We start from the raw sequence: 135,502 nt of genomic DNA, 5'->3' as shown, positions 1-135,502 counted from the left end.
TCTGGCCCTCCCTGCCTGCTGTCTCTGCAGGAGCTGATCGCTTCATGGACGACGTGGCCTGCATGATCGGGTACCGTCCTTGCCCCTGGATGAAATGGTGCTGGTCTTTCTTCACCCCACTGGTGTGCATGGTAAGGGAGAAGGCTGGGCAGGGTGCAGGGCACTCAGGGGCCGGCCGGCTGCGGCTGCTGGGGGTGAGTGCCAAGCTTCTCTCACCCGCAGGGCATCTTCATCTTCAATGTGGTCTACCACGAGCCGCTGGTCTACAACAACACCTATGTGTACCCATGGTGGGGCGAGGCCGTGGGCTGGGCCTTTGCGCTCTCCTCCATGCTGTGTGTGCCCCTCCACCTCCTGGGCTGCCTCCTCAGGGCCAAGGGGACCGTGGCTGAGGTCAGTGCCCCATGCCCCACTCTGTCCATGTGCCCCTTGCCTTGAGTCCAGACAGGACCTCCAGGGTGCCCATCCTGCCAGCTGCCAGGATGGGTGCCCGGGGCACCCTCAGTGGGGTATAGGTGGAAGAGAAGTGGGCCCTCCAGGGCCTCAGGTCATGTAGACCTGTCCCCAGCCTCTGTTTTTACAGCCACTCAACCCTCCACTGGCTTCCCTGGTGGGTCAGACAGTAAAGCGTCTGCCTGCCATGAGGGAGACCTGGGTTTGATCTCTGGGTCGGGAAGATCCCCCTGGGGAAGGAAATGGCCACCCACTCCAGTACCCTTGCTTGGAAAAATCCCATGGATGGAGGAGCCTGGTGGGCGACAGTCCATGGCGTCGCAGTTGACTGAGCAGCTTCACTCACTCACTCGACCCTCCCCTGAACCCAGTTTCCCTAGTGCAGGCATCACAGCCTAGCCAGCAACCCCAGGAGGGCTGGCCTGGGGCTCCAAGTTGGTGGCAGGTGGTGGGAAGTGGCCAGAAGCCCAGGGTGAGCGGGGGCCCCTCCCCAGGCACTCAAGGCGCCCCCCTTTCTCCCACAGCGCTGGCAGCACCTGACGCAGCCCATCTGGGGCCTCCACCACCTGGAATACAGAGCTCAAGACTCGGATGTCAGGGGCCTGACCACCCTGACCCCAGTGTCTGAGAGCAGCAAGGTGGTGGTGGTGGAGAGCGTCATGTGACGGGCCTCCAGCACCAGCTCCCCCTCTTGTAGCCATAGCACCCCTGCTTTAGCACCCCCACCCCTCCTGGGGGGCTTGCCTTTCCCTGCCACTCAATGGGGGTCTGCCTGCCTGGGGTGGGGTGGGGGGAGGGGAGGAAGCACCAGAGTGCTTATAACTCACTTTTTTTTTCCATTTTTAATAAAACACCAAAAAATACCACAACCCACCAAAAATAGATGCCTCCCCCACCCCCATAACCAAGCTGGTGCACACGCTGCTCCCCAGCGTGCGCCCCACCCCGGGCTAGTACCCGCTGCAGTCACGTCTAACCTGAGCCTCCTGCTCCCTGCCTGCCTCTCCAGGCTCTGCCCGACACACCCTTGGGTGGCTCCCACCCCAGAGGTGGCAGTGTGGGGCCCAGGATTGGAGAGCAGAGGGGGAAGGTAGGGGGTGCAGCCGCAGAACCAAGGCAGATACTTCAGCTGGGCTAGACCCCTCTCCCCATTCCTGATCTAGATGCTTAGAGAGCCAGCCAGCAATGGGACCTTCGGTTCCTGCGCCAATTGCCACCAATATCAATTGTGTGAGCTTGTGTACGAGTGCACGTGTGCGTGAGTACGTAGGGTATAGATCTCTTCTCTCTTAGCAATGGTGAATACCAGGTGTTAAGTTGTGCCTGTGGGCAAATGAGGCTTGTATTTTGCACATTTTATAAAAACTTGAGAGATTTCTGCTTGTATATTTCTAAGAGAAACACCCCAATGTCCCCTCTCCCTGCCACACCCCATCCTTTTCAGCCCCTTATACCTCTGCCCACCAGCCAAGGAGTGTGAATTTCTAGATCTAATTTTCATAGGCAAAACAGAAGCTTCAAGCTATCAAGTGCGCAAGTCTGTCGCGTGGGTATGCATGTGCAGTCCCCAGCCCCAGACCAGGGGAAAAGTGCAAGGTAGGGGATAGCCTCACTGGGTGTCCGCACGTCAGCGGGGTCAGCCGATGCATCATGATGGGGGCTCAGGGCTGCCCACCTGGCCTGCTCAGGCTGGCCCCCACCCTGCCCTCGGATGGGCACCACCACTGCAGGGACTCAAGGTGGGCACCTGCCTAAGTATGGCTCCCACCTGAGAGCTTCAGGCTGATGCCCTGCCCACATCTCAAATCCTCCATGTGGCAGGCTCACTGAACCCCACATGTCTGTCAACATCCAGTCCTGAGGGGGCCCTTGAGGGGCTTCCCTCATATCCTGACATGGGCTGGACGGGTGGGGCTGGGGGAGAGCCAGCGTCCAGTGGGGATGCCCTTACTGTGCTAAAAGCCACTGCAAACATAGCAATAAAGACGTCATTTTCCAAAGCTGGCTCCTGCTTGTCAGGTGTTGGGAGGTGGTGAGGGGATGAGGGGGTGTGAGCCCTCCCCACCTTGAGTGGCTTCCCTGGGCAAGTGTTGGTTCTGAGTTCTCTACACCCGGTACAGTTCCAGGAACAGTGCAGGGAGCTGACACACTTGGTGACCAAGGACAACGAATGCACTAAGCAGGGAAGGTGGGTGTCAGGGCTGGGCTGTGTAGCTTCTCAAGGGCACTCCTCTGAGAACAGGTAGGGCCCAGGGAGCACTGGTCACTGGGCAGGACCAGGGCACTAGCAGGTGCAAAGCCTCCAGGTTAGTAACCTGCCTGTACTTGATGTGAAGAGCTGACTCACTGGAAAAGGCCCTGATGCTGGGAAAGATCGGGGCAGAAGGGGGCAGTGGAGGACGAGCGGGTTGGATGGCATCACTGACCCTGTGGGCATGCTGTAGTCCACAGGGTTGCAAAGAATTGGTTGTTCAGTTGCCAAGTCGTGCCCACAGGTTTGTGGATGGCTGGTGTTGCCAGGCCCTGCACCAGGGAGACAAGGAGGTTCAGAGGGGACAGTGTTATCTACCAAATAGAAACATCTAGTCGGCAGACAGACAAGGAGTTTGAAGTTCTGGAAAGTCTGGGACACTGGATGCAGCAGAGCAGAGGGGGAACTGACTGGAATCAGGAAGGTTGGGAGGGTCACCCTTCCACTGCCCGGAACACACATGTGAGGGGCCTGCCCTCCCCTCCAGGTTGTGGGGGGGTGTGATTGCCTCTGTCTCAGAGCTTTGGTGATAAGACCACACAGGACAAGAGAAATCCGGGGTGAAGGGAAAGGCAAAAACCTGATCAGGATGGTATTAAGGGGTGGAAGCAACCCAAGTCTCCGCAGACAGGAACAAAGAAAACGAGCTCCATCCTGAAAAATGAGGGCAATTCTGACACCTGTGACAAGATGAACCTCTGAGACATTTCTGGCGGAAAGCAGCTGGAAGACACATCCTGTGTGACTCGACTTCTCTTAGGAGTCCAATTCCAAGACAGAAGGGGGGGGGAGGGAGGGGGGAAGTTAGTGTTCAACCTCCGTTTGGAGAGAGGGAACAGTTCAGGAGATGCGCAATGGGGATGGATGGCTGCACACCATGGAAATACACTTACTGCCATTCAACTGCCAACCGGAAAATTATACACACTTTGGCATGAGGTTTCAGAGGAGGGGCAGGGAAGAAGTGGACCAAGGAAACCCATTCAGGTTCCAGCCAGAGAGTAACAGGAGGGAGGGTGGGGTGAGAGACACAGGGGTGGCCAGGGCCAGTCCACTCATCAGCTGAGGTGGGCCTTCCTGGGGTGGGTGTCAAGGTAGGGCACCAGCTGCCTGCTCTGAATGCCAGCCTGGGCAGAAGGGACAGGGTGGCCCTTCAGAGAAAATGGACAACTGGCTCCTCTTCAGTCCCTCACAGGCCACTCCCCCTGTTTAGCCAGGAAGCAACCCCTTAGTGAGGGGAGGGCCTGAGCTCTCAACTGGACAGCCAGGGGTGGGCTCCAGCTTGTGCCAGTCATAACCAAACGCTCTGGTGGTCACCAAGGAGAACCTGGATGGGGTGAAGGTCACTGGAGAGCCTGGGGAGGAATATCAGCTGAGTAGGCCCCACCCCAAGTCAACCTGGGCCTCTAGCGTCGGCTGGCGGAGGCGCCTCCCTGGCGAGATGGTGGCCCAGCCCGTTCAGTGCCAACGCCTGGCCTGCCAACCCAACCCTTGTCCCACCCTTCTCTGAAAGGCTCCCCATCCTACAAGCTTCTGCTCTCACCGCACCCACAACCCCAAGAAGCCTGTGCGCTGGCGGCTCCCCAAACCACCAGTGTGGCTTTCCCAAGAAGGCACTCACACCCCGCCAACTCAACAGTCCTTGCCACCCCAGGCCCTCGCCACTCCCCACCCTGCATGTGCTCAGTCGTGTCTGCCTCTTCGCGACCCCATGGACTGCAGCCCGTCAGGCTCCTCTGTCTGGGGGAGTTCCCAGGCCAGAATACTGGAGTGGGTTGTCATTTCCTCCTCCAGGGGATCTTCTGACCCTGAGTCACACCAGCTCCTTCACATCTCCATTCTTCTAGCCGTGGCCGTGCCTTGGCTCACATCCTCGTCACCTCTTGCCAAATGGCCTCCAGGCTACCTGCCACCAGGCCATGAAGACTCAGAAAACATCAACAGCACAGTCAGGGGCACTTGACAGAGGTCATGCTGCTTGGCCGGGTCCCATTAACTCGGGAACCCATCCCTGCGGTAGACGGAGGACATACGGACCAGCAGTGGGAGAGACAGGCCAGAAAATGGATCAGCCCAGCCCCGTGGTGCCCACGAAGTTACCAGAGGTGCAAGCAAGGCAGGGAAGACTACTGGGTACAGTGGCTTACAGCCTCACTCTGAGCAGAGGCTGCCGGCTGAAAGCGGCCCTCAGAATGGGCCGGAGGCAGTGCCCACAGCTAGCCCTCCAGTCTTAAGCGAGGTGGGCACCATGCTTTCCACTTTTAAGAGTTGGCCATCCGCGTCACTCTCTTCTTGTCCCCAGCTAGCTGCTTCCCCTCCGTCCAGCCCAGGGAAGAACCTAAGGGCCCACGGTGCGGACTTTGGCCTGCAGGAGTTCAGAGCAAGGTGAGCTCAGGGAGGCCGAGGTAGTCAGGGAACACTTCCTGGAAAAGTGGGACGAGCTCTCAGCTTTGGCATAGCAACCAGAGGGTGTCACCTGCGGCCTCCCTCCGCGGCAGACACCACCTAGAAGGCTGCCCGGAAAGGGGGATGGCACTCCCCACAAGAACGTGGGCAAAGAACACTGCTAACGGGAGCCACCAGCCTGAGCCTGGCGGGAGGAGCCGGTGCCTGAGGCTGGCTGGCTGCACCCCTGTTTCCAGGGGCCCTGAATGCCGACAGCAAACACCTCCAACCTGCCCCCAACCCCCCTCAGCCAGTTCTCAGAAGCAGCAGAGGAGAAACAATAGAGCCTCCTTGATGGCAGCCACCTGCCAAGCCAGCCCAGGGGGTGTCCAAGTCAGAGCAGGCTCACGGGGTGGCAGAGGGGACCCCAGAGCCACCCGGAGGCTCTGCCCATTGCCTCCGTTTGCCCTGGGCCAGGCGTAGGTCACCGCCAAGGGCACGTCTTTGCTCTTGCCAGCATTAGTCAGAGGTCATCCTGGAAACCTTCAGGAGGGGGCGGGGCAGGGAGGGACTGGTGGCACTCTGCCATGCTCTATCTGGCCTCAATGTAATGAACAGGACCCAAAGGAGGCGGGCGAGGCTGCCACCCGGAAGCCCGGTGGGTTCCCTGCGTCTCCCAAGCTCCCCTGGGCCCAGGGAGATGACAGGACCAACATGCCCCATGTGGCCATCAAGCCGGGCCTGGCCTGGGGTGCCCAAGGCAGGGCACAGACGGGGCAAGTGCGAGCCTGCGCCTGGCCCGGGAGGAGGGAGCCTTTCTTTGGGAGTTAGAACAAAGGCAGGGAAAAGCATCCTATAGGCCTCCAGGGGCCAAGCCTGGGGCCAGGGTCTCTGTCCGAGTTGCCTGCCATCAGCATCTGAGCTGGTCCAGGAAGGGGGATCACAAGGCGGCCTCCCCACGGCCTCAGTCACACGCACGCGGCACGGACACAACACAACAGACTTTATTGCCCCCCAAGAAGCTATTCTTCCTGCTCTGTCTGCCTTGCAGCAGGACCAGAGGAGAGGAGCCTTAGGAGCCCAGAATATCAGCATGCGACATCGAGGGGCTTAGCCCAGTGGGAAGCAAGCCCCGCCGCAGCCTGGCTTATTCTGGGGGGGGGAACCTGGGTCCCCTAAGGAATGCGGGCAGTGCATGGAACGGCAAGCGGCATGAGGGAACAGAAGCGCAAAGGAGAGAGCTGCAGTACCGAGCAAGGCCGGGCCCTCCAGCCGCAGCCGGCTGCAGGTGGGCGGGGAGCATCACTCCTCCTTCTTGTCCGAGGGGCCGTCTACTGCTGCCTGCAGAGGGGACAGAAGATTGCAAAGCGGTGGGGGGGGGTGGCGGCAGGGTGCACTCCTCCCCTTTGCCTTCCAGTCCCCTCAGCCCTGAGGACCCAGCCAGGCTCCCCTTTCGCCACATGCCAGGCAGCCGATGAGCCCAGGAAGCCCCTCCTGAGCAGTCCCTCACTGCAGCTACTGCTCTTTCCTGTCTCCTGGGCCTCGCCTGCCCTCCCGCTCATCTTCACGGCGGCCTCCGCATTTCCAAGTCCCTCCCACGTCCTGCCTGCGAGCCTGCCCTCGACTTCAGCTCTTGGTCCTCCTTTGGGGGCTGGGCACAGCCTCTCCACCCTCCGTGACGCCCCAATTTGGGCCCCCAAGCACTCAGTCAAGCTGTCAGAGCTCAGGAGTATTTCCGTAGCCCTCACACCCAGTTTCTGGTCTCCTGGAGTGTTTGGACACAGGGCAAGTGACTAGGACCCGTGATGCTCCCCGCTCTCTGCCCCAGCACAGGGAATGCTGGGGGCAGGGTGGGGAGTTTCCCATTAATTTCTCTGGTACTTGCTGGGGCTCTTCAGTGAACCTCAACGGGAGTCAGGGGGCTCCAAACTGTGCACCAGTGGTACATGGCAGGAAAGGACCGCTTCTCAGGGGCACTGATGCTGGGCACGAGGCTGGGAAGGCCCACAGCGCAGAGGGCTGGCCCAGAGGCCAAGGCCACCTTGTTAAGTGACTGCCATCTACCAGGCCACAGCGCTCCTACCCAAGGAGGGGTTCCAGCTATTGGGGCCCAGACTGGCACTGGCCGGAGCAGCACCAGAGGAAATCAGGGGAACTAGGAGAGACTGCAGCCAGCTTGCTGCCAAGGCCTCGCCAAGCGGACAGGTCGGCCCAGAGGCTGAGGGGCTGACCTGCAGCTTCGCGTGCTCCTCCAACAGGCGGTCGTACTCCTTGGTGAGGCCCTTAGACTGCTTCCGCATGGCCAGAGCTTCATTTTCCGCCTTCTCCAGTTCTGGGGGGAGCACAAGTGGCGAAGAAAGGAAAATGAAAAGATGAGGTTTGAGGGAGAAAAGCCCCGTTTACTGGAAACAGCAGATGCCGCTGCCCCAGGTCCGTCCCCAGTGAGGGTGTCTGGGAGACCCCTCCTCTCAAGAAGACTCCTCCACCAGCTGCCGTGGAAGCATCCAGAGGGAGAGTCTCCAGAAGTGGGAGAGGCCTAGCCAACAAACCTGGGGCAACAGGAAGACACTGGGGCTCCCTCCCCACAACCCATCATGGAGAGACCCTGCGTGGCTCTCAGCAGGAGTGACTTCACGGGGGCAGGGGGGCTGGGGGCCTGGGAAAAACATTCTGAAAAGGTTGGGGGTGAGAGCAGCAGCGGGACCCCAGCCTCAAAGCTGGGAACAAGAGACGTGTCAAGAGAGGCCTTTAGGAAAGAAGTAGATGGGAGCATCTCTAGCGGCTCTGGTTTAGCCTGCCTTCCCCACCCACCAGGCCCCTGCTAACAAGACAGAGAGTGCCACTCTCCACACCTGGCACTGGCTGAGATGCTCTGGAGGTAGCCCCTGCGTCTCTGGGGTGCCTGGGCCCTCCTTGGTGGGACCCTGCACAGACTGCTAAACCACGAAGCCCTGCTGGCTGAGGCCAACCCCAGCTGGGCTTGGGCTGGGTGAGCTGGGAGCCACTGTCTACTTTCGCCCAGCTCTTCAGCCTGCGTGCGAGTTTGGTATGAATCCTTTGGCACAGAAGGTGCAGCAGCCACCCGCGGAGGCTCCGGAGTTCTGGGGGCCACGGGCAACCCGAGGGTAGTGCTCACTTTGCTTGTTGACAGCCAGCTCATCCTTCAGTCTCTTGAGATCAGCCTTTAGGCTCCTGTTCTCTTCCTGCACCTTCACTTCGCTGTCTCTGCCACCCAACTTGGTGACACCGCCAGCTTCCTAGGAAGAGAGCCAAGGATCCGGGTCACTCAGGTGGAGGGGGGGAGGGGGAAGGGAGGAGGGAGGAGGGAGGCCTGGTCCGTCCTCCCCACTGAGCTGGGATTCCTCAAGCTGTCCTGGGCACTTGCCCCTTCAGAAATGTCAGCGCAGAATCGGGCCACTGCGTGTTCCCAGCCACCTGCTACAGCTCACAGGCCACACGCCCTGCCTGCCCTGGCTCTGTTCTCAGCAGCTCCTCCGACTTTACCCCCAGGCTAGCCAACAACTCAACTTGCTGTCATTTGGGGACTGCGGCCAGTCACTCCCAACTGACCCAGGCCCTCCTGTCTCCCTCTCCCCAAGCACCACCTTTCACTCTAGCCAAGAAGCCCCCATGCAGCACTGCCCGACCAATTGTCTTCCGCCTCTGAATCCAGCTCTGTCTATCTCCTCCTCCCCAGCTTGGCTCACACCTCATCTCCTCGGACAAGCCTTCGAGGATTGCCCCACCTCGTCCCCAGCTGATAGCCATCCTCAGGAAGACCAGGGGGGGTCTTATCTTGGGTGTTTCTGTGCTAACTTGCCCCATGGTCACAGCCCGGGGCTCGGCTCCTTAGGGAGTCGGTTTTATCACGGAAGAGTATGACCTGGCTGCAGCAGAGAGAGGCAACAGAGCAGTCAGGGCCCCCCTTGCCCACTGTGACCCCCGGACCCCTCCCAGACACCCGCCTTCCACACCGAGAAATGTCCATTCGTCTGTCTGCCTGACTGCTTCACTTTTTGGACAACAGCGGTGTCACACATTTCCGAGGCCCATGAAGAATGTCACGTGGCGGGAGGGGAAGGAAAGGGGTCAGGTGGACCCAACTCACCTTCTTGAGCAGGTCGTTCTCTTCCATGTACTTCTTGGCCGCATCACTGGCGCTCTCTGCCTGCTTTTTAAAGGCTTCGTTGGAGGCCAACAGCGTGGCCTGCTGGGAGATGAGAGTCACCAGGCGTCTAAGCAGGCTGTAATTGTTGATAAAACAAAGGGAGAGGAAAAAATGGCTCGCATGAACTTCTTTGGGTTGCCCCCACCCTCTACCTGCCTCCAAACGAGATCTGTCCCTCTGGATCGCCAGCCTGGAGACAAGCAACGTACTGCCAACACGAGGGCAAAGATGGAGCTGGGAGCTGTCCTCTGCTACCATGACTGCTAGTGCCCTCCAAAGGCTGCTTGCAGCCCTGGGGCTCTCCCAGCCTCAAAGGCACAGGCAGCAGGGGCCTGACAGGACAATGGGGGACTGGGTTTACATCCAGCCTGGAGGCCCAGAACCTGGCACTTTGCAGGGCGGGGCCCAGACATGCCAAAGCAGCCCTGCTGCCCCTTTCCTTGCTGCAAGGCTGTGCTCGCCCTGATCATCCGGAGCAGCCCGTGCTGGGGACACTTTGAATGAGCCAGCCGAAATCGTCCAGCCCACCTGGAGAGGCAGACACTACCGCTGCCCCCATTTCACAGAGGGGAACAGAGACTCAGGCGGCTGAAGCCATCGCTTACGAGCCAGAAACCAATGTGGCTGGAATGTGCGCTCATGCCCGTTCTGACCCCAAGGCCCAAGCTGGCAACCACGCCATGTTCTCAGTTTCCAGGGAACCACGCCCCAGGGCAACCGCGAGATGGAGACACCTTTTCTCTCCTCAGCCCCTTCCCGTGGGCAGTCCACAGGTAGCTGCCAGAGCACATGTGTTAGACAGGATCACCACCCTGAGGTTTCCCAGGGCGAGGGGGACAGAGAATGAGGGATCAGGGCCCAGGCACACATCTCAGGTCCAGGCCAGTCACGCCGCTGCCAGCCAGAAGGATCTCTGTTCATCTCCAAGGCCAACTGTTCAATATCACGGTAATCCAAGCCAATGCCCTGACCCTTAATGCTGAAGAAGCTGAAGTTGAATGGTTCTATGAAGACCTTTTAGAACTAACACCCATAAAACATGTACTTTTCATTATAGGGAACTGGAATGCCAAAGTAAGAAGTCAAGAGGAACAGGCAAGTTTTGCCTTGGAGTACAGAATGTAGCAGGGCAAAGGCTAGGATGGACCTGCCCAGTCACTGCCCCGAGGAGGGTGTGGGACAGCCAGGCCCAAGGGGTGAGGGGAGGACTCAGCGAGGGTATTTCCCCAATGAAGTGCTCACTCAGAGGAGACAAAGCAACCAAGGATGCCTGCTCTGAGGCATCATCTCCGGCCACTGCAGGGCTCTTGCGGACACTTGCTACTCACACTGGCCGAGAAGAGCAGGGAGAGATGGGAGGGCCGAGACACCTAGCTCGCCCTGGCCGAGCCCCTGCCAGGAATGAGCCCGAGACAAAGCGGCTCACGGGGGCTGTGAGCGACCCATCACACTTCCTGGTTCAGAAAGCAGCTCCAGGGGCCCCTGTCAGGACGGAGAGAGCCACGCGACTGATTCCTGGCAGGAAAGGAGAGTTTCCAGTGACATGTGCTCTCTAAAATTAGCGAGCGGGACCTCGTGGCCTGGGGCTCAGGTTTCCCTGTCTCAGCCCTGACTGCCCACCAGCCTGCCCCCCACCAGGCTGGAGCCCTGGAGATGCAGGGACCTCTCAAGCGCCCCGGGAGCCACAGAGAGAAGCAATGTGCCTGAGGCACACAGGCGGAGTGGCGGTCCCGGAGGAGCCCCGCAGGAAAGGCAAGTCTCATTCAACCCGGAGCCCACAGGCAGCTCAGAGACAATCCCGGCGGGGTGGAGCCGGCTGCTCCTCCCAGCTGGAGACTGGGTTGCGGTGGGGAGGGCACGTGTGCCACCTGGCAGACCCAGCCGGCAATGACGGGGTGGGCCAACCTGAAGTGACGCTCCCTGTTCGCTGGCCCCCACAGGCCAACTGCAGCAGGGCTGTGAGTGACCGCAGCAGCCAAGCCAGAGAGGCCAGGCCCAGCTCTGCTCAGGGCCCTCCCAGCCCAGCCCAGCCTCACTTACGGAGAACCAGGGTGACCAGCAAAAGCGAACCCGTGGTACCGAGCCCCAGAACTGCCCACCATGAGGGCCTCCCCGATTCAGGTCAGGAGCCTCCAGGATCAGGGCCCTGCCCCCACCACGTGTCTGTCACACCAACTGTCTTCATCCCTGTCCTCTCCTTTCTTGTTAGACCTGTTCCTCCAACCCAGCCTCTGGTGATTCCGGGTAATTCCCTCTGCCAGGAGCCTCATCCCTCCAGGCTCTCCTGCCCAGCAGCCCAAACCCCTTGTGGCTCCCCTGGCCCCTCCATGCCCCAACCTACACTGACCTGAGCCTTGCCCTGACCACGCCACCAGCAGTAACCGCCGCATCCCAGGAGCAGCCTGTCTGTAGCATTTGGGGTGGGTGACAGGTCACCCTCTTGCAATTCTCCCCTCCCCTTCCTTCCAACACCCCCGACTGCCTGCCTTCAGGATCTCAACCAGATCCCAACATCCAGCGGCCTACCCTCTGGTGGCTCCTGCATGTCCCCAAGGCATGGCCAACGTAGCCCATCCAAGACAAGCCAACCAGCCCTGCGGTAGAAGGTATTGCTGATCTACCTGAGCTCTCGGACTTGCATGTCACCTGGGGCCCCAGTCCGCCTGATGCCTCACTGCTTCTCTCCTGGGTGACTTTAACAGCTCCTAACTGGCCTCCTCCCTACCCTTGATCATGCAGTTTGGCAAAACACAACCCCAAGGAAAGCCAGTGACCCTTCTCCAAGAGAGTCCTGACCATGTCACTCTCTGCTGCGATCCCTGATGCCCGCCTACTGCCTCTGGCTGGCACACAGCCGTCAGCGAGCTGGGCTCTTGTCCCCTCCCCACCTACATGGCCCTCTGCTCCAGTAACACCAAACTGCTGGCTGCGTGTGAACACACCAGTCCTCGCTTGCCTCATCTCCATGCCGCTGCATGTTGGCCCTTGCCAGTTCCCCCTCCTGGTGGAGCATGCTCACCAATGACTCAAGAGCCGGCTTGCTCACCCCTCTCCCCTCAAAGCCTCTCCTGAACGCCCAGGGTCCCCTCCGCCCATTGCAGTCCCTGCTTCTCTCCCGATCATCTCCCGTGTCACTTGCTCCCCACCTGGCTGCCCAGCTACAGATGCCTTCGGGCCCAGGACGGCACCCTCAATCTCCCAACCCTCCCGTCCTGGGTCCACCAGGAAGGGGCCTAGCAGATGACGTTTCCCGCCCCCCACAGCTGTGAGGCCACACCTCTGGCCAGGACAGAATGTGGGTCTGGGGCCCTGGCTCTCCCCAGACTCAGCCTTCCCTCAGCCCAGCCGCGGCAAGGGGGACACAGGCTGACACGGGCAGGGCTTGCCCGTCAGTTGAACCACAGGGTGACAGCAAACAGCAACAGAAAGGTGCCATGTCAGACCCGTGGTGATGAGCCAGCTAGGCTTGTGACTGCCGTGGTAGCTGAGAAGGCACTTGGGAAAACAGTCATCATCAAAGCTGGGTGCAGAGCCCAGTGCCCCGGCCCAAGTCCAAAGGGTGCCCCTGCCGGTTACCCGGAAAAACCAAGAGCAGCACTCCCTAGCACGGCCACCCAGGCCTACACAGGAGTCGGCATTCTAGAACTTCTTACTGCCCCTGACACATTAGGCCCCATGCTCCTGGGCCTGCCCTTCACTCACCCAAGATCCAGCTCCAAAGCTCCTGGAACCCTCCACTCCCTCTCAGGCATGTCAGTGCACCCTTTTTCTGTCTGTCTCCTGAATGCTCTCAGTCTCCCCTGGGACCCAGACCCAGGACAGAGCAGGGCACACGGCAGGAGGCACTCCACTTCAGAATCTCCAAGTCTCAACAGCGTAGAGACGGCAGTCAGCCTAGAGAGAAGGCTGGCGGCCTGCTCTCCCCACGCCTGCTGGCCTCACTCCATCATGCTCGGCTCGACCGCCCAAGTCCTGTTCTGCAGGTACCTATTCTTAGCCGTTTCTGGACAACAGGTGAGAAGCCACCGCCAAAGGGATTTCCCAGAGGCACAGGGCTGGCAGAGGGGCCCAGGGTCTCGGTTATAAACACACCCAGTGACAGAGGGAGACGTCAGGGCCCGAACCGTAAGAGAATCCAAAAGTGGCCTTGGCGGACAAACGTCATCCCCAGAGACCTGGTAAGATGTTTCTGGACGCTGAGGAGGGCTTTCCTACTTTTCTAAAAGGTTGAGTAAACAGGAGTCGGCAGGAGAGAGCCAAGCATATCAAGCAGCAGGGACGTGTTTCACAGGTCCTCTCCACCAATCCTGTCTACCTCCTCTGGGTGAACTGGAGGGGAGGGCAGACACTGGCTTCACAGGAAATGAGATGAGAGCAAGAAGGAGGGTCCTCGTACATCCCAAATGGAATATTCTAGGCCTGTGGCTACCCCACTCCACCCTGGCTGTTGCCGATTCTGCCACGAGCATTTACCAGGTCACTCGGCCCTCAGGACACGACAGGAAAAGACAAATGGGCAGGCACCTTCCCTTACCCTGTTGCACCGCACAAGCGGGAAGTTGGGGTCACAGCGCCACCTGTTGACATTCCAGGCCGACTACAACCCTGTCCCAGGTGGTGCCCTGCGCTGCAGGTAGGCGCCAAGGCAAAACAGAGGCTGCGGTGCAGACCGCGTGGGGAAGTGGCCACCCTGGCGAGGAGCCGAAAGCCAGGTGCTGCCCCAGCAAAAGCTTGAGGCAAAGGAGACAGGCAAAGTCTAACAGCAGGGCTGAAGTGGCCCCAGGGAACTCTCACCCTAATGAGTCTGGAGTCACAGAAATAAGGTGGCGGCCGAAGGGGAAGGAGAGCTGAGTCAGAAACTGTCCAAGGAAGAATCTTCTGAGGGCTGCCCCCATCCATCCATCTCAGGAGTACATTTCAGCCCTCAAAGGTCCTCCTCACCCTTGAAGTCAGAAAAAACAGGAGGGGGTCGGGGAAAGGCCAAGGCCCTGCAGCAACTCAAGCTTAAGCCCCAGTGTCTACGCTGGGGGCAGCAAGGCCAGATAGAGGGCACAGGGGCAGCGGGCCCTCTGGAGCTGAAGAGAAGCCATGAACAGGAGTGAGCTTGTGACGTTGCCTTTTTGAAACCAGGGACAGACAGCAACCAAAAGAGGCCACACACCCCAAGCAGATGCTCCAGAGCTGAAATATGCTGGGGGTACTCTGGCTACTTGGATGGAGTGGGAGGTGAGCACGTAACAGGTAGGGAGGCCAGAGCTCCCCAAGCGGCAGGAGGAAATAGAGTGCAGGGATTTTTGCCTTCTCCACACAAACTACAGATGGGTGTATCTTTCCTTTTCTCCTTTGCCTTTCCCTTCCCTTCTTTTCGCAGCTATTTGCAATGCCTCCTCAGACAGCCAGTTTACCTTTTTGCATTTCTTTTTCTTGGGGATGGTCTTGATCACTGCCTCCTGTACAGTGTCACAAACCTCCGTCCAAGTTCTTCAGGCACTCTGTCTATCAGATCTAATCCCTTGTCACTTCCACTGAGAGATTTGATTTAGGTCATACCTGAATGGCCTAGTGGCTTCCCCTACTTTCTTCAATTTAAGTCTGAATTTGGCAATAAGGAGTTCATGATCTGAGCCACAGTCAGCTCCTAGTCTTGTTTTTGCTGACTGTATAGAGCTTTTCCATCTTAGGCTGCAAAGAATATAATCAATCTGATTTCGATGTTGACCATCTGGTGATGTCCATGTGTACAGTCTTTTGTGTTGTTGGAAGAGGGTGTTTGCTATTACCAGTGCGTTTTCTTGGCAAAACTCTTAGCCTTTGCCCTGCTTCATTCTGTTTTGCCAAGGCCAAACTTGCCTGTTACTCCAGGTATCTCTTAACTTCCTACTTTTGCACTCCAGTCCCCTACGATGAAACGGACATCTTTTTTGGTGTTAGTTCTAAAAGGTCTTGTACGTCTTCACAGAACCGTTCAACTTCAACTTCTTCAGCGTCACTGGTTGGGGCATAGGCTTGGATTACTCTGATAGTGAATGGTTTGCCTTAGAAACGAACAGAGATCATTCTGTCATTTTTGAGGTTGCATCCAAGTACTGCATTTTGGACTCTTGTTGACTATGATGGCTACTCCATTTCTTCTAAGGGATTCTTGCCCACATTAATAGATATAATGGTCATCTGAGTTAAATTCACCCATTCCAGTCCATTTTAGTTCACTGACTCCTAAAATGTTGACATTCACTCTTGCCATCTGTTTGACCGCTTTCAATTTGCTTTGATTCATGCACCTAACAGTCCAGGTTCCTATGCTCTGTACAGCATTGGACTTTACTTCCACCACCAGTCACATCCACAACTGGGTGTTGTTTTTGCTTTGGCTCCACCTCTTCATTCTTTCTGGAGTTATTTCTCCACTCATCTCCAGTAGCATATTGGGCACCTACCGACCTGGGGAGTTCATCTTTCAGTGTCCATTCTTTTTGCCTTTTCATGCTGTTCATGGGGTTCTCAAGGCAAGAATACTGAAGTGGTGTGCCATTTCCTTCTCCAGTGGAGCATGTTTTGTCACAACTCTGCACCACAACCTTCCAAATAGTTGAGAAAAGAAGAGAAGTTAAAAGCAAAGGAAAAAAGGAAAGATACCCATCTGAATGCAGGGTTCCAAGGAACAGCAAGGAGAGATAAGAAAGCCTTCGTCAGTGATCGATGCAAAGACAGACAGGAAAACAGAATGGGAAAGACTACCAATCTCAAGAAATTAGAGATACCAAGGGAACATTTCATGTACAGATGGGCACAATAAAGGACAGAAACTGTGTGGACCTAATAGAAGCAGAAGATATTAAAACCATAATGGTGTGATCACTCACCTAAAACCAGACACTCTGGAGTGTGAAGTCAAGTGGGCCTTAGGAAGCATCACTAGAACACAGCTAGTGGAGATGATAGAATTCCAGCTAAGCTATTTCAAGTCCTAAAAGATGACACTGCGAAGTGCTGCACTCAATATGCCAATTTGGAAAACTCAGCAGTGGCCACAGGACTGGAAAAGGTCAGTTTTCATTCCAATCCCAAGGAAAGGCAATGCCAAACAATGTTCAAACTACTGCACAACTGCTCATCTTACACGTTAGCAAAGTAATGCTCAAAATTCTCCAAGTGAGGCTTCAACAGTACGTGAACTGAAAACTTCCAGATGTTCAAGCTAGATTTAGAAAAGGCAGAGGAACCAGAGATCGAATTGCCAACATCCGCTGGATCATCAAAAAAGCAAGAGAGTTCCAGAAACACATCTGCTTCATTAATTACTCTAAAGCCTTTGACTGTGTGGATCACAACAAACTGTGGAAAATTCTTCAAGAGATGGGAATTCCACAGAGCATCTTACCTGCCTCCTGAGAAATCTGTATGCAGGTCAAGAAGCAACAGTTAGAACCCTACATGAAACTCAGCTATCAGGGAATCCACCTGCCATGCAGGAGACCCCAGTTGCAGGTGAATTTTTTACCAACTGAGCTATCAGGGAATCCACCTGCAATGCAGAAGACCCCAGTTCAATTCCGGGGTCGGGAAGATCTGCTGGAGAAGGGATAGGCTACCCACTCCATTATTCTTGGGCTTCCCTTGTGGCTCAGCTGGTAAAGAATCCACCTGCAATGCAGGAGACCTGGGCTAGGAAGATCCCCTGGAGAAGGGAAAGGCTACTCACTCCAGTACTCTGGCCTGGAGAATTCCAGGGACTGTATAGTCCATGGGGTCACAAAGAGTCAGACAGGACTGAGTAACTTTCACACACAAAAGTGTTTTTCTCATGGAAATGTTTTTCTTAATGAAACTATGTATTCGCTTTAGAATCTGCCTTTCTTCAAAGTGGTTCAAGATTGACTTTTTTTCTTTTCTCAAACCCTGGGCTGATAATGGTTCAACAAACCAGTATTCATGTCAACTGTTTTATGGCCAGGGGCGATGAGACACCTTGTGCCATCTTATCTTAAAAATGCATATATATTGTGGGAGAGGGGCCTGGTGAACTCCCCCAGCATTGAGGTGTCTCTCTTATCTGATTAATAAGCTTGCTAACAGACATAAAACACCTTGCTAAAAACTAGCAAGGGGGCACTCTTTCTGTCCCCTTCTGATGTCTATGCCAGAAGCTTTCCCTATCTGTTATACTTTAATAAAACTTTGCTACACAAAATGCTCCAAGTAGTCAAGCCTCATCTCTGACCCTGGATCGAACTCCTCTCTTCCGGAGGTCACAACTCGGCTTGCAGAAGCAACCTTTCAGAGGGAGGGAGCAGTCACCCCAGATGTGCCCCACACAGCAGATAAGTGTTAGTCGCTGAGTCGTGCCGACTCTTTGCAACCCCATGGACTGCAGCCCACCAGGTTCCTGTCCATGAGATTTTCCAGGCAAGGATACTGGAGTGGGTCACCATTTCCTTCTCCAGGGGATCTTCCCAACCCAGGAATCAAACCCCTGTCTCCTGCACTGCAGGCAGATTCTTTACCGACTGAGCTACAAGGAAAGCCCCACATAGTACTCCAATCCAAAGCAAAGTGTCTCCTGCAAGGCAATGAGCCCAGAAAAGAGGCCTGGCCCAAACAGGGAACAAAGCAAAGGACCAGACGTGGTATCAGCTACTCGATCCAACACAGAGGCCACCGGTGGCCTTTCCGTTCAAATAAATTAAAATTTTGGTCCTATCATTTCATGGCAAATAGACGGGGAAACAATGGAAACACTGACAGACTTTATATCCTTGGGCTCCAAAATCACTGCAGATGGTGACTGCAGCCATGAAATTCAAAGACGCTTGCTCCTTGGAAGAAAAGCTATGACCAACCTAGACAGCACGTTAAAAAGCAGAGACATTACTTTGTCAGCAAAGGCCCGTATAGTCAAGCCTATGGTTTTTCCCGTGGTCATGTATGGATGTGAGAGAGTTGGACTGTGAAGAAAGCTGATCGCCGAAGAATTGATGCTTTTGAACTGTGGTGCTGGAGAAGACTCTTAAGAGTCCTGTGGATAGCAAGATCAAACCAGTCAATCCTAAAAGAAATCAGTCCTGAATATTCATTGGAAGGACTGCTGCTGAAGCTCCAGTACTTTGGCCACCTAATGCAAAGAACTGAATCACTGGAAATGACCCTGATGCTGGGAAAGACTAAGGCAGGAGAAGGAGACGACAGAGGATGAGATGGCTGGATGGCATCACCAACTCGATGAACAAGTTTGAGCAATCTCTGGGAGATGGTGATGGACAACGGAGCCTGGTGTGCTGCAGCCCGTGGGATCACTAAGAGTCGGACACGACTGAGCAACTGAACTGAAATGATATTAAATGAAAAATCTAGCTCCTCAGTCACAGCAGCCACACTTGTTCACAGTGATCATGTTTCCAGCCTGGAGGCAACTGCTTAGACGGCACTGGGCTCGAGAAGTCATAGTCCTTCCCATCTACAGACCTGCTCTCCGTGCCTCCTGCCCTCTGCTTTCCGAGAAAGGGGCCCTGCTGGAACATCAGGCTTTTTTCCCACGACCTTGCAATCAGGAAGACTGAACCCCTACTGCTTGGCACCTTGCCCCCAAACTGCTCATTTGCCATTTGCCTTCAGAGTATGAGGACCTTTAGAGTATGAGGAAGAGAATTCTTTGGCCAAAACCAAGTAGCTGAGCAAACAATCCAATTTTAAAAGAAGCTGATGCTCATTCCGAAGCATGTCAGATGGTCTTCCGTGATCTCTTCATAGGCAACTCCCCCCACTTTCCCACAGTCCCCACTTTATCAGAGCCCCTGCTGGGCCTACCACCCACAGGATACCAGCACAATAATTCAGCTGGGGGACTTTGGTTGGAGGAGGGGACTAGAAATCAATGGACTTATCAAAAAGGCTGTTACTCAGCTTAGCTCTGAAGCACTATCGTATTTGGAGTCTCGGAAAATGATGGCAGCTGATTGACAGATCAAGAGGAAATAAAGGCCCAAAATCCCTCTACCTGGCCTTCTAAGGTCAGCCCTCCAGTTAAATCACTTTATCTCTGGAATGATCTCAAGCGTCAGATTTTAAAAACCCCTCAGTTACCTTATTTAGATGTGGATTAAAGCAAGAGTAAAAAAGTATACTTTTTTAGGTTTCCCTTGTGGCTCAGCTGGTAAAGAATCCACCTGCAATGCGGGAGACCTGAGTTCCATCCCAGGGTTGGGAAGATCGCCTGGAGAAGGGAAAGGCTACCCCCTCCAGTACTCTGGCCTGGAGAATTCCATGGACTGTACAGACCATGGGGCCACAGAGTCAGACATGACTGAGCCACTTTCACTTTCATGTTCACTTTCAGAAAAGTATAAGCAGAACCTGCAAAGTAATCTGGGAAATGTGGCCAATCACCACTGAGTTGGTTACTATGAAGTTACTCTAAGGTTCTTATACGCAAGATGCTAGCGTGCTTAAGACTTTTTAACCAAGTCCCTCTCTTTTCAAAGCGATAGGCCAAAATCCTATTTTGCCTGTAAACATTCTATTTGGGATTGGCTTCAAATACTTCAGAGGATAACAGGGGTGATCAAACTAGACTGGGCAAGGAGACGCTCGCTGTTGAGACTGAGTGACACCCTCGGGGGGCTGCTCTTCTCTGCTGCCTCCAGTGCATGGCCAGGCCTGAGAACCCCCAGCAACATCCAACCAGACGCCAGGGCCCTGAGGCTTCCTCAGTGTGTCCCCCCAGCCCTTCCTTGGCTGGCCTCTCCCGGCCCTCCACTCGTCCCCCTGCACTAGCTCTCCCCACCCTGTGCCTAGGCTGGAATGTAAGACCCTGAGGGCAAGGCCTGGCATTCTCTGTGGCACAGCCCACCACACAAGTGGGGAAAATCCCACAAAACTCTCACTACTTGAGGTGATACCAGGAACAGTCACTGTTTATGAAGCACTCCCCATAGGCCAGACAGGATGCCAAGAACACAGCCCCAGTCACCTTGATCCTTACACCAAGCCTGTGAAAAGGCATCCTCAGCCGTTTAACAAGGGAGGGAAAAGGCTCCAGAGACTGAGTGATTTCCTCGAGGTGACATGGTTCAATAGTAACAGACCCAGGGCCCAAACCCAGCTAATTCCAACACCCACTCTCACTACAGCCGCCTGCTCTCAGGGCCGTCGTGGGCTTTTATGGCCCCCTGGGCAAGGGAACTTCGCAACAAAGCCCAGGCCATCCCCTCGTACTGACTGTGGTGACAGAACCCAGCCCTAAAGGAGTAGGCAAAAAACAAGAGAGAACCGCAGATCAAGTTCAGGTTGTTATAGATGGAGAGATTTCACACACAAGGCCCTTCCCGGGTCTGGATGCAACTACTACTTTGGTCCTGACCATTCACATTTCCTCAAAGGCAAAGAAAACAGAGCTTGACTCTTAGAACCTGCAAACCTCAGCCCAGGAAGAGCTGCTGGGCAGGCACATCCACAACTGCATAGGGACACCAGCCAGCTGCAGCCCCACTCAGCGCAGGGAAGGAGGCACGAAGGCAACGGATGAGACATAGTGCACACCACCCGGGTCCATACTAAATGGTGACCTGCACCATGCCCTCACAGACCAAAGACCCTCAGCACGGTGCCAAAACCAGCAGCATCCGTGTGTGTCCTCAACACGTGTCTTCACACGCACTACCCCAGCCCCAGCATCCCTGCTCCCAGCGCTCAGGAGACCTGAAGAGCTGGGTGTCCAAACTAGAACAGTCGGCACAGCAGCTCAAGGAGTTCAACCTAGACACGGGCCTGAAGCCGGCCCTGTGTGTGTGCCCGGCCCTTGGCACAGAGCTGGCAAGACTAGAGGGGGTGATCCTAGGCCACCATGTCCCAGGCCACCAGGGCCTTGAGGTCAGCACAGCACGGGCCTCGCACTGCAGGATCAGGAAGGCAGGAAGCACAAACAGGGGGTCTGGGCTGGGCTGGCAGGCCAGGGGGTAGGGTGGGCGGGGTCCAGGCTGAGGCAACAGAAATAGGGAAGTGGCCCCACATGGCTGGTTCATGACAGAGAGACCAAAGCAAAGACTCAGAGGGCTGCAGGAAGGCGTCACATCCCAAAGGTCTCAGGGTCAGGCCTTGATGTCGAAGCCGCTCTGAAGGCACTGGAAGCAGGGCCGGTGGGCCGGTTTTATTCCATCAGAAAGCTCGCTTGGCTGGACCAGGAAGCGCAGACAGGCTATGAGGGCAACTCTGGGGCAGGAAGCCTACCTGAGATGACGCAGCACTTTCTGGACACCAAGGAAGAGAAGCTCAGGAGGTAAGCTCCCTGGTTTGTGGAGTGGGGACGGAGTTCCTGTTTGGAAGATGGAGTTCGGGAGGGCTGCCTGAACTACACTCCTGAGCTGCACACCTGAAAAATGGTTTGGGGGGGCGGGTACTTCCCTGGTGGTCCAGTGGTTAGGACTCTGTGCCTTTACTGCCGAGGGCTCGGGTTCAATCCCTGGTAGGGGAACTAGGATCCTACAAGCCATGCAGCCAGGCCAAAACAGCAACCAACAAATATGAGAAAGCCTGACTAAAAATCTCATATATGACAGAAGAACCAAAAGTGGTTCAGATAGCCTGCTTGATGCTATGTACGTTTAACAATTACAAAGAAACAAATGGAAGATATACCACAGGAGCTGGGGAATCACCTGTGATGAGAAAAACGGGCAGAGCTCCCCCGGGCTTCTGTGTGGAGACAAGCTGTTCTCGAACTTCGTGGCCCAGGCCACAGCTGGGATTTATCAGCAGGAAGCAATGAGACCCGGGAAGGTAGCAAGCTGCCCCACGTCAGAGCAACCATGGAGCAACAAAGCAGAGCTTTGCGGGGAAGGACACACCTATTTAAGGATGTCATGCATTCTTTTAAGTCCGCGGCCCCCATTTGCAATTACGAGGGCTGCTCAAGGCTCCCCGCCACCATGTGCTCTTTTTCGGTTGGTGGTGGTCGCCCGTGTAACCTGAGCTCCCCAAGCAGGGATTGAGCCCAAGCCCTCGGCAGTCAAAGCACAGATTCTTAACCACTGGACCACCACCAGGGAATTCTCCCCACTGCGTGCTCTTAACCCCACACCCAGGAGAAGTCAGCGCCACTCCCAGCCTCTTCTCCTAGCCTTGCTCTCTCCCTCTGTGGTCCCCTCACCACTAACTTGCTCTCTCTCTGCCCTCGTCTTGCCTCTCCCTGAATCGGCCTTCATTACCCTTAACCTGGCTTCCAGCCCTCTCACCCATCCGCCATCCTTCGACCCCTCATGAAGCCACCCCCTTCACTGCCCAGCCCCTGCCTCCCCGTGCCTTCCAGCGGGCCTCTCAAGCTCCCTTCCACTGCATGCATGTGCGTGTGCCAGTCTTCATCTGGGTTTTGCCACTCTGTGGGCACTCACAGCAGAACCACCCCCGTCTCTGCCTCCAAGGTTTGGGGTCTCCACTAGTTCTCCCCTTTCTCCCACCAGCACCTCGGAAACCTGGTTCAGGCCGCCAGCATCTCCCAATTCAGTGATCTCCCCTTTGTGCCCCTGCTTCTAGGTGCTCCTGCGCTAAAAACTACCCCACCCCAGATGCTGTTGCTAAGTACAAATGTTCAACTCGGACCACGGCGCAGCACCGCTGGAAAAATGCAGCACTCTTAACACACAGAGGCCGGGTGCACACTGTGAAACTGGCATTAAAAACCCTCCACCATGTCTCTGGCCATTCCCGAGTCATCCACCCTGCTCCAGGCATTTCTTCTCGAACAGCCCACTGGGGTTCTGGGACTGGGCCAGTACCTGCCAGTGAGACGTGCAAATTAGCAGGGGAAAAACAGACAGGAAGACAGACACAAACACTATGACCAGGAGGTCCAGCTGAGAGGCATGCACAGTGGCAACTGAGAGGGCTTTTCCTTGTTTATGAGAGAAAACTGGGAGGATGAGCCTGATGTTCAGCAGCGGGGAACTGGTAGATTTGTAAGAATGCTGGAAACTGAAGGGCTGTCCTAGAACAATGCTCATGATGGACAGTGGAAGATCCAACTTCGCCTGTGGTAGCTCCAATGTGAAGACGCGTGTGGCTGCTGTAGGGAAAGAACCCAGGTGCTGAGGTCCTATCACTTTAAATCGGGATTCTCAGTTCTGCTGATGACTAGCTCTGGGAACTTGGGTCTCTGAACCTCAGCTTTGCAGAACTATTGAAAAATCAATGTGCGCTTGGCACATGGAATCCTTAACATACGGTAACTAATATCAGTCTAGAAAGATATTCAACAAAGGCATGTGGCAACGTTGGTTGACATTTTAGAGGAAGTATTTTATTTGTCTATTTAAAGCCTCAGCTTCCTCCAAAGACTATATACTATGAGATGACTTAATAATCTTCAGATGGGGGTTTCCCTGGTGGTCCAGTGGTTAGGAATCCGCCTTGCAAGGCAGGTGACGATCCTTGGGTGGGGAACTAAGATCCCGCATGCCATGGGACAACTGAGTCCTTGTGTAACAACTACTGAAGCCCATGCACTCCAGAGACTGTGCTACAATTAGAGAGCCCACAGGCCACAAAGAAGATCCCACATGACACAGCAAAGATCCTGCAGGCTGCAAGTAAGACTAATGCGGCCAAGGAAATAATCTTCAAAGTACAAAAGGGACTAAGAGATTAAAGTCACCGGACTCCTAAAAGGTAGGCTAAGGCTGATGCACAGATTATGTGCTTGACTCAGGCACCTTCCTACCAAAACCCAGGGGAACAAACAGCCTACTATCCAGTCTACAGTCACTGGCAGACTACAAACCAACAATCTGTTACTAAGAGCTCACACCAACACAAACAAGCAGGCATCCGAAGTGGTATCAGAACTAGGCAGAGGCTTGGGCTGGCCACTTAGAACCTGTGCAACTCAGGCCATCACTCCAATGCTCCCTCTCTCCTGGGTTACCCTTTTCCACTTACAAAGGCCCCCTGAATTATGAAGTTATTACAGAAGTCCTTACTGATTTCAAGCCGAACCAGAACCCAAACAATTCACACACACAACAACTCTCCCTCAGTGTACCTGCAACAGCTCTGTCTCCTGTACAATGATGCTCTGGTTATGGAGCTAAGACTGTGAGCGGGACTCTGCAAAACAATTCTATACACCTAAACTTGACCCAGCCATGACAGAGAGACATCTCTCTTGTTCTTTCATGCAGACTTGCACACTGCTAACAAGAGTTAGTGGGTCATTTATGCAAAAGAAAAATGTACAAAAGTCGAGAGGAACACGGAAGCAAAGCCATGTAGGACAATAAAGGAACTAGCCCATGTAGGGTAGACAGAGGAGAGAAGGCAGTCTTCAGAGAAAGTGCTTCCAAAACTACAGGAGAAGGCAGTCTTCAGAGAAAGTGCTTCCAAAACTACAGGACAGACAGAGCATGGTTTCTGGAAATACCAAAGAGGTACACGAGGAGAGAGAGAGAGTATACCAAGTGTTTTAAATGCGCTTGACCACTGAGTCATTTTGCTGTACACCCGAAACTAACACAACATTGTAAATGAACTACAGTTCGATTTTTGAGCTCAGTGAAATGCAGGTCCTTGTCAGCAAGCCAGGGGCAGGGCGGAGGGTCTCCGTTCCCAACAAGCCCCCAGGTCTGGCCAATGCTGCTGGCCACAGGCCACATTGAGAGCAGCTAGGTGCCAGGGAACCAGGATCCCACAGATGCCATTTCCAATAATTGAACAGAGAAAAAGGGAAAAAAAAGAAGCATCCTGTGCCAGATTAGAAAACATCAATGTGGGAAAGTGGTTTTTTAATGGTAATAATTTCCAACCAGCTCACATATGTGTGACCAGGGAACTGATTTAATACACGATGGTACCCTCACAGCACGGAACACCGCACAGCCATGAAGCACAGGAGAAGTCTGTGCAAGTCATTTGGAAAAACTGCCAAGATAATTGAGTGAAAAGGGCAAGTCAAAGCAGAGCAAAAAAAACAACCCATAGTGCTCATAAGAAAAGAGTTAACATTTATGTAAAAGATTATTTTTAAAAGTTTCAGAAACACCCCACCTAGAGCTATCTCTGGAAATGAAAACGTGCAGTTTCTCACCACACATTACTATTTGAAGTTTGGTGGGCTTTATTTTTACAGTGAGTAGGGATAACTTCTGTAATCAGAATAACAAAGGTGATAGTTGTGTTCTTAAAGCGTTTCCTGCAAGCTGCATATGAGCTGTGTATTTGGACAAGAACAGTTCTATGGCTAATGTCATGCAAAGAGAGAAGTTCCTCAAGGGTCACAGCCACCATACAGGATCTGACCCCTAGACTAGGGAGGAGTATATCATCTTGGAAAACTCTAGAAACTAAACAGATCATCAGTGGGAAACTAGTGAATCCACACGGATCCTTGGGGTCACTGTTTCCTTTTCTAAAAAGTCACACAAGAATGACTCCACATCCTTTTTTTTTTGATTAGCTACTGGACAGGGATCCAGGAGGGTGTGGCAGGTACAGCAAAGCATCTTTCAGGCAAGACAGACAACGAACAGATGGGGAGCTTCGGGAACAACCAGGCCCAAGAAGTTACCGTCTGATACATGTTAAAGGGAATTCGCTGAAACCTTCCTTACACGCTTGTCAGATGGAGAGGTCACAGCACAGTGGGGGAGGCAGCTGAGAGGACAGAGCGCACTGGACCAGCGGTCCAGATCTCACTCTCCTCTTGTGGACTCCACAACCCCCTTAGGAAAGGGCAGAGATATAAACGACGACTGTTCTTTAAATTCGCCTGTCTGGGTTCGAAAGGAGACTGCCAACTGCTCTGCACCCTGACTGTGGTGGTGTTCTCCTACTCTGCACTGGTCAAGTTAGAACTAGATGCTGACCTGTGCTTTACGCCAGTTTTTTAGTCAACTGCAGGAATTAAGCTGGAACGCCTAGCTTCACGGTGTTGCAGAGGACTGAGCTGAGCACACACTCACTCATCTGATACACCTGGCTACCCACTGTCCCCCGGCCCACTCAGATAATACCTGCCCTGGAGGCATTCTTCTGGAAGAGATCACAAAAGCAGAGCAGTCAGGAGAATCAGACTTCAAAACCACAGTACATGGGGAACGAACACCATTCCACCCACCAGCACTATGACTACTTCTAAATTCATCACCTGAGCTTTGCCAGCATCTCTTTAAAGGTAGGACCCCAACTGCAACCCTCCAGGCAGCACTGGCTGACACTGAGCCAAGCAAGGCTGATACCTCCAGCCCTCACTGGAGGGGACTAACATTTCATGAGCTTCTGCAGTAGCTCTGCCATGAACTCCTACTAAGCTGCAGTAAGGCACAAGCCCAAGTCTTTCAGAGTTCCTGTTTGGCCTTGTCTCTGTTGCCCTTTATGAACCTACACACACGTCTGCAAACGTAACCCTGTTAAAAACTCAAGTCTCATTCGAGTTGACCCCATCAGCAAACCTGTCTAGATGGCCGTGGGTTCCGAGTAGTAGCTCACATACCTGTTGTTCAACTCCTCCCACTTCCATTTCTCCCTGCACCTGCTTGCCATAACAAATGTCCTCAGCAGAAAAGCACTAAGCAGGCCAGCGGCAGAGTGCAAGCTCCTGAGACCCCTATTTCGATGGAGCTGACCCATGCAGCAACCACTCCTGGGACTTAGGACCCCACCCAACTACACTATTATGCCAGCACCCTGCCCACACTTCAGCACCTGGTCCACAAGAATCTTCTTGAATCGGAGACTGACAAACCTTTTGCAGAAAATCCACACACCCCAAATGGGCAAAGGCAGGGACAAGACTGACAGAACCTATCCCCTAAGCATTCACAGTAGTTGCCAATGATCCCTCTCTCTTCTCTAAAAGCATACAAGCTGTTCTTTCTGGAACACAGCTTGACATCAAAGTCTGACCAGACCCTCCCAGTCTGTTTCCTCACCTATTATCTCCCTCCTTTGGAAACTGGGATGCTTGCCCGTCTGCAGTCATGCAGAATCTCTCCTACCCTGCAATTCCTCAAGGACTGGAGATTCCAGCTGCAAATGAACTCCAGAGCCCCTGGACATCATTTCATCAGCCCAAGCGGAAACTAAGTCAGAGAAGCTGGGCACTCCAGTATCTCCTCACCCATCTGGGATTTCAGTTCTCTCATCCCAGTGCTTCTTTTACCCTTATCCCCTAGCCACCATTTCCTTACTTTACACAGAAACGCTGAGGGGACTGTCTTTTTCCCAGGCCTCACTGTGCTCCCGATCCAGTGCTCACCAGACTTTTGCCTTCTCAATAGTATTCTTAAAGCTCCCTGTCCTCTTCCAGTGCAATCCTTAGTTTTCTTTCTGTCCTTCCTAACTTCCAGATGAAATCCTCCCCAAGAGCCTCTGTGGTCCTTCAGACACAGTCAGTTCTCTTTTCCCACCCTCTGGCTCACTTGTGGTTGGACTCAGTCCCCTGGATCTGTTTCCCTTTCAGTTTCAGTCCACGAGATCATACTTCTTTTTTGGCGCTTCCTAAAACCCTAAAACTCTGGACACTGTGTCCAACTCCTCCCAGCACTATCAGTTCCTGACTCTCGGAAGGTGGAACACAGCAGGCCTGCAGATCACTCCTGGGATTAGCTGTATCCTCCTGAAAAGCCCTTGCCAGCTCCACCTCTTGTCAGTTTGCAATTCTGATCCAGAGACGCTAGGCTCAGCTGAGCAACTGACTTTTTTTTGTGAAAAAGGGAAACCGACAGTCATTCCAATGCCTAGTGAAGAAGGAAGTCCAGGCAATTAGTTAAGATAGCCCAGCCCAAGAATCCACAAACTCACCCTACTTCTGAATAACCAACCTCACAGTAAGTTTTTCCCAATACTCCTAGAAGCCCTTGTCCCAACCACAATGTCTTATTCCCTGCCAGGTAAGCACACTTGAGAATAGCCAGCCCCTCACTCTATCAGAACACCTGTGACAGGAGGCAGCATGCCAGCCCTCAGGTTCCAATAGGTCTCATGCTCCTGTGATAGGTCTACACCAGGGAAGGCCCTGGGGACGTGGCTGGTCTCAGCCCTGTTTTGTGCCCTTTCTGCTCACTTTTCTCAGGACAGGACCCATACACAAAAAGGCCCTGTTCAGTTGGTCCCTTTTAAAGCTGGGCTCCAAAGGGCCTCTCCAGAGGAGGGAAAACACCCGTCACTTACTTCACTCTGTGTACAGAGAGCAAGGCAAGAGTAACACACATGTCCTAAAAGAACATGGTGCAGGTTATGACAGAGCCACAGTGCGGTCTTCTGACATTCCAGTCAGCCCTCTCCCATCTTCCATGCTGCCTCTGGAGAAACTGTGTGATTCCCCGAAAGCAGAAAGGACCTCCAACTCAAGGCCACAGACTAGCCCATAAGTCCTTCACAGTCCCTCGCCCCTCCCCACTCACAAGGACAGCAGCAAGGAAAAGCCAGCAATGTAGAGGTTCCTCTGGGCACGGAAAAGCTTCATGTGGAAGTGCTCCACAGCCCCAGGGTTGTTCTGGAGGTTCACCTTCTCTGTCACATCATCATACTTTCGAATCTCACGAACAGCATCTGTGGCAGAGCAGAGATACAGGTGTTCAGCCCCGGATCAGTCCAGCTGAGATGCAAGGTGTGAGTCTGGGCAGCCTTGCTTTCCTCGAAACTGTCTCCCCTGGTCTTCCCCTTCTACACACATCTTGATGGATGCCTTGTCAGAAGTGCTGCCCTCCGACCTGTTCTCTCCTCCAGCTTTTCTCATGTCACCCTCTGGACCCATTCTACCCAGACCGCAAGCTTGCTCTCCATGTCAAGAAGCTCACCGAATCTGAGATGTTGCCAGCAACCGGGGCAACTCCCTTTCCCACAGTTCGCCCAGTGTTTGGTTCTGTTTATCACAAACTGGGCTGGCTATCAGTCACCAGCTGATAAGCCAGGCAAGTATTGTTTATTGAAATACCCACGAGGGAGGCATGAGCTGCCTAGGAGTCAAGACCTGGAGCATGCCTGCTAAAGATTCAAAGGTTTTCATTTCTAAGCGTCTAAGCTTTATAACCGGTTACTTAAACTGGTGTATTCTGCTTACAAAAGAAATTCACGCTCATCAAAGTTCAATTCGGGAGAAAGAAGCCCATAATATAATCATCACCTCCAGCAGAACCTGCTGATTGCGGCCAGCTTAAATAAAGCAGTCCTTTTCAGTCCCATTAGTCAATGTTATTCTCTTTGTAATATGCTGCTTAGTCACTTCAGTCGTGTCCGACTCTGTGTGACCCCATAGACGGAAGCCCACCAGGCTCCCCGTCCCTGGGACTCTCCAGGCAAGAACACTGGAGTGGGTTGCCATTTCCTTCTCCAATGTGTGAAAGCGAAAAGTGAAAGTGAAGTCGCTCAGTCGTGTCCGACCCTTAGCGATCCCACGGACTGCAGCCTACCAGGCTTCTCCATCCATGGGATTTTCCAGGCAAGAGTACTGGAGTGGCTTGCCATTGCCTTCTCCTCTTTGTAATATACACACACCTAAAATTAACGTCCATGTCCCCCAAATTAGATTACAGCGCCACAAGAGCAGAAACCTTTCCTATTACATCACTAATGCCTAACATTGTTCTAGGCATATAGGGGGAGCACAAACACCTGAACAGTGAACAGCCTCTGCTCTAAACAGCCACTGCTAGTCATTCATATATATATTCACATCTGTGTTTGCAGGCTAGAAATGGAACCATCCCATACCTACTACTTTTCTCCCTCAACCCTGCTCTTTTTTCTCAATTGAGGTACACTGATTTGTAACATTATATAAGTTCCATCAGTACTTTTTATTTCTATTTCTGTATCCTCTACAACGTGCTTAAAAAAAATATGGAATGCTTCTTGAGTTTGTGTGTCATCCTTATGCAGGGGACACACTAATCATCTCTGTCTCTTTTCAATTTTAGGATATGTGCCGCTGAAATGAACACCTGAGACATCTTTTTAAGTCAATATGTAAAGATCTACCTAAAGAGAGCTCTTAATGGATCCCCACGGGAGAGGAGCAATGTAAGGCTACTATCTGGTCCTTAATTTCTGGTATGAGACTGCTTGTTTTTTAGGCTGATTTTACATTATAAAAATACACCTCCACTTACTGATATCTTTGTGTTACATCTGTGGACTTCCCAAGTGGCTCAACAGTAAGGAATCCGCCTGCCAACGCAGGAGATGTGTGTTTGCTCCCTGGGTCGCAAAGATCCTCTGGAGGAGGAAATAGCAACCCACTCCAGTATTCTTGCCTGGAAAATCCCATGGACTGAGGAGCCTGGCACGCTACAGTCCACAGGGTTGCAAAGAGCTGAACCCAACTGAGCGACTGAGCATGCACACATGTGGGTTCCCAGCCCCCAAAATTCCCATTTGGGCACCTTAACTCCCAACCAGATGATACTAGGAAGCAGGGCCCTTGGGAGATGAGCACAAGGCCCTCATGAGTGGGTTTAGTGCAATTATAAAATAGACTCCAGAGAGCTCCCTTGTCCCTTCCTCCACGTGAGGACACGGCAACACAGCAAACAACTGTGGAAAGATAACACAGCCTGTGAAAACAGTTGCCTGTGAGTCGTGCGTTTATGGGGACCTTTAACTTTGTACGTTAAATTCGCGAAGTTTTTAAAGATGTGCTATTTTTGTGATTTAAACAAAAAACATGTTTTCCCACACTGTCTTCTGCATCCAGAGACCCAGCATCTCAAGGTCCACCTTAACTAATGGCAAAGAGCCAACCAGGGATGGAGGCGTTGGGCCAAACTAGCTCAAGTCATAAAGCAGAGGGCTACCCTCTCTATCACAGGCGTCCAGCCCAAGGCGGTTGACCCTGAACTCTCATTAAGTCCACTCCCCCAGTGAGATGTGCCCTAGACCCCTTCCCAGGGATGGCTAAGGGCCAGACAGGGCTGCAGCTTCCAGCTAGTTATGCTATGTCGCTAGCATTTGCTACTAGCTAACAACTTATTTAGGCAGGCCTCTATAGATTACATTAGGATATGAAGCAGCCTGTTATCATAGCAGGATGTTGCTCTAGAATATCCAGGCAGTTCCCTGACTCCTCAAAAAGAAAAACGGCACTTTTGCCAACTACTGCCTTCTGCAAGGGACCTCTCCCACCCAATCTGCCATTCCAAGAGTTTGTGGAATCTGGTGTGCAGAAGGGCAAAGCTCTAAGTGAACACCTCCCAGCATGGTCCCTCCCCACCCCAACTCTTACCCCCAGCCCACACCCAAAAGCAAAAGCACACACACCCAGTTCCTAAAGCCTGCAGCCTACTGAGACCAAGGTCAGCACAGGTCCATTAGCCTCTCTTGCTTTCAGCTCTGGAAGGACCCAAGGAGCTGGCTGAGACATGAGGTGGTCAGCACCAGGGGCACAAAGGCTGCTGGTCAAAGTGAAGACCTGCCAGCAGTCAGTAGCAGGGATGCTGATGTCTTTTTGGATGAAGGGAGCTTTTCTTCCCCCAAGAGAAAGACAGGCACACTAAATGGTCTGTCTCTGAGAAGTCAAATCTCTAATCATAGAACATGGCACATGGCACAGGGCTTTGTAGCAGAGGCCATGGCAAAAGACCTAAGTCAGGTAGCTACCATCAGCCACAACTCACTCACCAATGACCAGCAGCACAAGGATGACAATGAGAACCACAAAGAAGGTGTTGCCATATGTCACTACCAACTCCACAAGGCGGGACTTGAAAATCTTCTGCCACCTGTGAAGAAAACAAAAGGGCTAAGGTCAGTAGAGTAAGAACACACACTTGGGATCCAGAGCCCTGAAAACAGAAACACAATTTTGCACTCTTCTTCAAAGGCTGAATATCTCATACAGGTTCAGCCTCAGCTGCTTGCAATTTTCCAAATTGTGACATCTGTTCAACAGTGTTAAAAAGAAAAAAAAGATACCTGTCCAAGTACAAAAATTTCTAGAAAGTCTTAAACACTGGTAGGCTCTGGGGAGAGAAATGTGAAACTTAATGTCCCCTCTGTAATATCAAAATGCTTGCCAAATCCACATTATTTCTTTAACCTGTTTTCCCATGTGCCCAATCTTGGCTCATCTAGACTCCCACCACCCCCGATTACCATGAAGCAGACCCCAGACCTCCCTTCCTTTCCCTCCATAAATACTTCAGCATACAGCTCCATCAGAGAAGAGCCTTCAGAAATGGCTACCAATCGCAATGCCACGGCCAGGCCTCAAAAATTTCAAGAAAAATCTCTCATCATCAGAGCCAGAACCCCAAAGTCCAATTGAGGCAACTATTTTTAACTACTGGTCTGTCTGAATCCTGACAAGGTTCTGATTCTGCATTCTGTTGATAAGTACCTTGCTGCTGCTGCTAAGTCACTTCAGTCGTGTCCGACTCTGTGTGACCCCAGAGACGGAAGCCCACCAGGCTCCCCCGTCCCTGGGATTGTCCAGGCAAGAACACGGGAGTGGGTTGCCATTTCCTTCTCCAATGTGTGAAAGTGAAAAGTGAAAGTGAAGTCACTCAGTCGTGTCTGACCCTTAGCGACCCCACGGACTGCAGCCCACCAGGCTCCTCCATCCATGGGATTTTCCAGGCAAGAGTACTGGAGTGGCTTGCCATTGCCTTCTCCGATAAGTACCTTGCTGCTGCTGAGTCACTTCAGTCGTGTCCGACTCTGTGTGACCCCATAGACGGCAGCCCACCAGGCTCCGCCGTCCCTGGGATTCTCCAGGCAAGAACACTGGAGTGGGTTGCCATTTCCTTCTCCAATGTGTGAAAGTGAAAAGTGAAAGTGAAGTCGCTCGGTCATGTCTGACTCGTAGCGACCCCACGGACTGCAGCCTACCAGGCTCCTCCGTCCATGGGATTTTCTAGGCAAGAGTACTGGAGTGGCTTGCCACTGCCTTCTCCGGGATAAGTACCTTAAACCTCTCTTATTCTACGAACTCTCCCCTCCCGTGCTCTCTTTTGTTTTCTCTCCCAATTCACTGTTGCAGAAATCAGGCTGTTTGTCCTGCAAGGTTTCCATGTAGCAGCTCCAATTGGGTCGTTGTCTCTGCATTTCCTGTGAACTGTATGAGGTGATTCAGATCTAGCTTTTGTCAAGAATATTCCTTAAGCAGTGCTGTACACGTTCTATCACAACAGTGGCCTATGATTTTTCATTAAAAGGAAGCTTTTATAAAAACATCTGTGAAGAGAGTCTTATTTGTAATGTTCTAACTTAAGACCAGATGTGTTCCTATAGTATACATAATCAAGCTGAATTTCAAACTAATTTTTCAAAAGTCCTCTGTTCACTGAAAAGAAACATGGCTTCAGCCTTCCTAGGCTGAGTAATGCTCATGAGGCCACTACGCAACCCCAGCGAGACTGGTTAGGAGGACAGAAGTCACCAAATCAACGGGAACATGACCCACGGGCAAGTCTTTCAGATCTCACAATGCCACCCCTAAACACCCAGAGGGCATCGTTCCCAGAATGGTCACTCGGTCTTCTCCCCTCTGGCACACTCTGAAGAAGGCAGGGTGAAAGGGAAACGACCAAGATGTGACTGAGCACAACTGTGGGCCTAGCTAGCAATAATAAAAACAGTCCTTGCCACCCCCATCCCAGACAGGTTCTACCTGTTTCTGGCTGGCTTCAATTCCAGGGCCCCCCAACTCTGCAGGCACAAGCTACCGAGACTCTTCCTGGCTTGCCTGCCCTTACCTTTTGGGAGAAATGAAGGGAATGCAGAGCAGCAGCACAGCGAAGACCTCCGCATAGAGGAAGGTGGCGACTGCAGTCCACTGCAGACTCATCGTGTTGCTAGCAGCTTTGCACCGGGAAGATGTGAGCCTGTTCCTGACGGAGCACAGAACGAACAGGCGTCGTGACAGCTCGGCAGCCACCAGTCCTAGACCTCAGAGACTTCCCAGCCCTCGAGCCCCGCAGCCTGGCTGCCGACACCTCCAGAGACACCTTTCCAAACAATTCCTCCCCGTGGAGTCTGGGAGACTCCGCCTGCGGAACACGGGCAGCAGTGGGTGGCAATAGACAGTTCGGGGAGCCCGCCGAGGGGCGCCAGAGGCTACCGCCCACCACACCGCAGCCTCGGTCCTAGTAACGCCTTCGCGCTTCCTCCCAATTCCACCCGGGCCTACAGAGAAGGACCGAGCAGCTCCTCCCAGGGCAGGAGCGGAACTCCAAAGCCTCCCAACCGCCGCCCCTTCAGCTCGGGCTTTCGGTACCTCCGAGAGCCCCCGAGAGCGACTCCTAGAGGACGAGAGTCGGAGCCAAGGGCAAGAGCGGGCCTCGACCCAGCACCTCACGGCCCCATCCAGAGAAAGTTCTAGAAGACTGTCTCCTCCGAAGCCGGAGAAACCCCTCCCGGCCTCCCAGGTCGGTCGCGGCGCCTACCCGGCTCCAGAACACCCCTCGACGAGGCCCCGACCCGGCACGCCCTCCCAAGCCCCACCCCGCAAGCTCCTCCGGAGGGACTTCGACGTCGCCCCCCATCCCCAGAGACGGCTCCACCCGCCGCCACCCCGACTTCCCTCCGCTCGGTCCCGCCCCCGCACTCCCGCCTCTGCCCTGGCCCCGCGCCCCGGGCCTCCTCTCGCCCCCTCGTCGAGGAGCCGGGGGATCTCGGTGGCCCGGGAGCCCATCGCTGCGCCCGAGCCCGCTCACCGAGCTCTCCAGAGTCACCACGCACGCCTTGTCGCCGCCAAACTCTCCCACCACCAGCCCGGCCCCGCCCCTTCCCCGCAGCCGGAACCGGAAGTGCCCGGCTAGTCCCGGCCCGCCCCCAACCGCCACAAGGCCCCGGAGGCCCCGCCCCCGAGCCGAGGCTCCTGACGCCTGGGACTGGGGAAGAAGCCGCGCCTTGCGCGCGCGCGCTGAGCGACGGGGCCCCGGCCTTGGCGGGAAGGCGAGGTGCCGCTTCTCTAGCCCGCGCGGTCCTCCTGAGTCTCTGTGGTCCGGGAAGGGGGCGGGGCCCCACCGTGGGGCGAGAACGGGGTGGGGCGCCCTGCGCCTGGGCTCCGCCTCCCGCCCCTCCTCCGCCTCCTCCCCCTCCCCCGACTAGTCCCTGGGGAGGGGTGGGTGGGTAGGTGGGGATTCTGGGCGGGTGGCGGAATCACAGTCGCTTCAGCCGGGCTGTGGAGCGGACGGACGCGCCCGGTACCCCGGGGAGGGGCGCCACCAGGGGAGGAGGAGTAGGAGGTGGAGAGAAAAAGACGCCCTCTCGGCCCGAGACCTCTGGAGGCTCTGACCCCAAGGGCCAAGGGACTGACAAGTTCCTCCCCTTCGGCCGCCTGAAGAGGCCGCTACCCTGGAGGGCCCTGAGCCCACCCGGTTGGCTTAAAGCGACAGTCTCAGGGACCACTGCGAGGTCTCCAGTTGCCTAGACAACGAACCCGGGGTCAGAGCCACCACCCTTGCAGCCATCTGCCTCCTCTACCGCCTCAGGCACCCGTCCGGGTCCCGTGAGTCCAGCCCAGGTGACATGACGGTGCTCTCTACCCCCCGAGCCTCGCGGGTGACCACGCTGAAGCGTACTGCCGTGGTCCTGGCCCTCGTGGCCTATGGAGCCCACAAACTCTACCCTCTGGTGCGCCAGTGCCTGGCTCCGGCCAGGGGTCCTCAAGCGCCGGCGGTGGAAGGGGAGCCCGCACTTGACGTCTCCGGTGCCCCCGTGGCCTCAGCGGCCAAGGCCGGCGTCAACCAGGTGTTCCTGCAGCGGCTCCTGTGGCTCCTGCGGCTGCTCTTCCCCAGGATCCTGTGCCGGGAGACGGGGCTGCTGGCGCTGCACTCTGCCGCCCTGGTGAGCCGGACTTTCCTTTCGGTGTACGTGGCCCGCCTGGATGGCCGGTTGGCGCGCTGCATCGTGCGCAAGGACCCCCAGGCCTTCAGCTGGCAGCTCGTGCAGTGGCTGCTCATCGCACTGCCCGCCACCTTCATCAACAGTGCCATCCGCTACCTGGAGGGCCAGCTGGCCCTGGCGTTCCGCAGCCGGCTGGTGGCCCACGCCTACAGCCTCTACTTCTCCCACCAGACCTACTACCGGGTCAGCAACATGGACGGGCGGCTTCGCAATCCGGACCAGTCCCTGACAGAGGACGTGGTGGCCTTCGCTGCCTCTGTGGCCCACCTCTACTCCAACCTGACCAAGCCGCTCCTGGACGTGGCCGTGACCACCTACACCCTGGTTCGAGCGGCCCGCTCCCGCGGGGCTGGCACAGCCTGGCCCTCGGCCATCGCTGGCCTCGTGGTCTTCCTCACCGCCAACGTGCTGCGAGCCTTCTCACCCAAGTTCGGAGAGCTGGTGGCTGAGGAGGCACGGCGCAAGGGAGAGCTGCGCTACATGCACTCCCGAGTGGTGGCCAACTCAGAGGAGATTGCCTTCTACGGGGGCCATGAGGTGGGGCCGCTCATGGGGCCGGAAAGCGCGTGGCTGGGGGAGTCCCGGGTAGGAAAGCTGGGGGCTGCCTGCGGCTGATGGCACAGGTGTGGGCCAGCCATGGGAGAGGGAGGCTGGGGATACCCAGGGCCGTGGGCAGCCCGGATCTGCACAGTAATGGAGAAGCAGGAAGGCTGGGTGGAGACTGTCCTGGGTCACTTCTGCTTTCTCTCCACCTTCCTTTTCCCAGCCTTAGGGCTGCGGACCCTAGTGATGGTAGACCCAAGAGCTCCCAGCCTGCCCCCTGCCTGCAGCCAACAGAGAGGGGGCTCCTGCCATCTGGGGGCCGGGATGATGGAATGTGGCCTGCTGCCTGGCCCCCTCCTAGTCCCCCAGGACCTTTGAAGACCGGCGTCCGGCCGGGCAAGTGGGCATTATGGGCATGACTCAGCCCAAGCGGAGGTTAACGAGCAGCAGCGCTCAGTGTGTTGATCGGAGCTCAGTGCTCCAGGTCAAGCTTCCCCCCACCTCCGGAGCATGAAGGCTGGCCTGGCCGTGGGCTTGGCTGCCTCCCGAGGCCCCAGCTGGGGGTGCCGGGGGCCCAAGCCGCCGCTGCAGCAGGACGTACTTCCTGCCCTCCCGGCGGCCACCTTGCCCCCGGCGTGGCCGCCCTTCCGCCCAGATCCCAGCCGTGCAGCTCCCTGCAGGCTGGGTCAGCGGCCAGCCGGCTCGGGCCAGAGCCGGGGCCTGGGAGAGGTTACTCCAGGCCAGTGCTCCGGCCCCTCCCCTCCTCCTGCCTGGGTTGAAGCTGCCTCCGGCTAGGTTCTCTGCGACTCTGGTTTCGGTTCCCCAGTGCTTCTGGGGGAGGGGTACAATGGCATCCAGCTCCTGAAGGCCCGTGGATCCTCCCTAGGTCAGATGGCCTTGTGTCCTCGACCTTGTCTTATTGGCAGCCCATCTTATCAGACAGAGAGGCAGGCTTGTCCCTGATTTTTTTTTTTTTAAGACTTATCCCTGAGCAGATAGGGGGCATTCTGGGCCGGGCTCCAGATAAGGAGAAACAGGGCTGGATCTGCAGCCTCAACCCCCATTCCCCTCCCCTGTGCCCCAGGGACGCAGGGTCTTGGCAGGCAGCCGTGGCCTTGGGTGAGGCACTTGGCACATTCCCTGCAGCTACATTGTCAGCCCCAGCTGGCACTCCTGCCAGCTCCCAGCACGAGCCTGGATCGCCAGGGCTCTCAGAGTAAGCATGCTCGCTTCAGGAACAGCAAAGCGATGCCCAAGACCTGGCTGGGGACAGGGGAGGTGGGAAGAAGGGAGACTCACTAGCTCTTTGAAGGATTTCCTCTGGGCTAGTTTCAGGAAATGGCATGTTCACGGGGAAGATTCACAGGTTGGGGTGGGAGGGGCCTGATGCCCAGGTTGGGGTGGGAGGGGCCTGGTGTGCGTCCCCAACCTGTCTGTCGAGGCCTCGGGCAAAGGGCTGTGTGATGTGATGGGCCTTCATGGGTGGCTCGATTGCCCTCACTGTGCGGGCACGTGGCTCAGCCCAGTCCCATTGGCTGATGTCCCCATGGACACTGGCCCAGGCTCAGATCAGCAGGCTGGGGCAGAGGTAGCTGACTGACTGGAGGGCAGACTGCCGAGTATTTTGCTGTTCCTGGGATGTCAAGAAGGGTTATTAGACGGGCTCAAACCAACATACCCAACCTCTTATTAGCCTGAGCATGGGTAGACTTTCTTGATAAGTCAAAGCGTCATTCCCAAGAATTGGCTTTGTTTAATGGCTCAGCATACCTGGTCCAAATGCCATACATCTTGCCACCTCCAGACTGTGTGAGCTGGAGCAGGTCACTTTGCCTGTCTGGGCTACCACAGACAGGAGAATTCACATACAATGGGACGTGGTGAGAATCAAGTGGAGAGTCAGCTATGACATGGTAAATTGGCAAAGGAAACTATTCCAGGCTGGGCAGCTCTTGTCCGTTAGATGGGGTGACAGATCAGGGCAAGCGCCCTTACCAAGCCATCCAGGACCCAGTGGCCACCTTGCTGCGACTGCTTCTTGGCCACTCCAGCCCATCTAACTGCTGCTGTCCCAGAGAGCCTGTTTCTTGCCCACTCTCTCTCCTGAGATGGCAAGTGGTGTTCAATGCAGGAGCAGGTAGGTTAGGTCCCCTCATGGCCTGGCTGGTTTGGGCATGGGGCTGTCCACTGGGGGTGATACCTGAACGAGCTTGCTTGGGAGTGTGCCCTGCCGATCACGGTGGGAAGATGCAGTGCAAGTTTGTCACCCAGAGGAACTGCAGGAAAGGAAAGGGAGGCCAGGGCCTATGGAGGTGGAGATGACCGAAACACGTTCTTCGAAACCAGCTATTGCCTTTGGGTTTCTTGCGCTCCCCTCTGCTTTGTTCAGGGTGGCCCCTCGGCAGTTGCTCAAAGAAATGGGCAAGGTGGCTGCCCTTGGCCCATGTCAAAAAGCTCTCCTGGGCAGAGAGGGGGCATGGTGAGCATCCCAACTGAAGAGACAGTGGAAAGGGGGTGGGAGCCTCAGAATTGGGGGGGTGAGCCCCTTCACTGCCACTGTACCCCAGCGCTGCATTGTCTATGCCATACCTCTCCTGAGTTTGAGACCTATCCCCCTGTCCATGGTAGCCCAGACAGGGAAAGTGACCTGCTCTAGCTTACACAGCCTGGAGGTAGCAAGAGGTATGGCATTTGGACCAGGTAGGCTGAGCCATTAATCAAAGCCAATTCTGGTAAACGATGCTTTGACTCATCAAGCATGGCCCAGTCCTAAGCCCTGGCTCTCAGCCCCATCCTGGCCCTCGAATGGCACGGCCTGTGTGGCCTGGTACTCAGGGATACTCGCTGTTGCCCCGCGGGACTGACCGCCATGCCTCTGGGTCTGTGGCACCCCTTCCCCACAGGTGGAGCTGGCCCTTCTGCAGCACTCCTACCAGGACCTGGCTTCCCAGATCAACCTCATTCTGCTGGAGCGCCTATGGTACGTCATGCTGGAGCAGTTCCTCATGAAGTATGTGTGGAGCGCCTCAGGCTTGCTCATGGTGGCTGTCCCCATCATCACTGCCACTGGCTACTCAGAGTCAGGTGAGAGGGGCCGGCCTTCTGGACCACTGGGCTAGGCTTGGGAGGGCCCGGTGCCCAGCTGACCCACCTGCCTCTTCTACTGCTGGGGAGCCCAGTTGGCACCCTCGGGAAACGTCTGAGGTCGCACCCTCCTGGAGCTCCTCTCTGCCACCCTACGTGTGGGTCCCCATTACAATATCTCATGCTTCTTGGTCCCACTTAGCCAAGCCCGAGGATGGCAGTTCAGGAACACCCTTCAACAGGCATCTGCACAGTTGCCCACCTGGCCCTGTCTTGACCCATCTTGGCAGTGGGAGGATGGGGAAGTACATTCAAGGAGCCCCTTTCTGACTCAAACCTGGGCTTTTCCACGCCCGCAATAGCTCTTGCAGGTTGTCAAGGGCAGGGCCCTCTCGCCTGAGGCCTAGGGGACTGTGAAGGATTTGCAGTTTGTTCCTCTACCAGTTTGCAAGGAATTCATTCTATTTGCAGTCTTCGTGGTTGCCCTTCAAAGGTTAATGTGCATCCTCGAGAAAAGTCTGAGTTAATCAATAGCTCCTCCTCATCCTGGCCCTTGCTTACCACACTTTGGAGGACCAGCCTGCCATCAAGTTTGCCATGGCTTTATCAGGTCACTGCATGTTCAGATTCGCCCATGAGTTTCTGCTTTTTTGGGGTTCTCTTTCTCTGCAGTTTTCTTTAGGAAAGCCCTTCCCCGCAGGCCGGTAACCCTCCTTCGGACAGGCGTCCTCCACAAGTTCTTACCGTGAGGCTTTTGTCAAGGGAGCTTTGAAAATATTTTGTTGTCTGAAAATGTCTTTATTTTACCCTCCCCCCCACAACTGAAGTTTGGTTGGATGAGGAAGTTGAGGCGGTCTGTTGGTCTCTCTTTAGCCCGTTGACAACATCCCATTGCCTCTATTGGAAAACCTGCCATCAGCTTAACTGCTCTCAGCTGCCTGCATGGTCTCCCTGGTTAGACTTTTTCTCTGCAGTTTCTCTGGGAGGTGTTTGCCCATGTGTTTCCATTTACTCTGCTTGAAACTTCTTGTATGTCCTGTGAATATCCAGACTGTTCCGTCATTCAGATCGCTTCCATCATGGAAAGTTCTCGGCTGTTCCCTTTTCAAATATTGTCTCTCTCGTTCTTTGTGTTCTTTCCTTCTGGCCTTTGTCTGCCCCCTTGCTCACCTCGCACTGTCTGTGCTAAATTCTGGGAGGGGTCTTCCGATTTTCCCACTCACTCATTGGCTAGTTTTCTCTTTGGTTGCATCTAATTTGAGTTATTTTCATTTTCAATGATGTGTTTGTAAAGTTCTACTTGATTCTCTTTTAAACAGACATTTGAAAATAGAAATTTCAAGCTGTGTTTGTGTCTGCTCTTCTCATCTCTCTGACTGCCCCTCTTCGGCCAGCTACCATACTAATCATGCTTATTCCAAGGTCTCTATCCAGCCATTCGAGACCTGGGTTCAATCCCTGGGTCAGGAAGATCCTGCTGGAGAAGGAAATGGCAACCCACTCCAGTACTCTTGCCTGGAAAATCCCATGGACTAACAGAGGAGCCTGGTAGGCTACAGTCCATGGGGTCACAAAGAGTCAGACACGACTGAGCCACTTCACTATTTATCCAGCCATTTGGTTGTCTGAATTCTTGAGAGTTCTAAGCCAACTTCATCTTCCAGCTGCTGGTCTTCATTGCTTAAGGTCCTCGTGGGCTTAGCAAGCACTGGAGGGTAGGATTCCCCAGACCACACATTGGCTTTGGTTTTAGCTGAGCTCCCAGGTAATGAACCAGTTGGAAGCCATTTCCTGTTAACTTCTCCACTTGGGGTAGAGGGATTCCTGAACTGGGAGGTGATATTAATTTGAACCCTAGACACATAATTAGCAGTTCGGAGAGGAGACCTTGCATCTTGAGCCCTGGCTGTGTGACAGCAACTCCAATCTCCGTCTCCAGGGACGTCACAAGAGCACTAGCTGCTAGCTTCTCTTCTCGCTCCTGGGAATTTCCCTCACTTTCCTGCAAGCACAGCTCCGATGGAAAAGGTGTATCTTGTGCAGTTGGGTAGTTAGAGGGTTTTCAGTACTATGTAAAGAGAGCGAGCCTGACGGCACAGTCCAGAACCAGAAGCGTCTCTCACTCTCTCCGTATCAGTGCCCCTCTCTTGGGGCTTCTGTGCCCTCAGCTGTCTGTCTCTCTCTGCCAAGAGGAAAGATCTAGTTGGAGGTAGTCATTGTTTCCACCAATGGACCTATTCAAGGGGTGGCCTTGATTTAGGCCAGGAGCATGGGAAGGGACCCAGGAGGAAACCAACCTGCGGTTTCTGGGAGGAAGCGCCTGCGGCCAGTTCCCTCCTCTGCAGGCCTAGGACTTTCAGGAGCCTATGCTGTGTTGGGCTTTGTGGGCAATTCACAGGCCTCAGCTCCTGTGCCCACCTTCGTGGCCAGACTCAGGAAGCCAGAGGTGTGTCTGTTTTGTCCCTGCTTGCTGTGTCTCCAGTAACTGCAAACTGGAGAGTGCTGGGAACGAAGTAAAGAGGCAGGCATCAGGGAAAACAGATGTAGCTAACTTTGCCCTCTGGCCTGCCAGCACCTCCAAGCTAGAAGGCCAGGGAGGGGCCACCTGGCCAGGAATAGCTGTCAGGTGTCTAGCTGTGGGCACTGAGGAAAGCGATAGAGGGTTATGCTGTCTCCAGAGAGGCACCTGCTGTTGCCAGGGTCCCCGCAGACCCTTCCCCTTTGTGTGTAGTCCCTTTCAAGCTCTCAGGACGTCCAGAGAGGATGGTTTGTGTTCCCCCCTCCCTCGCCCTGCCTAGGACCACAGTTGGAAGGAAGGTCTGGGATGTTAGACTCTCAGAATCGTCAGTCCCCTCCTCTGCCCAGTGCCCTGGATTCCTGGTGCTCTGGCCAGCGGTCCAGCATTATCTACCCCCCACTGCACCTGCCCTAAACTTTCTGCCCCTTCCTACCCCACCCTCACCATCTTATCCTTGAGGGCTCCTGCCTCAGAACCATTTATGGGTGTGGATAGAGTTAGCCTTCAGAGTCAGCCTGTTTTGCTTCCCATCACCATTTAGAGAACATTCCTTGTATAAAAGCCTTGCCCCTCTAGGGGACCCAAGGATCAAGAGAGTCAAAGCCATGGACAAGAGAGGGTTGTCACTGGGCAACCATGAGGTCTCAACTGAGACAGAAAAGAAAAAAGCAAGTCAAGACAGGAGTGGGCTCCTTTAGAGAAATAGCGGCGTTGAGGATGGCCAGAGAATACAGCATCAAGGGGAGAGATGAGGGTAAAATGGGGTTGATCAACATTGTTTTCATGTGTTTATTGGCCATCTGTATATCTTACGATGGAAACGTTTATTTAGATCCTTTGCCTACTGCTTAATTGGGTTGTTTATCTCCTTACTATTGAATTGACAAAGTTCTTTATGTATTCTGGTACCCAGGCCCTTATCAGATTCATGATTTGCAGATACTTTCTTCCAATCCATAGGCTGTGTTTTCACTTTGTGGGTGATTTACTTTGGTGCCCCCAACTTTTTCTCTTCGATGAAGCTCCCTTCTCTGTTTTGCTTTTGGTGTCCTATTCAAGGAGCCGTACCTAATGCCAAAGTGCTTTCTTCTAAGAGTTATGTAGTTTCAGCTCTGTGTGCAGGCCAGGGCTCTGCTTCGAGTTTGTTTTTGTGTGTTGTGTGAGGTCGAGGTTTGTCTTTGGCACATGGAGACCTGGTTGTCCAAGCACCATGTGCTAGAGGGACTTCCTCTTTCCCCTATTGAGTCAGTTTTGATTTTCCACTGTCCTTGCCCCCTCCCTACACCACCCCACCATGCTCTGCAGACTCGGAGATGGTGAAGAAGGCAGCCCAAGCAATGAAGGAGGGGGAACTGGTGAGCGAGCGCACGGAAGCCTTCACCATCGCCCGCAACCTCCTCACTGCTGCCGCGGACGCCATCGAGAGGGTCATGTCATCCTACAAGGAGGTAGACCCCGGTCCAGCCCCTGCCCCGGCCCTCCCCCCACCCCACTCGTGCCCTCCCCTCCACCCCTGCTGGCAGAGGCTAAGCCAGGATCAGCCTCCCTGCAGGTCACAGAGCTGGCTGGCTACACAGCCAGGGTCTACGAGATGTTCCAGGTGTTCGAAGATGTCCAGCAGTGCCGTTTCAAGAGGCCTGGGGAGCCGGAGGATGTGCAGGCAGGGTCCGGGGCCATCATGAGGTCCGGTGTCCGTGTGGAAGGGCCCCTGCAGATCCAAGGTAAGGTCGCCCTCCCCAAAGAGGCTCCACAGGTCCCAGCCCTCCCACCACCTTCCGGTGTGCCCTGGATGACTTCCCAGGCAAGCTGTGGTCCCCACTGCCCTCCATCCCAGAGCCCTAGTTCTGGCCAGGATTTCTTTTTGCAAAAGAGGTGGAGGGTGACCCCTGAGTGGAGTAGGGGCTGGGGGGTGCACTGTGGAAGAGGCCCCAAGCATTGGAGCTGGCACTGGGGGGCGGTGCAGGGCAGGAGCGGACACTGTCCCTCTCCCCAGCCCCGAGCACAGCAAGGGGAGCACGGTGAAGCCACATACTGGCGGGCTGCCGGGGGGGTGGGGGCCCACGGAAGCCAGCAGAAGGTGGGGGAGCACTCCGCCCCCCTCACTGCCTCACACCCTCTCTCCAGGCCAAGTGGTGGATGTGGAACAGGGCATCGTGTGTGAGAACATCCCCATTATCACGCCCACCGGGGAGGTGGTGGTAGCCAGTCTCAACATCAGGGTAAGTAGAGCGTGCAGCCGAGCACCAGCCCAGAAGCTTGGGCGGGGCTGAAGCCAACCCTGAGGCCCCGGGCCTGGCCTTCTGCACCTGCAAGCCACCCGCAAGTCTCAGCTCTTAGGACCCAGCCTGGTCAGCCTGCCTTGTGTTATCAGTAGCCATTGACCCCAGGTCTATGTGGCAGGCAGCTGAAGCTGAAGGTGAAAGAGCGATGTGTCTACCTATTAGTTCTGGGGCAATGGAGTCAGAGCTGATAAAAGAACCTTGTGATTACCAGGATTGGGCAAAAGTCACCCATAGGTTCCTGGCTGTGTTGTTGCCAGCACCCCACACCCCACACCCCACCCTGTCCCTGAGAAGCCCAGGACTTGGGGACTCGGGTCCAGCTCTGGTCCCAGGTTGGTGGAAGCTCTTCCACCAACCTGGGCATGTGGTCCCACCCATCTGCTGCTAGAGGCCCCCAGGGCAGGTAGATGGTGGGCATGGCCTGGCTCCCTGGGAGAGCTCTCATCCACGATGCAGGCTGTCTGTGGACAGGACTCCCTGGGGGCCGACAGCCACCAGTCACCTGTGTGCCTAGCCAGGGCTTTGGACGGAGTGATGAACTGAAGGGGCATCCTGGGGATGGGAGTCATTCATTCGTTTACCTAATGTTCCCTGAGCTCCAGGCTGGGCACTATAAACCAGAGGTAGATCAGGGAAGCCCTTAAGGGTTACAAAGAGCCCGGGTCAGATGGCTCTCCAGGTTCAGCAATGACCACAGCTCACCAGCTCTGGGAGTATAGAAGTCACATGAAGCTTCACCCAGGAGCCTCTGGGCAGGTGGACAGGCAGCCAGCTGGAGGCTGGGCACAGAGCAGTGATATGATCACCATTAACCCTGGGAGTAGTCACCTTTGGGAGGTTAGGGTGCCGCTGATGGCCGGTTTATCCAGGTTGAATGGTTGCCAGGCAGTCCCAGGGGAAGCCCAGGTGGGCAGCTAGTTAGAAGATGAGGTGAGGCGAGGTAGGGGGCCGGGGGCTGAGAAAGAGCTCCATCCTGGCAGAGCCACTGGTGGAGTTGGGCTCTGGTTAGGTTAGGGACGGGGAGCCCCCGGCTCTGTTCAGCCAGGTGATGGGGTAAGAAGGGCAATCACAGAGGTTCAGGGAACGGGGTGAGGGAGACCGCCTGGGACACATGCTCTGGGATGGTGAGAGGACCGCCCTGGCTGGAAGGCCCGGGGTGTCACGGTGAAATCACACAAGGTGGTGGTTGTGGAGGGGGGGGTTGGGGAGCTGCACCTTCAGTGCCGTCCCCCACCCTGCAGACAGCAGCACCCCCCAGGGGTCTCCAGATCAGCAGATATCAGGCTCTTTGCAGAGCCTGAAGCACTCTCTGCCCACATGGCCTTCAGGTGTGCTGGGGGGCGCCGCTGACTGTTTGCTGGGGCGTGGCAGGACAGGCCGTCCTGCTGTCCCCGTGGTCTCTGGCGTGCATCGGGGACAAGCCAGGGCCCTACAACTGAACCCCAGAGCCTGCCCTGGGGCCCTGCTGTGCCACAGCCAGGGATGGAGGGTGGGCGTGGGCCAGGTGCAGGGTGTTCTCTGAGGGGCAGGCCAGCCACAGGCGAGGGGAGGGGCCTGGGCCATGCCCACAGCTGCCTGCCGCCCCCACAGGTGGAAGAAGGCATGCACCTGCTCATCACTGGCCCCAACGGCTGCGGCAAGAGCTCCCTGTTCCGGATCCTGGGCGGGCTGTGGCCCACATACGGCGGCGTGCTCTACAAGCCCCCACCCCAGCGCATGTTCTACATCCCCCAGAGGTGAGCAGCACCCCCCGCCCCCTCTGATCCAAGGAGCCAGAGGGCGACAACAGGCTGCCCCTGGGGTCGGAGGGGCTGGGCACCTCCACCTGCCAGCCCCCCGCCCCAACCACTGGCCCAGAAGCCTCACTGCCATGGGGCACGTGTGCACACATGAGTGTATCTGAGCTTGCCAGGGGGTGGGTGTGCTGCCCTCCAATTGGTCCCCCCCACCGAGGTGCCAGCCTTGCCTCCATGGCCACCCGGCTCTCCTGTAGGCCCTACATGTCCGTGGGCTCCTTGCGCGACCAGGTGATCTACCCTGACTCAGTGGAAGACATGCGCCGGAAGGGCTATTCTGAGGAGCATCTGGAAGGCATCCTGGACATTGTGCACTTGAACCATATCCTGCAGCGGGAAGGAGGTAGGGGAAGGGGCATCCTCATCCACCAGTGCCGTCCCCACCTCCCTCCTAGCCCCCACTCCACCGGGGGGAAGATGACCCCAAGCAACGTGCAGGAGTCCAAAGCGCAATGGAGTTGGGAGAGCCTCGCCCCAGTGGAGGACCCACAGGAAGCACGCAGCCCCAGACAGCCTAAGCGTGGAAGGGAGCCAACCCTGGCAGGGGCATCCAGAGGGGCACTGTCTCCTCTGGGCCAGGCAAGGCCCCCTCGGGCCTGGCAGGGAATGCACGGGTATGTTAGGCATTTTAGTGAGAGGACGGAGCCCAGGTGTGGGCAGGGCAGCCTGGCATGTGCATGGCGACACTGGAGGTGGAGGGGACGCCTGCCCTCCCATGTGTCTGCCTCCAGCCTGGGGCTGTGTCCCCTGGGAAGAGACCACAGGAAGGAGGGACAGGCCAGTACTCGGGGGCCTCTCAGGTTGGTCTTTAAATGCCCACGGCGCCCAGAGGAGGAGAGGGTGGCCCAGCTGCCAGCTTTGGGATTTCTGTACTGAAAGCCAAATGATAGAAGTCAGAGTCCTGCCTTGGCCACTGAGGGGCAGCTTGACTTTGAGCCAAATCTGACCTCTGGACATGCCCTCCACCTGTAGAAGGGGCAGGTGCCAGGCTCAAGCTCAGGGCCCACAGGTGTCATCGCCTGTGTAGAAAGAGGCCGCAGACAGTGGATTTAGTGGGCCAGCTCCTCTGGGGCCCCTGGTTGCCATGATCCCTGCAAAGCTTTATCCTCAGCTTCCTCCTAGCAATGCAGAGACCCAGGTTCGATCCCTGGGTCGGGAAGATCCCCTGGAGAAGGAAATGGCCACCCACTCCAAGATTCTTGCCTGGAAAATCCCATGGATAGAGGAACCTGGTAGGCTCCAGTCCATGGCGTCGCAAAGAGTCGGCCACGACTGAGCGACTTCACTTCACTTCACTTCACTTCCTCCTGGCCTGCTGGGGCCCCTTTTACTCACCCTGGGAACGCTCCCCTCCACCTGGGCTCCACATGTGCCCCTGAGTGCCTGGGGTCCCCGAGGCTGACTGTTACACCCTGTTAGCATCGAGTTCAGCTGTGAGTAACAGAACTACCCACCAATAGTGGCTCTGATCATTTACGAGTTTATCTTACTGGGACATAGAAGTCCTAAGGAAGGCAGGCTGCAGTTGGCGGGGATTGCCCCACCCCATAAAGGCCCCCGGTGCTGTATGTTGTCTCCATTCCCGAGGTCACTTCGCAGTCCACGATGGCTGCTTTGGCGTCATATCATATCACATATCCTGGGCCATAGGGTAGAGAAGGTGAGGTGGGAGCAATCACTGAGTGAATGCTGTCTTTTAAAGAAAGTTCCAGAAGCTGCCCCATGTGTAACATGTAAACTTACACCCCATTGGCCAGGATTCAATTCTGTAGTTAAACCTCCCATCAGGGCAACTTGGGCATTGAAGTGTTGTTTTTTTGGTGGGTGGCCACATGCCCTACTGAAAGTTCTAGTTCTCTGGAAAGAGAGTGGAGGGAGCAAGCCAGGAGGCGTCTCTCATGAATCACCCACTTCCCTCCTCATCCAAGGAACTCTCCTGAGCCTTACTGACATGCTTCACACTGGGACACACAGGCCTCATCCCTGTGGGTGAGAAGGTTTCCGGAGAGGCCCCTGGAGCCGTTCTTAGGGCTCTGCCTTGACTGTTGCTGCCCGCTGGCACTTCATTAGCCCCATTAGGTCCTGTGTGAGTTAGCTGGCACCAGAGACTGGGTGGGGCAAACAATAGAAACGCATCGTCTCCCAGTCGTGGAGGCTGGAAGTCCATGATCCAGGCGTGGGCAGGGTCAGTTCCTCCTGTTGGCTGTGAGGGAGGGTGTGTTCCAGACCGCTCTCCTGGGATGGGAGAGGCCGTCTGCACCCTGTGTCTTCACATCGTCTTTCCTCCATGCGTGTCTGCATCTCCAAGCGTCCCCTTTTATAAGGACACAGTCCCATTGGATCAGGGCCACCCTCATGACCTCCCTTTAACTCGACCAGTCCCAGTGTCGGCATGCAATGGGTGGCATCCTCAGGGCTTGCAGGTGAGGACTGCCCAGTGTCTACTGGAGGAAATGTGTGTAAATCTGGACTGAGTCCTTTTGGACTAATACAGTGTCCGCAGACGTCCCCAGTGGCCGGCCTTTCCCTGCTGTGTTCTGCTCTCACTCATGTCTGTAGCCCTCTGAGTAACCCCAAGCATTCCCACCACACCCACCATGCCTGGGCCCGGGCCCAGGCCCTTCTGCAGATGCTGCCCAGCCCTCTTGAATTGAACAGCAACCCTTGTCCTGTGCCAGGTTGGGAGGCCGTGTGCGACTGGAAAGACGTCCTGTCGGGGGGCGAGAAGCAGAGAGTCGGCATGGCCCGCATGTTCTACCACAGGTGAGCTGCCAACTTCCCAGTCCCGGGTGCTTGGGCTCCCTCGGGCACCAGGAGTTCCCAAAACCTCTTTGCCTGGGACCTCCTGAAGCAGGGAGGGCAGAACTGCTCGGAGGCCTGGCCCCAGCCATGGGGACCCGGCAGGACTGAGGGGTCAGGCTCCCCGCCTCCACCTGAGGGGCTGGGGCCAGCCCGGGGCATCGACCTTGAGGCCCACAGCCTCACCCACATGGCCACGCCCCCAAGGCCCAAATACGCCCTTCTGGATGAGTGTACCAGCGCCGTGAGCATCGACGTGGAAGGGAAGATCTTCCAGGCGGCCAAGGACGCAGGCATTGCACTGCTTTCCATCACCCACCGACCCTCCCTGTGGTAGGTGTGCCCTCCATCCCCGCAGGACTCTGGACGAGGGTCCTGGTGGCCTGCTGAGCACCTCCTCCTGGTCCCTCTCCTGACGCAGGAAGTACCACACCCACTTGCTGCAGTTCGACGGGGAGGGCGGCTGGAAGTTCGAGAAGCTGGACTCAGCTGCCCGCCTGAGCCTGACTGAAGAGAAGCAGCGGCTTGAGCAGCAGCTGGCGGGCATCCCCAAGATGCAGCGGCGCCTCCAGGAGCTCTGCCAGATCCTGGGCCAGGGCCCCGGGGCCAGCCAGGGTGCTGCCACTTGACCGAGGGCCCTGGCTCTCTCTTGCTTGACCCTGGCCCCCCTCCACCCCACCCCAACCCTTGGATCACATGAAGGAGACAGAGTGCCTGCGCAACCCGGCCCCACGCCCCCCCGCCCCCTGCCGCATGCTTCATCATCCTCCCGGGCCTCCCAGGGGACCACCTGCAAAACCTGTGCCCCCTTCCCGGGGACCTGAGCGAATGGAAGGGAGAGCGGCCAGAGGCACACCCCGCTGCCAGCAGCAGCCTGGGCCTTGGAGCCCTGGGGTTTGCCGGGCAGCACCTCCTGAGGCTGCAGCCTTGGCTTTGCGGTCCCTCGGAAACATCATGGTCCATGCCTCTATTGCCATCATCCCAGGGACCCAGCGAGGCTCCCACCCCCTAGGATGCCCTTGTTGCTGTAAAAACAGCCAAGTGAAACCCTCAGAATGAGACATAGCCCCTCATTCGTGGCCCCCTCCGCCACCCGTCATTCTGTAGAATCTGCAAGGAAAAGAATTGCACAGCTTTTCCTTCCGAGCCATGATAAGAATGTAGCCCCGTCCCTCACCTCTTCTCCAAGCTAATTTATTGGATTCCTGTTTGTAGATATCTCCATTGCCAGTGGGAGCACCTGCTCAGCCAGCCCACCAGCCTACACTGCCGACCACCAGAGGGTGGGTGGGGACGGGCCAGCCCCAGGCGCGATGGACCCTGAGGCCGCCAGGCATGAGGACACTGTGGTGCCCAGTCTAGTGCCAAAGAGGGGTCAGTGGGGAAGCTGTGTCCACAAAGGCAGCCCCGACCTGAGAGGGAGACCCCCACCACCGCCATGCCGCCGTGTGCCTTTCGGGCCCTCAGCCCTGGGGTCAGGGAGCCTCCCTGAGTTCCTCAGTAAAGACCTGCCGTGGAAAGTGCACTCTTGCCTCCCAGCCTCTCTGTCCACACGGAGGCTTGGTTGGGGGAGAGGCAGGAGGGGCAGCCGTGGGCTTTGGTGGGCAACCTCAGTGGCCCACCCGCAGCCAAAGATGCTGACCCGCACGTCCTCTGGACCCAGCCGTGGCTAGGATGCATCTGCAGTATCTCCCGAAAATGATAGTTAAGCCCAAAGAGGACCCTGGACCCTGTGCCAGGGAAGAGGAAGGGGCTGAGGCCTGGTTCATGCATGAGAAGCTTCGAGAGAGATACCAAGCAGCGGGCTGGTGGGGGACATGGAGGGACAAGAGTCCTGGGCCAGCCAAGCCAAGGGCAGCAGGACACAGGGCTTCAGACCTTGCAGGAGTGGGAGATGCTTGTGCCACATGCCAAGCACAGGGGGAAGGGAGGGGCCAGGGCCTTGCTTAAAGAGCCTGGACTCTGGAAGCAGGATGGAGATAACATGGGAGCTATGCTTCAAGGAGGCCGAGTGGAGGGAGGCAAGAACACCGCACCTGGCCCTTATTCCCTGCTGGTGGGGCTGGAAACAGGGCAGCCATGGTGGGCAAGAGGGTGGCGGGTCCGGGAAAGCTGGAGTTCCCTGTGACCCAGCACTTCCACTCGGAGGTTTAGACCCAGAGAATGGAAACTGGATGTCAGTCATAAACCGGTACACATGAACATTCTTCACAGTACTGTTGATGGTAATCCAAAGTGGAAACAACTGGAATGTCTATCAACAGATGAATGCACAAGCAAAATGTGGTCTCTCCATACAATGGAGTATTATTCCGCTTACCAAGTAGACCGATGGCTGCCAGGATCTGGGGAGTGACTGCTGAATGGGCTCAGTTTTCCTTTTGGGGGGTAGTAAGAATGTTCTAGAACTGTAGAGGCCATGGTTATAAATACTGTCCGTCTGCTCAATGCCAACAAAGTGTGCACTTTAAAAGGTATGCCTTTATGTGAACTGTACCTCGAAAAATAGATTCTAGAGACACTGATCCTAAAGAGGTAGAAGTGATGGATGACCAATAGATAATAGAGATGATAGATTGATGATGGATGGATGGATAATAGGTGAAGTGATACAGAGACGAGGAGCACACCACTTGATAATCCAGGCCGGATATGCTGAGGCCTAAAACCCCAGATGGATTAGAGAGTAATTAGAAGTCAACAGGGTGACTTCCCTGGCAGTCCAGTGGTGAAGGCTCTGCATTTCCACTGCAGAGGGCCCGGGTTCAATCCCTGCTTGGGGGAACTTAAGATCTCGCATGTGCATGCCACGCAGGGCAGCCAAAAAAAAGTAAACAGGGATAGGGGTGGGGGGCACAGCTCCGGGGCAGGAAAGGGGTGGGGTGAGACTCAAGGTGATATTTGGGTGGCCGGGTGGGTGGTGGCACCTTCTGCTGAAGAAGGGACAGGTTGAAGAGAAGGTGCTCTGCCCAATGACTGCTTGCTGGCCCCGGGCCTGCAGCCCCAGCAGAAGGCACAAATGGAAGTGATGAGCAGGCAGTTGGTGTTAGGAGGGTGCAGCTGGCTGAGAGCTCCAGGCTGGAGGTCCTCTGAGGGAGTATTGGCCAGCAGAGAAGCAGCATGGGCACGAGGTGCCTTGGTCTCTTATCTGGGAAACAGGAGGCAGACTGCGTTTTATCTGAGCTTTGAGGTTAGGAATTGTTCCTGATCCTGGGAGAACTAGCAATTCAGAAGTTTAGGAGTCGTTCCCCTGTCTCTTGCAAAGATTATGCAAGTTGTCCCTACTTGATAATAAATCCTTTTTTTTCCAACTTAAAAAGCTAGAATCGTTCTGTGGTCTGCCACCAAACCCTAATTGATATCGATGGAAAGAGACATACCCAGTGAATATCACTCAAAAGGAAGTTAGTGGAGAGATGTTAACTTTGGACAAAGTAGACCTCAGGGCACAAATCATTATTAGAAATACAAGAGGTTGCTGCCCAATGATTAAAGAAGTAACCCATTGAGAAGGAGGTATGTGTGTAGCTGCCTAAAGACAGAGCCACAAATGTACATCAAACAAAAAAGTAGCAGGAAAAGGAAAAATTAATAAACTAGTAAATTCACCACAATAAATCACACTACCCCTCACTCCAATTGGTAGCTCACACAGACAGAAGGGGAAAGAATGTAGCTCCAATTGAACAAGCTTGATTAACAGATACGCGAAAACTAGCGAGTACACACTTCAAGTTCACCTTGAACACTTCTGAAAACCCACCATGTTCTCAGTCACAAAACAAATCTCAACAAATACTAGAATGAGTATCACACAGAGCATGCTCTCAAACTGCAACAGAATAAACCCATAAATGGATGATAAAGCTAAAATGTCCTCCCACGTTTGAAATTTTAAATTTACACAGTTAAATTTAAAAATACATTTCTGAATAATTTATTGGTCCAGAAGAATGATAATGAAAATCTAAAAAATGTTAGAACTGAACGACAATGAAGACGTGCGGCATGTAGCTCAAGCAGGACATATGAGGAAGCATACAGCCTTAACCTGAGGGAGCTGAACCCTGACACAGGAAGTCAGAAAAACCGCAGTAGAATAAACTCAAAGAAAGCCAAAGGAAGGAACTCACAAAGACAGTAGAAGTTGATGAAATTGAGAAAAAACAAAGATAAAACCAAAAGTTTGTTCTCTGAAATTAGTAACATAGATAACGCTCTGTCAAGAAAGACGGGCTTTCCTGGTAGCTCAGCTGGTAAAAATAAAAAATCCGCCTGCAATGCTGGAGACCTGGGTTCCATCCCTGGGTTGGGAAGATCCCCTGGAGAAGGGAAAGGCTACCCACTCTAGTATTCTGGCCTAGAGAATTCCACGGACTGTATAGTCCATGGAGTCGCAAAGAGTCGAACACGAAAGCAAGTTTCACTGTCACTGGCAAGAATGAAAGGAGAGGGTATCCAAATAAATGATGTCAGGAGGGAAAAGAGGTAGAATCAGCTGCCATGGCCTTTGCCAACATAATGAGAGGCTCTGTATAAAGCATGGAAGTGTGGACACCTGTGTAGCCCCTGAAAGGTACTCCTTTTCTGTGGTACATTTATTCCTTTTTTCACTTGTCATCCCCTTACCATAACTTTTGCAGTGTTTTGAGAAAGCAGAACTAATTTCAAAGTACTAACCTTTGGTTTTGTTGAAAACAGCAATGAGAGGCAGCTGGCAGCAGAGGCTGGTTTCCACAAGAATTGGAAGCACCAGGTAACTCAGAAGAAATACTCTGTGTGTGTGCGTGCATGTATGTGTGTGCATGTATGTGTGTGTGCGTGTGTGTGCTGGGGTGGGGAACAGGAGGATCCATTGAGAGTCTGTGTAAGAGGCTACTAGATCACATGTATTTCAATTATATATATATGTATATATAAAGCTGCTAGATTCTCACATCTTCGTCCCACCTCATGCAGAAGAGCTGACTTTACTCTCTGGTGAGTTAGAAAAGAAGGTCTGTGGAAATGCAAATTAAAGTCACAGTGAGGACTTCCTTAGGGGTCCAGTGTTTAAGGCTGCACTTCCAATGCAGGCAGTGCGGGTTCAGTCCATGCTTGGGGAAGTAAGATCCCATATGCCATACAGCATGGTCCAAAAAAAAAAAAAAAAAGCCACAGTGAGATATCATTTTAGTCCCATGCACTTATTGACAGAAATTAAAAAGGCAGAGGAGAAGGGGGCGACAGAAGATGAGATGGTTGGATAGCATCACTGACTCACTGGATATGAGTTTGAGCACACTCAGGAAGATAGTGAAGAACAGGGCAGCCTGGCGTGCTGCAGTCCATGGGGTCACAAAGAATCAAGGCTTAGCAACTGAACAACAACAAAAAGTCAGACAATGCCACATGTTGGCAGTGATCTGGAGTAGCAAGAACTCATACACTGTGGGGGAAATATAAACTAGTACAATCACTCTGAGAACAATTCGGCATTATCTAGTGGAATTGCCTGGAAAATCTCATGGACAGAAGAGCCTAGTGGGCTACAGTCCATGGGGTCACAAGGGTTGGACATGACTTAGCAACCAAACCCCAGTGGAATCGAAGATGTACATATTTACAACCTGACAATGTCACTCCTGAGCATATCCTACAGAAGGTCTTTCACAAATATACCAGATGATGTGTACAGGTCATTCACAGCTGCCTTGTTTATAATGGGCAAAAGTCAGGAAAAAAAAAAGCAGGTGTCCATTAACAGGAGAACCATGTACAGTCATATGATGGAAAACTATTCAGCAATAAAAATGAATAAACTCCAGCTATATGTTTCAAACTTGGATTCATATCACTAATGTAATATGGAACTAAAGCAACAAGTTACAGAAAAATACATCCAGTATGACTCCATTTATATAAATTCCAAAAATATAAAACTAAACTATGTATATTATTTAAGGATTATCCATATTTGGGCCAAGTGCAAAGAAAAGTAAGGGTAGTGCTTGCCTCTGTCAAAGGAGGAGAAGGGTATATGGGGGCTTCAGAGTCATTGGTAATGTCAACCATGGGACATATGTATAGTAACGGATACAATGAACAGAGTAAAACAGCCTCCTACAAAATGAGAGAAAATATTTATGTCATATAGCTGATAAAGGGTTAATATTTAGAATACACAAAGGACTCTGACAACAACAACAGATCAAATTACCTGATTAAAAAATGTGCAAAGGACTTGATTAGACATTTCTCCAAAGATGATATACAAATGGCCAACAAGCCTATGAAAATATACTCAACATCACTAACCATCAAGAAAGGGAAATCAAAACCACAATAAAATACTTCACACCCATTAGAATGGTTACTACTAAAAAAAACATAGAAAACATCAAATAGTGACAAGAATGCAGAAAAATTAGAAGCCTTGCACACTGTTGGTGGGATTGTAAAGTGGTGCAAGCTGCCATAACAAAATGGTCTGGAAGTTCTCCAAAAAAGTTAACAGAGGACTATCACCAGCATTCTCACTTCTGAGTGTATATCCAAAAGAACTGAAAGTAGAGCTATATACATATCCATGTTCTATTCACATGCAGCACTATCCACAATAGCCAAGAGGCAGAAGCAAGCTGAATGTCCACTGACAGATGAATAGATGAACAAAATATGGTCTATACACAAAATGGAAGGGAATCCAACCAGATGCTATAACATGGGTAGCCCTTGATGACATTATGTTATGGGAAATAAGTGAAGTCGCTCAGTCGTGTCCGACTCTCTGCAACCTCATGGACTGTAGCCTACTACGCTCCTCTGTCCATGGGATTTTTCAGGCAAGAGTACTGGAGTGGGTTGCCATTTCCTTCTCCAGAATAAGCCAGTCACAAAAGAGAAATACATGATTCCACCTATGTGAGGACTTCCTTAGTGGCTCATGGGTAAAGAATCTGCCTGCAATGCAGGAGCCTCAGGAGACACAGATTTGATCCCTGGGTTGGGAAGATCCCCTGGAGAAGGAAATGGCAACCCACTCCAGTATTATTGCCTGCAGAGTCCCATGGACAGAGGAGCCTGGTGGGCTATAGTCCTTGGGGTTGCAAAGAATCGGATATGACTGAAGTGACTTAGCACATATGCACCTATGTGAGGTCCCTAGAGTAGTCAGATTTATAGACAAAGAAAGTATAATGGTGGGTGCCAGGGGCTGGGGAAAAGGAGATGTGTTTAATGGATGTAGTATTTCAGTTTTGCAAGATGAAAAAGTTCTGGAAATCTGTTTCATAACAATGTGAGTATACTTAACACTACTGATATGTAAACAAAAATGGTTAAGATGGTAAACTTTATACTATGCACTTTTTTTACCACAATACAAAAAAATTGACTCAAAAAGAAACAGAAAACCTGAACAGTCCCACAATCATTAAAAACATTGGTAATTTAAAATGTATGGATAGAGGGGCTGGTGGCTGCAAAAACATGGAAGGCCTAGATCATTTTATAGATGAATTCTATCAAGCCTTCAAGGAACTGATCACCCTTGTATTAGGTAATTTGTTCCAGGGACCAGAAAAAGAGGAAATGCTCCAAAAACAGCAACAAAACCAATCCAGCCAATACACCATGACAAACTTGAGTTTAGTCCGAAAAACCCAAGAGTAAGCATTTCTTTGAAAGAGGAGTTTAAAATTACAAAATCAATTAACATAATTTACCACATTAACTGATGAGAGGAGGAAAATTCTATCAATGACTCAGTCCATTCAGGAAAAATATTTGATAACATTCATCATATGGCAAACTAGGACTGGAAGGGAACTTCCTTAATCTCATAAAGGTGTCTATAAACACCCCCCTGCAAGCATCCTAATTAAGGATGAAATCTTAATATTGTTCTCTTTGCCTCCATTCAACCTTGTACTGTCTAGGGAAATTAAGTGAGAAAAAGAAATTGTACTTAAAAAGACTGGAAAAGAAAAAACAAAACACTCATTCCTGGTGGATGGTATGACTGTATAAGTAGAAAACCAAAAAGAATCCACAAAAAAAGAATCCAGAAAGAATTATTAGACTTCATGCAAGCATTTATGAAGTTACTTGATACAAAATCCATACACCAGAAGTAGACAACCACTTCCCTGGTGGTCCAGTAGTTGAGACTCCACTCTTTCAGTGCCAGGTTCAATCTCTGGTCAGTGAACTAAGATCCCACATGACACGTGGTGTGACCCAAAAAAACACCAAAATCCATGCACAAAAGTCCATTGTGTTTCCTTTGTTGTACACCTGAAACTAACACAATATTGTAAATCATCTAACTTCAATTTTTTAAAAACCAGTTGTGCCTCTATGTACCAGCAACACAATCAGAAAGTGAATTTTTAAAAAAAGATACCATTTCTAATGGCATCAAATAATAAATAAATCTAACATCAGATGTGCAAGTCCTTAGGGGAAAATGTATTCAAAGGATGTTAATAAGTAGAGAGAGGTGCCATGCTTAGAGATGGGGAAACGATATTTTAGAGATGATTAGTCTAGAAAGGGATTCAAAATTCAACAAAATCTCCATTTACCTGCTCAAAAAAGTACCAACGGTTTTTCCTGGAACTTGACAAGCTGATTTGAAAATTCTAAAACTTTCTATGGACAGGGGGAAAGACAGTCCTTCCAGTCTTGAAACGCAGAGACATCTGCATTTTTTTTTCGTCTCTGCTTCCAGTCTTAGTGTCCAGAGACCCATGTCCCATCACTCTGCCAGCAGCCTGCCCTGCCCAGATATTCTAGATCCCACCCTTCTAGGCCCTTCCATTCTAGGCCCCTTCTTGGGCATTTGGCCTTCCGCCTTGGAGATGAAAGGTGTAGACGGAGACAACTCATTGAGTACCCATGCTCCGAATTTGCTGGACCTTCAGGTTCTGGGTGGCTCCCCTCCCCTGACACCCTGGTCTCCCAACTTCCCTCTTGTGACCCTCACCCACCCCCAGAGCTCATCACACCAAGCCAAGCTTCTCAAGCTAAGACCTCACCAACTCCACTGGCCACCTCCTTCTGCCTTGTGGACCCCTCCCCGCTGTCCTCACCTCCACTGGCAGTCCTGTTCTCTAGGGATCTCCTGGGTTCTCCTGTCTTCATCACCTCAATCAACTTGATTTCAAGGTTGGAGGAAATGCTCTGTGGGCATGTCACCTGCAGGCTTGGCCTCAGGCAGATCCCCTCTCCCCTCCCGCTCAATGCCTGCTTCCTGCTTCAGGGCCTCATAGCCTGATAGTTAAGGGCAGCGGCCCATGGTTGACTCTTGGCCTGGCCACTTACAAGCCATGTGACTTGGTGCAAGTTCCCTAACCTTGCCTGCCTCAGTTTCCCCACCTGTGAACCAGGGGAAATAACTGCAACCCCCTCCGGGGTCGTTGGAAGGACTGAATGAATTCACATACACCCAACACTGAGACCAGCCCTTGGAGGACAACAGTAGGGATAAGACCATGTGGTTCAAGGTCAGCTGAAACCTCACTTCCTCTGTGAAGCTCTCCATGATGCACTTGTTGCTACTGTTCAGTTGCTCAGTCCTGCCCGACTCTTTGCGACCCCATGGGCTGCAGCACGCCAGGCCTCCCTGTCCATCACCAATTCCTGGAACTTGCTCAAACTCATGTCCATTGAGTCAGTGATGCCATCCAACCATCTCATCCTCTGTTGTCCCCTTCTCCTCCTGCCTTCAATCTTTCCCAGCAGCAGGGTCTTTTCCAGGGAGTCAGGTCTTTGCATCAGGTGGCCAAAGTATTGGAGCTTCAGCTTCAGCATCAGTCCTTCCAATGAATATTCAGGGTTGATTTCCTTTAGGATTGACTGGTTTGATCTCCTTGATGTCCAGGGAACTCTCAAGAGTCTTTTCCAGCAACACAGTTTGAAAGCACCAATTCTTTGGTGCTCAGCCTTCCAAGGTCTAACTGGCTCAGATGGTAAAGAATCCACCTGAAACCAGGAGACCTAGATTCAATCCCTGGGTTGGGAAGATTCCCTGGTGGAAGGTATGGCAACCCACTCCAGTATTCTTGCCTGGAGAATCCCTGTGGACAGATGAGCCTGGCGGGCTATAGTCCATGGGGTCACAAAGAGTTGGGCATGACTGAAGAACTAAGCCACAGCCACACTCACAACCATACATGACTACTGGAAAAGCCATAGCTTAGACTATGTGCACATATGTCGGCAAAGTGATGCCTCTGCTTTTTAATGTGCTGTCTAGGTTTCTCATAGATTTTCTTCCAAGGAGCAAGTGTCCTTTAATTTCATGACTGCAGTCACCATCTGCAGTGATTTTGGAGCCCCCTGTTTCCATTGTTTCCCCATCTATTTGCCATGAAGTGATGGAATCAGATGCCACGATCTTTAGTGTTTTGAATGTAGAGTTTTAGGCCAGCTTTTTCACTCTCCTCTTTCAGTCTCATCAAGCAGCTCTTTAGTTCCTCTTCACTTTCTTCCATAAGGGTGGTGTCATCTGCATATCTGAGGTTATTGATATTTCTCCCAGCAATCTTGATTCCAGCTTGTGCTTCATCCAGCCCAGCATTTCGCATGATGCTTTCTGCATATACATTAAATAAGCAGGGTGACAATATACAGCCTTGACGTACTCCTTTCCCAATTTGGAACCAGTCCGTTGTTCCATGTCCAGTTCTAACATCTGCTTCTTGACCTGCATACAGATTTCTCAGGAGGCAGGTAAGGTGGTCTGCTATTCCCATCTCTTGAAGATTTTTCCACAGTTTGTTGTGATCCACACAGTCAAAGGCTTTCATGTAGTCAGTGCAGCAGAAGTAGATGTTTCTCTGGAATTCCCTTGCCCTCTCTGTGATCCAACGAATGTTGGCAATTTGATCTCTGGTTCCTCTGCCTTTTCTAAACCCAGTTTGTACATCTAGAGGATCTGAGCACCCCTAGACTTGAGTGCCCCTCCTTGGTGACCCACAGTGCCGTCCACAGATGAGCTGGGGTCTCATCTGATGGTAGGTAGTTATGCCCCTTAAATCCAGGAATGTCTTGAGACAGACGGCAGTAGGCTTTGTCTGTGAACGGTGCCAGTGCCGGGGTCATGTCTGGCACTCAGTAGGCACTTCATGACAGGCTATGGACTGCCTGCCTGCCAGTCCCGCCATGGGAGGGCACCACCTCCTCTGGGCAGGTGAGGAGCCCGCCCCCTCGTCTCTGCCCACCGAAGCCAGCAGAGGGCAGCAGTGCCCTGCCCTGAGCCGTCGGGCAAAGGGGCGGGCAAGGAGGGGCTGGACTGCCCAGGCTGGGCCACTGGGAAGAGATGGGTTGGGCGCTATTGCATTGTGGGGAGGGAGGCCGGGACTCATTCCCGGCACTGCCAACTGCTCCTCGGCCCCGGCCAGGAGCCCTGCCCAGGTAGGCAGGAGCCAGGGCTGGCCAGACACAGGGTTCACAGGGGCCTCCAGGTCAAGGGTCGGGGAGTGGGGGGCATGGATCTCCCCACCCCAGCCAGGGGGGTGGCCTCGAAGCTGGGTGGTAAGACTCCCATTGCGGCCCCAAATGGGAGAGCTGGTGCCTCTGGCCACGGGGCAGGGCACAGGGGGTAGAGAAGCAGCCCGCCTCACTGCCCACCCCCACAGCCACCCAACCGTCCCAGCCAGGTGGCTGCCAGCCTTGCCACTGCCACCGGGCCCTGGAGCTTGTTGCGGTTGCACACCGTGGGTGAGAGGGGGACCCTGACCGGTTCCCACCCCATAGCCACGGCCTGAGCACTGTCGGCTTGGAGTGCAGACGGGGTCATGTGAGCCTGGCATGGGAAGCTGGCCGCCTGCTGGTAGTCTCGTCCCCACCCGAGGCTGAAGGCTGGGTGCCCATCTGCTCCTGTGCATCCTCTGGGCCACGGCCCCCTCTGCGGGCACCATATTGTACCTGGCACGACTTTGCCAGTCCCTGGGGGTGGGCAGTTGGGAGTGTAGGGGGAGGTCTCCCGGCAGGGGGTGCTGCCTTGGCCGGCCTCTCCCCTGCCTCCGGCTGAGACAAAGGCAGGCATTGAGGGCCAAGGCTTGCCTCCAGCCAGACGCCAAGGCTGCATAGGGTGAGGCTGCCCATGCAGGGGCTGACCCTCGGGGGGGAAGTGCCACTCCGTGACCTCCTCCAGGCCCTTCACAGGGACCCCTGGGGGCACACAGGGAGGAGCCTGGTGGCTGGCACCGGGTGGGCATGGGAGAACTGGCTGTGTGGGTCTCATTTTTTTCTGGCTAAAGGCAACTCTGCCCCCTTTGTCCCCAGATCCCCAAGGGGGTGTCTCCCTGCGGGTGGGAAGTGACAGGGAGCCCCTGGGTCAGGGCAGCCTGGATGTGGGACTAGGAACACCAGAGAGTGGGTCCCTGGCCTGGGCCTCCAGACAGAAGGGACATTGTTGGGACACAGACAAAGCTGCCAGCTGTGGGGGAGCCCGCCTGCCAGGCCCCAGCCCCCTCCTCCTGCAGGGTGAATGTGAATGGGGCCAAGCCTCGACTGTCTCCCTTCCACTCAGGACAATACCCCCTACAGCCATCCTGTGCCCGTCACCATTGCCCCAGGGCAGCTGAACCCAGGAGGTATGTGCCACGCTGCCCGGGAGATGCCTCTGCCGCTGCCGTCTGCCAGGGTAAGTGCCTGAGTCCCCCGAGCACAGAAGAGCCTGGAGCCCGGGGGTCCCCTGCAGCACCACCAACTGCAGGCGCTCTAGCCTCGGACCCACCCCAGACACGGCCACTGATACCGGGCTCCAGAGGAAATGGCCCAGTCCCTGAGGCAGGCCTGACCTTCCTGTCTGTGCCCCTGAGATAAGGGCGCAGGGGCCTTCCTCGGGGGCTCTCCCAGCAGCTGGCACGCCCATGGGGGCTGGAGCTGCTGGCTATGAAATGCCCGAGGGTGCCGTCCTGGCTGGCGGCCACCTGCACCCCCAGCAGTGTGGGACCCTTGGTCAACAACTCAGGATCTGCTTTCTGCCCCATCTCTGGGGCTCTGCCCCTGGGCTCAGGAGGTGGGAGGTTCGAGAGGTCATGGGCCCAGGGACTCGTGACATGTGTCCCTCACCTTGTCACCTGGGCACCGCACAAGGCTGCTAATTGCCCCTGGCCAGGAGGTGAGCTGGAAGGCACAGCAGGGACCCCACTCACAGCCTTCTGCTTTAGGCTCAACCTTGGGCCCCTACAGGGCTGGGGCGGGGTGGGGGGTTGCAGGGGGGCCCCCTCCGGTCTGGACCCCAAATGGCTGCAGGCCGACGGGCAGGGATGCCTGACTCTTGGCTCAAACTTTCTTTCAAGCACTCCTCTCACTCCCCCAGGCCCACTCTTTCTGCCTGTCTTCTCTCTGCCCTGTCTTTTTTTTTTTGAAGTTTTTATTTAATTATTTGGCTGCACTGGGTCTTAGTTGTGGCATGTGGGATCAAGTTCCCTGACCAGGGATCAAACCCAGGGCCCCTACATTGGGAGCATGGAGTCTTAGCCATCGGACCACCAGGGAAGTCCCTGCCCTGTCTTTTCTCATACCCCATCCCCATCAACACTCTCCACGCCAGACCCTGGTGGACCCCTGGCTCCCGGAGCCATGGGGCAAAGGACTGGCCTCCCCCGATCCCTGCACCCTGGGTGGTCTCTCGGTCCCTTGCACCTCCCCTGCCTCAGCATTGAGCACCCCCAGCTCAGTCTGGGCCACCCCCCCATCCCCCAAGCCCTCTGCTCTCTGCCTTGGCCCTGGCCACTGGCCCTCGCTGTCTGCAAGGCCTTTCAGGGTCTCTCCTCTCTCAGTGACTCAGTCCTTCTGCGAGGGCTCTCATGGCCTTGTAGGATCTGCATATAAAGTGGAAGATGAAGAAAGTTCTTCCCTTGCACACGCACGGGCACCCCACCGTCATCCCCTGGGGCCTCTGCATCCCCCTCTCAGCCCCCAGTCGCTCGGACTTTCTCTCTCCTCCCTCTTTGCTTCTGCCTGCCCCAGCCTTCTGCTTCTGTCTCTCCAGCCTTCTCTCCCTCCCTTTCTGTTTGTCTGTCCCTCCTGCTCCCTGGCGCTCTGTTCCCACGACCACCCTGACTCGCACCCTCCTGCCTGGCCTCCCCCAGGGCCCCGAGATGGCACCCCAGCGTCTGCTGGGTGCCCGCCTGCTGCTCATGCTGCTTCTGCTGTGCCTGCCACCTGCCCCAATCAGGGCGCACCGCTTCTCGGCGCCCAACACCACGTTCCACCACTTGGCGCTGGCACCGGACCAGGGGGCGCTCTACGTGGGTGCGGTGAATCGCCTCTTCCAACTTAGCCCTGAACTGCGGCTGGAGTCAGTGGCTGTCACGGGTCCCGTCCTCGACAGCCCCGACTGCGTGCCCTTCCGGGACCTGGCTGAGTGCCCACAGGCCCGGCTCACGGACAACACCAACCAGCTGCTGCTGGTCAGCGGGCGGGCCCGGGAGCTGGTGGCCTGCGGGCAGGTGCGGCAGGGCGTGTGCGAGAAGCGCCGGCTGGAGGATGTGGCAGAACTCCTCTACCGGGCCGAGGACCCAGGCGACGGGCAGTTCGTGGCCGCCAACACCCTGGGGGTGCCCACGGTGGGCCTGGTGGTGTCTGGACCCGACCGGGACCTCCTGCTGGTGGCCCGGGGCCTGGCAGGCAAGCTGTCGGCGGGGGTGCCACCCCTGACAGTGCGCCAGCTGGCCGGGCCACAGCCCTTCTCCAGCGAGGGCCTGGGCCGCCTGGTGGTGGGTGACCTCTCCGACTACAACAACAGCTATGTGGCGGCCCTCACCGACGCCCAGTCAGCCTACTTTGTCTTTCGGCGCCGTGGGGACCGGGCGCAGGCCGAGTATCGCTCATATGTGGCCCGGGTCTGCCTGAGGGATGCCAACCTCTACTCCTACGTGGAGGTGCCCCTCAGCTGCCGGGGCCACGGGCTCATCCAGGCCGCCGCCCTTGCCCCAGACGCCTTACTGGGGGCTTTTGCCGCCGGCCCGAGGGAGGGGCGGGCGGCCCTGTGCGCCTTTCCCCTGGCCGAGCTGGACACCAGCATGGAGCGGGCCAGGCGCCTCTGCTACACGGCGGGTGGCCGGGGCCCCAGTGGCACCGAGGAAGCCACTGTGGAATATGGCGTCACGTCGCGCTGTGTCACCCTGCCACCCGTGAGTGACTGAGCCGAGGCCTCACCCCTGCCCTGTCCCCTGAGACTCTGCCCACTGGCAGCTGGCAGCCTTATCTTATCCCATCCTGCCTCCCTGGCCCTGGCCCTCTGTGACCCTGAAGCATGTCCCAGCCCAGAGCCATGGCTGTCACAAGTCATCCTGGCCAAGGGTAAAGTGAAGTCGCTCAGTTGTGTCCGACTCTTTGTGACCCCATGGACTGTAGCCCACCAGGCTCCTCCGTCCATGGGATTTTTCCAGGCAAGAATACTGGAGTGGATTGCCATTTCCTTCTCCAGGGAATCTTCCCGACCCAGGGATCAACCCAGGTCTCCTGCATTGTAGGCAGATGCTTTCACTGTCTGAGCCACCAGGAACTGTCTGAGCCATCCAGCCACTGTCTGGCCAAGGGTGGCTGGATGCTTTCCCCATCACCAGTGACCTCTGCTTTAGAGGATGACACAGAGGGCCAACTTAGGCTAAGTCTCCTGGCTCTTCGTCTCTCCCTCTTAGGTGCGACCTTGGGCACATCCTACCAGCTGCCTTGCCCTCCTCCATGGACCGTAGACCTAGGCCCAGGGAAGGCACCTCCAGCCTCCCTCTTCTGGGCACTAATTCCTCCCCACCTCGTCCTCGCCTCTGCAGGACTCCCCAGAGTCATACCCCTGTGGCGATGAACACACACCCAGCCCCATCGCAGGCCGCCAGCCCGTGGAGGCAGGGCCTCTGCTGCAGCTCAAACACTCCATCAGCGCTGTCACGGCCCTCCAGGCAGACGGGCACACGATCGCCTTCCTGGGGGATGTCCAGGGCCAGCTGCACAAGGTAAGGGCCTGAGGAAGGCGAGGCAGCCCTTGCCAGACCCCTGGTGCCCAGTCTCTATGCTGTCAGGCCAGGCCTGGTCTCAGTGTCCCGACTGGATGTCCTCCTGCCCTGGGACGGCTCATAGAAGCATCCATCTCCTTCAACCTCTGGATGTGTAGCTTAGGGATGTCCCGCGGGCATTTGCAGCTGGTAACAGGGGACTCTTGCTTCTTCACGGTCTGCGTGTCTCCCTTAGCTGGGTAAGGCTCAATCGAGGAGGCTACTTGGGCACGCTGGATGCCCGGGGGCCTGCCCCACCCTCCATGGCCTGGCCCAGCTGCCCTGTCTGGGGGGGGAACGGGAGCCAGCTCTCTGGGCCAGGAGGATCCCCTAGAACCCCAGCCATGACAACACCTGCCCTGAATGGTCGGCCTGTGGCCATCTTGAGAGCGGACCTTGTCCCCCACTCCCCCAGGTCTTTCTCAATGGCACCCAAGGCCAGGTATACCACTCTCAGCAAGTGGGGACCCCGGGCTTGGCCATCAGCCCCGACCTGCTCTTGGACAGCAGCGGCAGCCACCTCTACGTGCTGACATCCCAGCAGGTGAGGGCTGTCCCAGGGGCCCAGGCACACGAGGCCAGAGGCCTTGCACCCACCACCTCTGCCCTTTGCCTCCTGTCCAGGTGGCCCGGGTACCCGTGGCAGCCTGCCCACAGCTCCCAGACTGCAGCAGCTGCCTCCAGGCCCAGGACCCTCTGTGCGGCTGGTGCGTCCTGCAGGGCAGGTGAGTTGGGGCACTGCGCCTGCAGTGTTTCTAGGTGGGCCAGGAGGTCAGTCCACCTCCCCCAGCCTAGTTGGTGTCCCTTTGCCAACACTGCCCCAGGCTGCTCAGGGCCTCTATCAGCCTCACTCGGGTGCCCCCTGGCCCACTCCAGCTCCCCTCCACCCGGCAGCTGCAGGAATCAATCCCTGATGGCGTCCCTCACTCAGGTCTATGTGCTCGTCTCCACCGCAGCAGCGGCCCTTGACCCACAGTCAAGGCCAAAGGCCATGTGTCAGCCCCCAGGCCCTGCAGGGTCAGCCCCTTCCTATATGAGCGGAGTCCCTTTCCCTGCCCCTCACTTGCTGCACTCTGCCTGGACCCGTATCATGCCCCTCACCCAGGGAACCTGAGTCCCATGCAAGGACCCATTGGCCCCTGCCCTGCAGGTGTACCCGCAAGAGCCAATGCAGGCGGGCAACCCAGCCCAACCAGTGGCTGTGGATGTACGAGGACGACCTCTGTCTGCACATCCAGAGCGTGCTACCGGCCCACTACCCCCGCCAGGAGCAGGGCCAGGTGAGCCCCGTTTTCCTTCTCTCCTTCTGCCTCTGCCCACACCCTCCCTGACTGGACCCCTCTGCCTCAGCCCCGTGGCCCCCTCCAAAAGCCCCACCTGCTGGGTTTGCTCGCACGTGTCCCAGGTCACCTTGTCGGTACCTCGGCTGCCCGCCCTGGCCGTGGACGAATATTTCCATTGCGCCTTTGGCAACTATGACAGCTTGGCTCACGTGGAAGGGCCCCAGGTGGCCTGTGTCACCCCTCCCCAGGACCAGCTGCCACTGAACCCTCCAGGCACAGGTGAGGGCCCCCTGGGGTGAGGGGCAAGGGCGGGAACTGGAATGGGGCAGTAGCCACCTGACCTGACCTGCCGCTGCCATCTCCCTCCCAGACCACATCACCTTGCCCCTGGCCCTGATGTTCGAAGACGTGCCCGTGGCTGCCACCAACTTCTCCTTCTATGACTGTGGTGCGGTCACAGCCCTGGAGGCAGCTGCCCCGTGAGTGTCCAGCCTGGCTGCGGGGTAGGGGTTGGGACCCCAGATAGTGCCCCGTCTCAGCAGCCCCCTGCCCTCCCAGGTGCCGTGCTTGTGTGGGCAGCCTCTGGCGCTGCCACTGGTGCCCCCAGAGCAGCCACTGTGTGTATGGAGAACGCTGTCCAGAGGGCGAGAGGACCATCTACAGCACCCAAGAGGTGGGTGGCTCCACCCTGCCCCACGCCCCCCAGCCCCCAGGCCCCTTGCCTTCCAAAGCACTAAGCTGTTTCCTCCGGCCAGGTGGACACCCAGGTGCGTGGCCCAGGGGCTTGTCCTCGGGTCGAGGGCGTGGTGGGGCCCCTCCTGGTGCCGGTGGGCTGGGAGAGCCATTTGGCCCTCCGCGTGCAGAACCTTCAGCATTTCCAGGTGAGCATTCCGGCAGGTGGGGGCCGGGACCAGCTGATGGCGTTCAGGCTGCTGACGGCATACACCCCCCAGGGCTTGCCTGCCTCCTACCACTGCTGGCTGGAGCTGCCCGGACAACTGCAGAGGCTGCCAGCATCCCTGGAGGAGGTGGCTGGGGACTCGGGCCTCATTCACTGCCAGGCCCAGCAGGTGGGCAGGTGCCCGACCCCCCCAGTCTCACTTGCCGCTGGATACCTCCTGCTGCCTGGGCTTGTCCCAGGCCCTCAGGGGCTCGCTCGCCCGCTTTAACCCTCTGTCATTCACGAGGCCGGCTTTTGGCAGGCCACGGCTGGGAGATGTGCCCTGCACTGGGCAGGGATAGGAGGGCATCCATGCCGGGAGGAGCTTCCCGGAGGAGGCAGGCAGTGGTCCTGGGAGGTTCTGAGTTGCGTTGGGCCTGACCCTCCGTTCCACCCCCAGTTCCAGCCCTCCATGGTCCAGCAGGAGCTCCCAGTGCCCATCTACGTCACCCGGGGCGAGGGCCAGCGGCTGGACAATGCCCACACTCTTCATGGTCAGCTCGGGGGTGGTGGGGCGGGCAGGGCAGGGCATGCAGCCGGCGGCGGCGCCTCACCATGCTGCCTAAACCACCCCCCCGCAGTGACCCTGTATGACTGTGCCGTGGGCCACCCCGACTGCAGCCACTGCCAGGCAGCCAACAGGAGCCTGGGCTGCCTGTGGTGCAGCCACGGCCAGCCTGCCTGTCGCTATGGGCCGCTATGCCCACCTGGAGCCGTGGAGCTGCTGTGTCCCACACCCAGGATCGAGACTGTGAGCCCGTGAACCTGCGCCCACCACCCCACCATGGCCTAGCCGCCCGCCTCCTCCCCTCAACCCCAGCCCTCACTTTCTTGGCCCTAGCAGCCCTTCCAAACCCCCCTCAGTGGGTGTGGGTAGAGGGCATTCCCTCACCATCCTTCCCGGTTACAGGTTGAGCCTCTGACTGGCCCCCCTGAGGGCGGATTGGTTCTCACCATCCAGGGCTCCAACCTGGGCCGGGACTTTGCCGATGTGCAGGACGCCGTGAGCGTGGCCGGCCGGCCCTGCAGGCCTGAGCCGTCTCTCTACCACATCTCGACCCGGTGAGGCATCCTGGCAGCCAGGGGTTGAGGGAGGCCCTCCCAGGGAGGCCCGCAGAGACTGGTCACCCAGAAAGAAGGGAGGCTTAAAGCCAAGACACGTGGGCCCGGGGTCAGATGCGCCAAAGGACAATAAACCAGAGGGAGGGGATCTGGGCCCTGGGCAGCGGCTGGCAAATGCCCTGTGGCTCCCGCCAGGTAAGGGCCCCTGAGCAGCCATGGGCTTTCCATCACCAGGATCGTGTGTGTCACATCGCCTGCCCCCAACCGCACCATGGGGCCGATCCAAGTGGCCATCAAGGGGCGGCCCCCAGGCATCTCAACCCAGTACTTCACCTACCAGGTCAGTGCCTGCCCAGGGTGTGTGCCCACACCGGGGGATCATAGCAAGACGGGGCAGAAGGCTAATGACATCTGGGTGAGAGCTTCCAACTTGACCTGAGGAGGGCAGGAAGAGTTGCCTCTTGTCCAGGAAGGAAGCCATGTGATCTGAGGGGTCATTCTAGCCACTGAGTGTGGGGTGGGCTGGGGGACGAGGTGGGAGGGTGAGGAGGACACAGGGATGCAGGAGAGCAGAGATGCCTCCAGGTGCCAGCCTGAGTCCTCCTGTCCTCCTGCCCGGGCCCTTTCTGGGGCCAGGAAGTCCAGGGCAGGCCAATTCACATTGGGGGTGCTGCTTGGCACAGACAGCACCCCTGAGGAAGTAATGAGGAGGTCCCCGAGGAGGTGACGGCATCTTAGAGCTTAGAGCTGGGGCTGAGGACAAGGTGACACAGGGAGGGGACCAGAGCACCCCCTGGTGGGGCACAGCAGCAGGTCACGGGGCTTTAGGGACTGCAGCCAAGGTGAGGAAATGCCAGGCCAGATGGTTATGGCTGCCCTAGCTTGCCTTGTCTCCCAGGACCCTGTCCTGCTGAGCCTGAGTCCCCAGCGGGGCCCCCAGGCAGGGGGAACCCAGCTCACCATCCATGGACAGCGCCTCCAGACAGGAGGCAACATCAGCGCCTTTGTGGGCAGCCAGCCCTGCCCCATGTAAGTGGCTCCTGCTTCCAGCTGGTCACTGCCAGCTGGGGGTGCTATCGATGGGCCTGAGTCCCCTGGCATACAGTGGTGGTGGTGGGGTCTCTGCCCTTGGTGGGGAAGGCAAAGTGGGTCTCTGGCGGGCTGGTCAGGCCGAGGCTCAAACCCAAGGTGCCAGACTGCTCCCCACCCTGCAGCCAGGAGCCAGTGTGTCCTGACGCCATCGTGTGCCACACCATGCCCCAGGCTAGCCCAGGAGATGCGGTGGTCCGAGTGGTCTTCGGCCAGGCCCAGCGCTCACTGCTTACCAGCCCCTTCCACTACACTGCCAACCCCCAGCTTGTGGCAGCTGAGCCTAGTGTCAGCTTCCGGGGGTGAGGACCTGGTGCACTTGGGAAACCTGTGCCAGCAGGGTGGGGTGGCAGGATGGGGCCGGGCTGCCCGGGCTGCGCTGAGTCCCGTTCTGGCACAGGGGCGGGCGGCTGATCCGAGTCAGGGGCACAGGCCTGGACGTGGTACAGCAGCCCCTGCTGTCCGTGTGGCTAGAGACCTCGGAGGGGGCAGCTGTGAAGTTGCAGTCCCAGGACCCGACCCCAAGGAGTGACTGCAAGGCTCCAGCTGTGGCCTCCCAGGCTTGTATCCAGCTGGAGCGGGGCTGGCTGCAGGTGAGCCTGCAGCGGCAGGCGAGGCTATGCCCAGCAAGGGATCGGGGTGGGCCGGAAGTCCCCAGCTCACCCCAGCTTGGCCTGCCTCCTCCCAGTGCTCCAGCGTGTGCTCCATCAACTCGTCCACCCTCCTTCTCTGCCGGAGCCCTGCAGTGCCTGACATGGCGAACCCCCAGCGGGTCTTCTTCAGCCTGGACAACGTGCGCGTGGACTTTGCCAGTGCCAGTGGGGGCCAGGACTTCCTGTACCAGCCCAACCCTCGGGTGGCCCCCCTGTATCGCGAGGGGGGACCCACCCGCCCCTACCGCCTCAAGCCAGGCCACATCCTGGATGTTGAGGTCAGGGTTTCGGCCAGCAGTCCTGGGCGGCGGGGGAGGGGGGACCTGCGGACACAGGCTGGGCGACTCCACTCAGGCCCGTGATCGGTCTCCCAGGGTGAGGGCCTCAACCTGGCCATCAGCAAGGAGGAAGTCCGCGTGCACATTGGCGACAGCGAGTGCCTGGTGAAGACGCTGACGCTCACACACCTGTACTGTGAGCCACCCCCACGGGTTCCACAGCCCAACAATGGCTCGGGCACCCCACTGCAGTTCGTGGTGAGGCTGAGACCCCAGGCACAGATGTGGGTGGCTGGAGCCATCAGAGCTGGTGCTCAGGAATCCTGTGTCTCCCACCACCCCCAGGTGCAAATGGGCAATGTGCGCCTGGCGCTGGGCCCAGTCCAGTATGAGGCAGAACCCATGCTGTCTGCCTTCCCCGTGGAGGCCCAGGTGGGCCTGGGCGTGGGCGCAGCCCTGCTGATCGCTGCTGTGCTCCTCCTGACCCTCATGTACAGGTGAGGATCACACACACGCCAATGTCCAGTCCAGTCCCCTCTTCACTTCTGGCAAGGGTGCCCCACAGCTGGCCATCTGGGCTTGGGGGTCTCAGCCCAGGAAGGCCGGCTTGTGAGGCTGACACCCAGTCCCCTATTGGCAGGCACAAGAGCAAGCAAGCCCTGAGGGACTACCAGAAGGTTCTGGTGCAGCTGGAGAACCTGGAGATTGGCGTGGGAGACCAGTGCCGCAAAGAGTTCACAGGTGGGGCGGGGGTTGGGGGGCGGGCGGGGAGAGCGGGACACGGGCAGAGCCACTCCTGAGCTCAGACCTTGGTGGATCCCGGCCTGCAGACCTGATGACAGAGATGACTGACCTCAGCAGTGACCTAGAGGCCAGCGGGATCCCCTTTGTGGACTACCGCACCTACGCCGAGCGGGTCCTCTTCCCCGGGCGTGGCGGTGGCACCCTGCAGCTGGCTGTTGAGGGGCTAGGCGAAGAGGGTCGCCGCGCACCTGTGTACCAGGGCCTCATGCAGCTCTCCAACCTGCTCAACAGCAAGCTCTTCCTCCTGACCGTGAGGACCATGCGGGCAGGCTGGGGGCGCGAAGCCTGGGGCGAGGAGGGAGGCTGGGTGGTCGGCAGGTGTGGGCCACGTGGTGGGAGGCCACGCGGGCTGCCGGGCTCCCCAGAGTGAGCTCCCGTGCCCCACTACTCCCGCTTAGCTCATCCACACCCTGGAGGGACAACCCAGCTTCTCACAGCGGGACCGCTGCCATGTGGCCTCGCTGCTGTCCCTGGCACTGCACAGCAAGCTCGAGTACCTAACCGAGATCATGAGGACGCTGCTCAGTGACCTGGCCTCCCATTACGTTCGCAAGAACCCCAAGCTCATGCTGCGCAGGTTGGCCCTGGATGGCTCTGGGCAGGGCGGGCCTGGGGAGCCCCAGGAGGCCAGCTGGGTCCCGAGCCACTGGTAGGGCAAGTCAGCCCTGCCTGCCCTCTGCCACTGGCCTTGGGTGGGGGATGAGACGGCCCTGCAGCAGCCCCTCTGACCTGGGGCCCGCTCCATGCAGGACGGAGACCATGGCGGAGAAGCTGCTCACCAACTGGGTGTCCATATGCCTGTACGCCTTCCTGAGGGTGAGGGCCCCTCTCCCCTCACCCCATGCTGGGGCTGCTGCCTTGGGCCTCCCTGACCTGTGGCCCGATCCCTCTCAGGGGGCCTTGGGCATAAGGGCAGGGTGTCAGTAAGGGACAGGTGGTGAACTTTTGCCCTGGCCACATGCAAAGCCGAGCCCACTGGCGTGGGCCACCCTCTGCCCTGGCTCCGTGCAGCCGGCTGCCCCTGTGAGCTCATGCAGCCAGCTGACCCCCGTGTTGATGCTTGCAGGAGGTGGCTGGCGAACCAATATACATGCTCCTCCGGGCCATCCAGTACCAGGTGGACAAGGGCCCCGTGGACGCAGTGACAGGCAAGGCAAAACGGACCCTGAATGACAGCCGCCTGCTGCGGGAGGATGTGGAATTCCAGGCCCTGACGCTGATGGTGCTGGCCAGCCCGGGGCCAGGTGGGTCATCAAGGAGCAACGCAGTGCTGCACATCCCTACCCGGGTGCTCGACACGGACACGATCACTCAGGTCAAGGAGAAGGTGTTGGATCAGATCTACAAGGGCACCCCGTTCTCCCAGAGGCCCTCGGCGCATGCCCTGGATCTCGGTGAGTACCCGCCCCAGGCTCTCCTCGCCCCTGGCAGCTCGGCTCTGCCCAGCAGGAACGGGCTGTGGGCTCACTGGCTCCCCTGGGTCATACCCCCCGCACCTCCAGAGTGGCGCTCGGGCCTGGCGGGTCACCTCACCCTGTCAGATGAGGACGTGACGTCAGTGACTCAAAACCGCTGGAAGAGACTCAACACCCTGCAGCACTACAAGGTGCCCGGTGGGTGGAGTCCAGAGGGGCAGGCCCCCCACTCGGGCTTGGCAAGGGAAGGAGCCCAGCCTTTGTCCCCCTCCCTGCCAGGTCCCAGATGGAGCCACGGTGAGGCTCATCCCCCAGCTGCACAATGGAGGAGGCATCATCTCCCAGAGCCTGGCCCCCAGCTGCCTGTCAGGGGAGAGTGAGTATGGTCCCACCGGAACCACAGGCCCCCAGGAGCTCGAGGCCATGCCATTGGCCCTGCCTGGGTCTCCCAACACCTCGTCAGCGGGGAAGCCAATACTCCCTACTGGGCCTAGGCCTGTGGGTGGATGAAGGTGGCGGCACGTTGCCGTTGGGGAGCTCCTGGGTGCGAGTTGGAGCTCCCCAGCCGGTGGCATGGGTGCGGGGGGCCCAAGGACTGAGGCCCAGCTTCTGCACCCTCAGACACCCCCATGCTGGAGGATAGCGAGGAGGGTGGAGTCCGTCTGTGGCACCTGGTGAAAGCCCCCGAGGAGCCGGAGGCAGCCAAGGCACGGCGGAGCAGCCTGAGGGACCGGGACCGGGAGCGGGCACAGGCCAAGGCCATCCCGGAGATCTACCTCACCCGCCTGCTGTCCATGAAGGTGGGGCCCCCACGGAGGCTCAGCAAGGGCACCTGGACAGACCTGGGGAGACGCTGTGGGACGATGGGGCTGGCCGCAGCTTGAAGGGCCCCCACCTTGACCCCCAAAAACTGCCCCATCCCCTGCCTTCTAGGGCACGCTGCAGAAGTTTGTGGATGATGCCTTCCAAGCCATCCTCAGTGTGAACCGGCCCGTGCCCATCGCCATCAAGTACCTGTTTGACTTCCTGGATGAGCTGGCCGAGAAGCACAGCATTGAGGACCCGGAGACCTTGCACATCTGGAAGACGAACAGGTGCGTCGCCTGCCGGCCTGGCCCCGGAAAAATTAGTCCCAGAGAGACCAGGACACTGCCAGCATAGCCAAGACAGGAGCTCAGACCTGAGGGCCATCACCCAGGGTGGCCAGTCCCCCCTCCCAGTGTGGCCAGCTCCCCAGGCAGCTCAGGGCCACCGGGGTCCAGGTGGAGGAGCTGAGCTGGACTGGCCAGGCCTCACTCCATGGCCGGCCTGTGTCTCCAGCCTGTTGCTGCGGTTCTGGGTGAACACCTTGAAGAACCCGCAGCTCATCTTTGACGTGCGGGTGTCAGACAACGTGGACGCTGTCCTCGCCGTCATCGCCCAGACCTTCATGGATTCCTGCACAGTCTCGGAGCATAAAGTGGGCCGGGTGAGCGCTGAGGAGGGCAGGCTGGGTGGGTAGCCACAGGGGCTCTGTGCTGAGCCCTGGGTGGGGCTGGCCCCCCACAGGGCATGGGGCCAGGAGGGGGCACCTTCCCGCTCATGCCCACCCCACCCGGAGCAGGATTCCCCGGTGAACAAACTGCTCTACGCCCGGGAGATCCCTCGCTACAAGCAGATGGTAGAGAGGTAGGTATTGGGCATCATGGATGAGGGACCTCCTGGGCTGCCTGCCCCTAACTCTGTGCCCTTCTGCAGATACTACTCTGACATCCGCCAGAGCCCTCCAGCGAGCTACCAGGAGATGAACTCGGCTCTGACTGAGCTCTCGGGGGTGAGGACACAGGGGAGGGGGAAGTTGGGGGCTCAAGGTCTGGGCCGGGGCCTCACCCACCATGTGCCTCCCCCAGAATTATACCTCGGCTTCCCACTGCCTGCAAGCTCTGCAAGAACTCTACAACCACATCCACAGGTACTACGACCAGGTGAGACTTAGGGGTGCTCTGGGGAGAGGGGAGTGCCTCTGGAGCCCAGAGGGAGGCCCCAGGAGTCTCCCTTGGGGGTGGGAGTGTCCAGGTCCAGTGTAGGCAGAGGAATGGAAGGGCCGGGGGCTGGGGAAGGGGCTCGGCTTCCTCATGGAGGAAGATTCCCTAGGAAGGTCTGGCTCCCAGCCTGCTACTGAGATGGAGGTAGGTCAGAGACCAAGGCCTCAGGCTGGGCGGCCTCCTCTGCCCTGGCAGATCATCGGTGCCCTAGAGGAGGATCCTGTGGGCCAGAAGATGCAACTGGCCTGCCGCCTGCAGCAGATAGCCGCGCTGGTGGAGAACAAGGTGACCGATCTGTGAGTCGGGCGGCAGCAGGACCCACCATCTCCGTGCCTTCCCGCACTTGACCCAGGATGGAGCCCTGGATGGAGCCCTGGATGGAGCCCTGGATGGAGCCCGTGATCCAGGCATGGTCTGCACAGAGTGGGAGGGCCTCCCCCTCTCCCTCCTTGCCGCACCATTGGGGGGCTTCTAATTTATAGCAATCCTTCCCCCTCCCCCACTGTATTTATGTGCTTGCTGGAGGATCACATCTGGAAATAAAACGCAAACATGTCTTTTTAGAAAATGCCCGGTACCCAACCCCACCTTCCCCGTGAGTCTCCTGGGTGCCCTGGCCCAGCCCCGAGCCTGCAGCTAGAACTTCTGCCACATGCTAAAAAGAGGACCCCAAGGCCTTTCTCTCCTCCCTCATGTGACCCCTGCGAGAAAGGTGCCCCTGCCCTCCCACCGCCATCTATGCCCACCCCACCTTTCCAACTATTTCCTGGTACAGGAGTGTAGAACCAAGTGTGTCCCATCTTGGGATCACCAGTTACTACCAAGTTCCCTCTACTCTGTTCTGACTCCATTCCCTCCCAGGAGCAATCAGCGTGTTCTCTCTAAAGAGCCAAAGTGCCCATGACCCTCTGCGGAAATCCCACACCCATGCCCGCAGGCTCTGGGGGGCTCCTTGATCACCTAAGCCTCCCCTTCCCACCCCACCTCGCCTTCCACACCCACAGCCAGTCTTCAGCTAAGACCAGCCACAGAGGTCTCCAGGGTGTCCTGCTCCCTCTCTGGAGGTTCCCCTGCCCACCCCATTTTGGGGGACCAGATTCTTCAAAACCTGGTCCCTTGGCTACCACCCCAAGGTCACAGGCTTTGGAGGGCTGTGTGACCCGGACCACTAGAGCCATGGGCTCCTTTGCTTCCCACTTGAGGATTCCCCGAGGGCAGGGCCAGGGTGGACACCTCCCTGTGCATCCCACGTGGACATTTGCACATGTTGGAGCCACGGAGCAAGGCAAAGATGAACCCAGGTAGCCACAGGGACACCATGCAGCGCTGGGGTCCCACGTGGACAGCCCCCAGGCCTGTCGTCCAGGCCTGGGAAGGCCTCATGCCCCAGACCTGCGCCTGGCCAGGGCCCCTCAGGGATGCCACGTGGAGGGATGAGAGGACACTGGGCTGCCGCGTCTTGGGACTCCAGGACCCATCGGAAAAGTGGGAACCCAGCTGAGAGTGGCCGGGGAGTGAGGTACCCATGAGAGTGGCTGGGGTCGCCTCCAGGCAAGCTTGCATAAGCCAGAAGCCAGAGCATGTTCGCAGTTGGGGGCACCATGCCCACAGGGCCCTCAGCGGACTCTGGAGCCCCAGGACTCCAGTTTGAGGACCAGCTCACCACGACGTGGCCACTCTGCAGCACCCTCTGCCAGTCCTGGGGTGCAGGAGCTTAGCCCAGGGTCCAGATCACCACATCCCGGTGTGGTGGTCCTAGGGTGCCAGGGAACTCCCCGAGGAGGCAGTGGCACACCGTGTCCCCACGGCGGCGCCCTTGGCCAGCCCTGGGATGGGGGCGGGGGGCTCGTCCTGGGGGGTCGGGCCCTTGAGGGCCGCCGTCACCGCGCCGCCCCCTCCCCGCTGCATACCTTGCCCACAGCCGAGCAGCTGGGAGGCTATTTATAAAGGCGGGTGAGATCAGCAGCCGAGGCTATAAATGCGCGGGCTGCGACCGGGCCCCAGAGGAGCGGCTGCCCGGGGCACCGGAGCTGCGGGCAGCGTGGCCAGAATGAGTGCCAGCGCAAGCGGCGGTGGCGGCGGCGGCGACAGCGACAGCAGCAGCAGGTAAGGCTGGGCCGGGCTTCCCGGGGCCTTTGGCAGCCCGCGCGCTCACTGCCCGCCCGCCCCGCCCACAGCTCGCAGGCCTCCTGCGGGCCTGAGTCCTCTGGCTCCGAACTGGCCCCCGCCGCCCCCGCGCCGCAGATGCTGCAGGGGCTGCTGGGCTCCGACGACGAGGAGCAGGAAGACCCCAAGGACTACTGCAAGGGTGAGGCCCCGGGGAGGAGGAGGTGGGGACCCGGAGCCCGCCCACGTGGGTCGGGGGGCCCGGCAGGGCCCTGCTGTGCCGGGGCAGGGGCAAGGCGCCACCCCCAGCGACCTCTGTGGGCTCCCTTCCCCAGGTGGCTACTACCCTGTGAAAATCGGGGACCTGTTCAATGGGCGGTACCACGTGGTGCGCAAGCTGGGCTGGGGCCACTTCTCCACCGTCTGGCTCTGCTGGGACATCCAGTGAGTGTCCCCCCCCCCCACACCCCAGGGCTCCAAGCCAGCTGGGATCCTGCCCCTGGGCACGCCTGCGGCTATGGCGAGGGCCCCGTGGGTCTGCCTGGTACCGGCAGCCGACGCGGGTCTCGGTGTTGCAGGCGCAAGCGTTTCGTGGCTCTCAAAGTGGTGAAGAGCGCGGGGCATTACACCGAGACAGCTGTAGATGAGATCAAGCTCCTGAAATGTGTGAGGCGCCTCCCCTACCCGTTCCCAGCTCCCTGGGAGCCGCCTGGGGCCTGGCAATGTGGGTGCGAGGCCTGCCGGGCTCCGCAGGCTGGGGCGGGGCGCCTGCAGGGGCAGGCTCCAGCTGGCTTGGCCAAGGGGGAGGACCCGGAGGGCGGGCCTGAGGCTTTTCTTCCAGTGAGGCCCAAGCACAGTGGGACAGGGGGGCCAGAGGGGCTGCCCACCCCAGGAGAGCAGCCAGTAAGGGGCAGATCGAAGCCATCTGTGGCCCCTTGGCTTTTACTGCAGGTCCGAGACAGTGACCCCAGTGACCCCAAAAGAGAAACCATTGTCCAGCTCATCGATGACTTCAGGATCTCAGGGGTTAATGGAGTCCGTATCCTTTGCAGGCTGAGCAAACAAGTGTGGCATCTCAGCAGGAGCTAGCTGGCTGGTGCCTGCTGGCTCCAGGGGCCTCAGTTTGCTGATCTGTGTGATGGGCGGTTTATCCCTTCCAATGACACTAGTCTATGAAATACCCCCTCCACTTCAGGGATTTGTGTCTGGGCATGGGTGGTAGAGCAGATAACCAGGTTGGCATTGGCAATCCATGACTAGGTTACCCCCAAGTGGGAGGCACCGTCTCTGTGTGCCTTCCCTTTTTGGGGGGCTGTCAATAGGCTCTTGGGCAGACCTGGGCATAGGACTGGGGCTGTTCTGAGAAACCTCTGTCTACTCCTCCAGTGCCCTGTCCCTAGGAAGACCACATAAAGTACAGAGCCAACTGGCACACCAGAGAGTGACAGGGACACTAGAGCGCCACCAGGACAGTGATGATACAGGACCTCTCAGACCCAGCTCTATGCTGCCTGAGCCTTGGGGCTCCCCCACCCCAGCTGAGGGTGGGCAGGACCTGGGCCCCAGCTGCACGCCCAGCGGCTGCCCTTCACTCCTGGCCCCAGATGTGTGCATGGTGTTGGAGGTCCTCGGACACCAACTGCTCAAGTGGATCATCAAGTCCAACTACCAGGGCCTGCCCGTGCCCTGTGTGAAGAGCATCGTGAGGCAGGTGAGTTCTTCCTGAGTCTGGCAGGAAGAGCCCTGTGGCAGGCAGCCAGGGCATGGCGGGTGGACTTCAGGACTGGCTCTCTCCAGGTGCTGCACGGCCTGGATTACCTCCATACCAAGTGCAAGATCATCCACACTGACATCAAGCCCGAGAACATCCTGCTGTGTGTGGGGGATGCCTACATCCGGCGCCTGGCCGCTGAGGCCACAGAGTGGCAACAGTCAGGGGCACCACCCCCATCTCGTTCCACAGGTACCGAGATCCTGTGCAGGGCCGGGGTGGGGCCCATGGGCCTCAGCCCTGGCCTAAGTCTCGGCTCCTTTCTCTTTCTCCTGGCTCTGCCTGCTTCACCACAGTCAGCACCGCCCCCCAGGAGGTCTTGGTAAGTTGGGCCACCTCTTTTCCTAGGCCTCATTTTCCCATCTGCTCAGAGCTCACTTCTTAGCCTCTCTGGTTCCCCCTTCTCCCTAACTCTCCCCGCTGCCCAACACTCCTGCAGGGGCATTTCCAAAAACCTTGGTGGCCTGGATGAGATACAGAGGGGGCCACAAGCCCCAAACGGCCCTGGGTGGCCACTGGGGCTCACCACCTCCCCAGGACGACAATGTATTTACGGCTGGCCCCAGGGGAGGCTGGTGCCCAGCCAGAGGCTTCTTGGCTCCTCCTCGGCCTCCATCTCTGGAGAGTGGAGGGCAGGAGGGGACCCGGGAGGTGGGCGAGGTGTCAGGACCACGTCCTGATGGCCATGGAGTCCTGGGACCCGCAGACCTTGTCCCCTGCAGGGGCCCCACGAACAGACTTGGGCTAATCTGCAGCTGGCTGCCAGGCACCACCGGGCTGACCCTGACTCTTTCAGCAGATGGGGAAGCTGTCGAAAAACAAGAGGAAGAAGATGCGGCGCAAGCGGAAACAGCAGAAGCGGCTGCTGGAGGAGCGGCTGCGTGACCTGCAGAAGCTGGAGGCCATGGAGGCCGCGGCCCAGGCCGAGGGTGAGGATGGGAGTGGGGAGCGGGCCCCCTGGCAGCAGCTGCCCACTCAGCACCTCGGCCTGTCTCCCCAGACTCCGGCTCCAGACTCGAGGCAGGGAGCGGCTCCACATCCTCTTCCGGTTGCCACCCAGGTGGCGTGGGGGCTGACCCCTCACCAGCCTCTTCGTCCCCGGCCCCCGGGGGCAACCGCAGCCTCAGCCCGGGCTCCCAGACCTCAGGCTTCTCGGGCTCCCTCTTCTCCCCTGCCTCGTGCTCCATCCTCTCAGGCTCATCCAACCAGCGGGAGGCCGGCGGCCTCCTCTCCCCTAGCAGTAAGTGGGACCAGGCCAGCGGGCAGTGGGCAGGGCTAGGCCGGTGACCGATCAGCTCAGCCAGTCTCCCTTCTCTTGCTTCCCCAGCACCGTTTGGTGCCTCCAACCTCCTGGTGAACCCCCTAGAGCCCCAAAACGCAGACAAGATCAAGATCAAGATCGCAGACTTGGGCAACGCCTGCTGGGTGGTATGAGCGGGCACCCTGCTATGAACGAGGCCGGTCCCTGGTGTTCGACCAGACCCCCATGCCTGCCTCAGGCTGCAGTCCCAAGGCTGAGCCCAAAACAGCACCTCTCCCACCCGGCTGGCAGAACGGGGCCCATGGGTGGGGGTGGACGGCCATGGTACAGGGGCCGGCCTCAGTCTCAGGTACCTTGCCAGGCCCTCTTAGGACAAGGGGGGGCCCCTGAGGCTGAGTAAGCCCCACGATGCTCCTGGGGTGCATGGGTAAAGACAGGCCAGCCCTGGCCCCAGCCCCTCCCCCGGGCTCCCCTTGCCTCCAGCACAAGCACTTCACCGAGGACATCCAGACGCGGCAGTACCGGGCTGTGGAGGTGCTGATTGGTGCCGAGTATGGGCCCCCGGCCGACATCTGGAGCACAGCGTGCATGGTATGTCTGCCCGCGGCTGTCCCCCACCCGGGCGGACTCACAGGGGCCAACCGCCTTACCCTCTGCCCTTTCCAGGCCTTTGAGCTGGCCACTGGCGACTACTTGTTCGAACCGCACTCAGGAGAAGACTACAGTCGTGATGAGGGTAGGAGGCAGCAAACCCTAGTGTCCGGCCTCGGGACCTCCCGGCCGCCTGGCTGACCTCCCAGCTCCCTTTCTATCCACAGACCACATTGCCCACATTGTGGAGCTGCTAGGAGACATCCCCCCCGCCTTTGCCCTCTCAGGCCGCTATTCCCGGGAGTTCTTCAACCGGAGAGGTGGGGCCACCTGGATGGAGGGGCGGGGTGGGAACTTGGGGGCCAGCAAGGGGTCTCAGATGGCAGGCCTCCCAGGCAAAGGCTGACATGGGGTGTGCTGGCCTACCCCCAGGGGAGCTGCGGCACATCCACAACCTCAAGCACTGGGGCCTGTACGAGGTACTCATGGAGAAGTACGAGTGGCCCCTGGAGCAAGCCACGCAGTTCAGCGCCTTCCTGCTGCCCATGATGGAATACATCCCCGAGAAGCGGGCCAGCGCAGCCGACTGCCTGCAGCACCCTTGGCTCAATCCCTAGGCCCCGCGGGCACTTTGGGCAGTTTGGGGTGGGCCTGGCTCCCTCCCAACCCCCTGGCCCCCAGTGCCTTCACGGAAAGCAGGACAGTTCCTGCCCACCCTGCTGAGTGGGAGCTTTCTCATACCCACCTGGGTGGGGTGGGCCAGGGCAGACAGATCTGCTGGGGCCAAGCCCTGGCCTTTCAGAATGTGTTCTGCCCCTCAACCCTCACAGAGGGGCCCTCTAAATTGGAAGTGTGCTGTTTCTTTTCTTAATAAAGTGTGACCTGAAACACCCACGTCCGTAGTGACAAAAGCATGCCACCAAGGGCTGGGGTGGAAGCAGGTTTATTCTGGGTCCGCCCACTGAGCCAGCCAGGGTGCTGGCAGCGTCAAGTGGGTCTGAAGAGTGGGCCTCCGCAGTCCCGGGGACAGCCTAGGCCTCCACGGCCCGGCCATTGATGACGCGGATATGGCGGATGATGTCCTGGATGGCTTCCGACGTGGTGCCCTGGCCCCCGATATCTGGGGTGTGCATCTGCAGAAGATGGGCAAGCTTGGGCACATGCCAGGATCCGGCCAATCCCTGAGCTCTGGCCTGCAGGTGGCCCAGGGCTGCCCACTACACTCTGTGGCCTGCAGGACCTGGAAGGGCCACCAGGAGGGCCGTGGTACCAGCTAAGGCCCAGAAGGCCCAGCCGACCTGGTGTCACCCTCCCCGTGGTGGTGCTAGGTCACCATTTCCAGCCCCTCGGGCATCCTATCAGCTCAACCTGGGTGGGGGTTGGGGGGCCTCACACTTTCATTGTCCATGGATGCCAGGACAGCCTTGCGGATGGAGGTGGCATAGGAGTGGAGCCTGAGGAGAAAGAACAGAGTTTAGTCCTCTGGGCTTCGGACGCAGTCTCGGGGCTGATGGCCGGGCATTGAGAAGCCACTTACTTGAGGTGGTCGAGCATCATGCAACTCGCCAGCAGTGTAGCCGTGGGGTTGGCAATGTTCTTATTGGCAATACTCTTCCCTGTGTTCCTTGTAGCCTGGAAGAGGCGACATGAAAAAGGAGGGGGCTGGTGAATGTAAGAATGTTGAGGGTACCCTGCACTGGTGTGAACTGTCCCGAACAGGCAAATCCAGAGACTGAGCAGATGAGATTGGTGCCAGGGGCTGGGGGGAGGGGACAGAGAATGCTGGCCACAATTACCAGATTTCTTTTTTTTGGTAAGTAAGAAGTGGATTTATTCAGATTCAAAGAGTAGCACACTGTACAGAGTGGGCCATCACAGAGGGCGAGGACCTACAAAATTTCTATGGTGATGAAAATGTTCTAGAATTAATGGGGATGTTTACACAATTCTGAATATTCTAGAAACCACTAAATCGCTTACTTTCAATGAGTGAACTAGAACGTGTATGAGCTATAGTTTTTTGCTGACCTTTGTCGACAAAGGTCCATCTAGTCAAAGCTATGATTTTTCCAGGAGTCATGTATGTGGACTTCCCTGGTGGCTCACATAGTAAAGAGTCTGCCTGCAATGCTGGAGACCAGGGTTCGATCCCTGGGTCGGGAAGATCCCCTGGAGAAAGAAATGGCAACCCGCTCCAGTGTTCTTGCCTGGAGGATCCCATGGACAGAGGAGCCTGGCAGGCTACAGTCCATGGGGTCGCAAGGAGTTGGACACGACTGAGCGACTCCACTTTCACTTTCATGGATGGGTGTGAGAGTTGGACCATAAAGCCGAGTGCCAAAGAATTGATGCTTTTGAACTGTGGTGTTGGAGAAAACTCTTGAGAGTCCCTTGGACTGCAAGGAGATCCAACCAGTCCATCCTAAAGGAGATCAGTCCTGAATATTCAGTGGAAGGACTGATGTTGAAGCTGAAGCTCCAATACTTTGGCCACATGATGGGAAGAACTAACTCCTTGGGAAAGACCCTGATGCTAGGGAAGATTGCAGGTGGGAGGAGAAGGGAACAACAGAGGATGAGATGGTTGGATGGTATCACCAACTCTATGGACGTGAGTTTGAGATAGCTCTGGGAGTTGGTGATGGACAGGGAGGCCTGACGTGCTTGCAGTCCATGGGGTGGCAAAGAGTGGGACACAACTGAGTGACTGACTGACTGAGCTCTAGTTCATAAAGGCCCATGGCCTTGGCATTGCTGGTGGCACTCACCGTCTCAAACACGGCATACACATGGCCATAGTTGGCCCCAGCCACAAGGCCGGGGCCCCCAACTAGCCCGGCACAGACGTTGTTGACAATGTTGCCGTAGAGATTGGGCATCACCATGACATCAAACTGCTGGGGCCGGGACACCAGCTGTGGGACGGGGAGGAACAGTCAGGAGTTGGAGCACCAGCAGGCCCATGCACCCAGGGCAGGGGCCCGTGCAGCATGGCAGCCCAACTACCTGCATGGTGGTGTTGTCCACAATCATATTCTCAAAGGTGATCTGGGGGTAGCGGGCTGCCACTTCCCTGCAGCACTGGAGGAAGAGCCCATCGCCAAGTTTCCTAGGGGGACGCAGGACACCAGCTTGGCCATGGTCACTGTCCGCCAGAGGGACAGGATTCACCGACACCATAGAACCACCAGTTCCGTCTGCAGAGTGGGCAGAATCCCGTTCCACCTCCCCGTGATGTGCGCACTGAGAGCAGGCCCGGGCCCCGGCTGGGAGGGGTGGCGTGGGGGACGTACATGATGTTGGCCTTGTGTACGGCTGTCACTTTCTTACGCCCGCTCTCCTGGGCCAGTTGAAAGGCGTACTCAGCAATGCGCAGGGACTTGGCCTTGGTGATGATCTTCAGGCTCTCCACCACACCCGCCACACTCTGGGAAGGCGAGGAGGGACCGGAGACCCATATCCTGTCGGAGCCTGCCCTCCGGCATGAGGTTCCCTCCGGGCATGGCCTTCCTGACTGCCAGCCTAGCCAGGCGCCCCCCAAGCCCCACTCACCTCGTGTTCCAGGCTGCTGTACTCGCCCTCTGTGTTCTCCCGGACGATGAGGATGTCAATGTCCCGATGCCGGGTCACCACACCTGGCAGGCTCTTACAGTGGATGACGTTGGCATAGAGGTCCAGGCTAGTGCTGCAGGCACACCAAATCAGATCAACTGGCCACGGCCACCGCCATCCCCACCCAGCACCCACGCTGCGCCCTTGGCTCTCACCGAAGGATATTGTTTCGCGATTTGTGGGATGGGGGCAGGTTGTGGTTTGTTTCAATGTTGCCTGCGGGACAGAAACAAGACCGGCAGGCTGGAGAGGGGCCCGGGCTCCAGCGTACTCCCGCATCTGAGCTGGTGGGAGCAGGGCTTCATAGAACACCCTAGCGCACTTGGCAGTCGAAGTGCCACGAGGGCAGATGGATGTGTGCATCTGTGTGTTGGGTTCACTGATGGCTTCCTGGCATATAACAGACGCTCGATAAATACTGAATGAAGGAAGGAATGAAAACAGCTGGCAGCTAGCCAGAAGGTCTTGCGAGACCCTGGGTGAGGCTTGGCAAGGCCAGGGTCCAGCTGCAAGGGCAGCTTGCCCAGGGTTCATGCCAGGCCTTGTGTCAAGGTGCCACAAGAGCTCCAGCTCAGGGGCAGGCAGGAGTTGCCTGTAAGAGACTATGGCTTCACCTTGGCTGGAACCAGGGCACCCAGAGGGTCAACTGTCCCTGAGAGAAGGCAGTCAGAGGATGCCAAGTCGAGGGGGCCCTTCTCAGGTCCCCCCAGGGCTGCCTCGGGAACCCTATCGTTGGCATGTCAGCCCCTCCAGGCGACAGCCAGTGCCTGCATCTCTACCTTCGTCTCGGCTCACTCACTGATCCTACAGAGCAGGTGATGGGCTCACGTGTGCAGAATGAGTGATGGAAACAGTTTAAGGAGCTGGACCCAACTGAGGAACACTCAGCAAGGGTCAAGCTCCCAGCTGTAACTTCCGCAGCTGTGCCGACTGGAGCCAAGGCTACCGGAGGGGGCTTAAACCTGCATCGGTGTGACACCCAAAGTGTGAAGGAAGACTCTGAGACCCACAGCTGACTCCAGCAGAGAAGGCATCCCTGGGAGGGAGGGAGCCCATGTCTGGACAGACTCCCGCAGTGGCCAAGCAGCACCGAGACTGCCAAGGTGCAGCACCCATGGGCGCCCAGAGACAAGGGTCAACTCACAAGGGAGTCTCACCCTTCAGGGCCACGCGGTTCCGACGGATGGCCATGATGGCATTGCGAATGTCCTCCTCGTCAGCGGTGGAGCTCACGTGTACCTCTTCAAAGTCCACAGGCACACATGCATGCCTGGGGCAGAGCAGGATCAGGACGGTGACCCCAGGCCCCAACCACAGGGCGTGGGGGGTCTCTCCTCTGCTGCTGCCCACTCTGCCTGGGCTCTGGCCAAGGGAAGACTGAGCCTAGCTGTGCCAGCTGACGGGGTGCCCTGACACTCCACAACAGCATGAGCCGCTCAGGTTCTGCCCTCTCCCTCACCCGGCTCAGCCTGGCAGGAGGGCAGGCACCAAGACAACGGGCCGCCCTCTGCTGGCTCGCTACCCTCAGGGCGCCCTGGCTGGGCCAAGGGGGCTCTGTACCTGAACACCGACTTGACGTGCAGCATGAGCTCTGGCCCAATGCCATCTCCTGGAATCATGGTCACCGTGTGCCGCCCACCATACTTCGCTGACGGGGGCTGGAAGGGAAGGGGAGGAGGGCAGGCCTTCCGTTCCCTTCCTCCCTCGAGCCCTGACCCAGTGGGCCAGCCAATCGGGAGGTGCCAACTCAGGGTACCCCAACCATATGCCCTGCCCCACCCATGATGCAGCACTTCTCGTGGGGGATTGCAGTCCCCCCAAGTCAGGAGGGCAACCACAGAAGCCAGTCCCACCTCCGTCTGGACCTGGGTCAACCCCAAAGCCACTAAAAGCCCCCAACCGGACAAACAGGAAGACCAGAAGGATACTCACAATTGTTTGTTGCTAGAGTAGGGGACAGGAAGGAAGAAGACACAGATCAGCCGAGGTTAGAAGAACAAGGCAGGGCCCAGGGAACCGGGCCTTGCCCCCAGGGTTCAGGGGAGGAGGAGAGGAGAGGAGGGAAGGAGGAGAGGTGGAGATTGCGCCTCAGGGGAGACATGGAGGGGACGGAGCCAAGAGGCATGGCACACACACGTGCTCACACACACACACACCCCTCTGCACCCCAGGTGCCCACAAACCCATCTGCATGCACCTGCACACACACACCTCTGCACACACGTACAGACGGACACGTGCCCATATGCACTAGGGCAGGTTACTTACTGAGAAGTTCCTCCGGGGGGCCTCGTGGGCACCTAGAACCTGGCAGAGAGAACCCAGATGCCAGTGGTTGTTGTCAAGTTGGCCAGGGTCAGCCGAGCTCCTGGCAGGTGAGGTGGGCAGCCCCACCATGCCCAGACAGGCCCTGTGGCTCTGAAGCTTCTGCTGTCCAAAGACATTTACAGAAATGTTGACGCTTCCCTCCCCGCCTTTTGCTGTTTCTGAGTTTTCTGCTCAGTGAGGTTTGCTGAGTGAGCAGAAATTGGCACACTCAACACAATGCAAAAGGGAAACCATAACAGCAAACCACAAGGCTACCATGACCCTCGTCCACGTCATTTTTTTTCCATCACGTCTCCTTATTACAAAAGCAGCATATGGTCCAAACATGGCAGCGATCCACATCATGGAAACCAGAGGAGAAAAGATAGCACCCAGCCCTCTGTCCAGCCAGAGATGAGCCCTACTGGCCGCATGGGGAATAGCCCTCTAGGATCAGAAGAAAAGCAGATGCTCATCCTTAATCAAGGCCTTCATAAAGGTTTGCAAAGATGCTTCATGGCCTGCGTGGATGACAGATGTCCCCAACCCCCCACTGCTCGCAACGGCCGCACGTGGTCATGTCAGTGCCACGCCTGAGAGCTTCAGGGCAACAGCCACTTGAGTCAAATGGGACAGGTGCTCAGAGGGACCCATCTGGAGTTCCCACACTTTCCTAGAGGAAGAAGCCCAGATCCCAGCTCCTGCCACAGGAGGCTATAAGTCCCCACACTTTCCTCCCTGGGGGGCCCCACCTGCATGCCCCGCAGTGCAAAGAGGTGGGGACCGAGCCACAGTCCCTCCTTCTTAGTCAGGGATGCCCTGCCACTTCCCTGTTGGGGGAGCAGCAGAGGATGCCAGCCAATGATAGAGTCACTGTGGCCATTTTCCAAAGAGCCTTGTCTTCCTGCTTGGAGTCTAGAAAGCTCAGGCAGAGGCTGCCCACCCCATCTGGGTCTCTCTGGCTGGTATTCACAAGGTACCCACTTGCACAAAGCTCTGTAGGTACAGGAGTTAGAAAGGGGGTGACGAACAGGACAAGATGCTCCTTGGGTTTCCACTGATCCATGGAGCCCCCAGATCAGGAGCCAGATGCACGCTTGGGGTTTTTCTGTTTGCCTTCTAGCAACTGTCAGTATCTAGATTCATCTGTCTATAGGCTCCCGACACAAACTTGTGCATGGTGGCTTAGACTGCCCTTCCTCCAGGAAGCCTTCCCTGATGCCCTAAGGCTCCTGAGCTGCTGGTCCCCCTGGGCTGCAAAGCCCTACTTGTTCCATTCCTCCCAATCCCCATCTCCCTGGGTTACAGCTGCCTCACTCCTTCTCCAATCCTTAAGCCCCAGAGAGTGGATGTCGTGTCTGTCTGATCTCCTGCTATCACCCCAGGACCCAGGAGAATGCCTGGTTCAGAGCTGGGACACGGAACATATTTCTTGACTGAAATGAACACATCAGAAGATGAAGAAAGATATGGCAGGTTCTGAGGCTAGGGAGACCTCAGTCCAGAGCCTCCACCCACTACTCCAGGTGGCAAACAGCTTAACCTTGCTAAGCTTCTTCCCCTTACCTGAAATCCACAGAACAGAGGTGCCTACTTTATCTGACCACTGGAAGCATTAAACGAAAAGAAGTACGTAACCTGTTCAGTCCCGAGCTGAGGGATGAGATCTCCCCTTCACCTCAGCAGCCCCTCAGGCCAGTGTGCAAGGCTGGTGACCAATGAGGAGATGCTGGACTGGCCCCTGTGGCTGCCAGCTAATTCCTCCTGGGTTCCAGCTCTCTGAGGCCCACAGGCACAGGGCAGGTAACCTGGCCACAATGATGAGCCACCACTCACACCGGGCCTGGCTTTATTTCAGTGCAAGGACCCCCAACCAGACTGTGGGTCCCACAACTACCACCAGGGCTGAACCTCTCCCTCACTTGGTCCCAGTGCTACACGTTCAATCCAGCTTTGGCCAAAGACCCGGAGAGCTCTTGGGATAGCAACTTCCCTGACCTTGCTCTGGACAGACTCAGGCCCCTTCCTTCAGGGAGTTACAAAGATTCTGTGAACCTACCCATCAAAGGACCCCAGGACGAGGCAAGATGTGATACATGCATTGGCCTCCAGCTTGTTCATCAAGCAGGAAGGTGGACTGTTACCCTTGTCCTTTGATAGTACCACAAAAAGCAGTCCAGAATGGTATGTGGTTCAACCAAAGGGCTCCCATGCTGCACACCTTAGTGAAGTTTCTCTCTTCAGCATGTTTCTGTTGGATCAAGTACCAGTGGTGTCTGTATGTTTTCCCACAAGGTCCCACTAACTGGGACCAAAGATCCGGGCTTCATCTCTAAAGGTTCCCATACCCAAGACAACCAGTCTTGGGGCAAGGCATTGCCCAGGTAGCAGCCTTTCAGTCTCCTCAACCCGGCCCCAATATGGACACAAGCACACACACAAGGGAAGTCAGCAAGGACACAAATGTCCCCACCAAGATGCTGCAACAGCCTAGCGACCTTTGGAAAGCCTCTCGCCAGCAAGTGGGAGAAGTCAGCACTTTAAAAAGAATTTAATAAGGCAGAAGCTGCAACAGGCCAGCCTTCCCAAGGGCTCAGAGGAGGGAAGCATGCCAGGAGATGTGACCACAAGGAGTGTCAGCAAAGTCACTGAGTTCTGGAAGGTCAGAGGTAGGTGGATCCTTTGACGGCGAGAGGAAACTGGAGCCCAGAGAGAGAGGTCAGACCTCTCATCCCTCCGGGCCAGTCCCGACTTGATGACGCTTCGGACTTCCCACCCACCTAGGGACTACACTATCCTCATGGAAGTGTGTCACGAGAGGAATCAGACCCAGATAAGCAAGATCCTAAACGGAGAACGACGGAAGCAAAGCCCTCGAGGCCTCCTGACCCACCGCCAGCTTCAGGAATCCTAGCTCCTTCCCATTCCCAGCGCCTGCAGGGTGGGGAAAGCCCCTGGGGCACCGAAAAGTTCGACTGGCCACCTTCACTGGGAGAGGTGGCAAAGCGGTTCATAAGAGGGAAACCCGAGTAGGACGGGCAGCAGGGAACGGATTTCCAAGAGCGCAAGAGCAAGGCGGGCCGGACACGCGACCGCCTCACGAGGGTTCCCACAAGGACACTGAGAAGTGACACTGGCCCCCGCTCGCCGGGAGCTCCCCCGCCACCATATGCAGACTCCCGGAGCGCCAGACCAGGGTCAACCCCAGCTAACCCCTTCACTGACAGCGGAGGTAGCCAATCAACCCCGGGCCGCGACTCTCTCCCCTCCCCTCGCGAGGCCCGCAGCCAATTGGGCTCCAGAACGGTCCAAGCGCGGCGGCGGCCCGCCTAATCCCGCCGAGGTGCGAACACCTCTTAGCGAGTGCGGCGGCTGTCCCCGTGGGCCGCTCCTCTCTCTCACCTCCCAAGGACGCCAGAGGAGGGCCGGCCTGAGCGCTGCCTTAGCAGTGCCGCCCGCGGCCGTCGCCACCTTCAGCGCCATGACAGAACGTGAAGACAGCCGCAGGTTCCGACAAGCAGCTGCCGCTCTCGCGAGAGCTCGGCGGAGCGCGACGTCTTGGGAGGGGGCGTGGTCCCGGCAGTGCGCAAGCACGCGGCCGTGCAGGTTTCCCACGCCTTTTTCCGGCGCTGGAGGCGCCGCTGCCGCCATCTTTGCGGGGCGGCCGGCTGGGCGCCTGGTCCGGGGAGGAGACACGTCAGTACCGCCGGCGACGTCACAGGCCCGCCCAGCCCGCTGGCGCCCAATTGGCTGCGGCGGCCGCTGACGCGTCGCGCTTCCTCGTCTGCTCCTCGTGTTCAGGCTAACCGCTCTCTTTTTCCCTTGGCAGAGAACAGGCGATGGCGGCGCTGGCATCTCTCGGCGCCCTGGCGCTACTGCTGCTATCCGGCCTCTCCTGCTGCTCAGGTAGCGGCCTGGCCGGAGTTCTTTTCTGGCGAGCCTCTCACCCACGACTGGTGGTGCGTCGGGGGAGGACGGGTGCGGGCAGAGCGGGGGTCTGGGCCTTCTCCCTCCGAGAGGCAGGTGGTCTCTGGTCGCGGCGGCCGAGGCCACCACGCTCTCATGCACCACACACGTTCACCCAGCAGCTGAGCTGCTGGAAGAAACAGCCTGATCTGTGCCCCGTCTGCTCCAGTGAGGAAGACTCCCAGAGCCTTTCTGTGCGCCTGGCCCCAGCTCTAGGAGGGAAAGTGACACTCGTCCCCGCCGCCACTCCTAGAACCCCGGTCTGTGTGGGGAGGGGTCGGACAGGAGCAAAGCTATGCAGTGTAGGGCGATCGGAGTGAGAAACTGGGCCAGTGGAGAGGAACCACCTGACCCGATGTGGGGTCAGTCCTCCCTAGGAACGGGGCTCTGAGTGAAGCGAGGAAGCAGGATGGTCCAGGCAGAGGGGCCCAGGGTGCGGGTGAGTTACAAAGGACCTGAAGAGGGAAAGATGAGTGTCTAGATCAGACGCTTGGTTTGTGTCCCCTAAGGCCTTGTTGGATCCGTATAGGGTTTTTCAGCAGAGTCAGATGGCTTCACATTCTTGAGAGGTTGTTAACAGTGGCTGGGCTGAGTTCTGACTTGACACTGGAGTCCAGAAGTGTGTTTAGCAGGAGGTCCTTCCAGGAGCCCACAATGGGCCTGGAAGTCTGGGCTGGGTTAGGGCCACTTTGAGCACTTTCACTTTACCTGCCCTACTTCAGGCCAGCGCCCCTGCTGCCTGGAGTGTTTCACCAGCCTCAGTGGCCACCCTACCCGCACCCTGGTCACAGGCTCCTCAGGAACTCCCCATGCTATAGGCAGTGATGCCCGGAAAGGACAAACCTGACCATGAAACTGCTTTACCGTGTCTGGAAGAAGGTCAAACTTGGCAAAGCGTGGAAGCATCTGGGGAACATGGCTCCTGAGAACCACTTCCCACCGACGTTCCCAGGCATCTTCCTCCCACTGGTTCAGTCCCAAGCCTTAGCCCAAGTCATGGCCCTGCCCCGACACCGCGTTAGAGTGGTTGGTGGCTGGTGGTTTAGGTGACCCCTTTCCTTCCCTGTGCCCTCTAGCAGTGTGGAGATGGTGAGGGTGTGTCCTTTCTCTGAGGGCAGCAGGAGGACAAGTTGTGCTTCTGGACCCGATCACCCATTTCCTTTCCTCCGGAACCGCTGGGGCCAGTCTTGGCTTTCTGTCAACTGTCTGGGGGCAGAGACCCTTCATGTGGGAAGCTCGCATAGGTTTTTGTGCTTTTATGTCTACAGAGCATGCCTTCAGTCACCTAGCTAGGGCCTTGCGGCTCTGAATTCAGGTCAGCCTGGCCCTGGGCTTTTGGGGTGTTCCAGGGCAGGCTGTATCCCTAAACCGTTGCATGGCTTTTCTGTCTGTAGGTCCAGGCAGAATCGAGTTATGTAGTGAATTCACGCAGTGCACTCCCCACCCCCTAACATGCTCACTTGTTGTTTTGCCCTGACATCGAGGTTTTACCCGCACAAAAGTCTTCCCATCCCCCTTTCTCTGCCTTCCTTAAAGGCCACCCCACCCCTCTTGGCCCCTGCACTACTGATTCGTCATTTGGATCTGTCTCCCAGACTCCACCTGGCAGGGTCCAAAGGGCCTGTTGCGTCTTTAGTGGATGAGCTCTGGAAAGTTGGGTAGGGTGGTCTCTTCTGCCCCACAACTCAGTGAGCGAAAGCCAGGCTTCATCCCTACCTCTCTGCCCCCTCCCCGCAGCAGAGGCCTGTGTGGAGCCCCAGATCACCCCTTCCTACTATACTACTTCGGATGCTGTCATTTCTACTGAGACTGTCTTCATCGTGGAGATCTCCTTGACTTGCAAGAACAGGGTCCAGGTGAGGCAGCAGGGCTTCAGCCAAGAGGGCGAAGGCTCAGAGGTGGGCAGGGAGCCTGAGCCTTTGGGCCCTCAGTAGCACCAGGTGAGCTCAGACCCAGGGCTCCACGAGGGCAGAGCAAGCATCAGGGTTTCACTGCCCGGCTGAAGGTGAGATCAGGGCACAAGTGACTAAACATCCAGCTCACTGGCCAGGTCTACTCCCCCACGCAGCAACGTAGGTAGACACTTTGCTGTGTTGGAAAGCATGCTGGTGGGAAGAGAGAGAGCCAGGCTCAGCCCCAGGGCTCCTGTATCCCCTTTCTGGTTGCTCTTGGCTGAAACGTGTGTCTGTGTGGGTATTTGGTGATTTAAAAACTGAGCAGCCCTGGCCTGGGCCCCTGCAACCTAAAGGCCCAAAGAAAGATGGAAGTTGGGCCTTCTTAGGTACCACCTTCCTTAGGCAGCTCCTTGGGCGCCCCTGATCCCAGTACCCACTTCCAGACTCAGAGAAGAAAGAACATTTCAGTCATCACACCCCTGTTCAGCTAACAGGCTTGCTGTGGATTAGGCAGGCCAGGCCAGCGGGGAGGTGTGGTCCCCAAGGAGCAAGACCAACATGCAGAGACTGGCCCCCATGGTTCTCACTTGGTGCCCCTACCAGACCCAGTGCAGTCCTTGACTTTGCCTGGCAGCCTGCTTACCCCAGGCCGTGGGCACAGCAGAACCTCACAGACTGCCCGAGAGGGAAGAAGGTGACTCTTTTTATCTCTTCCCCCAGAACATGGCTCTCTATGCTGACGTCAGTGGAAAACAATTTCCTGTCACCCGGGGCCAGGATGTGGGACGTTACCAGGTAAGGGAGGCTGTGGTCGTCATTTTCGGGGGAGGCCACCTGCTCGCAGGCATAGCCTGAAGCCCTAGGCGGTTTGGCCAGCCGAGCTGAGGTTCTTGGACTCCATGCACTGGTAGCTGCATCACGTCCATTGTATCCTCCCCTTGCCAAACGTACCCCACCCAGGTGTCCTGGAGCCTAGATCACAAGAGCGCCCACGCAGGCACCTATGAGGTTCGGTTCTTTGATGAGGAGTCCTACAGTCTCCTGAGGAAGGTGAGTGTCCCCAAAGCCCCCCAGGCCTGTTGGAGGGAGGGTGCAGCCAACAGCCACATCTGCCTCTCCTCTGCCCCATCCCCCTCCCCAACTCAGAGCAGGACTGGTGGGTAGGCACCTTCCTGCCCGACCACCCACCGCAGCTAGCCCCATGCCTTCTTTTGTTTGCCCACCTCTCTTCTCCCATGACTCTGGGCAGGGTTCTGCCTCGACCAGCCCACCCGGCAGAGCCCCCTGACCCCAGCACCTCCCTTGCAGGCTCAGAGAAACAACGAGGACGTTTCCATCATTCCACCTCTATTCACGGTCAGCGTGGACCATCGGGTGAGCTGGACGAGGGGACTGGCTCGGCCCAAGGGAAGGGGTGGGGCACATGGCCAGCCTCGCCTGTGAGGGGCGCTGGGGGCTGCGCCACGGTGGCCAGCGTGTCTTTGTGCCCCCTGGAGTGGCTGGCCCCTCCACTGTCTGTCCCCATGGGAATGACCGTGGTCTCCTTTCTTGCAGGGTACCTGGAACGGGCCCTGGGTCTCCACTGAAGTCCTGGCCGCAGCCATCGGACTAGTGATCTATTACCTGGCCTTTAGCGCCAAGAGCCACATCCAGGCCTGAGGGTGGTGCCCACCCCCGACCCTTGCTTCTTTAAATAAACAGCTATTGGTTATCCCAAGCACTGGAGCTGGGTCACACACATGGGCAGAGCTGGGTGCCCAGCATCCATCCACCCGGGTGGATGGCACAGATCTGGAGGTCCTCTCTTCCTCGTGTGTGTCTGCTTCATTCCTTGGCCATCACTACCACTCTGTTCCTAGCCCCCAGATGGCTTTTGGGAGCGAATGCCCAGTGCCCAGCATCTCTCAGGGTTGCCTTTGTGGTTTCCCTCCCACCAAGAGCGTGGCCTTGTCCGCCTGCCCTCACCCAGCCTGCCTCGGCCCACCTAGGGAAGGGCCTTCTGACCACCTGCCACTGTGAGGGCAGGGTCCCAGGGACTGTGGTGTGGGAAGCTTGCCTGAACTCAGGAGTTAGTAGCACATGCAGGTGCAGGCCTTCTGGCCTGGAAGGGTTCCTGGGCTTTGAAACTTGGGGCATGAGCCACACATCAGTACTTTTGTTTTTCCTGTGGGGTGTTGCAGGTACCCATATGGAGCTGATGCTGTTGAATCAAGTTCCAGTAGCTCTCTGGGGGATAGTCCTTGCATGCTCTCTGCTCCAGCCAGTTACCCCTCAGGATGCTCCTGTCTCACGGCATCAGGTGGGGCCCAAAGAAAGGCAGAGACAGACCACCGAGCTTCCGAGGAGCCCACTGTCAGCCCTTTCCAGCCTGGCCTTGCACCCTGCTTCCTAGCAACCCCTCTCCCCCGAGGACCTGGCAGGCATTCCTGTGCAGGCTCCATGCTCTGAGTCAACCCACAGCCCTCCCTCTAGCCCAGTTTCCCTCCTGACACCAGTGGGTGAGGGGGGAGTGCCTAGGGTCCTTCCCCGCTGCACATGTTTGTTCAGCTGTGACCTGGCTGCTTCCTGGGCACTGGGGAGAGATTATTTTGGGATCAGCCAGCAAAGCACCTGGTGCCCATCACCTGTTACCAGAGAGAATTAACCAGCCTCCAGAGAGGCTACACCAAAAGGGAGGGTAGACTCAAAACCTACCTGAGTGGGTAGGGGCTCCTCCGGGCTCTGTCCTTGGGAGCATGGAGGGACCTGTCTGGGGACCTCCTCCGTACTCCGGGGTCCCAGCTATTCCTTGCCCCCACCCTCAGGTAGGCAGGGGGTGAGGGTGACTGGTAGGAATGGGGAGGTTCCAGGGCACAGCTGAGTGCCCCTAAGACCAGAAGGGGCAAGGGCACCCTGGCTGAGGGGCTTTCTGTATTCCAGACAGAGGTGCCTGCTAGCTGTGCACTGCTCCTAAAAAGGCACAGTAGCAGTTGGCCAACCTGAGGCTCTTTAAGATGCAGGCTCCATCACCACCCTGCATGGAGAGGGTGAGACCCAAATGTGAAGTCATGTCTGCCAGAGCCAATGAGAGCTAAGCTCTCACATGGCCAGGGGACTCAAGGTTACAGTCCTGTCTGGGAGCCCGGGCATCTGGCACCCTACCCCAGAGCAAGAATGAGGTGCCTCTAGAGCCATCAAAGTGAGTGCCCTTGGTCACCTGCTCTAGCCAGTTTTCTCTGACAGGTTGGGCCCTGGGGACACCATTCTTGCTGTGACATATATGGAATGTCTTCCCTCCCAGCTGTTCAGACAGCAGGGCACGCCACCTCTACGGGCTCAGATTTCTTACACCAATCTTGGCAAATTAGAGGAAGTCTATTGCTCTTCCAAGAAAATGTTTAAATGTATCCCCACCCACTTAAGGTGCTGGCAGCGTCCTGTCCTGTGTCTGTTCAAGACACCAAGCTGAAGGGCTTGCCACACACATGGTCCCTGGAATTGCTTGACTTAGCAGGGTTCCTGGCACTGAGCTGTGCTGGATGGACCCTGTACTCATCAGGTCAAAAGACACTGATTTACATCTGAGTGCTAGACGTTGCCCAGAAGATTGCAGCCCATTGCCCAGTAAGGCTCTCCCTGAACCACTTCTCTCCCGACCAGAGCTAGGGCATTGGCCACAGGCACATGCCAGCACCAGGCTGTTGCCAGTCCTGAGCCCAGTCTGCCCTGCTTCCTGCACCTGGGTACCATCCCTGTGATAGAGCCAGACCTTGGAAATGATCCTGGCGCTCTGTCCCTCCTCCTCCCAGCATTCTGGAGGCTGACTGCAGGACACTTCCCTGTTTCTCAGCTTTCCTTGTGACCCACCAAGCCCCAAACCAGCCCCCAGTGCTGGAGAATGAATACCAGGAGACCAGGAGTCACCCTCAAAAGGCAGCTTGCTTTATTCTCATGACGCCAGAAGCGGGCAGGGATGAGCGCCCTGTCCACCTCCCATCTGAGGCCCTCTGAACTGTGGAAGGGTCCTGAGGTCAGCTCTTACTGATACACAGGTCCTTGATGGGGGCCCTGTCCACAATGGCAAAGTGGGGTGCAAGGGCATCTGCTCCCCAGCCCGCCCAGCTGGCAGCACCTGCCTGTCGCTCAGTGCCAGGGAGCTCCCTAGCTCCACGTGGGTCTCGTCACCAGGGTCTTCTGTTACAACTCAGGGGACTTGGCTTCTGGACCCCTCCTGTCACTCAGGAGAGAAGGCAAGCTCCAGGGGCGTCTGGCACAGCCTGGGCTCGCTGACGTCTTGGATGGAGACTGCCCCTTCCATCCCCACGGCCACCAGGGAAGGAGGTGACCTCCAGGGTAAGCCTGACAAGCCACACCTACACTCCCTGTCCCCACACCTTGGAGGGGAGGCCCCCTGCAAAGCTGCTTCCCCTTCTTGCATTCATCTCCCCACCTTCCCTCCCACCCCCAAACCGCCCCCCCGCCCATCCATTCTTCCCCCCACCCCCTCCTTCCCAGCCATCACTTGGGGATTCCACCTTGGTCAGGCTGCCTGAAGGAGCTGCCAGGCTCCAGTGCAGGTTCACAAAACGAAAGAAACAAACCAAAAGAATTAGCAAGCACAGAAAAGGGAATGAGCCACAAAAAATCAGGGTTGCCTCTGTCTACAAATAATGGACATTCTCTTGTGCTTAGAAGACATTCTCTTGTCTTCTTTGCCTCTCCTTTTCAGCAGACTTCCCTGTCCCCAGGTAGCCACTCTAGAGAGAAGTACATGTGTGTGTGCATATATGTGCCTGGGTTCATGACACACACATACACGACACACACACACACACACGTGCCTGGGTTCATGACACACACACACGACACACACACACACACACACACACACGACACACACATCACACACACACGTGCCTGGGTTCATGACACACACACACGACACACACATCACACACACACACACGACACACATCACACACACACGACACACACATCACACACACACACGAGACACACATCACACACACACACGACACACATCACACACACACACACACACACACACACACACACACACACACACACACACACACACACCCCTACGGCTGAAGGGAGGCAGATACAGGTCTGTCCCCAGGCCAATTGTGGATGTGGTCGCTCTCACGACACACACACACACCCCACACACACACACACCACACACATGACACACACACACACCCTGTGGTCGCTCTCATGACACACACACACCACACACACACACCCTGTGGTCGCTCTCACGACACACATACCACACACACACCACACACACACACCCTGTGGTCGCTCTCACGACACACACACCACACCACACACACACACACAGTGGTCACTCTCATGACACACACACGACACACACACACCACACACACACACACCACACACACACACACACCCCTACGGCTGAAGGGAGGCAGATACAGGTCTGTCCCCAGGCCAACTGTGGATGTGGTCGCTCTCCCTGGGGAGAAGAAAGCTGCTGATGAGGAGAGGCATCCCTTCTCTGTGGGGGGCTTCTGTTTGGGGAGCAAAGTCTCACACTCAGACACAGACACACGCTAGATGCTAAAGGGCAGGAGACGGGGGTCCAGCCAGGTCTCTGGACCCGCGCCTGGGAGCACAGAGGGTGCTCACACAGTGGTGACCGAGAGCAGAGGGTTGTAGACCCGTTTGCCATCGGCCGAACGTGTGCCGTGGGCCAGCATCTCCTGGATGGTGATCCAGTTGTCCAGGATCTTCTTGTTTCGCTTCTTCATGGTCTTGCGGTGGCTCAGGGCGATGATATTGAGCTCGGCCTTGCTGTCTCCGTTCTGCTGCTCCCGCAGGCACTCCAGCCGGCTCTGCATCATGAACTCACGCCGCTTCCGCTGCTCCCGGGCCCGGATCAGGTGCTGCTTCCGCTCTTCCTTGCTCCAGTAGCGGCCCATCTTCATCTCGCTCACTGCATCGTCGTCGGTGGTCATGCCACTGCGCTCCTCGCGGATCTTCAGGGCCCGGGCTTTCAGGAGGCGGTCGCGCACAGGTCTCTTGGCCACGTAGCGGGTCCCATCGCTGCGCACCTTGACCTTCCACTCCATGCGGGGTGCTTCGGGGGCCACAGCTGCGGCTCCCCCACCCACCCGGGGGCCAGCGGCCACACTCAAGGGGCCGGGGCCCAGGTCTTCGAGGCCGCGTGGGGCAGCCAGCTGCAGGCAGCTGTGGTAGTGCTCGCCCTCCTGGCCCAGGCCGCGGTGGCGCCGCGACAGGTAGGGGCTGCCTTCGGGGCCCATGCGCTCCAGGGCCACCCCCATCTTGGGGCTGTGGCGGACTCGCTCCTCGGCCGAGTGCTGTCTCCGGCCCACGTCGGGATCCCGGGAGAGGGATCGGAACTTGGCGGGGCTCCCTGTGGGAGGGGGGGCGGTGGCCTTGGGGTGGGCAGCGCCAGGGGCTCCCGAGGGGGTCCGGTTGAGGTTGGAGTTGCCCGCAGCTGCAGCCGCCCGCCGCAGGGGGCTCTCAGGCAGGGGCTCTGCCAGCAGTGGGGTGCTGCGGCAGCTCTCGCCCGTGTTGTAGGCGCTGGTGCTGTCCTTGTCCGACTTCTCGGGCAGCTCGGAGATGTCAGACAGCTCGTGCTTCTTGGGCTCGCCAGCCGCCAAGTCGTACATGCTCTCCTCCTCCAGCAGCCAGGCCTTCATGCAGCGCTCCCGCAGCTGCTGCATCTTCTGCGCCCGCAGGATGTTGCGGCACTTGAACTCCAGGTGCCGCAGCTCCTCCTCCAGCACGGCCAGCTCGTGGCCTGCGCTCTCATTGCGGTTGACGTCCAGGGCGCTGTGGCTGGCCGCACCCCGGGGGAAGGGCAGGCCCAGTGGGTTGCCATTCTCCAGATGACACTTGATCTCCAGCAGCTCACGGTAGCGCTCGTACTCCTCGTCCGTGAGGCCCGGCACGTCACCACCACCCAGCCCCGCACCCTCAGCCAGCAGAGAATCCATGCTGAAGTGGAAGTCATGGCTCTGCAGGGCGTCCCCTTGCAGGCCGAACTTGCGCAACGGCCCAGGTGTGTTGGCGGTGCTCAGGGGCTCGTCCCCCAGCAGGTCGTGCTCGGAGCTCTCCTCATTGCGGGTGCTTTCGTCTGTCCGGCCCACCCCACTGTCCAGCTCCTGGCTGTTGTGCAGGCCTGGGCCCACCTCGGGGGCCCCTTTTTCCTCTTCGTGTCCAAGCTGGGGTGGCAAGAGGAGTCCTGCTCAGTTTTGGCCCCATCAGGTGGGAGGGCAGGGTGGGGGTGGATGTTGCCAGGGGGTGGGGATTACAAGGGCTTCTTTCGCATCTGCTCCATCTCCTACAGCCCCCCATAGCCCCTCCTCCTCCTGCCCTCCAGCACCCGGTTCCCCGCCCATACCCCCCTTCCTCACCTGCTGGGCAGGGGGGGATTTCAGCTTCCTCGCCCGCAGGTCGCCCTCATTCTCAGAGCCAAAGTCATCCAGGAAGTCGTCCCGGTCACTGTCCTTCCAGCGCTTTGCCAGCTGCAGAGACAGGCCTGTGCTGTCCCTGTGGCCTCAAGGACCACCCCAGAGCACCCCCCCCTTTCATCAGAGGCCAGAGATCGCAATGGGCCCTGGAAATGCACCCCCCCTCTCCCCTCATCGGTGCCAGAAAGCCCGAACCCTAACCCAGGACACCTGAGTGGGCACACACCCACCTGGCTCTCGGGCCGGGCCACCAGCAGGGAGATGTTGGTGTTCTCCTCCTGACTCAGGATGGCCACCGCTTCCTCCCGGTTCTGGACATCCATGCCGTTTATCTGCGGCAGGCCAGGGACCATCAATGGAGACCCCAGGGCTGGCTCGGGGGCAGGCCTCAGTTGAGCTACAGGGGTCCCCCTCCCCCAGCGATGCAAAGCAAGCACTCTGGGCCAGGCCGGGCTCTTGGAGTCTGACAAGATGGAGGCAAGTGGAAGACGCCATGGACGGAGACTGCCTGGCCCACCCAAGAGCACGTGTGCTCAGAGACACACGTGGAGTGGGAGACCTGCTTACGTCGGGGGCACAGAGGGACAGGCTAGCAAGGGGCCTGCCATGCCAGCAGATCTCATGGGCACACAGGAGCCGGGGGTGTGGTTGTGCAGCAGGGAGGCGAGTCCTAGCCCTGGTTTCAGGCACGGGGCCTCAGGCTAGGCTCTGAGTGGGAGAGAGCCTGTCCCCCAAGCTCACCTGGATGATACGGTCTCCCTCGCGGATCCGGCCATCTTTGGCTGCGATGCTGTTGGGATTCACCTGCAAGGCATGGGCATCAATGAGGCCTCAGCCCCCTCCACTAAGGTTCCCATTCAGCAGGAAGGGGCAGTCTCGCCTCGGGACAGCCCCCCAAGTGAACAGGGAGCTGACTTTCTGAGTGCGGCAGACAGGTGAGGAGAAGGACCCCTGTGATTGCTGGGAAGGGCTCTTCCACTACAAACCCAGGTCCTATGTGCAGCTGACTGCACACACACATGGAAGCCATGGGCTGCCCTGGCCTTGCCAACTGGCAGCCTCACTGTGGTGCTAAGTGGGCTCCTTCTGGGCAGCCTTAGAGCCCCGGGGTGCCCTGGCCCCTCCTGGGTGCTGCTGCACAGGGAGGCTGCGTGGAACCCTCAAGAAGACCCCTGCCCCCTCCCAGCTTCATACCTCTCCCACGTAGATGCCCAGGTCCTCCTCCTCATCTGTGCGGTAGCAGACCATAAGGCCCAGTTTGTCCCGGTGGCTGCTTTTATACAGCTCCACCTCCTGCCGTGGGGGATGAAGAAACAGACAATGAGAAGTCACGGGAGCGGGGAGGGGCGGGGTGGGCAGCCTCGGCTCAGCCCTGACCCCAGGACTGTGTCACGTCAGCCGAGCTTCCAAGGCTGTCTCTTACCATCCCAAATGGCGCGCAGGTCCCGTGATCTCCCCTACCCCAGGAAACACACAGGACACACACACACAGGACATGTGGGACTCATGGGGTATACACAGGCGCAGGACACAGACTCAGCAACACAGACCAAGTGAGGGATCTGATGCGCGCCTTCCCCGACTCAGCCCAACTTGGCCCTTGGGCCCGAATAAAAAGCCATGCACAGGACAGGGCCATAAGGTCTGGCCACCTGGGGGCAGCGGGAGCCAGGCCCGAGCTGGGCGGCCAACAGCTATCCCAGGGCTGGCTGCCCGTCTCACCTCGTACTCCAGTTCATCCATCCGGTCTGCCTCCTGCGGGCCGCCCTCCATGAACTCCGCCGGGTCATAATACTCATGACTGATGGGGGGACTGCCCAGGAGAAGCAGGGCATCAGGTGGCAGCCCAGCTACCTCTTCCATACCTCTCCTGAGCTACATGCACCCAGGCAGAGACCGGGAATATGTCTTGAACAGGATTGTGAGTTCGTCCACACCGAGGACCCAGGCGTGCCTAAGCTCTCCTCACCCTGCCCTGGACCATCCCATCCTGATCCCCAGCTCGATGCCTCTCACTGTGCCAGCCACCAGGTGCCCCTCCCAGCTGGCACTGGACCCACTCGGTGCACCCAGGAATTATTCAGGCCCTGGAGGATGGCTGGGCAGCAGAGCAGGACCCAGTATCCATCCAGAGGCAGCCCTCCTGGCCCCGAGGCTAAGCCTGGCCACTGCCAGCCCTGGGTCTGCCTCTCTGCAGAGGATTGGACCACAGCACCACCTCCCTGCTGCCCAGGAGACTCTAGCGAGATGAGTCAGTGGTCATGAGCCATCAGGCCCAGAGGAGAGGCCCTTCTTTTGAGCGGGCCAAAGAAGAAAGTCGAAGGGATGGAGGAAGCTGAAAGCAAGAAGAGAAATGGAACAGACAAAGATGCAAGAAGATTCGAGGGATGATGCTGGCAGAGAAGAGAGAATGGAGGAGGAATAGCTGAGGACCCCAACCTTCTGGCAGCAAGGTCTCAGGACTGTCCTCCCATGGCCCTGGGGGTAGATATAATGGGGAGCCTATGTGTCAGACCCCCCGGGCCCAAAACCAGCTGGCCTCCAGCCAGAGGCTAGAAGCCCAGAGATTCCTGAGCCCTGGGGTGTGACAATCAGTTCTGCAGGCCAAGGAGCCTGCTTTCTGCCATAGAGGGCACCCAGTTGGGGTTTCCCCACCATGCCCAGAGCTGCGACAACATAGCAGCTCTGGGCAGCCTGGGATGGCCACCTCGGGTGGCATGCCCTCTCTGGAGGCAGGGCCCGGGGCCCTCCTGAGGGCGACTCACAGCTCAGATGGGACGAACGGCTCCAGGATGACCATGGGCGGGGTGGGTGGGCGCAGCTTGCCCAGCGCCATGATATGCTCGAAGGTGATGTCCGTCTGAGTGCCACTGTCCACCAGCTGCAGGTCGTGGCAGGAGCCATCCCCCCGGAGGCGGGGACTGCGTCTCAGCACCTGGATCACCAGGGGCTCCTTGGAGGCACGCAGGGCCTCCAGGGTCTGCTCCTGAGACAGCTTGGAGAGCTCCTTCCCGTTCACCTGCGGCAGAGACACGCCCCAATGAGGACGCGCCGGGGCCCTGCTGACCCCGGCCCCCTCCGCCACCGCACCAAGCCATCTGGGGATGGCAGGGCCACACCTCGAGGGCTGGGGAGCCTTGCCTAGAGCCCTGCTGGGCCACCCTCATCCTCCTTCGAGCATCTGAGTTGGGAGGGAGACCTTGACTGCATTCTGCCAACGGAAATCAGTCCACAAACGGGTTCAGATGTGAGGGCCACGAAGAGCAAAAAGGCTCGAAGGACTGGATCTCCATCCTCAAGGCAGCCAAGGCTTGCCACAGAGAAAAGGATGGCACCCACCCGAGCCCAAGAGAGGAGCTGAGGAAGTGGCGCTGATAAGACCACGGTTTTCCCAGTCTTCAATTGTGACAGTGCTCCCCCAAGCTGGGTGTCTCCAGGAATGAGGGTTTTCACTAAGATGGTCAGTATAGTTGCAAAATCATGGTTTCAGGGCTGTCAAGAACAGCCCAGCCCCTGAGTGTCGTTCCAGGAAAGCACAGAGTCCTAAGGACCCCTGGACAGCCGGTGGATCCCCTAAGTCATGGAACCCAGATAGTTATCTTGTGGCTACCTGGATATGTCCTTTGTAGATAGCAATTTCAGGAAATTTTTTCCTCTCTCCCCAGTCTTTCCATAGACGGGAAAGACTTTTTAATCAGGTTCGTCTAATTATCAAATAAAGAGTTTTACTGTAGAACATTTGAAAAAGACAGAAAATCCTAAAGAAGAAGACAGAAATCACCCACCATCTCAGGGATGTAAAAGCTGTGACGTTGGCATCTTTCCACTTTGTGAAAATATGGCTGCAGGCAGCCTATGCATGGACCATCCACTCTGTTGGTTTGGTCTCTACTGTCTATCACTAGTGGTTCTCAGTCAGAAAGAAAGTTTGCACAGACACCTTTTTGTACATTCTGTACCTATTATCTATGTATGTCTTTGTATAATCTAGGTGGTGATGGAGAACATTTCCAGAAGTAGAATTATTGGATCAAAGAGTATCAAGGAAACAGATTTTAGTTGTAGAATGTGGTCAGCACAGCCCTAGAGGATCAAGAGAGCCAGGGAGGTTGCAGTTATAAACGGAGGAGGGAAGGGAGGTGCACAGGAGAAAAGGGCCAGCTGCTGTGTACATGAGGGGGTGTGTGAAGGCCAGTCTGGCTAAGGCTAGGGGCCAAGGGAATGGGCAGACTAGCCTTGAAGCCCTTAGCAGAGCCAAAAGGGTCAGGGAACGTTTGAGGCATCCGTTAACGCACATCCAGTATCAACCTTTCAATGGTACAAGCATACAACTAAATGAATTATCTTAAAAACAATCCTCCAAACTTATGGTTTTCTAACTACTACATTTTCCAGTTATCTGGCCCCTTAGGGTTCCGTCAGTCTAGTGTGTCTGGAAGGACACGCTACAGGATGGTGGGTGGCTGCACGTCTCTTCCCAACCCGGCGATCGGTGACGCCAGGGTGGCGGTCCTGGTGGGAATATTCACACCACGGAAATCGACAAACACTCCCAACCAGCATTTTTCAGAACATTAACTGATGTCCCATTGCCCTTAATTCCAGAAGGGGACGTGTGGAGCTGCTGCACTCAGGATTTTTGGAAGGAGGCGCATTTCACATTTTCATGGTGTGCAGTGGGACGCTCAGGTGACACTGAGAAACACAGGGATGTATTTCTTCCTGGAAACGGTACCCAGCTACAGTGTTGCTATGGAAACTGGGCCCGCAGTGGGAGAGGAGAGCTGGGTGGGCTGGGATGTCAAGAGAGGGATGGGCACACACACGCAGATCCAGGCAACCCCTTTGACAACCCTGCAGCCATCCAGTTCTTGACCCATGTAGTACCGGGCAGAAGCAGAGCTCTGGGTGCGGAGGCTTAGAGCTCTGGGGCCGTTCCTGCCACGAGTACCTGGGGTGCCTTCAACCTCCTCTCCTCAGCCATTCCGTTGAGCCCCCAGAGCTAATAAGGGGCAGGAACAGGGCAGGACAAGTAAGATATGAGCCCCTCCTGGGGAGGGTGAGGGTTACCGACAAGCTGGCAACATTCAGGGCAAGGATCAAAGCAGTATTCTGCACTTCTCATGCTCCCTCATCCTTCAGCCATGAAGAAGAGAAAGACGTGTGTGCATGGGCCAAGCCACCATTCAAATGTCCCTGCTCCTGTCTGGACAGGTGTGAACCGAAGCCAGGCCATCAGAGTCCCCCACAAGGTAAGACCACAGTCTACACCTGCCAGAGGCACGCCTCACCTCCCTGGCTGGCTGCCACTGCTCCAAACCCACACCAAGGCAATTCGAAATGGACCCAAGTCCTAAATGGATCGAGCTTTAAAACTAGCTTGGAGGAGTGAGAAAAGTGTTTTTATGGTGCTGACATAGAGAAGCCATTTTTTCTTTTTCTTTTGGCCAGGCCTCACAACTTGCAGAATGTTAGTTCCCTGACCAATCAGACCAGGGACTGAATGTGGGCCATGGCAGCGAAAGCACCCAGGCCTAACGGCCAGACGGCAAGGGAATCGCCTGAAGATAAAACATGGGCAAACAAGAATGGAAAAAGGTATCACTCTGACTGTGTTAAACTGTAAGACTTCTGGATAACAAAAGACATCATAACTACAGTTTGGACAGGCACACAACGGACACAGGATTATCCAGAATAAAGAACTCCTACAGAACAATGCCAACAAAGGTCCGTCTAGTCAAGGCTATGGTTTTTCCAGTAGTCATGTATGGATGTGAGAGTTGGACTATAAAGAAAGCTGAGCACCAAAGAATAGATGCTTTTGAACTGTGGTGTTGGAGAAGACTCTTGACAACCGGAGGGCAGGTGCCTGTGGCAGCTGAGAGAAGGGTGAGGGTGGGAGGGGTAGGGGGAGGAGACGCAGTTGGCACACAGTTGGCACAGGGACTGGCTCAACCCAAGCTCCAAAGGCTAAGTGGGAGGTAGTCGTGGTGGGCAGGAGAAGGGTGCTAGGGAGATTAGCAAGGAAGGGGAGGTCCCCCCTTGACCCCCAGCATCAGAGGCTGAACCGGGGCAGCGAGTCTGGGTGCCTGGGTCACTGCCCACAGCTCGTGCACTGAGGGGGGCCCCAGGGGGTGAGGACAAGGATTCCAGACACAAGGTCCTGCTGTGCTGTCTACACAGGGCTTCTCCGGGAATCAGAGGGATTAGAAGGAACGCAGTAAGGGAGGGCATGAGGCTGCAGGAACAGTGGATGTGGAAAGCTCTCTAGAGCTGCCATACGATCCAGCATAACCATGGGAATGGAAAACAGGCACCCTAACAAAAGCTTGTACACAAATGCTCATATCGGCACTATTTTTTTTTTTTTTAGCCTCGTGGCACAGCTTGTGGGGGTCTTAGTTCCATGACTAGGGATTGAACCTGGGCCCCAGAAGTGAAAGCGCTGAGACCTAACCGCTGCACTGCTAGAGAAATTCCCAGCAGCATTTTTCTAAATAGGCAGAATTTGGAAGCCTCCTCCATGTCCACCAGCAGATGGATAAGCATAACGGGGGAACATCCACCCGGCAGATCATTCCACCATATAAAGGAGTGAAGTCCTGATACATGCTAATAATACAGCATGGATGAATACAGCCCGGCAGCCCAGCCACGTGAGAGAAGGCAGGCACAGAAGGCCACATGTTATATGATTCCAGAATAGGCATATTCATCGGGACAGCGAGTCGAAGAGTGCAAAGAGAGAGTGGGGAGAGCCTGCATAATGGTAGGAAGTTCCCTTTGGGAGTGACCACCATGTTCGAGAACTAGGTGGTGGTGACAATGACACCACATTGAAAGTACTCAAATGTCACTAATGGGAAACTTTATGACATACATCGTTGCCCACAATAAAAAATTAAAATTGCTCCCTGAACCCAGAGATGCAGGTCACTGGAAAAGACACAGAGGTGGGGGAGAGGCAGGACTTGGGGAACTGGTTTTACTCAATGCAGATAGTTTTTTTAAAATAAGTTTTTAAATTTGTTGATTTTTGGCTGTGCTGGGTCTTTGTTGTTGCAAGGGCTTTTCTCCAGTTGCAGCGAGCCGGCGCTACTCTCGAGTTGCTGTGCACAGGCTTCTCATTGTGGTGGCTTCTCTTGGCGCATGGGCTCAGTTGCTGCACAGCATGTGGGATCTTCCAGGACCAGGGCTCAAACCATGACTTCTGCACTGGCAGGCAGATTCTTCACCACTGAGACCCCAGGGAAGCACCAATGCAAATCTTGATCTCTGATTTGAAGTTCCTGAGACTTGCAGATATCCCCCACTCCACCTACATGCATCTCCAACCAAGCCACCAAACTAAGTGTCATATGACCATTGTTGAATTCAAGTAGGGATTGACTGTTTTTGACTTAAAATGCTAAAGTGAAGTGAAGTTGCTCAGTCGTGTCCAACTCTTTGCGACCCCATGGACTGTAGCCTACCAGGATCCTCTGTCCATGGGATTTTCCAGGCAACAGTACTGGAGTAGGTGGCCATTTCCTTCTCTAGGAGATCTTCCTGACTCAGGGATTGAACCCGGGTCTGCTGCATTGTAGGCAGACACTTTACCGACTGAGCTACCAGGGAAGTATATAAATGCTGAGATGGAGGTATATAAGCCAGGAATTGAGTGTAGGCAAAGAGGCCCAAGGAGGACCCGAAGGCACCTTGACATTGAGCAGTTGCAGAGAGAGACACAGAGCTTAGTCACCCAGAGAGAAGGAAAGTGAAGAAGGGAAGCTGGGCAAGACAGTGTACCAAGGAGGGGAGGTTGGATGGGATCAGGACGCAGAAGGGCCCTCTAGATTGGTTAAAAGAGGGCGGTCGGGGAGGGGGACGCCCAGCCGACCTGTGTAGACTCAGCCTTTGGGAGCTTTTCCAGAGAATGGGGTGGAAGGGGCTTGGGGGTGTGGGAGAGCCCTAGGTTTGGTTACCACCGGGACAGACACCTGAAAGCATTTGAATGCTTGTTGGGAAAGGTAGTTTCAGAAGACGAAAATTTTTCAGTGCCAAAACAGAGCGAGGGACAGACCTGGAAAAGGTAGGGGGTATATGTGGGGGCGGAAATAGAGGGAAACACGTGGTGGGGGGGAGGGGGCAAGAGCGAGGCAAACGGCTGCAGAGCAGCAGAAAGGACATCGGTGTCCAGTGGGACATGGTGGGGATATGAGGGCAACGAGAGGACACAGGATCAAGGGGAACATTAACGGAGATAGCTTGGCGACTCAGTCAGGATCAAGCGGGGGCCTGATCAGCGAAGCCGAAGGCACAGCCCCACCCCCCGCCCGCGGCGAGGCGACCGCGGCCCGGGGGGAGGGGGCGGGGCCGAGGCGGCAGAAGGCGGGGCCGGGGCGCTCTCGCCCCGCCCCCCGGGCTCGGAGCCGCAGACAAAGAGCTCGCCGCGGCGGCGACTCGAGCGAGGCTGGGCCGCCCAGCCGGCCGGGTCCCCCGCGCGCCGGCCGGGTTTCTCCAGCGCTTCGCGGCCCGATCGACGGCCCCTACCCCTCCGGTCCCCCCGCCCCCAGCCGTGGTGGATCTCCAGCCCCGGCTCTAGGGGGCTGGGGGCTCCAGGTGGAAGGCCTTCAGCATCCGTCCCAGATGCTCTGATTTGAGAATCTCTTGAGCAGAGCAAGGAGGGTAGTCTGAGAAAAGAGCCCTGACCCGGATGACTGGGGGTCCCACAGGCCCCGCGGCCCCCTGGAAGGTCTGGGGAACGCCCCTTTCACCCAGGGTCAGGAGAGGAGGAGGAGGGGGTTAACGCCATAATTCGAGGAGCGCCCACGGCTGGGGTGCCTCTCCCAACCCCACTCTGCGGATTGGGAAACCGAGGCCAAGCAGAACAGAAACCAAAGTTAGCCTCTGCCCTGGCGCCCAGTCCCACCGGCTAGCTCAGCTCTGCTGTCGCCAGTGTCCAGGGAACACCTTGGACGCAGCTGGTGTCTGGCTCCGCAGGACCCAGAAAGGAGATGCCCAGAGCAGGGCAGGCTCTTTACAGGGGCCCAGAAAGAAGTCTTCATTCATGCCTTCCCATCTCTGGAGCTGGAAAATTGTTAACCCACAGGGCCATCAGCACATCTGTCCACAGCATCTGCCCAGGGACATCTGCAATGCCCCTCACCCAGATCCAACGCACCTGCTCCCTCCTGTCTCAACAGACACATTCCCAAACAAAAAGCTGGCACCAAGTTTCCCCTCCCAGGAAATCCTGACACCCTTAATGTGCTCAGGGATTGAACATGGATGCAATCATCTCTCCAATTATACTGCTAATGCCCTTATAACCTTTCTCCCCCCAAGATCCAGGATCCAATCAAGGATCACACAGCTGGTTCTTAGTTCTCTTAAAGTGAAAGTGTTAGTAGCTCAGTTCAGTTCACTCAGTGTGTCTAACTCTTTGAGACCCCATGAACTGCAACACACTAGGCCTCCCTGTCCATCACCAATGCTCAAACTCATGTTCTTGGAGTCGGTGATGCTATCCAACCATCTGTCATCCCCTTCTCCTCCTGCCTGCAATCTTTCATCAGGGTCTTTTCCAATGAGTCAGGTTCTGATATCAGGTGGTCAAACTATTGGTTTCAGCTTCAGCATCAGTCCTTCCAATGAATATTGAGAGTTGATTTCCTTTACTGGTTTGATCTCCTTTCTGTCCAGCGAACACCACAGTTTGAAATAGTCTCTCACTGTTTTATTGTTTCCCCATCTATTTGCCATGAAGTGATGGGATCGGATATGATGATTTTCGTTTTTTGAATGTTGAGTTTTAAGCCAGCTTTTTCACTCGCCTCTTTCACTTTCATCAAGAGGCTCTTTAGCTCTTCTTTGCTTTCTGCCATAGGGTGGTGTCATCCTCATATCTGAGGTTATTGATATTTCTCCCGGCAAGCTTGATTCCAGCTTGTGCTTCATCCAGCCCAGCATTTCTCACGATGAACACTGAATGTTAAATAAGCAGGGTGACAATATACAGCCTTGTCGTACTCCTTTCCCAATTTGGAATCATTCCGTTGTTCTGTGTCCAGTTCTAACTGTTCCTTCTTCACCTGCATACAGATTTCTCAGGAGGTATTCCCATCTCTTGAAGAATTTTCCACAGTTTGTTGTGATCCACACAATCAAACACTTTAGAGTAATCAATGAAGCAGAAGTAGATGTTTTTCTACTTGCTTTTTCTATGATTCAACGGATGTTGGCAATTTGTTCTCTGGTTCCTCTGCCTTTTCTAAATCCAGCTTGAACATCTGGAAGTTCATGGTTCAAATACTGTTGAAGCTTGGCTTGGAGAATTTTGAGCGTTACTTTGCTAATGTGTAAGACAAGTGCAATTGTGCAGTAGTTTGAACATTCTTTGACATTGCCTTTCTTTGGGATTGGAATGAACAACAGACTAGTTCTGTGGCCACTGCTGAATGTTCCAATTTTGCTGGCATGTTGAGTTTAGCACTTTCATAGCATCATCTTTTAGGATTTGATATAGCTCAGCTAGAATTCCACCACCTCCATTAGCTTTGTTCTTTATGATGCTTCCTAAGGCCCACTTGACCTCTCAATCCAGGATGTCTGGCTCTAAGTGAGTGATCACACCATTGCGGTTATCTGGGTCATTAAGATCTTTTTTGTATAGTTCTTCTGTGTATTCTTGCCACCTCTTCTTAATATTTTCTGCTTCCATTAGGTCCTTCCCTCATAGCTCAGTTGGTAAAGAATCCGCCTGCAAGACAGGAGACTCCGGTTTGATGCCAGGGTCAGGAAGATCTGCTGGAGAAGGGATAGGCTACCCACTCCAGTATTCTTGGGCTTCCCTTGTGGCTCAACTGGTAAAGAATCTGCCTACAATGCAGGAGACCTGGGTTCAATCCCTGGGTTGGGAAGATCCCCTGGAAAAGGGAAAGGTTACCCATTCCAGTATTCTGTCCTGAAGAATTCCACGGACTATATAGTCCATGGAGTCACAAATAGTCAGACACAACTGAGCGACTTTCACTTTCCACTTTCTGTCAGGTCCATACCATGTCTGTCTTTTATTGTGCCCATCTTTGCATGAAATGTTCCCTTGGTATCTCTAATTTTCATAGAGATCTCTAGTATTTCCCATTCTATTTTTTTCCTCTATTTCTTTGCATTGATCACCGCGGAAGGCTTTCTTATCTCTCCTTGCTATTCTTTGGAATTCTGCATTCACGTGGATATACCTTTCCTTTTCTCCTTTGCCGTTTGCTTCTCTTCTTTTCTCAGCTATTTTTAAGGCCTCCTTAGACAACCATTTTGCCTTTTTGCATTTCTTTTTCTTGGGGATGGTTTTGATCACTGCCTTCTGTTGCTGCTGCTAAGTTGCTTCAGTCGTGTCCAACTCTGTGCGACCCCATAGACGGCAGCCCACCAGGCTCCCCCGTCCGTGGGATTCTCCAGGCAAGAACACTGGAGTGGGGTGCCATTTCCTTCTCCAATGCATGAAAGTGACAAGTGAAAATGAAGTCGCTCAGTCGTGTCCGACTCTTAGCGACCCCATGGACTGCAGCCCAGCAGGCTCCTCCATCCATGGGATTTTCCAGGCAAGAGTACTGGAGTGGGGTGCCATTGCCTTTTCTACTGCCTCCTGTACAACGTTACAAACCCCCGTCCATAGTTCTTCAGGCACTCTATCAGATATAATCCCTTGAATCTTCCCTTTCACTTACACTTCCACTGCTCAATTATGTCTGACTCTTTGCCACCCCATGGACTGTAGCCCATCAAGCTCCTCTGTCCATGGAATTTCCCAAGCAAGAATACTGGAGTGGGTTGCCATGCCCTTCTCCAAGGGCTCGTCCTGACCCAGGGATCAAACCCACGTCTTTTTTGTCTCCTGCCCTGGCAGGTAGGTTCTTTTACCACTAGGGCCACCTGGGAAGTCTCTTAGGTCTCTAGTCTCCTGTAATCTACAACAACCTATGCACTGAAAAACAACTTTCATGACACTGACCTCTTGGAAGAGTCAAGTCCCAGGGTCTGGATTCGCCTCCTTCCTTGCTGGTTAGATTCAGCTTAGGCCTTCTGAGGAGAGCGGCCACCCAGGGCAGGCTGTGTCCCTCCCCACGCAGTGTGAGGGAGGCTCAGTTTGATCACTCAGTCTCTCCCTGGTAAAGCTGCCTTCGCCCTTCCTAATGCACAAGTCATCTGGGTGATACCTTGAGACCCAGGGACTCTCTTTTCCCTAACAACCTTCATCTCGTGGTCTTACCACCCAAGGATGCTCCCCAGCTGAATCAGTTCAACTGGATGAATTGCACTGGTGGCTGCAAAATGCCTTCATTTGTTAGAATTCTAGCAGGGAAATAGCACTACATGCCAACAATATGTGACTGACCCAGTGAATGGTGTGCTCCCAGTTGAGGCTGCCTGAACAAGCTATACCATCCACCCCTAAAACTCTACCCACCCTTTCTGCCCAGGGGCAGGATCAGAGACAATGAAGCACACAGGAAGCCTTCATCTCAACAGATCCTTTAGTATTGGGGTGGTGTGTGTGTCTGGGTTCCCATGTGAGCTGTGGGTTATTGGTAAGGAAGTGGGTGATGTGAAGAGGCTCAGTTAGCTGCACATGGCCTGGAAGAGCAGGTTATGTCCCTTGGGGGCCCCCGGACAATCATCCCTGGAAATTGATTTGATAGCTATGAGCTGAGGCCTCCTCCCTTTTATTTGTAATAAACTTACTTGCTAGGTGATACTGATGGAATTTGTGGGTTCATGGATTGATCCAAAGTCCCGCTCGAGGTCCTCACTGCTCAGAGTGTAGGCTAAGACCCGCAGCGTGGACATCCATCCCCTGGGAGCATGTGAGTAATCCGAGGCCCCACCCTGGACCTGCTGAAGCAGATTCTGCATTTTAACAAGGGCCTCGGGGTAGTTGTGCTGGCCCAGAGCGCCCCCTTGAGGAACTGGGACTTGCAGGCACCTGGAAGGGATTCAGATCACAGGCAAGGGCTTCACAGGATCTCTCCTCCCACCAAGCCCTGCCCAAAGGGTGGATGGTACCCACCCAGGGGCAAGCTGAAATCTGACCCAGCAGCCCTGAACCTCCTGCCTTTCCAGGGATAAGCAGGCCTCTCAAGCGCCTCTGAAGTCCTGCCTGGAGAGAGGCTGGGAGTGAGGGATGCCCCACTGAAGCCACGATGGACAAGCAAAGCAAAGCACTTCCTGAGGTCATCCTTGGTTGTGTGTTCACAGCTTCCCAGGCACCCGTGAATGACAAAGGAAAACCTCCTCCCACCTACGTACCTGTGGGCTAACCTGGTTGGCCCAAAGGCAAAGGCCATGTCTTGCAGTAATCCAAATTATGTTCTCCATAAAGACTGAAATATTCTTTTCATTCAAATGAAGCCTTCCTCAGTGATCAATGCAAAATGAAAATATTCCTTTTATTTCCACTGTTCAAAGCAAGCCTGAGAAGAGACAGACTGCACTTACAAAGAGGGGTGATGCCTTGTGACACTCGAAGCCAGCTCTGAACCCCAGCTTCTCGGTCTTTATTCTTTTGGTGTGGCTCATGTGCAGAAAGACTCAGTGTACCTCCATCTTGTTATCTGTCCAGTGCCTGACTCATCTCATACATTCTACTTCACAACTCAGGGCCCATCTGGTTTTGTACCCCACCCTGTGGGATCTTAGTTCCTTAGTTTTGTACCCCACCCTGTGGGATCTTACTTCCCAGGGACCGAACACACTGCCTTGGAAGGGTGAAGTCTTAACTGCCGGGAAGGCCAGGTAAGTCCCTCCCCCTTCTTTCCTGTTAGGAAAACTCTCACAATAATATCGGACATTCTTCTGTCACTGGACATTGGGACAGGTTCATGAGGAAGGCCTTCTCCATCCACTTTCCACTTCTTAGTGCCTGATCAGATGGCCACAACCCCTCGTCCACCCAGATGAGATTCCAGGGGACCAAATGCCCTGCTGATTTCTCAATGGCAGTGACGCCAGGAGGCAGGCCCTCTGTATTCCCATATGGCACATGTAGAAGCTGAGGAACTGAGTCAGGGAGCCATTCAGTACCTCCACACATTGTATTCCCTGGCAGGGTCCCTGAAGGAGAAGGTAAGAAAGACTTACTTGGCCCTACCAGGGGCCCCTGCTTAGCTAAGCACTCCCTCATGCTTCTGGTAAGGGAGGTGCTTTTGGTAAGTGTATGTGTTGTTGTTCAGTTGCTAAGTCATGTCCGACTCTTTCGACCCTATGGACTGCAGCCTGCCAGGCATGTCTGTCCTCCACTATCTCCTGGAGTTGCCTCAAATTCATGTTAAATTGAGTCAGTGATGCCATCCAGCCATCTCATCCTCTGCCGCCCCCTTCTCCTTTTGCCTTCTTGTTTTTAAAGCTTTGCCGGAGTATAATTGCCATATGATCAGCTGCACATATTAGAGCATACAGTTTGAAAAGTTTTGATATCAGGGGTATGTGTACATCTGTAAAGCCATCGCCACAATCAACAGAGTGACCATCTCCATCATCCCTAAAAGGGTCCTCCCACCCCTTCCACCATCTCTGCAAATACTGACCTGCATGCCCCCCACCTGCTTTTTTTTTTTTTTTTTGAGGCCAGCTTTCAGCATCTCAGTTCCCTGACTAGGGACTGAACCTGGGCCACTGCAGTCAAAGCTCCAAATCCTAACCACTAGGCCTCCCTTACTGGCTGTAATGTAGGAGACCCAGGTTCAGTCCCTGGGTCAGGAATATTCCCTGGAGAAGGAGATGGCAACCCACTCCCAGTATTCTTACCTGGAGGATTCCATGGACAAAGGACCTTGCCAGGCTGCAGTCCATGGGGTCTCAAAGAGTCAGACACACTGAGTGACTTAACACTTTCCCTTTCAGGTCACCAGGGTGCCCCCCCCCACTACCGTCATCTGCTTTCTGTAACTATAGTTTACCTTTCTAGAATTTTCTATCAATGGCTCAGACAGATCCAGGATAAGGAGTCATGGTGTCAGACAGAGAGAAGGACATAGGCCCAGCAAGCAGGGACACCAGGAATGGCTCTCAAAGGCGCTTTGGTGTCTCAGTGTACGGTGACCAGACTATAGTCCTTTCTACCCTGTGACCTGGCTTCTTTCTCTTCCTAACAACCTGCACAACCTGGCCCCCCACTAAGGGTCATTTCCAGATTTTCCAAGCTCTCCCTGTGCCCCCAGGTCCCCAGCACCCACACTTGGTTAAATATCATTGGAGGACAAGACTGGGACAACAGAAATGGAACTGGGTTCTGGCAGGCTGCACTTCTGACATGCCTGTGATAGACCACAGCAGAAGAACCCAGGGCCAAAAAACCACAGGATCATCTCAATGGCCACAGAGAAACCCTTCAACAATATCTAACAACCTCCATGCTAAAAACACTCAAACTAGGAATAGAAGGGAATTTCCTCCACCTGATAAAGAGCATCTATGACAAACCCACAGTTAACTTTATACTCACAGGACAAAGACTGGAAGCCTCCCCACTTAGATCAGGAACAAGGCAAGGATGCCCACTGACCACTTCCATTCAGCATTACACTGGAGGTGCTAGCCAGAGCAAGTAGGCAAGAAAAAGAAAGGCAAGAGATGGGACTTCCTTGGCCGTCCAGTGGTTAAGACTCGTCCAGTGGTTAAGACTAGGTGCTTCCACTCCATAGGGTAGGGGTTCGATCCCTAGTTGATCCAGGAACCGCAAGACTCCACCAAAAAAAGAAATGAAAGGCATCCAGATTGGAAAGGAAGGAAAACTATCTCTACTTATATATAGGAAATCCTGAGGAATCCACTCAAAACAACTATTCCAGCTAATAAATGGGTTTAATAAAATTGCAAGATACATGACCAATACAAAAAACTGAATTGTATTTCTATACAGTGGCAATGAGAAAAATGAAAAGGAAATTAAGAAAACAACTCTTACAATAACATCATAAAGAATGAAGTACTCAGGAATACATTTAACGAAAGTACAAAACATTGGCAAAAGTAATTGAAGACCCAGGGAATTCCCCAGTGGTCCAGTGTTTGGACTCTGTGCTTTCACTGCCAAGGGCCCAGGTTCAATCCCTAATCAGGGAACTAAGATTTCACAAGTGGGATAAAAAGATATCCCATGTTCATGGGTAATACTCCCCCAAATTCAATGTAATATTCAATACAATTTCAGTATCTATTCAATGCAATATTCAATATGAATTCAACCCAATTCCTACAAAATCACAGCTGACTTTTCAGAAATTGACAAACTGATTCAGAAATTCATATGGAAATGCAGGTGACCCGGAACAAACACAATAATCTTGAAGAGTACAAAGTTGGAAGATCCACACTTCAAAATTTATTTACAAAGCTCTAGTAAAAGCCGTGGTGAAGGCATAAAGATAGACATTTCTCCAGAAAAGATAAGCAAATAGTCAGTAGTACAGGAAGGATACTCATCAGGAAATGCACTTGGAAAGCACAATGAGGCAGATACCACCTCAGACAATAGGTTTGCTCTAATCTAAAACGTGTGTTGGAGAGGCTGTGAAGAAATTAGGATCCTCTTACACTGCTGGTGGGAATGTAAAATGTAAAATGATGTAGGCTTTGTGGAAAAGAGTTAGGCAGTTCTCAAAATAATAACCATAATTACCATACGATCCAGCAAATCCATTTCTGGGCATTTACCTGAAAGAACTGCAAGCAGGGGCTCAAACAGGTATCTGTGTACTCACTCATGTGCATGGGATGACTGTTCATGCTAGCCAAAAGGCAGCGTAATTCAAACGTCCATCACTGGATGAGAATAAATATTATGTGGTATATAGCCACAAAACGGAATACTATTGAGTAATAAAAAGAAATTTAGTACCAAGAACATGCTACAATGTGGAAGAACCTTAAAGACATGATAACGAAGCTGGACAACAAAAGATCAGGTATCATACGGTTCCTGAAATGAAACTGGTTCCATTGAAATGAAATGTCTGGAACAGCCAATTCCATAAAGACAAGTAGACTAGTGGTTGCCAGAGCCTAGGAGCTACTGGGGCGAATGGGCATGTGACTGCTAATGGGTACGATGTTTCTTTTTAAGGTGATGAAAATGGTCTGGAATTGGTGATGGTTGCACAATTCTGAATATACTGAAAACCACTCAACTGTACATGTTGCAAGGGAATGTGGATTATACATCAATACAGCTCTGTGTGTGTGCATTTTTTTTTAAAATACCTGTGAATCATCTGGAGAAAAGGGTCTGGAATCAAGGCTAGAAGAGAGACTTGAGACTTCTTAACCTGGGGGTCAGAGGCCTCTGGGGACCTAGGAAAGAGCCTCAGGGCATAAGGAAGCCACATGGCAAGTGGTATAGGTGTCCTTGTGCGTGTCTCTGGGCTGCACTGTGTCCTGGTGGGGTTCCTTATTTTGTAAGAAGGTGGGGCCACAGGCATGTATAGACAAGCCATGGAGAAGCATCTCTGAAACCGGGAAGCACCAGAATTTAAGTGGCGGGTAGGCAGAGGTCCTGGAAGCTGGTCTTCTGAACAAAAACTTTCTTCCCTCTGAAAAGAGGTTCAAGTCAGGAGAAGCTCCCTGCTAGCCCCTGGACCCAGAGTCATCTGGGATAGCTAATGGCTTTCCCTCCTTTCTAGATTTTTTACAATTCAATTCTCTTTGATTTTCCCTTAAAGGACAGTTTCTTTTCTAAAAAACTGCACCCATACTGTGTAACACAGGGCACTCCACTCTGTACTCTGTAATAATCTATATGGAAATAGAATCTAAAAAAGAGTAGACGTAAGTATAAATAATTCACTTTGCTGTACAGCAGAAACACAATAATATAAATCAACTATAGCACAGTAAAAATTAAAAGATCAATGTAAAGATGTAAAAGGTAAAATCAAACCACATCCAGTCTCCGATTCTGTCCAAACTTCTGCGGGAGCTTTAAAAGGGATCAGCGTCCCCAGGGCCTGGTCAGTGAGGGCTGGCAAAGACCAGGAAAACAAAAGGACCCATTTCCTGGGGGTGCTGCTCGCCTAGGGCTGGGGGTTTCCCTCCAGGAGAAAACCCTGGCCCAGGACTTCCCTGTCCAGGTTCAACTCAAGCCTTCCTCCAACAGGGAGCCTCCCTGAAGGCAGACCCAGTCAGACCTGAGGACCCCCACTCCTGCCCTGGGGAATCCAGAGTATCACAGCAGCATCCTCTCCCAAGCTTGGCTGGCTCAACTCCGGCCTGCAGCGTGGGGCAGGTTGCCTTCCACTTTCCACGCATTCCCACGGGGTTGTCCCTTAATGAAGTGCTACCATCAAGTGCCAACTCAAGAGCTTTGCATTTGCTTGCCATTTGATGGAATGATTGTAAGAAAAGGCAGCCGTGAAGATGGGATTGCATGGCCTCATCGACCAAACAGGTCAACCCACCTACCACCCCCCACCTCCCTCCCTGCAGCCTTGGTGCTGACCACTGGGATTCCACAGACCACCTGGTCTAGTGATCCCAATCTGGGTCATTCCCCAATCCGATCTCACGAGGAGGAAATAGAAATAGCCAGGCCAAAATTTCCAAACAGCTGGAAGGAGAGATGAAACCAAGCAAGGGGCTGGGGGTGGTGGGCGACCCCTGGGATTCCACCGGACCGCCTCCTCTAGTGATCCCAACCTGGGTCATTCCCGAACCAGATCGAAGGAGAAGGAAATGGTAATAGCCAAGCAAAGACTTCCAAACAGCTGGAAGGAGACATGAAACTAACCACGGGGTTGGGGCGGGGGAGGGGGATTGGGGGGGGTAGGGGGGTCCTGAGGCAGAAAGAAGGCGGAGAGCCACAAGCCGGGAAAGCAGAAGGCCTGCGCGTCCACGGAGACCGGCCTGGGACAGGCGGGTAGGAGCGCAACCAGGCTGGGGCAAGATTCCGCCTCCAGCCGGCCGCCGGCTTCCGCCCGGGTGGGCCCAAGTACCTACACTCCCACCACGCACTCAGCGCTCCCGCGTCCTCCCCCGTCTCCCCCGCGCCACCGCCAATGCCTGCAGGAGGTTCCCCGATTTCTCTAAGGAGACACCCTTCTCCCAGCCAGCACCTCTCCGACCTGCACGTGCGCCCGGTCCGGACCAACAAACCCAGAGTAGAAACGTATACCTGGGTGCGCCCGGTCTGCCCCGGGTCCAGATCCCCCCCACCTCTGACGTTGAACTCCCTCCACAGAGCCCGGGGGACATCTCAGGCCAAGCCATCCCGGACACGTCTCTAGACGGTTCTCAGGGCGCACAGATAAAGTACACACACGCGGGGTGGCAGGAGCCTCCGCACACACACAGACGGGGCACAAGCACGCACTCACGAAGTCACGCCACGCACAGGCAAAGGAGCCCGGCTCTGGATCCGAGAGCGCGACCTGGAGTCTCCCATCTCTCTGGGCGTCGAGCACTGCCCGGTCCACGCCCCCACCCACCGCCCAAAGACCCTGCGGGGCACAGGGCGGGCCGGGCACCGATGGCCGTGGGCTGCCCTTCTAGCAGACCCGGCGACGGCCGCTCACCCGAGGCCCCGAAGGCCTGGGAGCCCACCGTTGGCTTGGGCAGGGCCGGAGCGGAGAAGGGTTGCTGGGAGAGGTACCTGATCGCGCCGGCCGGGTGTCGGTGGGGTCCCGGGGCGCGGCCCGTGGGGTCCCGAGGCGAGGCCCGCGGGCCCCAGTACCCCTGGCCCGAGGGGACCGTGATTTGCCCCCGCCTCCCGGCGCTCGGCGAGCGCCCACCTCCCTTCCCCAGCCCCGGGGCCAGCGGAGCCAGCGAGATCAGGGAAACGCAGGCCGTTGCTATGCAACCCCCGTTCCGCGCCGGCGCCGGCGGCAACGCGTTTCCCGGCTCCGGGTCCCGGGGTGCTAGCGCAGTGGACCCAGGCTCAGCCCAACTTCCCGACCCGGACCGATCGGGATCCAGGGCTCGCCTTGCAATCAATCGGACGCACCAGGGATGCGCCCCGTACCCCGATCTCCACGCAGGGGACTCCCACCCGCCCCCCATCTGTGCCTGGTTCCCACGGACACCAACACCCAGCCGCCCCGGAGACGGAGGACGCATTCCGTAACCTTCTCTGCTCCGGGCCCTCCGGCCCCTCCATCGGGCCCTCCCCCCCAGGTGACGCCCCCCCGCCCCTCGCCCCCGCGGCCGGGCCTCCCTACCTGCAGCATCACTTTGTACTGCTCCTCCGGCTTCTGGACCACGCACATATTACATCCCATGGTGCCGGCCGCCGAGGGGAGGAGGGCGGCCACGGGAAAACGCCTTTCACTGACCCGATCGCGGGACCTCGGGCCCCGGGCCGGGGCCGGGGGCCATAGCCTAGCTCGGGGGCGGGCCGCCTAGCGGGGGAGGGGGGCACGCCCCCGGGGTTGGGGCAGCTCCACGCCCCTCCGGTTAACCCTTAGCTGTCCGAGGCCCGGCGCGGGCATGCTCCCTCGCACCCCGCCAGGAAAAAAAAAAAAAGGGCAGCGGGGGATGGGCGGGCGCGCCGGGCGTTGCTTGGCTACCGCGCCCCCCGGAGGCGCGGGGGCGCGCCAGGTCGCTGGGGGCCGTCAGGGGCCGCGGGCCGAAACCCTGCCAGCCCGCGGGCTCCGCGGCTCCCGCTGCCGCCTCCGGCTCCCACCCATGGCCACCGGCCCCGCGAGCCCGGCCCTCGCGCTTGGCGCCGCGTCCGGGCCCGCCGACTGGGGCAAGCGGCGGCCACCCCGCTCGCAGCCAGGGCTCCCCGCCCCACCCGCGCCGCCCGCGCTCCCGCCTGGCCGGGCCGCGCTCCCGGAGCTCCGGGCGCCCGCTCTCCTGCCAGCCGCCCGCCCCGCGGTCTCCGGCTTCCGCCTGGGACGACGGGCACGGCGCGCGCGCCCGCGGCGGCAGCGGGGGAGGGGCGCGGGGTGCGGGCGCACGCGCGCGGGAGAGAAGGGAGCGGGGCTGGGTGGGCGCGCGCGAGGCTGGAGGCCGCGGGAGCCGGCGCGGGAAGCCGGGGGCGGGGCCTTGCCCGGGGAACCGCGGGGGGCGGGGGTCCCCGGTTCCACGGTTCCCCGCGATCGCCAGCGTCCGGCACGGAGCACCTGGCCCTGAATATGCCGACTGTGCGGGGCCAGCCCGGGATACCAGGGTCCGGGGTGGAGGAGCGCCTCCCGGGATCCCCCAACGAGCTCGTGGCCTCGGGACTCGGGGGGAGGGTCACGATTTCAGCCCCTTTCCCACATCCTCCGCGCAGCATCCGTTTCTCCGGCTTCTCTTTAATGATCGCTTCTCTCCTTCAACTCAGCCGATCTCTCGCTGTCGTTGCAAACGTACACCTTTGTTAAAATTTTAAAAACGAAAACATCTTTTTTTTTTTTTTAAATAAGAGAGCAAAGCGTGAGGTTGGGTGGGTCTCCGGGAGAGCCAGACCAGCGGTTTGGGATGCCTGGGCCCCGGGCGCACCGGATTGCCTACCTACCTGCGTCTCTCTCTGCCCCCGCCTGCGCCCAGCATGCGGCTTTCACGTTCCCTCCATCTCTTCCTTCATCTCTCCCACAACCTGCCCTGGCTTCCTTGGACTAGCCTGGAGAGAGAGGGCCTTGGCCTGGAAAGCCGCCTCGGATGGAGGGCCGGGTTCCCATGGGGTGCCAGGGAGAGCCGCAGAGTCCAAGCCCTCTGGCTGCAGAGATGACTTGATTCAATTGTTGCCTGCTTCATTGCCAGGCCTTGGCAAGTGATGGAATCGTTAACCACACAGGGCTGTTTAATTACACCGCAGCGGTTGGCAGAGGCCTCTCCATAGCCCTCCTTTCCTCCCTGACTCCTGGTTTAGAGGACAGGAATCAGGAATATGCTGGGTCTGCCTGGAGTCTGGAAATGGGATGTGGATGTATATGCCCCTCGAGACAGGGCTGGTGTGTAAGTTGCATATGTCAGAAAGTGGTCTCAGGTGAATGAGAACCGATATCAGGGTATATCCTCAAGCTGGTTGGCACTTGAAGCTGCTGGGACTTGACCCTGCTAGGGGCTGGCTGGATATAATTGTCTACCCCAGACCCAGGGAGGAGACTGGTGAAGGTGAAAGTCGCTCAGTCGTGTGACCCCATGTCACTCTTTGTGACCCCATGGACTTAGTCTATGGAATTCTCCAGGACAGAATACCGGAGTGGGTAGCCTTTCTCTTCTCCAGAGGATCTTCCCAATCCAAGGATCGAACCCAGTGTCCCGCATTGCAGGTGGATTCTTTACCAGCTGAGCCACCAGGGAAGTCCAAGAATACTGGAGTGGGTAGCCTATCTCTTCTCTAGGGGATCTTCCTGACCCAGGAATTGAACTGGGGTCTCCTGCCTGCAGGTGGATTCTTTACCACCTGAGCCACCAGGGAAACCCCAAGGGGAGACTGCCATACCACAAAGGACCACGAGTTTGGTGGCTTCAAACAAAAGAAACAGAAATGTATTTTCTCCATAGTTCTAGAGGCTTCAAATCCAAAATGAAGGTGTTGGCAGGGCCATGCTCCCTCCAAAGGCTCTGGGAAGGAGAGTGTCCTCCTTTGCCTCTTCTTAGCTGCTTGGGGGCTCTTACCCATCTTTGCTCTTCCTTGCCTTATAGCTGCATGGCTCCAGTTTTCGCCTCTGTCTTCACATGACCTTCTTCCCCATGTGTCTCCTCTGTGTCTGGGTTCAACTTTCCTTCTTCTTTCTAAGGACACTCTGGCAGTCCAGTGGTTGGGACTCTGCACTTTCACCGCTGAGCGGCAAAATAAATCAATACAAATTCAAGATCCCAGTCTTTGGACTTAGGGCCCACCCAAATCCAGCGTGACCCTCTCTTAACTCAGTCACATCTGCAAAGACTAATTCCAAAGAAGGTCACATTCACAGGTACCAGGGACTGGAATTTGAACCTTTTTTTTTAATGTCTGTACATTTTTTAAAAAAATTTTTTAAGGAACTGAACTTTTTTGGAGGATGTAGCTCTACCCACTACACATTGGCAAGTCCAGCTTCTCAGCCTGCCAAAATGGACTCTGCCTCTTGGTGGGAGGAGAGAAAAAAGTCACAGTCGATAGGACCGTGAGTGTCTTGAACATGAGTGCAGAATCCAATGGGAGCGCTTTGTGTCCATTTTGCCATCGACCATACCCTCCTCCATCACCCATTCTAGATCTTTCTCCCCCTCAGAAAGCATCTCCACTGGTCTAGGTGATTCTCCTGGAGGACTGAACCACACCTTTACCCACCACAGCTCTGAGTGTTTAATTGTTTTCTCCTTATTAGGCCACCATTGTGCAGTTGCTTATTTTGTTTATCAATCAACTTTATTAAATTGCTTGTCTATTAATATTTTTAAAAGATTTATTTATTTGGCTGCGCCAGGTGTGTGTTGCCAGCTTGCAGGATCTTCATTGTCATGTGTGGGATCTTTAGTTGTGGCCTGCGAACTCAATTACCCCATGCAGGATCTAGTTCCCTGACCAGGGCTTGAACCCCTAGTGAATCTGTGTGTCATGGACATACTTCTTACTGTGTCATTGGAGAGCAGCAGTGCTAGCTCCTGAAGTTCTCAGGATCAACTGCCCTGCCAATACAGCAGTCTTTTCTTGGCCGGGTGATCCCTGATTATGAGGAGTCCACGTTAGCCAGATGGCAGGTTTCTACAGAGCCCTCCCTATGAGCTCTGATGGAAGCAATGCCCTGGGCCCAGAAGTCAGGACCTCTAGCCCAAGAGGGCCTAAGCTTTCATCAATAATGCCTGTGTGAGGAAGCCTTCATAAAAACCCACCAGGACGGGGTTTCAAGAGCGTCTGTATTGGTGAACACAATGGATGTGCTGGGAGAGTGGCGCCTGGCACATCACATCCATCTGCCAGGTCCTCCGTTATATTCTTTTATAAGAAGCCAGTCGTCTATTAAGGGAAATGTTGCTTTGAGTCCTGGGAGTCCTTCTACCAAATTAATGGAACCCTCAGAAGGGATCTAGGGAAACTCTCATCTATGTAGCTAGTCGGTCAGAAACACAGATGACAACCTGGCTTGTGCTTGACATCTGAAGTGGTGAGGGGCAGTCTCATGGGACTGCACCCTTAACCTGTGTGATCTGATGCTATCTCCAGGGAGACTCGAAGTGTGTTGCTGTTGCGTTGAATTACACCAGCCGGTGTGTGAGAATTGCTTGGTGCTGGGCAAGACCTAGTCAAGGCTATGGTTTTTCCAGCAGTCATGTATGGATGTGAGAGTTGGACTATAAAGAAAGTTGAGCGCCAAAGAATGGATGCTTTTGAGCTGTGGTGTTGGAGAAGACTCTTGAGAGTCCCTTGGACTGCAAGGAGATCCAACCAGTCCATCCTAAAAGAAATCAGTCCTGAATATTCACTGGAAGGACTGATGTTGAAGCTGAAACTCCAATCCTTTGGCCACCTGATGCGAAGAGCTGATTCATTTTGAAAAGACCCTGATGCTGGGAAAGATTGAGGGCAGGAGGAGAAGGGGACAACAGAGGATGAGATGGTTGGATGGCATCACCGACTCGATGGACATGAGTTTGAGTGAACTCCTGGAATTGGTGATGGACAGGGAGGTCTGGTGTGCTGCAGTCTATGGGGTCACAAAGAGTCGAACATGACTGAGTGACTGAACTGAACTGAACTGAACTGGGGAATACCTCCATACCACACATTGGAACTGGGTGCAGAACGCTTTCTACTGACCCAGTCTTATTCCTCCTGGGTCCCGGACCAATCAGTCAACTTGTTTTCCATGACATCTTTATCTCAGGCCATAGCTCTCTCTACCAAAGGAACAGCCTACTGGGAGTACTCACCTCACCACAGTGACACACCCAAGAGCCAGGTCTGAGTGTTTCCCCTGCATGGGTCTGTCATAGGGAACCTCTGCCCAGAAGCCCACAGATGTGAGCTGGGAGAGGGTACTGTATGATGCAGGCAGGTGACCTGGGGTCTTGACTGCCTGTCTGTGTACCCGACTTGGGCCTTGGGCCCCAGTTGGGCCTGGTCGGGAAGGTGCCCTCTCTGCTGGATCGCTGTCATGCCCACCTGGCTGCAGGACTCAGCGGGTCTGCCAATATTCAGGTCATGATGGGCATCACCAGTCACATAGGCACTTGATATCCTGGGATCAGGCTTGAAGTCTGGACCACAGCCCAGTAGCATGATAGCAGCTGCTTTTTGAGTGGTAAATAGCTCTGCCATGGAAGATATGACCTTGCTCCAAACCTTTACGGTTTGGGACACTTCTACTGAGGCTTTTCCCCAGACTCTGTCCTGGCATCACTATCTACCATGGACAGATCCCCTTGAGCCTTTAGACTGGCTGCATCTTCTAGCTCTAGTGGCCTAGCAGCTTGGTCTGCAGCCCTGACCTTCTGCAGGGCCCTTTCATACTCTGGACCACTCTTAAAACAAGTGACAGCTGTGCATCTCGAGACTTGCTTAAGATGAGACATCCTGCTCATTGGGTGATCTACCCAGCCTCATGCCAAATAAATCTCTTTTCTTGCTGAAGGTCGAGTCCATGTCTTCCAGCGATCAAAAAAAAAAAAAAATGTGAACGTCCGAAACCTGAGAGTGTGGGGGAGGAAGATGGGAGCCAGACGATGGATCCAGGAGCAGGGGCTTTGATCTGAGCTCAGCAAAGAGGAGGACGGAGAGGGCCACCCCAGCAGAACAGGAGAGCGACAGGTATGGCAGGCAACCGGGCTGCAACAGACAAGAGACAGACAATGTAGGTGTATCACCACTGTAATCCCCATGACCATTGAATACCAAGGTGACCCTGGCCCAGGTTCTGATCTGGACTGGTACTATCGTGACTCTGTATTTCCTCACCCCTGCCCTGCAGGGTGCCCCACTGGGAAAGTCACTCGTGACTTTACCCACTGGCGTCCCCAGAAGGGAGCTCCCAGGGAAGCAGGGGCCAGAGCACAACCCAGAAACTGTCCAGCTTCTCATCTCTCGAGAGCCTGGCCTCTTTGTCATCCATCATCTTGATCTCGGGTGGGTGGCCTCAGCCTGTGACGGCTTGGAGTGAAACTTGGGTTCCCAACTAGAGATTGAGGCTGGGTCGAGGTGGTAAAAGCACCAGATCCTAGCCACCAGACCAGTGGTCAGTGACAAAGGCCCTGGCCCTTTGGCTTTGCAGGAAAGAATTCCCACAGGGACTTCCCTGGTGGTTCAGTGGTTAAGATACGCCTTCCAATGCAGGAGACATGAGTTCAATCCCCGCTCGGGGAACTAAGATCCCACATGCCACAAGGCAACTAAGTCTGCATGCCACGACTAAAGAAGCCTGTGCACCACAACAAAACCCAGCACAGCCTATATATATTTTTTTTTAAAAAAAATAATTCCCACAAAGACAGTACTGAAGCAAGTAAAGTGTTTAGTAAGAGGAAAAGAGGACAATAATATGTGTGGGTAGACACATGGGCAGACTCGGAGGGAGACTCCCTGAGCCACACCCTCGTGGTAGTTTAAATCACTTAGATGGGGCATTCCTTTGGCCAATCATTTTGATTTGCCCGGTTCACAGTCCGTATTTGGTACAGCTCAGGATATTCCAATGTGTGCACACACATCTCTTAGCCAAGATGGATTCTATCCCAGAGGCCTGTGGGTAGAGCATCCCTTGACATCACTCCCCAACTTTGACCTCCAAGGAGCCTTTCTGTGCATACGTGGTCGGAGAGGTCTGCTGACTTCTAGAATGAGAAATGTGGTCTGGACAGGGCCTAGCCTCCTCCCTTAATTGTCCTGCTCTTCTCATCTTGGAGTTTTGGTCCACAGGGAATGAATCTCCAGTTGGTTTACAGGAGGTGGGGTGTGGGGGCATCTACCTCCTGCCTGAATCCTAGAATGAAGAGGTTGTACTCTCCTAATTCTTTGGGTTTGCGCCTATGTTTTTGACTGCTCGTTCCTTTGGTGGTGTAGCCAAAGAAGTCATCACCAATTGCAAAGTCACCTAGATTTTCCTCTAGGTCATCATCTTTTGGATTTTTTAGTTTCACATTCCATGTTATTCATTTTGAGTTAATTTTTTTGAAAGGCATAAAGTCTGTGTCTAGATTAATTTTTTTTTCTGATATATGGACATATATATCAGATCACTTGACAGTAGTTGTCAGGGACTATTCCTGCTATTCCATGTAGCAAAACTGAAAACGTTATTGATGACATAGAGGAAGCAAATGGTGGACCCAAGGGGCTTCTCATGTTTGTTTTGAGAACAAGTCCTGGATCATGGGAACATGGGTATTTGCTTTTCTAGTTTGTTTTTTTTTTTAATGCTGATGCAGAGAATTGGATTACTCACTATCTGTCAGACAGGTCCACTCAAGGCCCATTTTCATTTTGTTTATTTAAAGAATAAAGCTCATTAACACATATGAAACCACCACCCAAACCTGGCACAGGGCCATATACCATCCTGACCCCACTGCTCCAATGCCCCATGGGTGACAATAGGCCACAGGTGGATTTATCATTCTCATGCTTTTTAAAATTGGGAAAAAAATATGTATAACCCAAAATTTGCCATTTTAACCACTGGGTATTTTCAGACTTCGTGTCTGCCAGGCTGGTGGATAGAAATGGTCTCTCACTATGATCCTGCATTTCTCTGATTACTGATTATGGTAGAAATGTTCATGCACTGAGGTCTGGGGAAGGCATTCTGGCTTATGCATGACTTAACTCAAATTTAAGCCTGTTTGTGGCCTATTGAACATAGACTGTACATCTGCTTTAATTATGAAAGAAAAGGACACATTGACCAGAAGTAAAGAATGTCCATGATAAAAATAAAAATGAAATGCCCCCCTTCCTAGGGCTGCTTGGATGAAAAGACTCCCTTCCCAGGTGCTAAGGCCTTGCTGACTTCTCATATACATGCTGGTCTGTTTTTTTTTGTTTTGCTTTGTTTTTAAACTTAAAGGCATGTATCCTTGACTTGTTTGATGTTCTTTGTTCTGACAAGTTATGGAACTTACTCTGAACACCATGCATCTCCAGAGCACTTCTTCAGGCTTGGACTGACTCTGAGAGGCTGTCTTCCAGGCTAGAGTCTGTCGTGATCTGGTCACGGGTTGGAAAAGAATTTCCAGACATGAGGCAAGTCTGAGAAAGAAATAAAGTTTATTAGAGTGAGAGACACTGTTAGAACAGCGGGCCAGCTCAAGGGAGAACTGACGTTGAGCAGGGGTCCTTCAGTTCAGTTCAGTCGCTCAGTTGTGTCTGACTCTTTGCGACTCCATGGACTGCAGCACACCAGGCCTCCCTGTCCATCACCAACTCCCAGAGTTTATTCAAACTCTTGTCCATTGAGTCGGTGATGCTATCCAACCATCTCATCCTCTGTCGTCCCCTTCTCCTCCCGCCTTCAATCTTTCCCAGCATCAGGGTCTTTTCAAATGAGTCAGCTCTTCACATTAGGTGGCCAAAGTATTGGAGTTTCAACTTTAGCATCAGTCCTTCCAAAGAACACCCAGGATTGATCTCCTTTAGAATGAACTGGTTGGATCTCCTTGCAGTCCAAGGGACTCTCGCGAGTCTTTTCCAACACCACAGTTCAAAAGCATCAATTCTTCGGCACTCAGCTTTCTTTATAGTTCAACTCTTACATTTTTATACCCAGGGTACAAGGAGTGGGATAAGGGTCTTGTGGGTCATTTGCTGATTGTATGAGGCACGTATACTGGGTGGAAGGAAGTGAAATGAAATGAAAGTCACTCAGTTGTGTCTGACTCTTGGCGACCCCATGGACTGTAATCTATGGAATTCTCCAGGCCAGAATACTGGAGTGGGTAGCCTTTCCCTTCTCCCGGGGATCTTCCAAACCCAGGGATCGAACCCAGGTCTCCCACATTGCAGGCAGATTCTTTACCAGCCACAACGGAAGGGTGGAGGGAAGAGTAAGGCAAATACCTTTTTTCTATGGGGTAGGAGGGGAGACAGGTTATCCTGTTCAGGAGGACCTGAAATTACATGGGGGAGGGAAGGACGATAAGGGTGTAGTTTTTCTGTTCCTGCATTCCAAGGCCCTCCTTGGTTTTATCTGCTTTTTCATCCTTGGGTCACCACAGAGTCCTCACTTTGGATCAGTTAAAACTCTTTTGTATTCTATTATAGATTGCTTATTGATTATTTTCATTGACACTGGTGAGGCAAATCTTCCCTTCCCAGGTTTCTTGGCCATTTGCATTTTCTCTTGTATGTTGCACCTGGTTTTGATTTTTGCCCTTTTTTGTTGTGTTTTCTTTTTCCATTTGCCTACTGATTTGTTGTTGTTCAGTTGCTCAGTCACGTCTGACTCTTTGTGACCCCATGGATTGGCAGCACGCCAGGCCTCCCTGTCCATCACCAACTCCTGGAGCTTGCTCAAACTCACGTCTATCGAGTCGGTGATCCCATACAGCCATCTCATCCTCTGTTGTCCTCTTCTCCTCCTGCCTTCAATCTTTCCCAGCATCAGGGTCTTTTCTAATGAGTCAGTTCTTCACATCAGGTGGCCAAAGTATTGGAGCTTCAGCTTCAGCATCAGTCCTTCAAATGAGTATTCATGATTGATTTTATTTAGGATTGACTAGTTTGATCTCCTTGCAGTCCAAGGGACTCTCAAGAGTCTTCTCCAACACCACAGTTCAAAAGTATCAATTCTTTGGTGCTCAGTTTTCTTTATAGTCCAACTCTCACATCCATACACGACTACTGGGAAAGCCATAGCTTTGACTAGATGGACCTTTGTCCGCAAAGTAATATCTCTGCTTTTTAATATGATGTCTAGTTTGGTCATAACTTTTCTTCCCAGTGAAGGAGGAAACAGAACAGGCTCCATCTTGAAAGCAGGACTCCATCTTGGGCCGGACTGTGGACTTTGAGCTACATGCCCAGTACCTATGGAAATGACATACCAACCAGAAAACCAGGACCCTGGAAGGAAGAGCCCCAGAGCTCATACCTAGACTCTCCCTAAAAGAATACTCTAATTATTTGTGTAACCGAATAGAATCATAATTCTATTATGCTTATTGGGGTATGACCACAGGCCTATTGATAATTGTCCACTGTTAACTACCTAGGCTTAAGGCAAATGAATCACGGGTTAACTTTGATTGTTTCTTTCTTTTCCTTTGTTCAGACTAGTTTCAGGGAATTTGGGGAGGTGGGTTTGGGCACATACACTTAGGGTATATATAAGGTTTTCACAAAAACTGGTCGGGATCCTTGGCTAAGAGGAGACCCTCCCTTAGGCCTGCGGGTGTAATAAACTGCACTCCACTATCTGCATTGTCCTTCTGAGTGAGTTTGTTTCCTGGAACGCGTGGCTACAACACATGGAGCAACCGTCTTTTAATTTCATGGCTGCAGTCACCATCTGCAGTGATTTTGGAGCCCAAGAAAATAAAGTCAGTTCCTGTGTCCCTTGTTTACCCATCCACTAATTTGTAAGCATTATTTCTATGTTCTAGATACTAATCTTTTGTCAGTTACAAATGTTACACATATTTTCTCAGTCTGTGGCCTGCCTTTTCACTTTCTTGAGTCTTTGCTAAACAGAAGTCCCAATTCTAACATAGTTAAATGTACCAGAATTTTTATGGCAACCCACTCCAGTGTTCTTGCCTGGAGAATCCCAGGGACGGAGGAGTCTGGTGGGCTTCCGTCTATGGGGTCACACAGAGTCGGACGCTACTGAAGTGACTTAGCTTAGCAATGCCTTTTATGCTTGGTTTAAGAAGTCCTTCCCTACCCTGAAGTCAAAAAGATACTTGCCTATAATTTTTATAAGCAAATGGAATAACTCATTTGATCAAAGTCATTCATTTAAAAAAGAATATGAACCAGCGATGCCATGGCAATGGACGAGGATCCCATACAGAAGAGCACAGCTGGCCCAAGTGTCTCCTGAAATTGAAGGCCCAGCAGCCATTTCCCAGACATTCAGAGGATTGTTTATTTGATTTTACCTTCTGTCGCAACAGGCCTGATTTGCCGGTTAGTTGGGTAAACCACAGAAATAAACTAAAAAGAAATCGTTATGCCTCTGGGAGAACAAACATGGTGGACTGGCTGAGATTGTCAGGGCAGAGAGCTGAAGAGAGGAGGAGTGAGTCAAAAAGGACAATGATTGTGGAACTCTCAGTGGTAAAAATATTTCTTGTGTGGCCTCTGCCATGGTTGTGGGAAGGTCTTTGTACACAGCTGGTAAAATATTTGCCCTGGATTTGATGGGCTGTATCCTAATTAATTTCATCTGCTTCCCTCAGAGCTTCCCAAGCAGGTATGCAGAGCACTGCTGGAATGAGAGCTGACTTAGGCGAATCCTGTTAGATGGCTGAAACTCCTGAAGCAGCAAATAGTTGCTCTAAGTTAAAACGAGTCACTGAGCTTGGCTTACCTTAGAGGAATGTTTTCCTTAAGAACAATAGACATAAGAAAAGATTGCCCTGAGAACTTGCTTGGTGGTCCAGTGGCTTAAGACTCCACGTTCCTAATGTGTGGGACCCAGGTTCCATCCCTGATCAGGGAACTAGATCCCATATGCCTCAACTGGAGAAAAAAAAAGTTCCTGCATGCTACAATGAAGATGGAAGACACCATGTCCAAATAAATATTTTAAAAATAACTAAAGGAAAGAACAGCCTGGACAACTCTTAAAAAAAAGAATATGAGGTAGGGATTGTTATACTAGTGAAGTAAGTCAGAAGAAGGAGGACAAACACCACACAGCATCACTGCTATGTGGAATCGAAAATATGACACTAACATCTAAGAAACAGACTGACAGACAAAGAGATCAGACCTGTGATTGCCAAGGAGGAGAGGGGGTGGGGGAGGGAAGGACTGGAAGTTTGGGATTCACAGAGGCAAACTATTTTGTAGAGGATGGCTAAGAAACAAGGTCCTATTACATAGTACAGGGAGCGATGTGCAATATCTTGTGATAAACCATAAGGAAAACAATATGAGATAGAACATATATGTGTATAACTGAGTCAGTTTGCTATACAGTGGCAATTAACACAATCAGTTCAGTTCAGTCACTCGGTCATGTCCAACTCCTTGTGACCCCATGGACTGCAGCACACCAGGCCTCCCTGTCCATCACCAACTCCCGGAGTTTACCCAAACTCATGTCCATCGAGTCAGTGATGCCATCCAACCATCTCATCCTGTCTTCCCCTTCTCCTCCCGCCTTCAATCTTTCCCAACATCAGGGTCTTTTCAAATGAGTCAGTTCTCAACCTGATTGTCATCAGGCTGACAATCAGAGAAGGGAATTAACACAATATTGTACATCAGTTATATTTCAATAAAACAATTTTTTCTAAGAAAGTACAAGGAAGTGAGACAGTGTTTTAACTCTTCCGGTGATGTCACAAAGGCAATAAGTTGCATGGAACTCACCCTCCCTCCAAAAAAAATTTTTTTCAGCAAAACTAAGAGACAAAAATAATGCATAAATTGGGAAAATTGGGGAAAGATGTTAAAGTTAAATTGCCAAAAACCCCTAAGAGACAGATCTCAGCCCCAAGGCAGTTAGCATTGGCATGCACAGTCCATAGTGAGGCCACCCCATCCTGAGATCAGAGCACTCTATCCAAGTCGGGAGCTGACTCTGTGACGGTAACCCAATGTCCCTATCGACAGCAAGAGCTATAGGATCGGGGGACTTCGGGAGGAGACCTAACGGAAGCCACACAGGGGATACGTGTTGTTAAAGGATGAAGAGCATAACAAAGCAGCCAAGGGCAGGACATCTCAAAAAACACCGGAAACAAAGTGCACTTCTGTAGCTGAGGGGCTCATCCTCTCGGGGTAATCCTACCTGCCCCCCATAAAGCAGGAGCTTGGAGGTGGGGGCAACAGAAAGGAGAGAGCAGAAACCACTCTGGGGGGAGATGGGAACGGGTAGGGGGAAGCGCAGAACAGAGAATATCAAACTAACCCAGTGCTCCCAGAGCTCAGAAAACACTCATTTATCAACATCTCCTATGGTTAGTACTTTTTGTATCCCACTTAAGAAAGTCTTTCTCAACTGCAAACATCATGAAAATATTCTTCCGTCGTCTTCTACAAGTTTTGCTATTTTGCCTTTTGCTTTTAGATTTCTGGTACACCTGGAATTGATTTTTGTCCACGGTGTACGGCAGCAATCAAGACTTTTTTTTTTTCTTAAAAGAGGGGAAAAAAAGGGCTTCCAGGTTGCAGATGCTCTGTAGGGTCTAATCCTGAGATCCAGGTTGGTTTTCCAGATCTTTGTTTTGAAGAACTCCAGGAAGCTAGCCAAAGTCCTTTTTTTCCTTTCAAAGGACACAGCATTGAGATGCAAGTCCCTTTGCTGGCGGGACATTTGCTTCTCCAAGCTTGGGTCTTGGGGCATTTTTACGTTTTAAGGGAAGTCCTGGGAAATTCGTCCGGTCTGCTCACAATGGTCTTCTGGAATAAAGGCCTCTCCAGTGGGGAGGGGCCATTGTGGGTTCGCACACTTGGAAGGCTCTCCACGCCTCTAGGAACCCAAGGGCATTGAAATGCAAGTCCCTCTGAGGGCGGAAGCGTTGACTTATCCCTATCAGGGCTTGACCATTTTTAAATTGTAAGAGGGCTGGTGGAAATTCTCTGGGCCTGATCACCATTGCTTCCCAGAGGAAATGCACCTTTTGAGTTCCTGGGGGAGGGGCTGGTGTGGGGTCTCTCGCTTGGACCCTTTTCCCATTGCCCCTTCCTCTCCTTTCTGCCTTGGGCCCCCCCTTCTTTCCAAGTCCCCTCAGCACCCCCCCTTTCCCACCACTGCTGGAGAAGCCTTTGCACACGCATCTGTTTGGGGGAAGCAGGGGTGACCCAAAGGGACATGGAGGGTAATGATTCTTTACCATCTTTGGGTCTCCGGCTGGGCCCAGAAATGAAACACAAGACAAATTCACAAGAGAAATGCAAACACTTGATTAACCTTTTACGTGAACCTGACCACCTTCACAAGACAAGGAAGACCCCAAGAAGTGACCAGAATGGGAAGCTTTTCTACCTTTTAGACAAAGGCCTGTTGCATTTGTGAAGCACTGATAAGACACAGAAGTTTGGGCTCAGATGACAGGTGGCATAGGAACCACTTGGCACGCCACAGTGAGACTTAAGGTTGGTACAGTCTTCCAGCTCCCGTGCCCGGCCCTGGCGCGGGGGAAAAAGACTCAGCACATTGATGACTTTTCCCTTTTCTGCCTGATGGTGACACTTGAGGAAAGAAGTGTTGTTGTTTTTTCCTCAAGATGGATATTTAATGAACACATCTCCGTGTCCTTTCTCCATGGCTGTGAAGTGTGTTGGAGACACAGAACTGAAAACAAAATCTCCCAACCGGGAATTCCTGGCCACAAAGGCAGAAAAGATAAAAATCAGAATAATCTGTGCAAACCCAGGGGCCCCGCCTGAGGGATGCTGATGCCAGGAGCTTCTCCAAAGGGGTGGGGGACATCCCCCACCCCCACGCCCCTAACCAGTAGCTTTGGCCATTTGGAGTCCAGTTGGCTATAGTGAGACCTCTCCCAGGAAGCCAGGAGGTCTGTGGGGGCTGCAGCTTGATTACAATGCAAAACGATGCTCCCCGACCCTGGAGGGGGGGACATTCCTGAGTCGTGAGAAGATTTGCATATATTTAAAAGGAATGAGGAGGAAATTCTGAAAGAAAAGGTCCAGGAGGGGGAGTCTCTCACCTTATCTTCTCCGGGGAGATGGAAGGCTCCTACTCTTCATTTGAATATTTCCAAGGACTACCTCCTTGTGTTCTTAAGAAATCGTCACATTACAATACTTCATTATCTCCACTGTCCTTTTAACTTTTTCTGGGCGAGGGGCAAATTGCCTACCCCTGAAGAGCCAGCAAGGAAAATGCAAAGCAAAACAATGATCAGAATTACAATAGGATGAATTTCACAATGCAGCCTGATACTTGCCTTGGAAGAGAAGAAGCTTTAAATATACCAATGGGGAAGGGTTAAATCAGATTCTTGGGAAGCAATGCACATTTTTTTCCGGTCTTCTGTAAATTTTGCTAGCTGTTGTGACCTATTACCTGAGCTTTCAAATAGTTAACTATTTGAGTGTTATTTTGAAGTTCCTTACAAAGTCTTGTCTAATCCAAGTCTAAAGTAGCTTAACTCTGGGGTTGTATAATTTAAATTTTTTAATTAAGAGTGTTCTTGTAAAGCCGAATACATTTCTCCTAAATCTTCATCAAATATATAAACAACATCACATTTACATGATAATTGAGGCTCTTCTGTAATTGTTCTATCTTCCCGAATACCATGTCTCAGATATGAAATACAAACACACTCATGGTCATCATCTAGCATCCAAGTCTTCAGTTCAGTTCAGTCGCTCAGTCGTGTCCGACTCTTTGCGACCCCATGAATCACAGCACGCCAGGCCTCCCTGTCCATCACCAACTCCCGGAGTTCACTCAAACTCATGTCCACAGAGTCGGTGATGCCATCCAGCCATCTCATTCTCTGTCGTCCCCGTCTCCTCCCGCCCCCAATCCCTCCTAGCATCCAAGTCTTAGGAGGCACCAATTCAAGGGCACAGATGGAACTTCCAGTGTTTGAAATCCATAGCCAGATTTGTTTCCAGTCTTAGGACAAACCAGTCCCTTGGGCCATTTTTTTTTTTCTTGCATCAGTCCAAATCAATAGTCATAGTGAACCAGGACGTAGATGCCCCCGCCCCCAGGGTGAGCAATTTGAGTTAATTCCCTGTGGACAGAAACTCTAAAATATAAAATAACAGGATAATTGAGAGAGGAGGCTGAACCTTGCCCAGATAAGGGAGAAGAGATCACACATTTCTCAGTCCCAAAGTCAAGGACACC

At 55.4% G+C, this 135,502-nt stretch overlaps 8 protein-coding genes, 1 long non-coding RNA gene and 1 other non-coding gene across 18 annotated transcripts in view; 6 read left to right on the top strand and 4 right to left on the bottom strand.

The window, feature by feature from the left end:
- Nucleotides 1-3,397, top strand: part of SLC6A8 (solute carrier family 6 member 8) — a 10,106-nt gene extending 6,709 nt beyond the window's left edge. Inside the window, exons 11-13 of the mRNA XM_055437797.2 lie at nucleotides 31-131; nucleotides 223-393; nucleotides 978-3,397. Of these exons, the coding sequence (XP_055293772.1) occupies nucleotides 31-131; nucleotides 223-393; nucleotides 978-1,118 (413 nt within the window). The 3' untranslated portion in view covers nucleotides 1,119-3,397. The remainder of the gene's footprint in view (nucleotides 1-30; nucleotides 132-222; nucleotides 394-977) is intronic.
- Nucleotides 3,398-6,075: 2,678 nt separating this feature from the next.
- On the bottom strand, nucleotides 6,076-35,047 carry BCAP31 (B cell receptor associated protein 31). 3 transcript variants are annotated; one of them, XM_055437798.2, is made up of 8 exons: nucleotides 34,892-35,047; nucleotides 33,932-34,066; nucleotides 31,857-31,957; nucleotides 28,643-28,790; nucleotides 9,198-9,333; nucleotides 8,226-8,346; nucleotides 7,321-7,421; nucleotides 6,076-6,430 (listed from the first exon to the last, which is right to left on the bottom strand). In XM_055437798.2, exons 2-8 carry the CDS (start codon nucleotides 34,021-34,023, stop codon nucleotides 6,392-6,394), a joined length of 738 nt encoding a protein of 245 aa, XP_055293773.1. In that variant the 5' UTR covers nucleotides 34,024-34,066; nucleotides 34,892-35,047; the 3' UTR covers nucleotides 6,076-6,391. The 3 variants fall into 3 exon arrangements, with proteins under 3 accessions (XP_055293773.1, XP_055293775.1, XP_055293774.1); XM_055437800.2 differs by lacking the exon at nucleotides 34,892-35,047 and adding an exon at nucleotides 34,622-34,717; XM_055437799.2 differs by lacking the exon at nucleotides 34,892-35,047 and adding an exon at nucleotides 34,453-34,582.
- On the top strand, nucleotides 21,234-30,429 carry LOC129564140 (uncharacterized). Its single transcript, XR_008687435.2, has 3 exons — nucleotides 21,234-21,528; nucleotides 22,782-23,912; nucleotides 30,158-30,429. It is a non-coding gene; the product is annotated as an uncharacterized LOC129564140 (long non-coding RNA).
- Nucleotides 30,075-30,181, bottom strand: LOC129535394 (U6 spliceosomal RNA). Its single transcript, XR_008681656.1, has one exon. It is a non-coding gene; the product is annotated as a U6 spliceosomal RNA (small nuclear RNA).
- A 261-nt stretch (nucleotides 35,048-35,308) lies between the features above and the next one.
- ABCD1 (ATP binding cassette subfamily D member 1) lies at nucleotides 35,309-50,633 on the top strand. Of its 2 annotated transcripts, none has more exons than XM_088833956.1 (10): nucleotides 35,309-36,671; nucleotides 39,533-39,713; nucleotides 43,537-43,679; nucleotides 43,784-43,952; nucleotides 44,356-44,450; nucleotides 46,104-46,249; nucleotides 46,507-46,652; nucleotides 48,988-49,072; nucleotides 49,316-49,441; nucleotides 49,530-50,633. In XM_088833956.1, exons 1-10 carry the CDS (start codon nucleotides 35,709-35,711, stop codon nucleotides 49,735-49,737), a joined length of 2,262 nt encoding a protein of 753 aa, XP_088690082.1. In that variant the 5' UTR covers nucleotides 35,309-35,708; the 3' UTR covers nucleotides 49,738-50,633. The 2 variants fall into 2 exon arrangements, with proteins under 2 accessions (XP_088690082.1, XP_055293770.1); XM_055437795.2 differs by having other exon boundaries at nucleotides 35,311-36,623.
- Nucleotides 50,634-60,443: 9,810 nt separating this feature from the next.
- On the top strand, nucleotides 60,444-75,246 carry PLXNB3 (plexin B3). Of its 3 annotated transcripts, none has more exons than XM_088833779.1 (36): nucleotides 60,444-60,508; nucleotides 61,629-61,742; nucleotides 63,199-64,242; nucleotides 64,885-65,064; nucleotides 65,519-65,647; nucleotides 65,728-65,828; nucleotides 66,254-66,383; nucleotides 66,509-66,665; nucleotides 66,757-66,865; nucleotides 66,945-67,059; nucleotides 67,142-67,267; nucleotides 67,340-67,456; nucleotides 67,727-67,820; nucleotides 67,908-68,077; nucleotides 68,288-68,388; nucleotides 68,623-68,728; nucleotides 69,287-69,417; nucleotides 69,603-69,779; nucleotides 69,878-70,070; nucleotides 70,166-70,408; nucleotides 70,505-70,666; nucleotides 70,754-70,905; nucleotides 71,049-71,149; nucleotides 71,239-71,462; nucleotides 71,611-71,789; nucleotides 71,962-72,028; nucleotides 72,279-72,606; nucleotides 72,715-72,818; nucleotides 72,907-73,003; nucleotides 73,249-73,427; nucleotides 73,561-73,721; nucleotides 73,948-74,095; nucleotides 74,231-74,295; nucleotides 74,365-74,440; nucleotides 74,517-74,591; nucleotides 74,847-75,246. In XM_088833779.1, the coding sequence occupies exons 2-36, from the start codon at nucleotides 61,695-61,697 to the stop codon at nucleotides 74,949-74,951; spliced, it is 5,694 nt and encodes a 1,897-aa protein (XP_088689905.1). In that variant the 5' UTR covers nucleotides 60,444-60,508; nucleotides 61,629-61,694; the 3' UTR covers nucleotides 74,952-75,246. The 3 variants fall into 3 exon arrangements, with proteins under 3 accessions (XP_088689905.1, XP_055249563.1, XP_088689906.1); XM_055393588.2 differs by having other exon boundaries at nucleotides 68,237-68,388; XM_088833780.1 differs by lacking the exon at nucleotides 63,199-64,242 and having other exon boundaries at nucleotides 68,237-68,388; nucleotides 74,847-75,241.
- Nucleotides 75,247-76,629: 1,383 nt separating this feature from the next.
- Nucleotides 76,630-81,269, top strand: SRPK3 (SRSF protein kinase 3). Of its 2 annotated transcripts, none has more exons than XM_055438577.2 (15): nucleotides 76,630-76,757; nucleotides 76,829-76,959; nucleotides 77,093-77,201; nucleotides 77,336-77,423; nucleotides 77,709-77,796; nucleotides 78,362-78,468; nucleotides 78,555-78,720; nucleotides 78,825-78,850; nucleotides 79,328-79,457; nucleotides 79,529-79,768; nucleotides 79,856-79,956; nucleotides 80,273-80,380; nucleotides 80,456-80,525; nucleotides 80,608-80,700; nucleotides 80,813-81,269. In XM_055438577.2, exons 1-15 carry the CDS (start codon nucleotides 76,630-76,632, stop codon nucleotides 80,995-80,997), a joined length of 1,770 nt encoding a protein of 589 aa, XP_055294552.2. In that variant the 3' UTR covers nucleotides 80,998-81,269. The 2 variants fall into 2 exon arrangements, with proteins under 2 accessions (XP_055294552.2, XP_055294551.1); XM_055438576.2 differs by having other exon boundaries at nucleotides 76,636-76,757; nucleotides 79,325-79,457.
- A 38-nt stretch (nucleotides 81,270-81,307) lies between these two features.
- IDH3G (isocitrate dehydrogenase (NAD(+)) 3 non-catalytic subunit gamma) lies at nucleotides 81,308-89,858 on the bottom strand. Of its 2 annotated transcripts, XM_055438578.2 has the most exons (13): nucleotides 89,702-89,858; nucleotides 86,261-86,299; nucleotides 85,925-85,936; nucleotides 85,553-85,650; nucleotides 85,150-85,262; nucleotides 84,148-84,208; nucleotides 83,933-84,065; nucleotides 83,674-83,807; nucleotides 83,387-83,489; nucleotides 83,149-83,295; nucleotides 81,918-82,012; nucleotides 81,774-81,834; nucleotides 81,308-81,513 (listed from the first exon to the last, which is right to left on the bottom strand). In XM_055438578.2, exons 1-13 carry the CDS (start codon nucleotides 89,780-89,782, stop codon nucleotides 81,412-81,414), a joined length of 1,179 nt encoding a protein of 392 aa, XP_055294553.2. In that variant the 5' UTR covers nucleotides 89,783-89,858; the 3' UTR covers nucleotides 81,308-81,411. The 2 variants fall into 2 exon arrangements, with proteins under 2 accessions (XP_055294553.2, XP_055294554.2); XM_055438579.2 differs by lacking the exon at nucleotides 85,925-85,936.
- A 190-nt stretch (nucleotides 89,859-90,048) lies between these two features.
- SSR4 (signal sequence receptor subunit 4) lies at nucleotides 90,049-93,877 on the top strand. 2 transcript variants are annotated; one of them, XM_055438580.2, is made up of 6 exons: nucleotides 90,049-90,205; nucleotides 92,003-92,121; nucleotides 92,881-92,955; nucleotides 93,121-93,210; nucleotides 93,469-93,534; nucleotides 93,715-93,877. In XM_055438580.2, exons 1-6 carry the CDS (start codon nucleotides 90,139-90,141, stop codon nucleotides 93,817-93,819), a joined length of 522 nt encoding a protein of 173 aa, XP_055294555.1. In that variant the 5' UTR covers nucleotides 90,049-90,138; the 3' UTR covers nucleotides 93,820-93,877. The 2 variants fall into 2 exon arrangements, with proteins under 2 accessions (XP_055294555.1, XP_055294558.1); XM_055438583.2 differs by having other exon boundaries at nucleotides 90,055-90,205; nucleotides 92,006-92,121.
- A 3,343-nt stretch (nucleotides 93,878-97,220) lies between these two features.
- Nucleotides 97,221-120,436, bottom strand: PDZD4 (PDZ domain containing 4). Its single transcript, XM_055393524.2, has 8 exons — nucleotides 119,816-120,436; nucleotides 102,392-102,645; nucleotides 101,349-101,439; nucleotides 100,821-100,919; nucleotides 100,368-100,430; nucleotides 99,857-99,958; nucleotides 99,570-99,680; nucleotides 97,221-99,377 (listed from the first exon to the last, which is right to left on the bottom strand). The coding sequence occupies exons 1-8, from the start codon at nucleotides 119,873-119,875 to the stop codon at nucleotides 97,812-97,814; spliced, it is 2,346 nt and encodes a 781-aa protein (XP_055249499.1). The 5' UTR covers nucleotides 119,876-120,436; the 3' UTR covers nucleotides 97,221-97,811.
- Between the last annotated feature and the right edge of the window lie 15,066 nt (nucleotides 120,437-135,502).

Source organism: Moschus berezovskii, chromosome X (genome assembly GCF_049115385.1).
Source record: "Moschus berezovskii isolate FMDL1 chromosome X, NW_MosBer_1.0, whole genome shotgun sequence".
Classification (NCBI taxonomy): domain Eukaryota; kingdom Metazoa; phylum Chordata; class Mammalia; order Artiodactyla; family Moschidae; genus Moschus; species Moschus berezovskii.
This window is presented reverse-complemented; position numbering and strand designations above follow the sequence as displayed.

Coding starts and splice junctions, on each gene's coding strand:
- BCAP31 (XM_055437798.2), bottom strand. CDS start 34,023: ATGAGTCTGCAGTGGACTGCAGTCGCCACCTTCCTCTATGCGGAGGTC. Junction 7,422..8,225: donor GCTGGCTGTCAACAAGCAAA/GTGAGCACTACC, acceptor TGCTCCCCCCAG/AACTGGAGAAGGCGGAAAAT. Junction 6,431..7,320: donor AGGAGCACGCGAAGCTGCAG/GTCAGCCCCTCA, acceptor TCCCCTCTGCAG/GCAGCAGTAGACGGCCCCTC.
- ABCD1 (XM_088833956.1), top strand. CDS start 35,709: ATGACGGTGCTCTCTACCCCCCGAGCCTCGCGGGTGACCACGCTGAAG. Junction 44,451..46,103: donor TAGCCAGTCTCAACATCAGG/GTAAGTAGAGCG, acceptor CCGCCCCCACAG/GTGGAAGAAGGCATGCACCT. Junction 46,250..46,506: donor ATGTTCTACATCCCCCAGAG/GTGAGCAGCACC, acceptor GCTCTCCTGTAG/GCCCTACATGTCCGTGGGCT.
- PLXNB3 (XM_055393588.2), top strand. CDS start 61,695: ATGTGCCACGCTGCCCGGGAGATGCCTCTGCCGCTGCCGTCTGCCAGG. Junction 68,389..68,622: donor CTCTACCACATCTCGACCCG/GTGAGGCATCCT, acceptor TTCCATCACCAG/GATCGTGTGTGTCACATCGC. Junction 73,722..73,947: donor CACATCTGGAAGACGAACAG/GTGCGTCGCCTG, acceptor CTGTGTCTCCAG/CCTGTTGCTGCGGTTCTGGG.
- SRPK3 (XM_055438577.2), top strand. CDS start 76,630: ATGCGCGGGCTGCGACCGGGCCCCAGAGGAGCGGCTGCCCGGGGCACC. Junction 78,851..79,327: donor CCGCCCCCCAGGAGGTCTTG/GTAAGTTGGGCC, acceptor CTCTTTCAGCAG/ATGGGGAAGCTGTCGAAAAA. Junction 80,381..80,455: donor TCTGGAGCACAGCGTGCATG/GTATGTCTGCCC, acceptor TGCCCTTTCCAG/GCCTTTGAGCTGGCCACTGG.
- IDH3G (XM_055438578.2), bottom strand. CDS start 89,782: ATGGCGCTGAAGGTGGCGACGGCCGCGGGCGGCACTGCTAAGGCAGCG. Junction 84,209..85,149: donor GAACCGCGTGGCCCTGAAGG/GTGAGACTCCCT, acceptor TCTGTCCCGCAG/GCAACATTGAAACAAACCAC. Junction 83,296..83,386: donor TGGACAACACCACCATGCAG/GTAGTTGGGCTG, acceptor CCCGTCCCACAG/CTGGTGTCCCGGCCCCAGCA.
- SSR4 (XM_055438580.2), top strand. CDS start 90,139: ATGGCGGCGCTGGCATCTCTCGGCGCCCTGGCGCTACTGCTGCTATCC. Junction 92,956..93,120: donor AGGATGTGGGACGTTACCAG/GTAAGGGAGGCT, acceptor TACCCCACCCAG/GTGTCCTGGAGCCTAGATCA. Junction 93,535..93,714: donor CGGTCAGCGTGGACCATCGG/GTGAGCTGGACG, acceptor CCTTTCTTGCAG/GGTACCTGGAACGGGCCCTG.
- PDZD4 (XM_055393524.2), bottom strand. CDS start 119,875: ATGGGATGTAATATGTGCGTGGTCCAGAAGCCGGAGGAGCAGTACAAA. Junction 102,646..119,815: donor AGTACAAAGTGATGCTGCAG/GTAGGGAGGCCC, acceptor TCTCTGCCGCAG/GTGAACGGGAAGGAGCTCTC. Junction 99,378..99,569: donor AATCCCCCCCTGCCCAGCAG/GTGAGGAAGGGG, acceptor TTGCCACCCCAG/CTTGGACACGAAGAGGAAAA.